At 34.5% G+C, this 144,179-nt stretch overlaps 11 protein-coding genes, 1 long non-coding RNA gene and 1 pseudogene across 18 annotated transcripts; 8 read left to right on the plus strand and 5 right to left on the minus strand.

The window, feature by feature from the left end:
• The first annotated feature begins 4,539 nt into the window (after nucleotides 1-4,539).
• Nucleotides 4,540-7,574, plus strand: LOC131655583 (uncharacterized calcium-binding protein At1g02270-like). 4 transcript variants are annotated; one of them, XM_058925425.1, is made up of 10 exons: nucleotides 4,540-4,956; nucleotides 5,035-5,142; nucleotides 5,216-5,321; nucleotides 5,671-5,891; nucleotides 5,969-6,045; nucleotides 6,131-6,239; nucleotides 6,324-6,449; nucleotides 6,619-6,726; nucleotides 6,842-6,949; nucleotides 7,040-7,574. In XM_058925425.1, exons 1-10 carry the CDS (start codon nucleotides 4,798-4,800, stop codon nucleotides 7,274-7,276), a joined length of 1,359 nt encoding a protein of 452 aa, XP_058781408.1. In that variant the 5' UTR covers nucleotides 4,540-4,797; the 3' UTR covers nucleotides 7,277-7,574. The 4 variants fall into 4 exon arrangements, with proteins under 4 accessions (XP_058781408.1, XP_058781409.1, XP_058781406.1 ...); XM_058925426.1 differs by having other exon boundaries at nucleotides 4,543-4,956; nucleotides 5,038-5,142; XM_058925423.1 differs by having other exon boundaries at nucleotides 4,545-4,956; nucleotides 7,037-7,574.
• Nucleotides 7,575-24,759: 17,185 nt separating this feature from the next.
• On the plus strand, nucleotides 24,760-27,792 carry LOC131661222 (NAC domain-containing protein 91-like). Its single transcript, XM_058930679.1, has 6 exons — nucleotides 24,760-25,212; nucleotides 25,496-25,773; nucleotides 25,875-26,168; nucleotides 26,379-26,699; nucleotides 26,830-27,225; nucleotides 27,313-27,792. Exons 1-6 carry the CDS (start codon nucleotides 25,008-25,010, stop codon nucleotides 27,559-27,561), a joined length of 1,743 nt encoding a protein of 580 aa, XP_058786662.1. The 5' UTR covers nucleotides 24,760-25,007; the 3' UTR covers nucleotides 27,562-27,792.
• Nucleotides 27,793-28,523: 731 nt separating this feature from the next.
• Nucleotides 28,524-32,216, plus strand: LOC131661223 (IAA-amino acid hydrolase ILR1-like 5). The gene is made up of 5 exons (XM_058930680.1): nucleotides 28,524-29,106; nucleotides 29,187-29,312; nucleotides 31,094-31,408; nucleotides 31,528-31,656; nucleotides 31,822-32,216. The coding sequence occupies exons 1-5, from the start codon at nucleotides 28,774-28,776 to the stop codon at nucleotides 32,188-32,190; spliced, it is 1,272 nt and encodes a 423-aa protein (XP_058786663.1). The 5' UTR covers nucleotides 28,524-28,773; the 3' UTR covers nucleotides 32,191-32,216.
• Nucleotides 32,217-34,144: 1,928 nt separating this feature from the next.
• On the plus strand, nucleotides 34,145-36,026 carry LOC131661224 (heavy metal-associated isoprenylated plant protein 9-like). Its single transcript, XM_058930681.1, has 5 exons — nucleotides 34,145-34,475; nucleotides 34,551-34,722; nucleotides 34,821-34,993; nucleotides 35,082-35,172; nucleotides 35,441-36,026. The coding sequence occupies exons 1-5, from the start codon at nucleotides 34,455-34,457 to the stop codon at nucleotides 35,833-35,835; spliced, it is 852 nt and encodes a 283-aa protein (XP_058786664.1). The 5' UTR covers nucleotides 34,145-34,454; the 3' UTR covers nucleotides 35,836-36,026.
• Nucleotides 36,027-40,834: 4,808 nt separating this feature from the next.
• LOC131661226 (uncharacterized) lies at nucleotides 40,835-46,706 on the plus strand. 3 transcript variants are annotated; one of them, XM_058930684.1, is made up of 7 exons: nucleotides 40,835-41,011; nucleotides 41,116-41,697; nucleotides 42,512-44,151; nucleotides 45,226-45,396; nucleotides 45,513-45,687; nucleotides 45,773-46,179; nucleotides 46,251-46,422. In XM_058930684.1, the coding sequence occupies exons 2-7, from the start codon at nucleotides 41,127-41,129 to the stop codon at nucleotides 46,278-46,280; spliced, it is 2,994 nt and encodes a 997-aa protein (XP_058786667.1). In that variant the 5' UTR covers nucleotides 40,835-41,011; nucleotides 41,116-41,126; the 3' UTR covers nucleotides 46,281-46,422. The 3 variants fall into 3 exon arrangements, with proteins under 3 accessions (XP_058786667.1, XP_058786665.1, XP_058786666.1); XM_058930682.1 differs by having other exon boundaries at nucleotides 40,836-41,011; nucleotides 45,773-46,706; XM_058930683.1 differs by having other exon boundaries at nucleotides 40,836-41,011; nucleotides 45,779-46,706.
• A 6,947-nt stretch (nucleotides 46,707-53,653) lies between these two features.
• LOC131661227 (peroxidase 5-like) lies at nucleotides 53,654-55,264 on the plus strand. The gene is made up of 4 exons (XM_058930686.1): nucleotides 53,654-54,034; nucleotides 54,120-54,311; nucleotides 54,387-54,552; nucleotides 54,634-55,264. The coding sequence occupies exons 1-4, from the start codon at nucleotides 53,822-53,824 to the stop codon at nucleotides 55,044-55,046; spliced, it is 984 nt and encodes a 327-aa protein (XP_058786669.1). The 5' UTR covers nucleotides 53,654-53,821; the 3' UTR covers nucleotides 55,047-55,264.
• A 148-nt stretch (nucleotides 55,265-55,412) lies between these two features.
• LOC131661228 (nascent polypeptide-associated complex subunit alpha-like protein 2) lies at nucleotides 55,413-57,135 on the minus strand. The gene is made up of 4 exons (XM_058930687.1): nucleotides 56,935-57,135; nucleotides 56,761-56,848; nucleotides 56,452-56,570; nucleotides 55,413-55,936 (listed from the first exon to the last, which is right to left on the minus strand). Exons 1-4 carry the CDS (start codon nucleotides 57,034-57,036, stop codon nucleotides 55,589-55,591), a joined length of 657 nt encoding a protein of 218 aa, XP_058786670.1. The 5' UTR covers nucleotides 57,037-57,135; the 3' UTR covers nucleotides 55,413-55,588.
• A 406-nt stretch (nucleotides 57,136-57,541) lies between these two features.
• On the plus strand, nucleotides 57,542-58,150 carry LOC131657971 (uncharacterized). Its single transcript, XM_058927312.1, has one exon. The coding sequence runs from the start codon at nucleotides 57,542-57,544 to the stop codon at nucleotides 58,148-58,150; it is 609 nt and encodes a 202-aa protein (XP_058783295.1).
• A 13,393-nt stretch (nucleotides 58,151-71,543) lies between these two features.
• LOC131661229 (nascent polypeptide-associated complex subunit alpha-like protein 2) lies at nucleotides 71,544-74,387 on the minus strand. The gene is made up of 4 exons (XM_058930688.1): nucleotides 74,189-74,387; nucleotides 73,998-74,109; nucleotides 72,164-72,282; nucleotides 71,544-72,084 (listed from the first exon to the last, which is right to left on the minus strand). Exons 1-4 carry the CDS (start codon nucleotides 74,288-74,290, stop codon nucleotides 71,740-71,742), a joined length of 678 nt encoding a protein of 225 aa, XP_058786671.1. The 5' UTR covers nucleotides 74,291-74,387; the 3' UTR covers nucleotides 71,544-71,739.
• A 10,540-nt stretch (nucleotides 74,388-84,927) lies between these two features.
• LOC131655584 (RPM1 interacting protein 13-like) lies at nucleotides 84,928-86,366 on the minus strand. The gene is made up of 3 exons (XM_058925427.1): nucleotides 86,108-86,366; nucleotides 85,891-85,977; nucleotides 84,928-85,793 (listed from the first exon to the last, which is right to left on the minus strand). The coding sequence occupies exons 1-3, from the start codon at nucleotides 86,327-86,329 to the stop codon at nucleotides 85,671-85,673; spliced, it is 432 nt and encodes a 143-aa protein (XP_058781410.1). The 5' UTR covers nucleotides 86,330-86,366; the 3' UTR covers nucleotides 84,928-85,670.
• A 5,128-nt stretch (nucleotides 86,367-91,494) lies between these two features.
• Nucleotides 91,495-92,901, plus strand: LOC131655585 (uncharacterized; annotated as a pseudogene).
• A 21,767-nt stretch (nucleotides 92,902-114,668) lies between these two features.
• Nucleotides 114,669-117,921, minus strand: LOC131655586 (RPM1 interacting protein 13-like). The gene is made up of 3 exons (XM_058925428.1): nucleotides 117,533-117,921; nucleotides 117,133-117,219; nucleotides 114,669-117,026 (listed from the first exon to the last, which is right to left on the minus strand). The coding sequence occupies exons 1-3, from the start codon at nucleotides 117,773-117,775 to the stop codon at nucleotides 116,874-116,876; spliced, it is 483 nt and encodes a 160-aa protein (XP_058781411.1). The 5' UTR covers nucleotides 117,776-117,921; the 3' UTR covers nucleotides 114,669-116,873.
• Nucleotides 117,922-125,949: 8,028 nt separating this feature from the next.
• On the minus strand, nucleotides 125,950-127,211 carry LOC131655587 (uncharacterized). 2 transcript variants are annotated; one of them, XR_009299826.1, is made up of 3 exons: nucleotides 126,807-127,202; nucleotides 126,654-126,724; nucleotides 125,950-126,416 (listed from the first exon to the last, which is right to left on the minus strand). It is a non-coding gene; the product is annotated as an uncharacterized LOC131655587 (long non-coding RNA). The 2 variants fall into 2 exon arrangements; XR_009299825.1 differs by lacking the exon at nucleotides 125,950-126,416 and having other exon boundaries at nucleotides 126,599-126,724; nucleotides 126,807-126,962; nucleotides 127,094-127,211.
• Nucleotides 127,212-144,179: the final 16,968 nt, after the last annotated feature.

Below are 144,179 nucleotides of genomic sequence, written 5' to 3' on the forward strand. Positions count from 1 at the left end.
ATAAATATTTTAGAAGAACAATTGTATCTTTGTTATTTCGTATATTTAAAGACATCTAAAATAAACAAAGTTAATGATAAATATTATAGAAGAACAACTATATTTTTGTCATTTCGTATATCAAAAGACATGTATGCAATGTTTATTCTGATTTTATAGAAGGGACTGTGTAATCAAAGATAAGAATTATATAGAGTATTGATGACATTCAATACAACTACTAATGTATTGGGTCGACTGCTAGGCCCAATAAAGAAAAGGCCTAATTTTTATTTTAACTACTAATGCTATAGACCATTCGCGAGACCCAATTAAAAAAAGCTCAATTATTGTTTTGAGGCCATCTAACCACCCATCCATATATAAATATCACACGCGCGACGTCTAACATATGATTTCTGACTATAAATCACTTCACCCTTTTCTAATTCAATAATTGAGTTAGGCATTTTATTGTTAACCTTGTAGGTTCAGCATTGCATTGTTGCATAGAACACATGCACTATTTCGCTGAAAGTTCTCCTCATTAGTTCATCAACAATTCAGGTTCCTAGACAGAACAATGGTGTCGTTTGAGCCTGCCTCCAAAGGAATTTGCTTGATTAACAATAAAACGACTCCAAAAAGGCTATCGAATCCTATTTTGACGACTCTTCTTTCATAGAGTCGAAGGGGATTATATGTGATTAATTCCCACTTGAAATTGGTTTACACCTAACAGTTTCTGTTCTTGTCCTTATACCTCTATGGCTTCAAACTAGGGGGTCGAACGGGGTAGGTTCTCTCACAAAAATTTTGCATAACACAAAGTGTTCTGTGGGGTTTGGGAGGTCAAAAATAAATAATGATCTTTGAAGTACTTCAAATTTTCAATGCAAAAGTCAAACACTTTAACTAGTTGACATAGTGAGATTAGTCATATCCCCGAGAAGGGTCCGTGGAGGTACACATCATCGTGAAGATATTGAAAAAAAGGCTCGTAGACAGTTCTGGAATATTTTTAGAAAATCTCAAACCACAAGAAGCATTTGAGAATGGGTTATTCTCATGTGTCATATCACCTCTTCTTTAAAGTCGTTGAAGGGTAATCTGAATTTTAGCTTAGAGAATATGCACTCATAAAAGGGATGGAACACCCATTGAAAAAGTTGGAAACCCCATTTCCATTATCGATGTGAGAGATTGTCCAGCATAAAAACAGACCCTTATCTATGCGAGCATTCTCCATACTGGCCGCGCTACCAAAGAAGGACATTATACCAAGCAATTTAATATCCACACAATCGTGTTGTTTAACATCATTCAGCTCTAAAAGTCCTTCATGCTCTCGTTGAACCATGTTCATTTAACTGTCATGAAAAAGGTAATGTCGGCCATGAACTTGATTATGACATCAAAAATTATTGTGATCCCTAATATTTGTATCACAAGGGTCCTAACCATGTACCGCCATAGAGGTTCTAATGAAATGACAAATCTTTCGCTCATCGCAGACAGTTGCAGCAGAATCTGATTATTCAACCTGTTTAACAAAAACAAAAGGGACAACATATACACCCTTTACAACTGGACCACCATAATCCATCCACATTCCCTCTTTAGAAAATTCACCAGTATTCTAATAAAAAGGGAACTAGAGAATTTATCACCATCATTTATAGAACCGTCACCAGACCCAGAAATGTCGTTAAGCACAATGAGGTTTGTGTTAGATTGGTTAACCTTCAAAGGAATAACATTTGACATATAAGAGTGTTCTATTCAGGTGGATGATGAAGAATCACCCCCATCTGGGATGTTTAATACATTTGTAAGTACATTTCCTACATTGGCCGTAAGAAAGACAGAAAAATGAAAGCAACAAAATATAAGAAAGATGACAAGGAATGGTAATGTGAGAAGAAATGAATCAAAGAAGTAGTTAGAAGCAAAAAAAGCATGGAAACCACAATAAATAAGGAATAGCTTAATTTGAACGGAGAGGGAGAATGATGAAACTGAAGGTCATTGGAGCTTTGAGAAAAAGGTTAGAGTTTGTGAGGAAAAAGGAAAGTCTCTGAAGTTTGTTTCAAGGATCAAGAAGATGACCTTTATATGGAAAGATGAAAAACAACAATTTAGATTCGTCTCGAAAATACAAACGACACTTGAGTGCATTCAAGCATCCTAGAGGAAAGTGTTATGCCCTAGCTTAGAAAGGGCCACATAGAACATGTGAAACGAATTAATGATGATACTAACATTTAATGCACCTGTCTCCCACACTCCTTGTGTTGGCTCCGTGTCTTTCCTCTTCCCGGGTAAAGTAGTCGACATAGTTTTTTTGCAAAGAGTTCTCATTCGTTATGAGATGACAAGACTTGGGGAAAGTGTTTTACGTCGTCCGCAATGCCTAATAAAGAAAAGACCCGGTTATCTTTTTGAGGTAATCCAATTACCCATCATAAATATACATCACTGTGCGAGAAGCCTAAGGTATGATTTTTTTACTATAATTCACTCTACCAATTTCTGATACAATAATTGACTTGTACGTTGGAGTGTTAACATTGCAAGTCCAACTATACGTCGTCGCATTGGTCACCTGTACTACCATACTAAGAGTTCATCTCATCGGTTAATCAACATTTGATTCCTAAACGTAGAGGTGTATGCGGATTAGAAAAACCCAATTAAATCGACAAACCAAATAAAACCGGAAAAAAAAAACTTTTTTTTTCTAGTTCGGTTCAAATATCAAACCGATCCTATGAAAATCCATGTGGTTTGGTTTGGTTCTCGATTTTAGTTTTTAGGAACCGCCAAATTGATTAATCGAACCAATGGCTATAATGACTCTAAATATTTTATTTCACCTAACTTTAAGTCTAAATTATATATCCGTGTTCAACCATTCTCCGTCTTTATTTATATTTTTTCCTTTCAACAAAACAAATATCTAGAACAAAACTCCAAAACATAAAAAATAGAAATAATAAATCACAAAAATTTGTTATCACCAAACTAATGCTCTCGTCACCCATCACCACGGTTGCCCTCTCTACTGTCATTCTGATATATTATGGTCGTGTTCAAGTTCTCTTTACTAGTTTTCATATTTTCTTAACCTTTTGTGTGTCTTCTTCTTCCACAAAATTCCTTCTAGTCTTGTTACAAAATAGTTTTAATGTGTGTTTGAGGTGTGAAATATGTTGATTTATGTGTATTGAGAACTTTTGTTGTTATTGTTGTGTTTTATTTGTTAAGTTTTCAAATCCCTTCCCAACCTTTTAATGCTAAGTGCCGACTTTTATATTTGATAATGAATTTATTTTACTAGTCAATGAAAATTATGTCATTATTTCGTATGAATTAAGAACAACTTGTAATTTATTTGAAAAAAAATAAAGCATAAAATAAATTACATGAAATGTATTATTTAAAAAAGTAATAGCATAACATACACCGAAAACACAATAGTGGAAAAATACATTAATGAATATAATATTTGAAAGAAAAAAAAAAGTTAAACCAATCAACTAAACCAAATTGGTTAGTATGGTTCAATTTCATTTTAAAAAAAATACTAAAAAATAACCAAACTAAAATAATAGAAACATCATCAGTTCAAACTTTTTTTTAATCAAAAATCAATCTAAACTGAACCGATTACACCGCACATTCTCTTAGGGTCTGTTTGGTAAAAATAAAGGTTGACTGATAAGCTAGCTGATAGCTTATAGCTTATGACTGATGGCTGATGATTGGTGGCTTATAGCTTATGGCGGATGGTTGAGACTGATAACTTATAAGCTAATTGAAGTGTTTGGTAAAATTAGCGGTTCAATTAACTTATAAATGTAAAATGACATAAAAGATATTTAATATATAATTATTTTATTTTAAATTAAAATAAATTATAAGGGTTAAAAATGGATTTTAATTAAAATAATAAGGATAAAAAAAGGAAGAAAAAATAATAAGCTATAAGACATAAGCTAAAACGCTATTTGAAATAGCGTCTGGAAAATAAGCTATAAGCTAGTAAAATAAGCTATAAGCTCGTGATGAAAAGACCGTTACCAAACGGGTCTAAATTATCATATGAGCTCACAAGACATAAAACATAAGCTATAAGCTCGAAAACATGTCTTACCAAACATAGCCTTAATAACTATTTCATTAATAACTATTTCGGTTGTTTAATTTTTTTAATAAACATTTAAGTTTAAGCTTGTTTGTTGTATAATAGAAACTTTGTTATTACTTCATAAATTTATATTCTAAAAAGAGTTTAGTAGCGAAACTCAACTCAAACACATTAATGGTAAAAATATGAGAAACCATTCAAAACCTCTCGAATCTTTGAATTGTCACATAGCAAAATATATCAAATTTCATCACAACCTTTTTTTTTTTTAATTGGACCCAAGATTTAGCAATTTTATTGATAAAAACAATTCAAAATCACACTAGAACAAAATGGAAAGAAGTAGAGAGTCAAATTTGGTTCTATCACGCGAAATAATCGCATGATATGTATATCATGACAAAACGCTATTTATAAAACCAAAAAAAAAAAAAGCAATGACGTGTTTGAAATCTCAAAGGAGACACCATTTCCTATTATCGGCGTTGTATCACCGAGGGAGGCAAATCTTCATCTCTTCCCTCCCTCTCCTCCGCTTTCAGAATCTATTTTCTTCTTTCCAGAAAACCATAATTCATTTCTAAGTTAGTGTAAGAATTTACGTACATTTTGTTGTATATAGAGGGAGATTATTATTATTATTATTTTGGCGGGGGTTTAAACGTAGAATGAGAACGGGTAAATGGGCAAAGAGTATGGGAAGAATATCAAGGATTGGAAGTTTTGCAATTGCTTCTTCCTTGAATGATAATAATCTACCACAACCTTGCATTACTTGCACCACTTTTAATATTCTTGCTCCCATTTATAAACGTCTCAATGATGAGGTTCTAATCTTTCTCTATCATTAATCATCTCCTTTTTTTCGTTTTGGCATTTTTGTTTTCTAAAATGTTTTTATCTAGCAGGACCCGACTTGTCGAGAGAGTGATTACCGAGCATATTGGTTGGCGAGGAATCATAGGATTTTGGATTGGCTCTTAAACGAAAAATCTTCCATTATTTGTCTTCAGGTTTGTTGTCTGTTTTGTGATTCTATAATTTGCCTAGGTTGAAGGTAAATAATAATGTGTTGAATTTTTGTAGGAGTTTTGGGTTGGAAATGAAGAGCTTGTTAATTTGTATGAGAAGAGACTCAAAGATGCTGGTTATGTTAGTTTCAAACTCGGAAGGACTAATAACCGCGGAGATGGTATGCACATTCTTCCTTTTGGTTCTTAAAATTTCATCAATTTGTTATCACAAATAATCATCTTTTTTTATAGTAACAAAGTTTTGGCAAGTTGGATTTCAGGTTTCTATAGGGTAAGAGAAAGCCTCGAGGTTTAGATAGCGAAATGATTACTTCTTTTTTCATTGAACATTATGGATTTATAATGCATTGATTAATTAGGCCACCGAGAACATCCTATGGACATTTAGAATTGTGTTAATTGAAGAAAGATTTCTTTCGAGATATAACTATTGTTTAGGAGTTGCTTGTTGAAAAGTTATGCGCAATGCAAATTCTGATATAGTGTGTTACCTTTTGGTTATAACAGGTCTTCTAATAGCAGTGCAAACAGAATACTTTAATATTCTTAATTATAAGGAGTTGCACTTCAACGACTGTGGCGATCGCGTAGCTCAGTTGTTACATGTTGAATTAGTTTTTCCATTTTCAAAAGGGCGGAATAGTGAAATTAGACAGGAAATTCTTATTGTTAACACTCACCTTCTGTTTCCTCATGATGCAACACTATCTCTTGTACGACTGAAACAGGTGCGTATGGATTCAAATTCGGTATACGAGCATTTTCTAATTGTTAGACTTGCTTTAAAGTTTTGATTTTGTTGCAGGTTTATAAGATACTTCAATATGTAGAATCTTATCAGAATGATTTCCAACTCAAGCCAATGCCAATCATGTTATGCGGGTGATTAAACTCTATATTGACTTCCATGTACTTGTTTTTCTTAAAATATTGAACAATGTTTTGTTTACGACATTTTATTTCTCAGCGACTGGAATGGAAGCAAACGTGGACACGTTTACAAGTTCTTAAGGTCTCAAGGTTTTGTATCGTCTTATGATACTGCACATCAGTACACTGATGCAGAAGCTGACAAGGTCATTATTTAGCATTCTCTTCAGAATTATTATTTTTTGAAAATGAGTCGATTACTTATACTATTCTATACTGTATCGACGCAGTGGGTTAGTCACCGAAATCATCGAGGAAATATATGTGCTGTTGATTTTATCTGGCTTCTAAATCCTGACAAATATCGAAAATTGTTAAATGCAAGTTGGAGTGAAGCAGTGTTCGCCATGTTCAAGGTACTCATGTAATACTTGGTCTTAGGCTTATTTTTAATATCTTCATTGGGATTTTTACATGTAAAACATTAGGCCACATATGTTTCCTACACTACTGTGACTACGATATATATCACAACCTTTATTTTCATGGAACTGACTTGTTGACAAAATTTCTCGGTTTTTCCAGTATCTATTGCGGAGAGCTTCACTGACAGAGAGTGATGCATTCGCATTTCTAAGGGCCGATAATGAAGATTGTATTACCTATTCTGGTTTCTGTGAAGCACTTCGCCAGGTATGTTGCAGCCTTCACCGTTGAGTTATTATTATTACTCTAAAATTCCATGCGATGCTTGTGATTGTCTGAGAAATCCATCTGGTTATAAGGATTTTTCTTCCATTCTATGCAGCTCAATTTAATAGGCCATTGCCATGGGTTGAGTGAGGAAGAGATAAAGGAATTATGGGTCCAAGCTGACATAGATGGAAATGGTGTTCTTGACTATAAAGAATTTCTGGTAAAGTATTTCTGAAACAAGCTAGCTTGATATTGTTCACTCCTAGTTTGTTGGCTAAATCATGGTCTTGAAATTATGCGGTTGCAGCAGCAAATATGGATTTCGTCGGTTTTAGATCAGATAGACGAAAACAAGAATAGGGAGCAAGAGGACAGTTCAAATGATGTTCAAGAACATACAATCGGTTTTAGTGTAAAAAATGCAGTTTTGTTCCCTCCTGAGGTGGAGAAAGGTAGATGGCCGGACGACTACTCCCTTTCTGATCATGCTCGACTTACCGTTGTGTTTTCGCCGATAAGAATGCCGTGCTCTCAGATGATTTGCTGACACAATACTTTTTGGTGCTCTAGCTTAGGAGATATTAATTAGAATTAAAACTTGTGTACATAGATATGACATGACATGAAGGGTGAAATGAGTTTTCTTGTCTGGTGTAAAGATTTGACAAAAGGAAACACAAAATTGATATGTATATATAGTTGTTTTGTTTGTATAGGTTTCTTAGGCATCAATCCTTTTTGTAGCATGGTAAGATGCACCCTCTAGACACATTGTATCTTGTAACATATTTTGCTCTTGATAGAGTATTCAAATTGTATAAAGATGAATTAATTAGTTGATTGTAGATACTGCTGGCTATATCTTAAGCAATGAAATCATATTCTGTCTTAAGATCCAAAATCAGAAAAAGAACTTTAGAAAATATAAATTAAACATTGTAAAGATTATACATTTATCGGATTAACGCTAAAAGTACTTAACATTGCCGTATATTCTCTCGCCAATCTTAATGCATCTAATACCACAAAGTAACGAAAACTATACCTGCAGAGCAATAGACTGTCATTAACATAAAACCAACCGTTACAAAAGTTTGTTTCATTTTTTTTTTGAAATTGAATCTTTTTGATCCAATTGTGAGTTATTCGAACCGTTGCTTATAACGGATTTCTTTGGCTAAGAGTATCTCCAAGGGTGAAACTCACATTTGAGTTTCATAGATTGCTACAAGCAGTCCTTACAATATACTATGTCATATTTATTCAATTTATTGTTTCACATCATGGTTTCTCCAATGGTATAAAAATTACAACAACATTTCATCATTCTATAAACTGTCTTAGATACTTTCATCATGCTCTAAAAATTATTAATCTCAACCATTTTTGAGAGTTGGTCTTAAGAATTATAGTAGGGCAATTCAACCTTGCATTGCCGGCGTGTAAGATGAGAATTGCCCCTATTTATAAACACATCTCTATGTCATATATTATTCGATGTGAAACTCTTAACACAAACACTCTCATGTCCAATATTATTGAATTTGGTGCGTAGATATAAATGATGAGTGGTCTTAACGAATCTTGAACCTGACACTATCTTAAGAATTGTGGTTTGAACTAACTCAACCTTGATTTAAGAATTGTCTCTCACTAATAAAAACATGTGTTTAGACCACATATTTTGCGATTTGAGATTTCTAACAGACTCTCTAAAGTTAAGTTTTTAAATTATATTGAAATCATAATACCTAGTAAACATGAGTTTTGAGTTTTTTCAATAATTTTTACTTATATCTCTCAATATTTTTCAGTTCAAGTCCTCATAGTTTATAAAGCAAACCAGTCTCATATTTCCTTTAATCAACAAAAGAAAAAACTGTAATGAAAATCAACTTCTAAGTATATCCAGCATTTCATTCAGATAAGCATGAAATTAAATATAAAGCAAATAATAAGTAATAATTATAAAGAAAGCCAAGTGTTTGCATATGTTGGGCTATATTCTTTCTCAAGTAAAAGAGGTTAGCAGATATGATGCAATGATCTTCAGGCCACAAATTTGTGACATTAGGCTTCATCAGTCAATCCTCCATTCCATGCTTTAACTTACCTTTACTAAAGAGCATTAATACTATTATTAAAGTTAGATTCTCTTAGACCCTTTAAAGTAACATTATTTAATCAAAATATAAACTCCGGAGCTTTTTCACCACCCTCTTTTCCTCTGAAATTGCCAACAAAAAATTAAAAAGGAAGTAAAAGTAATCTGAATTCTGAAACCTTTAAATATATATAGAGTGAAAAGAATAAAATATGCACACAAGAAAGTAACAACAAGATCATTGCATTGCAATTGCAATAACAACATGTCCATTTAATTTTTATAAATCTTTACATTTACATATATTAAGAGAAATATTAATACTGTAGCCGTATACAACAAAAATGTAAAGTTTGCCATTTGCACTAACATCAAATGTGACTTGTTAACTCATAAATTAAACATAAGAGACGATGTGATGTAAACACATTGCTCTTTTTTTATACTGATATAGGTGCTTTTACTTTTCTTTTTGGCCTTTGCCTTTCTTTTCCTGCACGTGAGATTAGTTATGATTGTGCAATATATTATGCAAAAACGGCAAGATATACTAAAGAACATACTCGAGTTATGGTGTATATAGAATTAGACCATATGTTATCATGCTCATAATTGCACCAAAGAATTTAATTTAATAGTATTATATTGAGAACTGAACTAGAATAATAATTTAATTTAATAGTATTATATTGAGAAGTGAACTAGAATAATTAGGAGGAACCTCCACTAATCATCTCATAATTACACTAAAGAATTTAATTTAGTATGGTGAGATATTGGATCGAATTTTACACTACTAGAAAAAACATTTGTTAAATCGGTTAAAAATGACTTGTTAATTAGGAGGAACCTCCACTAATCATCTCATAATTACACCTAGACATTACAAAGTTGTAAGTTTTTTCACTGTATGCAGTTGATAAAGCTGCATGAAGAAAGCTAGTTTGTTCTTTGATGTTATAGAGTTTGTTCCAAGGTGGAGATTTGTGAGATATTGGATCTAACTCTAGTATGGTCGAATGGTAGCTTTTTGGTTCGACAATTTGACAGGTTCATAGCTTGTCGTCGAAGTCTGTTCTCATGTTGTGATCGAAGTATGCTAGGATTTTTAGCATGTCGAATTGGGTATGCTTGTTATGCCCAATTGTTTAAGTTAGCTTATTCTATAGATTAGCTTCTATAACGGGCATGTGTGAAAAAATCCATTAGTTTGGTGTGTTAGTTTTCTTATAAATAGCATACTAGTTTCACATCATTGCGTAGTGCAAATCCTAATTAGAGTGAGAGAGGTTATTTGTTATTCGATAACACTTGTAATCTTGTTTCAAAGACAAAAATAAAGAATAACAGTTTATAACCAATTCATTGTGTTCTTCATGCTTCCCTTGCGTGTTTCTTGTTAATAAAGGAATCAAATATACTTTATTATTCCGAATTATTCTCACCACAAATTGGTGCGGTTAGAATGGAGAAGATGCCATCAACAAATTATGAGATTGAAAAGTTCACCGGAGTGAACGATTTCGGTCTATGGTTAGAAGCGTTGAATGGAGCCGCAACCATGGATGCTGCGTTAACAGAGAAGGAGAAAATGACTATGATAGAGAACGCCCACAACGCCATTTTATTGAGCCTTGGTGATAAGGTTCTCTGACAGGTTTCAAAGGAGACGACGATGTCAAGTTTATGGGTGAAACTCAAAAGTTTGTACATGACCAAATTGTTAGTCAATCGCCGCTACCTAAAGCAAGCTTTGTATTCATTCAAGATAAATGAAGACAAAGTTCTGGCTGAGCAGTTGGATATGTTTAACAAGCTGATTCTTGATCTTGAAAATATCGATGTTAAGATCGAGGATGAAGATCAAACGTTACTGATGTTGTTTGCTTTGCTGATATCACATGCTCACTTCAAAGAAACTCTCTTGTATGGAAGAGAGTCTCTGACTTTTGAAAGTTCAACCAACCATGTATTTAAAGAATTTGAACAAACAAAAGGAGCACAAGCCATCTTCGATTGGTGAAGCCTTGTCGGTTAAGGCGAAATTTGCAAAGAGAGATGACAAGTTCGATAAGAAGGGTAAAAGTCAGCAAAAGTCTTATAGTGGTGATGCATCTGGTATTCGATGTTGAGCTCTAGCATTCCTCTAATGGCTCTTTTAGATATGATTTCCTTCATTCTTTTGATATGAAGGTGACCAAGTTTCTGTTACTATAGCTTCATTTTATTCTCATTGGTTGTTGAACATGTGGAAGAGTAAGCAATTATTTAAGATTCCCACATGCAACAGTTGTCTTTAAACCTTATGCCCTTCATAAGAACAATATCTTTATCATCTTTGACTAAGCATTTTGATTTGGAGAAATTGACCAACAACCCTTGATCGCATAGATGACTAATGCTAATAAAATTAACAGACAGTCCTTTCACAAGAAGAACATCTTCTAAATTTGGAGAACCAACACACATCAATTTTTCACACTCATTTAATTTGTCCTTTAAACCCATCACCAAATTTGACAGCACCTGTGGGGGGATATCTGATATCCACTAACAACTTCTGAACCCGTGTCATATGTTTAGAGTATCCACTATCAAAGTACCAGTCTTATCTATTTGAATCTCTCAATGAGGTATGAGCTATAAGATTAACATCTTTTTCTTTAACACTTCTCTTTTTGCTAACTTGACTATCCTTAGAATGAGCTGAAGATTTTTTGATCTCCAAACAATTTATAACAAAAAGGCTTAATATGACCATACTCACCATAATAATGACATCTCGAAGTTGAAGAATTGGAATTTGTTGGAGTTTCATTCAGTCTGCCAATATGTTAGAACACGTGGTTTGACATGTTGATCATTCTTTTCTTTTCAACAGGAAAGAACTTTTCTATAAATCTTTTATTTTGTTGGTTATCAAATGAATGATTAGCCTCTGTGTCTTTAGCTTCTTTCATTATATCAACCCTATTTTTCATCCTTTTCAGAGAATTGTTAAGTTGTCAGGCTTGGAATTCAAAAAAATTATCTTAATTTGAAGATGAGAAACAATACATAAAAGCTTCTTCTTTTCATTCTCCAATTCAGCTATGATCTTTCTCTATTCTCCTGCTGTCTTGAGACTTTATTCACACCTGTCACAAGTATCCTTGCAAGATACATCCAAATCTTTAAAGAGATCATTCTCATCACAAGATTCTACTTTATTTGCCTATCTGCCAAAAAGAGCCATCACTAGTTTGATAGTCTCAATTTTAGACTCATCTTATGACTCGTGATCATCGGACCAAGATACAATAAAGCCCTTTTTCCGCTTCTTGAGAAAATTGGGATATTCTGGTCTAATGTGACCAAAACCTTCACACTCATAACATTAAACACCTTTGCTTTGACTGGACTTCTCTTCAGGTTTGATATTATTATGAGAATCATTATCATTCCTGATGTCAGATGAGATGTTCTTGATATCTGGTCTTCATCTTTTATCCATTCTCTTCATAATTCTATTGAATTTCTTTCCAAGTAACACAATGGTATTTATTGGATACAAAAGTTACCAGAGCGCTTTTTCCAGAAAAGCGCTCTTATAGGGGAGGTCTACCAGAGCGCTTTCAGAAGCGCTTTTGTTACCTACGCCAGCGCTGGCTTTCACAGCGCTTTTAAAGCCCAAAATAAGCGCTTTCGTAGGCCTTCCGTGTTGTAGTGAATAGCAAACTCAAAAGTTTGAAGTGAGCCAACAAGTTTATTAAGCCTTATAATGTTGATGTCATGAGCTTCTTCAATGATTGTCACCTTCATGTCAAATTTCCTAGGTAAAAACCTAAGAATTTTCTTATAAGCTTTTCTTCTGACATCTTTTCTCCCAAGGCACTAGATGCATTTGCTATTTCAAGAATTTTCATATGATAGTCCAGGATGGTCTCATTATCATTCATCTTCATATTTTCAAATTTAGAAGTGAGAAGTTGTAGTCTTGAAATTTTCACTTTAGATGTACCTTCATGAGTTGTCTTAAGGATTTCCCAAGCATCCTTAGCTACGATACACATATTGATTAACCTGAAAACATTCTGGTCCACTCCATTGATTAGAGCATTCAACGCCTTGGAATTTCCAAGAGCTAACTTATCATCCTCATCAAACCAATCTTCCTCTGGCTTTAAAGATACATTCCCATCTTTGTTCTTCACAACATGATGATCCCATCCTTACAACCTTCAAGCTTTTTCGTTCATGGATTTCAGAAAAGCCACCACTATGATCTTCCACTAGCCATAATTTGAACCATCTAACATAGGTGATATGTTGTTGTATCCTCCTTCCTTATCCATATTACCATCAAGTATTCTCTCTGGAGCTCACCCAATAAACAGAATAGGGTGCATGCTCTAATGTCAATTGAAATTCTGGCACTTGAAATACAAATGTCAAGACTGGTGTCTCAACACAAACCACAATGTCAGGAAAAATGTTATGACATCATCTGCTGACAGAAAACACTTGATAAAACAGAAGATTATGCAGAAATTAATTTGCATAAAAATAACAACACAATCAATTGTTAACCCAGTTTGATGAAACATCACATACTCTGGAGGCTACCAAGCCAGGAAGGAAATACACTATGATAATATTAGTTCAAAGCTTAAACAATCCTAATTTACAACTTCTCGCCTAGTCACTACCTTGTACAACTTCTACCTAGAACCCTTTAGATATGAGACCCCTCTCTCACTTTCTACCAATCACCTCCGTGATAAAAACCAGTCACAATCCCAGTGATTGTATCAAAACAACCAAATAGAAGATTACAATTCCAATAAACAATTCTTAGTTTTGCTTCAAAGTTTCAAGAGTGAGAACAATAACTTGATATACAATTAAGTAACAATCAGTCAAACTCAATGTATCAAAAGATACATGAGTGACATACAAAGAAAAACACGAAAAACCTTAAAAGACTCCCAAAACCCTAAACCCTTATTTTTGCACCCACTATTTGTTGTTGTGAATGATTGTTATTTTAGGTTTAGCAAGTTCGTATTTATAGACTCTTACAGCATGAGCTTAGACTCTTGAATCAAATCCAATCTTCTCCTTTTCAATCAACTGCAAAATCTTCACACAAAAATAGGAACAAATCAAATTAAAGTTTCTTAAAAAGTCTCCAAGATCCTTTTTATGAAACCAAATCAAATATGCAATGTCCCTAAAATATTCTTGATTGGCTGCGCCTGTATGAGTACCAGAATCCTCCAGAATCTCATTTTTTCAGTCAAATCTTCAAAGAAATAAATCAGTTGTTGTCATACCCCAAAATTTGCCCATCATATTTATTCATATTTCAGTCCATCTGACTTTCAAAATGCTCAAAGACATACAAGAAAGAAGCATGCAGTCTCTCTCCTAAACAACAACCTCTAAATTAGGGTTCCTGATTTAATCAAGGAATTTGAAATTCCGATACCTCAGGTGGATTCCATGATCTCCCATATGATTCAAAGTGCCCTCATGCCAAGTTTCAAGTCCTGATTCAAAAGATTGCTCAGTCTACAGTTCAAAAGATCAATAATCGACTGGTTGACCTAAAAGTCAAACTATGGTCAAACCACAGTCAAAACTTCTGATTTTGGTCAAAATCCTCATTATGAAGTATCGTTCACCATTTGATCAAGAATTGATCATGGTTCATCAAGGAAATATCAGAAATCAACAATTCCAAAAGTTTCTAAATTAGGGTTTGTATAGGAGAAAGTCAATTGAACTTTGACCAGCCATAACTTCCACATGGAACATCAAATTTTTTCCATCCAAAGCTCAATTTGAAGGAAATTGAATTCTCTACAATTTTGTCTCTCACATGCCAAGGCTAAAAATGCTTCATTTGAGAGATACGAGCCAAAACATTACAGGTCCTTCTAAAGGATCGCAAAAAGTCATTTTTTCTCAAAGCTCATAACTTGGACATGGTAAACTCAATTGAGATGAAACCAAAAGGGTCATTTAGAGGACATCTTGAGCTTTCTAAAAAGTCCTAGAACTCCTCCATATCTTAAAAATTGAGGGAGATATGCATTGTCAAAGTTGATCGATTTTGGGTGATGTGCATGAAACAAATAAGGGCCAAATTGGATTTTATTACAAATGGGCCCAATCTTTTTTGATACAAACTTGTTTCTAAGGTCACTAATAATCTCCAAGTCCACTCCCACGCCCATACGATTTTATTTCACTTTTATTTGAATTTTTATTCATTTAAAATGCAATTTAAATCAAATGATTGAAGGGAAATATTAAAGGTTTGATTGAGTCCTATATTCTAATCAATTTCAATCACTCAAAGGGCCATAACATGATTCAATTTCGTGGAAAATCAATGGAGCAAGATTAGATCCAAAAATAGCATAATTCTCATGATTGAAAAATCAAATCTCACTTATTCCAATCATTTGGATTTGGCCAAAATTTGTTGCCCTAGTTTAACTATTATATAAAGAGATCATATTCAGATGCAAGGGCAAGGTTTGGAGGACGAAAAGAGAGAGCAAAAGAACTAGGGTTTCATGCCACAAAAAACTCATAAACTAGGGCACAATCAGAAATTGATTCCGGCAGGTTTTAATCACTTCCAGGCGTCCCATCATCACCTTAAAGCTTCCAGGAGTCGATCCATGTCTTTTCTCAGGCTCAAGGAGTCCCTAGAACGCACCAACCAATGCTTTTCGGTTTGCTAAAAATTCTTTTATTGTGATCTTCCATTCCTGCATGATTTAATTTGTTCTAATGGTACAAGCTTATTTATATGATTGTTTAGAACAACCTTGACCCTTCGCATGAGGTTCATCACGCAAGAATCGGAATGTGCCATGGCTATGGCTTAGAAGCTTTCATCTTCGAAACACATATGCATAGGTGTTTTCAGGCCATGGAAGCGCCGCCGTTGGACTCAGAAGGCATCATATAGTAGATCTGGGCGTTTAGTTTGAGTGTTTAACGTCGCTCCTTTGAGTTTTAATTTTGCAGGAATAGCTATGGAAATTTGATGCAGAATCCATAGCTAATTCGAGACAAAATCGTAGCAAAATTCTCTGGTTCAACGCCATGAAGAAGACGAGACACGCGGCGTAGCATGTGTGGTCAGTCAACCGTTCAAAGTCTCACCACGTATGTGGCCTGTTTCCATTGGCCGATCCAGCGACAGGGTCCCACGCGCGTCAGCGTTTTGACTTTTCTTTCCCATTCAATATATTTATTTAATTCTTCTTGTTCATTGACAACTAATGCAACGTAGTACAGTTGGTAAAAGGGAAATCATGGTGTCTTGGGTTCGAACCCTGTAGAGACACTTTAATTTTTACAAGATTATGTTGCAGGATTCAGCGCTGTTGTTCTCTGAGTGACCATGATACACTCTTATGCAACAACCATTGGATTTCAATCAAAATCAACCCAGCGTTCCAGGATGCACGACCACCATGCACCTTCAGGAGTGCATCACACCAGATCCTGAGCTAAGTCTTTTCTTTCTTTATTTTATTTTATTGTATTCTTTAAATTTTCTTTTAATTACATCAACTATTCTATCTATTTTCTTTTCTTTTTCTTTTTCTTATTAAATTACTTTTCTTGTACGTATCCTGTTATCAATTAAAATTCTTAGGTTTGTTAATCTCGATCTATTTATACACCTTAGAATCCTCAAGTAGGTGTTATCCATGAATTTTTCTTTTAATTACATCAACTATTCTATCTATTTTCTTTTCTTTTTCTTTTTCTTATTAAATTACTTTTCTTGTACGTATCCTGTTATCAATTAAAATTCTTAGGTTTGTTAATCTCGATCTATTTATACACCTTAGAATCCTCAAGTAGGTGTTATCCATGAATGCGTTTTTAAGCCTCACAAACCTTGTGGGTCACAATAGGTTTTCTTAAATAACCCTTTAGGGTTTATAAACTTTTTTAAGGGCTTGTAATTAATTAGGGTTTGAATCAGTAATGCACTAACGCTTCTCTTCTTCATGTCAATTCTTTTCAGGGTTAATCAGAAATCCTCCGCCTACGCGCCCCACCAATCGAAAGCTAAGTTTTTTTTCTTTTCTTATTTAAAAATTATTTTAATTCTAATTTTTCCTTTTGCCCAAAATAGGGTTTACTTCAAATAGTCAATGAATCTCTCCTACACTAAACCCCTATTATTTTTATTTTAATTTTCAGAGTCGATCGAAGGTTCGAGGGAGATCAAGGCATTCAGTATTTAAAATTAATTATTGATTTCTCTTATTTCCGCCTTTTAATTTCCCCTATCCCGCAGGTGTTTATTGTAATAGCGTAGGAATTTATTTTCTGACTTTAACTTCCGTATAATTTTAACTGCGTGGTTAGTAATCTTAGGGAGTGCAAGCCTTTAACAGAATTAGAATAACTATAATTATAAGATAAATATTATCGGAATACAATCACGTGATTGGTGCACACACTCACCTTTAGGGTAACCTCTTCTGTTGCCTTGTTGCTTGTTGCCTTGTTGCATGTTGCCTCTAATTGTACTAAATAGTCAAAGTCCCTCGATTCCGAGGATACCTAAAGCAAAGGTTGCCTTATTCAAAGATATCATCAATTTTGTCCCTCGAAGCTGCCTCGGTAAAAGATGATTGTCCCAATTGCTAAGGTATCCTCGCATGATGCCTAAAAAGATTAATGACTATTACATCCTTCCCTTAGACTACCTGCCCTCTTTATGGCATGGGACAGTCTTGTGGCGAACGATAAACCTCGATGACTCTTTAAACATCCAATTGAAAGACTTCCTACCCTCTCATGGTATGGATAGACCCTTTCGCCCGAAAGACTTAAAGAACACGAAAGACAAACTTAGGGTAGGTAGTTCTTAATTGCTTGCTCATATTCAAATCAAATTTTAAAAATACTTTTCACACCTCCTTTCAAATGCTTTCAAAATAAGGCTACGCTTATTTACAAGCTAAAGTCCTAAACGAAATCTTTTTACTATTCACACACGACACTTCAAACTTTTCAAAACAAACAAGTGAGCTAAGCAATTAAGAGCCCATGGATAACCATGGATGCAAAGGGTGCCTTACACCTTCCCTTTGTATAACCTACCCCCCAAACTCAAAATCTTTCAAAGGTCTTTCCTGTTCTTTTTGCCTTTCCAATTGGATAAAATAAAAGTCGGTGGCGACTCTTGCTTACCGTAACATTTCGATTAAAAAGTCAGTTCACCGTATTACAGAACTGGCGACTCTGCTGGGGATGCTTTCGAATAAAAGAGGGGTTACCTTAGAGCTAGGATCCCTTTAAATTTGTTTGATTTGTTTGCTTTATCTTTAAAGGCTGTTTTGGGTATTCTGCTGTGTGAAAGATCCTACACCCGGATCTAGTGTACCTTAGGTATGTGGCATTAGACCAGGGAGGCTGTACGACATGTATCGTTATGGTTGAACTGGTGGCCACCGTTAGTGCGATGCTTTGGTTTGTCCTGATGGCCCTTGAATATGATCGAGGAGACATTTGGCTACCGCGTGGTGTCATAAGCACTAATTCGCCCCTAGAACCCTAGTTGAACTTGACTTTGGCCTATAGGAAGTAGCGAGATAGCTGGCTTTGGATTCCTGACTGAAGCCGATTGATACTCGATGCTACACTCATTGAGATTGGACTCTAGGGATGCTTTTGGCTGGCCGATCGAGTGCCATGTTGAGACAATGCCCGCGAGAAAGATCAGGGATATGAGCACCATAGAACCCGGTTACTATTCTAGGACAGGTTGAGCCAACTTAACTTCAGTGGGGAGGGTACTTACCTACGAACTTCACGCAAGCCTTTAAACTTAAGGACACTTGTGTGACTTGTCTGTGCTTGCTACTAACCCTTTGGTTTTCTTGCAGGTTTCTCTTGTGGGACTCACCCGTCCGTACTATCTTACACCTTGCCTGATGCATTACATAACATCATGACATCATGACATCATACGCATAACATGATTTAACTAACCCTTTCAAGGATCTTAGGGATTTAGGGCGCACAATTTCAGGTACTCCTATCAAGGACCGAATTCCCAATCAAGGGGCAGGAGGATTTACTTTCCTCTAGCCATTTGCCTTCCGAATCAGAGACACTATACTTATTGAGGGGCAAGAGGATTTATTTTCCTCTAGCCATATACTTTCAAATTCAGAGGTATCCCGAATCAGAGGCGATGACCCACTCGATATGGTGAGCTTGATTCTCAAAGAAGGACGTTCAACGACAAAAGTCAGAATTCTTCAGACAAAGACGCGACCAAACTATTTTCTAATGTTGCTAACTAAATTCCTAAAGATCCTTGAAAAGATTGCATTTGCATTCATAACATCACATAAAACTAACTTTTCCTTTCAGGTCGACCAATTGGTCAGAAAAATACCATCAACAAATCAATCCGAATCAGATGAACATTCTGGAAGCTTGACCCCCAGACTTCTGAAACATTCCAATCAGATATACATTCCGGAAGCTCGAACCCCAGACATTCTGAAATTTTCAATCAGATGAACATTCTGGAAGCTTGACCCCCAGACTTCTGAAACATTCCAATCAGATATACATTTCGGAAGCTCGAACCCCGGACATTCTGAAACATTCCAATCAGATATACATTCCGGAAGCTCGAACCCCGGACATTCTGAAAGTTCCAATCAGATGAACATTCTGGAAGCTTGACCCCCAGACTTCTGAAACATTCCAATCAGATATACATTCCGGAAGCTCGAACCCCGGACATTCTGAAAGTTCCAATCAGATGAACATTCTGGAAGCTTGACCCCCAGACTTCTGAAACATTCCAATCAGATATACATTCCGGAAGCTCGAACCTCGGACATTCTGAAATTTTCAATCAGATGAACATTCTGGAAGCTTGACCCCCAGACTTCTGAAACATTCCAACCAGATATACATTCCGGAAGCTCGAACCCCGGACATTCTGAAACATTCTTATCAGATACACATTCCGGAAGCTCGAACCCCAGATCCTCTGAATCTCTACACCAGTTCCACAACAACGACGCAAGCCAGATGCACCTAAGTGTCAATTCACCAAAATCAATATGTCGTCGGCTCAAACATTACAACATCTGTTGAAGATCAGATTGATTACTCTGAGGGATGCTCCTAATAATTCTAACACCTCTGGCTATAAACTCAATGCGAGGTGCGCGTACCATTCCAACAGTCCTGGACATTACACAAACGATTGCTGGACATTGAAGAATAAGATCCAAGATCTGATCAATGACGGAGAAATCAAATTCAATCCTCCTGAATACTCCTGTGGTGATCGCCGCTCCTATGCCTAGTCATGACAAGACTGATTGACGTCTAGACGGACGAACTTTTGGATCATTAGATCTACTTTTGCATGTTTCTTTTCTGTTTGTTTAAACATTCGACTTATGATATACATTATCTGTCTTAATAATCATCATCAGTGCATTGCATATGTCTGTCTTGAACAAATTATTTCGCTATCACTCATTTTAAATTGTGTCTTTACTTTGCATATGTTTTGTGATATTCAACTCCTGCTAAGCTGTAAGCCCTTTGAAGGAGGATGACGAAAACGATACCGCAACCTCATACAATATGCTTTTGAGCGGACTATGCTGACGATGTACATGCATTGTTTCAATTCCTAAACAGTGGAGATATAAGGATGTTAATCCCTCATCAACCCCGTTGAGCCTAAGAAGTAGAAGTTTCTTTCTTGTACTAATTAAAACCCTTGATCATAACCTGGGGCAGGGTAGTTCTCAGTTAATTTGGCCGTGCATTCTATTTTAAGAGAATCATTCAGTACACCTTTCAACAAAGGTTTCAATCACAAGTATTTTTCCTTTTGCCCAAAATAGGGTTTACTTCAAATAGTCAATGAATCTCTTCTACACTAAACCCCTATTATTTTTATTTTAATATTCAGAGTCGATCGAAGGTTCGAGGGAGATCAAGGCATTCAGTATTTAAAATTAATTATTGATTTCTCTTATTTCCGCCTTTTAATTTCCCCTATCCCCGCAGGTGTTTATTGTAATAGCGTAGGAATTTATTTTCTACCTTTAACTTCCGTATAATTTTAACTGCGTGGTTAGTAATCTTAGGGAGTGCAAGCCTTTAACAGAATTAGAATAACTATAATTATAAGATAAATATTATCGGAATACAATCACGTGATTGGTGCACACACTCACCTTTAGGGTAACCTCTTCTGTTGCCTTGTTGCTTGTTGCCTTGTTGCCTGTTGCCTCTAATTGTACTAAATAGTCAAAGTCCCTCGATTCCGAGGATACCTAAAGCAAAGGTTACCTTATTCAAAGATATCATCAATTTTGTCCCTCGAAGCTGCCTCGGTAAAAGATGATTGTCCCAATTGCTAAGGTATCCTCGCATGATGCCTAAGAAGATTAATGACTATTACATCCTTCCCTTAGACTACCTGCCCTCTTTATGGCATGGGGCAGTCTTGTGGCGAACGATAAACCTCGATGACCCTTTAAACATCCAATTGAAAGACTTCCTACCCTCTCATGGTATGGATAGACCCTTTCGCCCGAAAGACTTAAAGAACACGAAAGACAAACTTAGGGTAGGTAGTTCTTAATTGCTTGCTCATATTCAAATCAAATTTTCAAAATACTTTTCACACCTCCTTTCAAATGCTTTCAAAATAAGGCTACGCTTATTTACAAGCTAAAGTCCTAAACGAAATCTTTTTACTATTCAAACACGACACTTCAAACTTTTCAAAACAAACAAGTGAGCTAAGCAATTAAGATCCCATGGATAACCATGGATGCAAAGGGTGCCTTACACCTTCCCTTTGTATAACCTACCCCCCGAACTCAAAATCTTTCAAAGGTCTTTCCTGTTCTTTTTGCCTTTCCGATTGGATAAAATAAAAGTCGGTGGCGACTCTTGCTTACCGCAACATTTCGATTAAAAATTCAGTTCACTGTATTACAGTTGTACTATCATGATGTTCTGGTATAACATGTCACAATATCTGCATAACATTTGTCAAAACACATGACAGCAGAATCTGTCATGACAGTTGGTCAAGATGTTACAACATTTTACTCATCAGATAATAACCATATTATTTTTAACAAAATTTATGCCAACCCTAAAATCATGGATCTAACATTAATTAATGATAACACTAAGATGTTATTTCTTAAAATTTTTAGAGATTATTGTCGGATTTTTTCTATATTTGTTTATGGGTTCTTAAATAATATTTTGCACAAAAAATTACTATTAAAAATTATCACAATTGTGCGTTGTATAATATCAATATTTACTGTGTGAAACTTTTTTTATATGTGAATTTAATGAGATGAAATTAAAATATTATATATATATATATATATATATATATATATATATATATATATATATATATATATATATATATATATATATATATATTAATTTTATAATATAATTGTATTGAATATATGTATAAAAAAGGTTTTATACTGTCTATTCATAATTGTTAATTTATAATAATATTTTTTGTTTCAAATAAAAAATAATAATAATAATAATAATAATAATAATAATAATAATAATAATAATAATAATAATAATAATAATAAAAAATCTAACAAGATAATAATAGCCTTTAAAAATCAAATATAACAAGTGTAAAGTAATCTAAAAAATTTATTTTTAAAATATTAGAAGATAACAAATATTATTATTTAAAGTTTAAAGTTGAATAAAATATGAAAATGTAAAAAAGGATTCTAAATATTAAATATTAATTGCTAAGTTTTGACACAAAAAACTTGATAAATTTTTCATTTTTGTAATATATATATATATATATATATATATATATATATATATATATATATATATATATATATATATATATATATATATATATATATTTATTTATTTATTTATATATATATATATATATATATATATATAAATTTAAATAAAAAATAGAAGATATACTAATAATATAATATATTTTATACTTTCATTTAATATGCACGATGTATTCTATCAAATTATCATAATATTTTAAAATTAATAGTATAACTTGACGGATAATTTTTTATTGAACAACATTATTAAATTTGATCTTACTTGATCAAACGGATCTTCGTGATCTGCAACAACCTTGAAGCTTGAAGACTGGAAAGGGGGTGTACCTGCAAGGTACTTCGATGCTAAAGTAGGAAGAGGATAAATATAGCGCAAGTACAAGGTAAATGATAGAGAGTGAATACCCGACCCTCCAGTGAAATAGGGTATTTATAGCCCCAACGTTGGGCCAAGATCTCGCTACTTGACTAGATGCCCAGACCCAGTTAGGAGACTGCCAGGATTCCAGGCGGAAATATCGGAGACCAGTACGTGGTCTCCGTCCTGGTTAACCACTCCGAAGTTTAAGGGAAACGTGGTCTTTCAAGGACTACGCGGACTCCGTATTATTCAAAGGGTTGGATGTGAAGTGACCCTACGAGGAGGAGGGTCCTCGTCATACGGCCACGAGGAAGAGAGCCCTCGACGAAAGGGACGCACGCGAGGAGCGAGCCTGGTAAGCCTGAGTCTGGACGAGGAGGGAAGTCCTCGTCAGATGGGACGCTCGCGGGGAGCATCATATGTCGAGCACGCGCTGTAGTGCTCCAACGCTATTGTGCTTGCGAGGAGCCGAGCACGTGTTTGCTCCTCCAGGATTTAGAGACATTTTGGGCTTTTCAGTCCAATTGGGCCGAAAGTAGATTGGACTGAATCTTGACCCAGTCTAGAATAAAACTATTTTAAATTATTTGGTGCATATCCATTAAACTCTCTTAAAATAATATTTCTATAAATATTTTGAATATAACATGCATAATTGAACAAATGTGTAAATCAACAAGTTATCCTATTTCTTTGTTGTAGCATTATTTTAAATAATTTTTGTACAAATATTTAGACTGTACTTTCTTTGTTTTATAATAAGTGTTTTATTTAAATTATGTACGGTTTAAAAAAAAAGTGTTGATTTTAATGATAAATTTAATATTAATTACTAAAATATTTTTATTAATTATAATAATTGAAGGAATTAAAAAGAGTAAAAGTTAATAAAAAATCAGATTCAAGAAAACTCCAGGAGTCGTTCTACTGTTAGAGTGGTTGAGTTGTAGTTTGTTTTTTCTTATTGGGCTTTGGCCCTCCTTCTTACCAAAAAAAAAAATAATAAAAAAATATTATATTGATGCAATAAACATATATTTATTTAAAAATAGAAAAAATATAAATAATACAAATTTTGTGAGTAGGAGGAAATAATATATATGATTGAACTTTGAAAAAAATGTGTAAATAAATTATATTGCCTGTTATATTTATGGAAATTTAAAAATAGAAGCCACAAACACATGATTTCATATTGTTACATTTTTAAAATAAATATTTTATAGTCGTTAACAACTTTAAATCATCTCATATTATTAAAAATATACATAGATATTGATATTTACAATGAGACATCAGTTAAGTACATTAAACTATTTTTATAATTAACATTAAAATAAAAATTAAAAACAATACATACACTGGTTGTCGACTTGTCGAGCATAGTTTTCTTAATCACCAAGTAAAACGAGGCTCCATAGTGCAAATCCAATGCCACGTGACGCACTTTCATTCGCCGAACAACATGTCCTTTTTTCCCTCATACACACTTCTTCTGACCAACCGTCCCATACTTTACATTCCCATTTTTACCCCTCCCGTTTCCTTCCCCTCAACGCTTCCGATAACAAGGATACACAGTGGCATTTCAGTAGTTTCATCGTAAAGCAAGGGTGAAAAATCGTACACGGGATATACGATAGATTTAAACGCGCTTTCTCTCCTACGTTACGTAACAACACCACTACACAGCACAACACACAAAAACACTATCTTACACTGAAACTAACTTTCTCCTGTCTTCCTTCATTTCATAAATCATAAATATTAAAAAGCTATGGAACATCACATCCACATCCTTTGAAGAATTATTCCATTGATTCTTAGTTTCTGAATCGCTTTCATTTTTTTATAATACTTCTTCCCGGATCCATTCGAACTTTCTCTTTTTTTATTTTTAATTTAATTTTATGTTATGGGTTCTCTGGCCTGTTGTCCGTCGCTCGATGATGGTACGGCGGTGTTATCGCTGAATTCCTTACCGTTAGGGTTCCGATTCAGACCTACTGATGAGGAGCTTATCGATTACTATCTACGTTCGAAGATCAACGGAAATGGTGATGAGGTTTGGGTTATCCGAGAAATTGATGTCTGCAAATGGGAACCCTGGGATATGCCTGGTATTTTTCTTTTCTTTTTTACACTCATAGTCTTCTCTTGATTTGGTAAAGTTGAATTATCTTCTTTTTAGCTTATTTTCATAAGCTCTTATTTAGACCTTATAAAAACAACTTATAGATTATATGTGAATAATTTGACTTTATTTTGTAGGAATAGCTTATACATAAGCACTTATATGATATGCACTTATACTATTAGCTTTTAATGATTTGAGTAACAAATAGATGTGTTCAATTGTTTTTTTTTTTGGCTGATTTTTTTATCTGTTGGTGTATGTTGTAGATTTGTCAGTGATACGAAACAAGGATCCAGAGTGGTTCTTCTTCTGTCCACAGGATCGAAAGTATCCTAATGGACATAGATTGAACAGAGCAACAACTCATGGATATTGGAAGGCAACCGGCAAGGATCGGAGAATCAAGTCTGGAACCCTCTTGATTGGAATGAAGAAGACTTTAGTTTTCTATAGCGGCCGTGCACCTAAAGGAAAGAGGACTAATTGGGTTATGCATGAGTATCGTCCCACCTTGCAGGAGCTTGATGGTACCAACCCAGGGCAGGTTCGTTCTATTCTCTTATTTTTACAGCTAGCTAAAGGATTAGTGTATGAATACTATGAATATGATAACGATTACTAATTGATTTTTTTTACTTGTATCAGAGTCCATATGTTCTCTGTCGATTGTTTAAGAAAAACGATGAGAGCATTGAAGTATCGAACTGTGGTGAAGTGGAGCAGACTAATTCAGCTCCTATTGCTGCCAATTACTCTCCAGAAGAAATACAATCTGATCCAGCTCCTATTACGGCATCCACATCACTGATCACAGAGGACGATATGCAGCTGGCTGTTATCCCCGATATCTCTGGTGAAACAGTATCCAAGGCTAAAACCTCAGTTGATTGCTATAGTGATGGATATGTCCAAAATCAGTTTGAAAAACTAGCTGCAGAGGTTAGATTGATTAACTGAGCTATAATATATTATCACTACTTATAGTTATATGTTTATGTTCAAATTTATCAACTCACCTATCTTAAAATTGAGGGTTGGAGCAACTTAACATATAATAACATTTATAGAGCTGAGCCAATTTATTATGTGTATGGGTTTCTTTCTTTCACTATTCTCATTCCCCTGATTTTATACTTGAATTTCTTGCAGGAAGATCATGCGTTGAACTTTGACATATATTATAACCCGAAAGATGGTCTATTATTAGATGACAGGTTATTCTCCCCAGTTTTGGCACACATGCCACCTGAATTTGATTATCAAGCCAACAGTGAATCAGACGGTCAATGTGGGTTTCAATACGGTACCAATGAATTAAATATTTCAGACTTTTTAGATTCAAATCTTAATTGGGATCAAGTTCCATGTGAGGAGTCTAGTAGTTACCCGCAGAATTTCCCCCCCTTGTTAAATGTTAAGGACAATGGTTCAGGAAGTGACTCAGACGCAGAAGTTGCCAATATGATAACTGTAAGTAACAGCTTCAACACTATTTACTGTTCTGCCAATGCGAGCAGGTTTTGCCATGATAATTAAACATGATTTTGTGGTGTCTCCCTTATAAGTTATAATGTAAAGTTTATTTTATGTTTGGTTATAGTGTACGCAAGCTGCTTATCCTCACGAGGTAATAGACAGAAGGATTCCTTTTGCGACAACACCATCGTTTTGCCGCACCTTTGACTATAATGGTGATGATCAGAAGAGCAATGTTGTATTATTACAAAACAATTTCCAGACAAGTTTTCCATCCGATGTTAATTCTGGTGAAGTGTACAACATCAATGCTTATGATCAACCAAGAAACTATAATAATACATTTATAAGTGGTGAAAGTGGAATCATCATAAGGGCCCGACCAGCACGAGAGGAACAATTTAAGCCAAATTTGGATCAAGGTAATGCTGAAAGGAGAATTCGTTTGGCAAATGCGGGACGTGGCTCAAGCAGGAGTAGTACACAAGAGAAGCGTAGTTCAAAACCAATCATTGCAGTGGTAGGAAAAAGTTTTTTCATATTTTGCTTGCATGGTGACTAAGAGGTTGTCTCTGCATGTGTTGTAAGGTTTGTTTCTATTTTGCAGGAGAAGAAAGCTGCAGAAAATCATGCTGCTGATGATGAAAGTTCTACGGGAACTAATCACACGTATAAAAAGAGGAAGGCATCCAAGTCAGTTATCACTAGAAAGATTTCTTTATTGCTAGGAAGGGCGCCTGTCAGATTGAAGACTTCCTCCAACTGCGCCTTGTGGTCTTCCGTTTTTGTAGTTTCTGTGTCTGTACTGGTTTCGTTAGTTGCTTTTACTAACATATGGGGATGTATTAAATTTTAGACTGCTTGCAGATCATTCCTTTGTAATTTGTCTCCGTTTCTTTTTTGGACCAGTTGAGGGGAGGCATGTAGGGTTTATAACTTTCTTAGGTTCGTTGATAACATTATATATGCGTGTGTGCATATATATATATAGTTGGTGTATAATATGTTATCGCCCACTATCACTCAGTTGGCTAGTGTGTAGACTCTGTTATTGTATATTAAGCTTAAACAGTTTCTTCATTCTAAATTCTCTTCCATCTTCACCTTTTAAATTTCTGATACAATGGATGGATAAAAATTGCAATTCGAAATATAGCATCGACAAGCAATGTGAATTTCCAATCATCTGATGTCCATTAAAACTAAAAACTTGGATGATGATTGAAAATTTACATAAAGATGTCAAATCCGCCTAAATAATGAACATTCAAATGCAATGTAGGTATAACCCAATCTTCCAGCTATGAAAAACATATGATAATCTATGAAGCACGGACATGCCATGGGACACAGAAACATATGATAATCTATGAAGCACGGACATGACATGGGACACTGAGACAGACACCGGACATAACACTTACACGTCACACGTCGACATTATTAATTATTTGTAAAAGTGATTATACTAAAGATACTAATAATTTGTAAAAATGATTATACTAAAGAGTTGGACATTGACATACTAATAATTTGTAAAAGTGATTATATTAAATTTAATTGTACAACACCGACTTGGACATTGACATGCTTATACTAATAATTTTACAAGACCAATGCGGACACTAACTAATAATTTGTAAAAGTGATTATAGTACCGATGCATGACACTTTTTTTAATGTCCATTTTAGAACCTACCATGTCCATGGTGGAACACAAATTCTGTTTTTCCTTCTTACATCAAAGTATCTAACCTTCTATAGTATACAGTCTTGGATGCTACATATAACAAACTAACGAAAATTACAACTCAACAAAAATAAAAACAACATTGCACCAAACCAAAATAACTACCAGTAACTCCTTAGAATCACCAATACTATTTGAGCCTGCACGTGTGGTTAAATATTTTGCTCAAACTAGTTATCATTTGTGTTAAAATTTAAAATATCTTTGTCGGTATCATCTGATATATTTCATTGTAAAAAAAAAAAACAAGAATCCATGGTAAACTAGGGTCAACGAGTGGCTTAGAAGTTTGAGTGTTGGGAGAAGAGACAACAATTGATGGCAGCCATTCATGTTCTTGTTGTGTTTCTGTCGTGCATTTCAACTGTGGTGAGATGTGAGGGTGATGAAGATGACGCTTATGCTCAAGAGATTCTAAATTCAGCCCAAAAGGAAAAGGATTGGTTGGTTTCAGTGAGAAGGAAGATTCATCAACACCCAGAATTGGCTTTCCAAGAACACAACACAAGTGCTCTTATCCGCAGTGAACTTGACAAACTTGGCATACCTTATACATACCCAGTAGCCAAAACTGGTGTAGTTGCACAAATTGGTTCTGGTTCTTCTCCGATCATCGCTATTCGTGCTGATATAGATGCACTCCCCTTGCAGGTTACCCCAATTTAGCTTTATAGCGCGTGTTTGGTTCTAATAAGTGAATATTTGATTTGATGTTGGTGATGCTTGCTTAGGAGCTTGTTGAGTGGGAGTACAAGAGCAAGATTGATGGCAGAATGCATGCTTGTGGACATGACGCTCATGCCACTATGCTACTTGGGGCTGCAAAGTTGCTTAATCAGCGCAGAGATAAGCTTAAGGTTCTTTTCAAATTATCTGCTTTTACTCTTCTTTTATGTTTTTGTTTTCAATTATTAGGTCAAACTTTGGATTCTTAGAACTTGGTTTTATCACTAGACTTTCCCTTTAGGACCTTAATTTTCAGAGCTTTTTGGTATTCTCTACTTGTTTCATGTTCTACAGCTTATTGATCAATAAATAACCTTTTTGTGTGTTTTCCTGAATATTGCCCAAAAGCTGAATTGGCTAACTATGGAGTTACTATGTTTGATTTTTCTCTAAATTAGTTAACTTTAACTCTGGGGTTAATTAGTTAATATGTTCGGTTTTCCTTTCTTGAGTTGCTATTTCTTTGGAGAAGGTGAATGATAGAGTGTTTAGAGAGATTTTGTAAAAAACCTTAGAGAAAAAAGGGGTTAGCATTGCATATTGCATATATTCGAGCTATTCAAGATATATATGAAGGGTTTTCCCATTACACAAGGTGGAAAGCCAGACGGTTTTCCCATTACAATAGGTTTGCATCAAGGTTCAACCCTAAACCCCTATTTTTTTACGTTAATTTTGGATGTACTCACATTCAAGAGCAAGTACCGAGATGCATGCTTTCTGCAGAAGGTATAGTCCTACTTGAAGAGTTGAATAAGGATTTAAATGAGAGGTTGGAGACGAGCTTTAGAAACGCATGTCTTTTGCCTAAGTATAACTGCATAAGTAAGACAGAGTATATGAAATGTCAGTTCAAAAATAGAAGCGTTTCTAACCTAGAGGTGAAAGTGGGAGACCATATAATCCACAAGTCACGCGGTTTAATTATTCTGGGTCCATAATACAAAATCATGGAGAAATAGAAGGGAATGTAAACTATCGAATGCAAATTGGATGACTGAAATGGAGGAGGATTGCAGGGGTTTTATGTGACACAAAGGTACTGCTAAGGCAGAAGAGAAAATTTTATTGGACTGTGGTAAACAATGCAATGTTGTATGGGACATAATATTTGGCTGTTAAGAATCAACACGAGAATAAAGTGTAGCTGAGATGAGGATATTGCGTTGGATGTATGGTAAAACTAGAAAGAATAAGATCAGAAATGACAATGTTAGAGAGGGTGTTGGGGGTAACACCTATAGTAGAAAAGATGGTGAAAAATAGACTCGGGTGATTTGAGCATGTAGAGTGATGACCTGTAGGTACTGTGGTAAGAAGAGTAAATCAAATAGAAAGAAGTTAAACAATTAGAGGTAGAAGAAGACTTTGAAAATTAGTTATTAAGAAAGATCTCGAGATTAACGATTTAGATAGAAGTATGGTCTTGAATAAAACATTATGGCGAAAGTTAATCCATATAGCCAACCCCACTAGTGGGATAAGGCTTGACTGTTGTAAGTAAGTTAACAAACTATTTGTTTGGGTTTTCTCTAACTATGCTAATTACCTCATCATAATTTCATAAAAAGTTAGTGATATTTGAACTGCATCCATTGTAAAAAGTTCAGATAAAGTAGATTTGCATAAGTCCAAAGTGTATTAACCAACAATGTCCCAACCAAATCCAACTCACTAATTGTTCAGCTCTTTGTTCCTTTAGGATAAAATAAATCACTTAAATATAGATATTACTATTTTAACAATTGAATTATCTTTTGCCTAGTGTCAAATCACAGGTTCCGAAAGATGCAAGTAGATGTTTTCTTCTATTAAGGTGTTTGATGTTCTGATTCTAACACTTGCATAACTCCTCAAAAGTTAAATATGTTGTTTGAAGATTGACCCATACTCTTTGCTATTGATATTAAAGGGAACTGTGAGGCTTATTTTCCAACCTGCTGAAGAGGGAGCTAAAGGTGCCTCACAAATGATAAAAGAAGGAGTTCTTCAAGACGTCGAAGCAATTTTTGCTCTTCATATTGATGCTATGACATCTACTGGAGCCATAGCATCGATTGCAGGACCTTTTACAGCTGCTGGATGTATCTTTGAGGCAAAAATTGTAGGAGTAGGTGGTCACGCTGCACTCCCGCACATGACTGTAGATCCAGTGCTGGCTACATCATTTGCAATATTGGCCCTGCAACAGCTTGTCTCAAGGGAAATTGATCCTCTTCACAGTCAAGTATGTGTCACTCTGATCTTGACTTTCACTAACTGCGATTTATCCATTTAATTATCGATTTAACTATGCCAAAATTGATGTCATGGTGATATCTGACCATCATGATATATTGGCCTTAGGTGCTGTCTATTACGTATGTCAAAGGAGAGAACGCGTTAAACGTGATCCCATCCTATGTGAAGTTTGGAGGTACTCTAAGGAGCCAGACAACTGAAAGCATGTACCACTTCAGACAGAGATTAAAAGAGGTATAGTAAACTTTAGTTGTTCTGTTCTACTGTCTAAATTTTAGTGCTTCTTTTTGTGCGTTCATGCGTTTTCATCTATGGTAACAGAAGGTTGAATAGTAAACTTAATGCTTATGTACATCTGTTCCATGTATTTTAATAGCGGATATTGTTGAATAATTACAGGTTATTGAAGGACAAGCAAGTGTACATCGATGTAAAGCATATGTTGCTTTCATGGAAAAAGACCACACGCCATATCCTGCTGTTGTCAACGACAAAGACTTACATCGACATGTCGATAGAGTTGGCCGACTTCTGCTTGGTCCAGACAATGTCCATGAAGCAAAGAAGGTGATGGCAGGTGAAGATTTTGCGTTTTATCAAGAAGTGATTCCTGGAACATTGTTTTCCATTGGAATCAGAAATGAGAAAGTAGGATCAGTTCACTCTCCACACTCTCCATTTTTCTTTCTCGATGAGGAAGTTCTTTCAATTGGAGCAGCTCTGCACACCGCTGTCGCTGAGTTGTATTTAAGTGAGCATAGTATTTAATAAAATCCTTTTTATCGTTACCGATATATCATGTATGCACTTAAGATTCTGTATATACAAGGAAAGTGTATTTTCTCCGCATACGACAGGGATTGGTAGATTACTTATTCTGCAAGAATAGTTGAAACGATACTACTACTGGCTAAAGTGTAATTCAATAATATAGAAGTCAGAAGAATCTATTTTACTGATAAAAAACACTCACAGCAACATTTTACATGGTGCACACTACAAATAGGAAAAGGAAAACTCAAGAATATTGCATGGTTTGCATATATCGACAGAAAACTGATGTCTATAGTTCCGTGGTGGCCATTATCTCTTTAGAATTGAAAGTTGAAAGTGTCCTTCAGCCAGATCCTATGAATAATTTTGCTTAGCTTTCTAACTTAAAGTAAATAATAGAATGGACACATGGAATCTAGTGGTTGTTTCTTAAGCTTAATAATATGTGAGTGTCTCCCAACAAAGCAATGCCCACATGACAGTGTGACACTGATGAGCAAATGGTTGTAAGCCAGGAGTTTTAATAATAATACTTGTTATGTTCCATGATAAATGTCATATTTAAAAAAATTTCAAAATAAATGTTATTTTCAATGTAATATTAATATATTATGTTCATCTCTTCTTTTTCATTGGAAAACCAAAAATGTTTGGTGAAATAGTGGAGTAGATTCTTGATGCGGCCGAGCAGGTCTTCGGTGGAGCGGCGCAGGATGAATTTGCTAGGTTAGTACTCTAACGCACAAGTCAGTAAAAGAATGAAGAGTAAATGTGAGTTATCGTTTAGAGAGTACCTCAAGTCTTACGTGAGATGCCTCATATATGAGGGACAATTATGGACGTCCCTTGCTTCTCAATGTGGAATGCAGGAGGCCATCCGATGATATCTAACAGTAGACACTAGTCCATAGCATGGATCTAATGAGACTTCAGAGCAGTGTTGCATTGTACCTTCATCGCCTTGGTGGAATTATCTAACGGTAGGCAGCAGTCCATGGCGTAGATCTAATGAGACTTTAGAGCAATGTTGCACTGTACCTTCAACGCCTTGGTGAAATTACTTTGAACTGATGACTAGACCTCCTCTTTTTGGGCTTGTGGCCGGCCCAACATATCTTCCAAATTATTTTATTCAATTTTATGAGACTTTTTTTTACATATTCTATTCATAACCAACTTGAGGCTTGAGAATTTCTCAACACTTAACAAGAAAATGCAACAGTTATAGTTGGAAGAAAAGTATAATTCATCATACATCACATTTTGTACCGAGAAATTGGTAATACATGGTTGAGTATGATTGCATTCCAAATGCAACTGTCCAAATTCTTTTTTACCAAACCAAACTAACAAAAAAAAGGACCACACACGCATATAGGATCAGTTAATAAGTTATCTTTTCCATCTTAAAAGCAACCCCATTTTACCCTCACATTTTACATGATGGTTGAGTCACCTCCACGTCAGGTGTACTAGAATGCATTAAACAACTCAAAAAGCTTTTCAAAACTGTTGACAACAATCAGTTACAGTTTAGACAGAATCAAATTACAGGTCCTGGTTTTGGCTTTCATATATGACTGAATAAGAAATTTACCAAACCAAACCCATCACACTAGTTAGCATACAATGGAGGAATAGTTCATAGATAGGTAAAAGCATTCTCACAAAGATGTCCACATCAAAGATCCCCCACATATACCTTTTTTGTTGGACAAAAATCAAAGATCCATACCTAAGTAGTAAGGTAATCCACAAAACTACATAGTTGTCCAGGTTGTCATAATAAAAATAACTACACTTTACACACATGCCATGCATGTGTGACTCAATGACACCTCACCACTTTGTCATGAAAAATCTACTCAAGTCGGTGGATAATGACACTATTATCATTTTCAAACCTCTCTTTAATTTCCTCTCTCTTCTCTTACATGACCTTTCTAGCATTTACATCCCTCTCTTTGTCTATAAATCTAGTAACCATGCTTCTATTGTTTCCCTCCTTTCTTCCTTCAACCTTAAAGTTTGAAAAGGATTCCAAAAGATATATTAAACTAAGAGTTTCTTAGTAACACAACATGTGTTGTGCAATAACAATTTAGCTTTATATGCTAATCAACCACACTCCTACAAACACTTTCCTTGTGACATAACTGCCTTCTCTATATACTTGTTTACTAGCTTTCTTCATCTTGTATGCTTAGGCCTCTTTTCTCCTCAAATAACTTAGAATACTAGTTTGATTCATATAGAAAATGGGCGAGGAAGTGAAACAGGTAAGCCTTAATTTTTGCTTGCATATTATTGAGGTAATACAGCAGACTATAATTTTTCTTCTTTGATTTGGGTAGGAACCACCCAAAGAAGAGTCGAAGCCAGAGGAAACTCCGGTAGAAGAGAAGAAAGAAGAGCAACCGGAGGAGGAAAAAGAGCCTAAACCACCACCTCCATGTGTGTTGTTTGTAGACTTGCATTGTATGGGATGTGCAAAGAAAATTGAGAAATATATTATGAAAATGAGAGGTTCTTATTTTCATAATCCATCTTGTTGCTTTTGATTACTTAATTAATCCACATGTCATGCATGAGAGTCATTTTCATTTGTGTTTATGATCTAACAGGAGTTGAGGGAGTGGTGATTGATATGGCTAAAAATGAAGTATTGATAAAGGGAATAGTGGAGCCTCAAGCAATCTGCAATATTATAACAAAGAAAACAAAGAGAATGTCCAAAGTTATTTCTCCATTGCCTGAAGCAGAAGGAGAACCTATACCAGAAGTTGTTACTTCTCAGGTATCACTTCTGATTTCAAACATAAAAGATAAATTAGTTCTAATCTAGATAGTTAAAGAATAATTAATTAACTGGTTTTCTGTTCCAGGTTAGTGAACCGGTTACTGTGGAACTTAATATTAAAATGCACTGTGAGGCCTGTGCTGAGCAGCTCAAGGGAAAGATACTCAAAATGAGAGGTAACACTTATCTCCTTATTTTAGCACAATTTGTTAAGAGTCTCACGTCACACAGTATATGGCCTAGACAAATATGACATGAACGTGTATTTATAAGTGGGGCAATCTCCGCCCTATAAGGCGGTTTAGTAGGATGAGTTAGGCCAATCACATGGTATTAGAGTCTGGTATCTGCTATCAGACCATCCACCATTTGTTTTCACGCTCCAGATGTTTAGTTATGCATTTGATGTTAAGAATGTGTATTTGTTATTGTTAATCAATGTAGGAGTCCAAAAAGTAGAGACAGATCTTAGCACAGGGAAGGTTACCGTGACAGGAACCATGGATCCAAACAACTTAGTGGATTATGTCTATAGACGAACCAAAAAGCAAGCCAAAATAGTTCCACAGCCAGAACCAGAACCAGAACCAGAAAAGAAAGAAGAAGAGAAACCAGCTGAAGCAGAAGAAGCTAAACCAGAAGAAAAGAAAGAAGAGGCTAGTGAAGAAGATAACAAGAATGAAAGTAAAGAAGTAGATAACGGAGTTGATGATGAGGAAGGGATCATGAAGAGGATGATGTACCATAACTATTACCAACCATACTATATGGTTGAACGAATGCCACCACCGCCTCAACTATTCAGTGATGAAAATCCAAATGCATGTTGCATTTCATAAAAATTCATCACGTTCACATTATCAAATATGAAACTAGTTATTATTTATGATATATCGTTCAGTCTTTTTATGTATGTACGATATATTACTACATATTAAAATTGTTTGGACACTTGTTGATTAATGAATTTGATGTTTAGTACATTGTTTTTATAGTCTATAAATTGAGGATGGTTATTATATGTGTAAATCAAATGCATGGCATAATATAAAGAGGAGAAAAACAAAAAGTAAAGAGAGAAAAGAGGCTACTTGAGTATTATTGAACAAATAGACATATTCATGGAAGGAAATCAGGTGGGTGGGTCTGAGTTGCACATGGTGATGGGGTCCATAGAATGAAGTCTGATTCATCTGATTCTGATGTAGGCTAATAACAAGTCATGGTGACACACCAAATTCACCTTGTCAGATTGAGCCAATCTTATAATGTTTGCAGGTTTTCTGACACTAAAAAGTTAGAATTTTTAAATTCATAATTTCTTTAAACCGTTTAAGTTTAAGACAATTAAATTTATATTTTGATTTTGAGAAGATTGATGTAGTTTAAAAAAAGGTAATGAATCTGATTTTGATGGTAAATTTCAGAGTATTGTTTAAGGTTTGCTTATGTGGAATACTTGTAAACATTTTAACGTCAAAGTTAATGACGGTTGAAAGTAGTAGGTATTTAGACTTAGAATAACATATATCTAGATGAAGTTTTTATTATGGCTTAATAATTGGATTCTAAAGTTTAGGTCAGTACAGCCTTCTCTTTGAAGATATCTGCCTCATAAGGCAAATGCTCTTAGATTTTTTAGTCTTTGATCTGACAATCTTGACTGCTTTGTGGAACATTTATGCCTTTCAATTTTTGGACGACTCACATGTCCTTTACAAAGTGGGTGTTGGCCCAGACCACAGTAGTAGTCTCTAAAGTCTGATCTGACTTAGCTAAAATAACACTTGTAGTCCAAGTTATCTTCCTAACGCGTGTCAGACTATTGGGTTTGGGCTCATTTCTTACGTGGAGAAAGACCTAAATATGTTAACTCATTTGTGTCTCATTTATTATAAGTGGAAATGGTCACTTTAGGGGGAGAGAGAGAGAGAGAGAGAGAGAGAGAGAGAGAGAGAGAGAGAGAGAGAGAGAGAGAGAGAGAGAGAGAGAGAGAGAGAGAGAGAGAGAGAGAGAGAGAGAGAGAGAGAGAGATGTTAGCTCATTTGTATTTACTTATCATAAGTGGAGATGATCATTTTAGGATTATGTGTGTGAAACCAGTTTCTATTTTTCTGCAATAAGTCTCAATAAATCAACTATTTAGGATTCGTTAGCCATTGAATTTATCTCATTTTGAAGGGCATGTTTGTAATACATTCGTCTACGTTTTGACGGTTCAGATTTGTAAAACAAAGTCTAAGCTGAGAGATACTGACTTCTCGCTGAAGATGTAGATTTGGGTATTTTTCAGCTTCACGTTTCTTATTTGCAAGCTAGTTTGCTTTTTGATTTTGTCGTTGTTAGCACTAGTTTATGAATCACTTTGAGACTCTCTTGTACCCTTACTTGATTATAGTAAAGTTATTTCTTTGGTCTGTATAACCCGTAGTTAATTACTCTCACATTTAGGGTTTTCTAGGTTAAAATATCGGTGTTCTCTTGTGCCTATATTTTTTCAATTTGATATTATATATTTATTGTTGATTCTAATAGGTTCTTACAAGTTTGAATTTTTATTTTTATTGCGTATTGGTTTATTATTGTGTGTTATCACAGTGACATCAGAGCTCTTGGTTAAAGGCTATTTTACTTGTTTGAATAATGGAGTCAAATACTAATATGAAGATGTTATTGTTGAATGATTATAATTACCATTTATGTAAAAGAAAGATGAAATACTTACTATTTATGAAGAAATTGCATTTACCGGCTTTTTGTTCCGCAAAGCCAGATTTTGTGTTTGATGAAGAATGTGAGTTTGAACATCTAGAGATATGTGGTTTTTTGACAATATGTAGAAGACAATATTTATAATCATATTGCTAATAAGACACAAGAAATTTTTTTATGGGAGAAGATAGAGTCCTTGTATACCTCTAAATCATGGGATAATAAATTGTTCTTGTTGAATAGCTTCATAAGTTTAAAGTATATGAATGAGACTTCTATTTCAGATCACTTGAAAGAATTTTAAGAGCTCCTTGTTCAGATGTCGGGAATGGGTATCAAATTTGATGATGAACTTTTGGGACTATTTATATTACTATCTTTACTAAATTATTGTGAGAAGTTTCGCGTTTCAATCACAAGTATTACTCCTAAAGGTGTTGTTTCTATAGAAACGACTAATGGTGGTATTCTTAATTAGAAGATGAGAAGGAAGGCAGATCATTATTCATCTAAATTCGATGTTCTTGTCACTAAAAATAGGGGGAGAGGTCAGAAAAAGGAACTGTGGGTGGTAGATATAATAAAAAAAGCAAGTCCTAGCCGCAATGCAAGAATCTAGAGTGTCATTATTGTCTCAAAACAAGACAGTGCAAAAGTATTGTTATTAGTGAAAAAAAGATAACAAAGGTAAAGAAGGTAAGTCTAAACAAAGAGATCATGAAGATTATCATGATGATTGTGTTACTACTGCTACTAATGATGATCTTGTTATTATCCATGATCATGATTATGTTAATCTCATAGCATATGAGAGCACATGGATAGTTGACCGTGGTACTACATTGCACGTTACACTAAAGAATGAGTTATTCACATCTTATTTTTCTGGTGACTATGGAGTGTTTAAGATGGGTAATAATTGCGTCTCTAAGGTAATTGGTGTTTGTGTTGTTTTCTTGCAAACTAATATGAGAATGCAATTGTTTCTTAGAGGTGTCATACATGCTCCATATGTCTGCTTTAATTTGATCTATGTGCGTATGCTTGAAGATTGTAGTTATGACAATCACTTTGGTTCTAGAAAGTGGAAACTCAAGAAAGGTAACTTAGTTGTGGCTAAAGGAGAGAAAATTTCTAAGTTGTATTAGACAAAAGCTTTGGTTATTAGGGACATTTTGAATACTATCGACATGGAAGCGTCTTTGGGGCACTGAAAATTTAGTCATATTAGTGAAAAAGGGCGGATGTTTTGGCTAGAATAATGTGCTTCCAGAATTAAAAAATGCATATTTGAAGAAGTGTTCTCATTGTATGGAAGCATCTTTGTGACACTGAAGACTTAGTCATATTAGTGAAAAGGGACTTAATGTTTTGGCCAAAAGGATGTGCTTCCAGGATTAAAGAATACAAATTTGGAGAAGTGTTATCATTGCAGATCTGGTAAATGGAGTAGAGTATCCTTCAAGAGACATCACCCTAATTTTTCTCAACTCTATTTTCCAAAAACCAAATTGGAGGTATGTCAAATTTGTTTGCCTAACTAGAGTTGCTTTTTTTGGGGAAAAGAACAGGATTCACCACATAGTGAATTATTCAAATATTCAGGCGTATTATGTTGATGATTAATAAAGTAGGAATTATATATGTTCGATTAGTCAGAAAGTAAAGAACATCATTATCACAATTAAAATTTCTACTTTCTTCACTTTCATGATACCTCGTAGCCGATGGAAGAAAGATTACAAATCTCTGTGAATTCTTCAAGACTTAGCCGAATTGCATGTTTCTTTACTTTGGAACTGAGAGTTCCATCTGTATATTTGAGGTTGGCATTGAATATTCGCACTAAGAGGATAAATATTTCTTGGGTTACTTCAAGGACGAAGTTATTCAAACCGGCCTCCGTGAAAGCTTGAACAAAATTACAATCTTTAAAGGTTTGCACATCCAAGCAGCGATACTATAAGCTTTATCTTTCGGTTTGAAAGAAATTGTTTTTTTAAAGTTTGATATGGTTTGAAATTCTGAACTGACATACTAAACTAATAATTTTGGTTCAGTTCAGTTCAAAATTCTGAAATGATATCCTAAACTAATAACTTTGGTTCAGTACGGTTATAGATAAATTAAATGTGTTGGATTCACTTCGGGTGACTATTTTATAAGATTCATTATAGTTTTTTGACCGAACTATACCATGAACAACCATAACATCTGATTTTTAAGGGTTAATGATTTGTAAAAGGTAGTTTATATATGAGCTATGATAAGGTAGTTTAGCCAATGAGAAACTTAAGTTTGTTCACTTCACACATGGTGGTTCCACGAATGATATGGAAATCACTTAATGAGTCATCTTCAAGCATGTTGGATGACATGGCGAGTTCGCATTTGACAAGATGACGCTAGATAAATCACTAATAAACTACAATAAATAATATTAAAACGAGTTTGAATTACCATATAGCGGGCTCAAAATCTAGGAAGCAAATTCTCTAACTTCATGGCGCCAACGTTAAAGTGACGTTTAATAGTTTATAACTGTTTGATAAATCACACTGCTTAGACAATGCCACGTGTCCACCAATGACTTTCAACAATAAATAAATAAAATAGAAGAGCAAAGAGGAATGTATCCGTGGAACCTCTTAGCCACTTTCTTGTTGAGTTTGACCATCATCACCTCACCTAGCCGTCGGCCAACCGTCGTCTCTTCGTTACTATCGCCAATTTACCTGAATGATTTTTTCAACTTTCATTCTAATATCTCACTCATGGTATGGTATGCAAATAAAATGGTGGCCGTGTGAAATAAAATTGAATTGCATGGATACTAGATATGATAACATGGATTGAATTAAAAACAAAATCATATCTAAAATATATATAAGTAAATACGATGTTAACCACCTAAAAATGATGTTAAAATATCATTTCCCAATTACTAAACATGAAAAATTGAGTAAAAATTTAACATAATATGCTTTTGAATTAAAATCAATCACGAAATTCAAAATCATTAACCGTTTGACCAAGTTATTAAACTGTAAAACAAAACATATCAAATTAATTAAAATATTATAAATGACGAAATTAATAAAAAAAGATCCTCACAGATTTTCGCCCCATTTTTCGTTCAATATGTAACAAATTGCTCTAGCTACAGAGAGAGATACTGTATTATTAATTATTATATATAAACGATTCAGTTTGTTTTCATCGAAACAAACTCAGAAAAAACAGTAGCGACATACTCAAACCTTCACTCGCGTTGCACTTTCCTTTCTCCTGGTGTCCTATTCGGTACGCAATTCAATCTTTCTATCAAATTTTGTATCATTTTGATTTTTTTCGTTTTTTGCTTATCATGTTAATTGATTAATTTTCGTTGTTCATGCATAATCAAGATCGTTAAGCTATGAAGGGTTTTGGATCGTACAACGATTGGAGTTATTATGCATCACCTTCATCGAATTTATCAGCTTTCGCTACACCGTTTAGTGTTAATCGATCTTCTCCCAATGGCGTTTCGCCTCCGTTCATTGATCCAGGAGATGCTGTGCGTCCTGGAGGATTTCCATATAGATATCCAGATCAATATGAACCCCAACAATATTTCAATTCATATGGGGTTCATCAGGATCGTAATTCTGTTTCGGTTGTACCTGATCACTGGTCTTCGTTTTCGGGATTTACTGCGACGGACGGGGTTTCTCAGGCTGATTATGTTAATAAGCCGATTGAGTTAGGGTTTGGTGGTCAGACCGTTGCTAATCAGTTTGCGGATTTTGGTAATGGTAAAGGGAATCAGATTGGAGTTGGGGCTGATAAGCCGAATGAGTTAGGGTTAGGGTTTGCTGGTCAAACTGTTGCTAATCAGTTTTTGGATTTTGGAAATGGTAAAGGGAATCAGATTGGAGTTAGGGGTGGTTTTGGTTTGAATCAAACAAGTTTTACTGACTCTGTTGCTGATGAAAGGATGAAGTCTGGTATGGTTTCTGTCTTGTTTTTGTGCTTTTCTAGTTTCTTGAGCTCATTGTGTTGCTTACTCAAACTGAATTTTCATTCTTCAATGTGTATATGAATGAATTCAGTAATTGTCGAGTTAAGAGTTGATTAAATGCAAAAGGGTTTTTGAAAATTGTAACAGCTTATTATGGGATGTTGATAGTATTTGTATAATTTCATTAGGGGATTTTAAACTGAGAAAGACTATATGATGTATTGGTAATGTGGTAAGAAAATCTGAAGAAGGAAACACATGCTTTATTTGAAATAACCTAACATGAAGAAGAGAACATATAACTGAATCAGTAGTTTGCATGCAATTTTTTTGTTGGCTAAGCATTTTTACAGTCATCTAGCGATACAAAATCAATGTTTCAAACTTGTAATGAGGCTTTTGTCTTCAATTGAGATGACATCTTCTGAAAATATTTTTCAATGTAAGCCTTCTTTCTAACCGGTAAGATCAATGCTCTGTCTTTGTTTCTAACTAAACAATGATTGAAAAGTATTATTGAAAAATGTACTTAAAGCAGTATTATCAAATAGCAGTGCTATGGCCGGTATGGCAGATATACATGGCGGGTTTTGGACTCGCCACAATGCTAAATATCGGCTGATATTGTGGTTTTTCTGCCATAATCCACTATATGGCGGGATTTTGGCAATCCCCCATTGACAACACTGACTTAAAAGGACAATTAAGGAAGAAAAGCTATAATTTATTTTAATGATGCTATATAGAAAATCAACTTTTCATCTACCATATAAATATGATTATTATTTTCTTAAATGCAGGGTGTCCAGATGTAACTGTCAGTCATGTTGAGGGTCCACATATGGTTGGTTGGGAGAAACATAGCTTGACTACAAGTGCGGATCCTGTTGATGATAAACCATTCTGGTGGAGAACTACCAAACTCGCAAATGCAGGGTGTCAAGATATAACTGATAGTCATGGTGAGGTTCCACACATGATTGGTTGGGAGAAACATAGCTTGCCTACAAGTGGGGATTGTGTTGATGATAAATCTTGCTGGTGGAGACCTACCAAGCCCATGCCGGTTGATTTTTCGCATACATCGGTTTTACAATCTCCTCCATTGTCTCTAGAGACTCATCATGAACCACCCTTGAAATTAGCTGTAGATTCAGGGGACCATCACTTTTCATATACTGGTGTATATGACAAACACTTGGGGCAGCAAGATAAACAAACAAGAGTTGATACAGTTTCGACAACTATAACAGGATCAGGTACAGATTTAAACCTTGGCATATTTGTCCCAGATGGAGGCTCTGGACACAAAAAATTCTATGATATAAAGGAGGCTGCTGCTTGCTTTGGTTTAAATCTCAGCATGAATCTAGATAGTAACGAAGCTTCCTCATCAAACAACGCAATGGTTTCAGACATGAACGATTCAGGGGATGTTGTGGATTATAAAGATAAAGCAAGACATGAATTTCAATATCTTCAGCCAAATCCAGGGCTTTTAAGCTTGGGACTAAATGCTATTCAGGGTGTTAATTCTGTTGATAAATCTTTTGAGTGTGTTGGTGATCCATGTAATCCCTCTGTAGACTCACCTTGCTGGAAAGGAGCTCCTGCTGCTCATTTTTCTTATTATGAATCTTCTGAGGCTTTACCTCCTGAAAATGTGCCTAAAAATGAATGCTTTGCTTCTGTTACTCGGGAGCCTCAGAGTTTTCTTCTGGATGGTAAAAATAATGTCAAAAAGCCATGCGACAGCAGCTTCCAAATGCACATTCAAATTGCTGATCAGGAAACATATTCAGCGGGTTCTTCCTCGAAACAAAATTCAGAAACAAGATTTGCATCCGATGATTGCAATGTAGTGAATGCTGGACCTTTTCACTCTGAGCCATCTTGTGATTACGAGCTTCAATATGAAGATGTTATTACCAAAATGAAGGATAATAGTGTACCACCAACCAAGCCAATTGATCGTGAGTCTGGACCTTCTTATGACGAGGATCAAGTTACAGAGGAAAACAAATTGGCATCTCAAAAACTACATACCTTATGCATTGGTGATGCAGATGCCGGATGCAATGAGAATATATGCTCGGCGTCTGGTACATCTCTTACCGTAGGACATGCCCTGTCTTTGTCTTCTTTAGTGGAAGATGCATCTACTACATCTGAAAAATCAGCCGGGAAAGTATCAACTGAGGAATTAAATGCCCAGATGCTGGTTGATACCATGAGCAAATTTTCACAGTTGCTTCTTAACCATTGTTTAAATGATGCTTGTGAGCTGGAGGAACAAAATTGCAATATCCTTAGAGATGTGATCACCAATCTTAATACATGTGTTTTGAAGAAATCTGAGCGAATTAACTTGGCTCAAGAATGTCTTCTTCGTCAGCCAGAAACTTCTAGATGTGCTGTAGAATCATGTGAACCTCAACAGGTATGTACATATTTCTTCTATTCAATAATAACCCACAGCCTTCAGAGAGGTTATAGTAAACACTTTTTTATTGGAGTTATTGAAAATTTAAGTTATTTAATTGCCTCACTGGTTGATGATATGAATTTAACAAAAACTGAAATTCATTTATATCCAAACATAGCTTAGAAAACGAAAATTTTCCTGACTTATATATAAACACCTTTGCGGGCCATTGTAGTAAATTGACCTTTTTTTCAATATGATATTAAATTTTGTATCAAACAGTTCAATTACTGAATATATACTTTAAAGTCCCCCTCTATATTGTTGAACTTTTTTGAAGCTTTAAAAACATGAAGTCACCAAGGAAATATTTGGCCTTGTAATCATTACTTTTCATGTGATTAGAGTGATTTTGATGCATTTTCCTATGACATGTGTTTGTATTAAAAATGTGTTATTATATAGCTCAATGATTGCTTATATGGTATGTGAAATAGTGAGAATGGGAGAATGACCAAAGAGTGCTTTTGATATAGAGGAGAATTGGTTTTACTATGTTATGTGTTGTCCTCTGCAGATAGATCGGGGATCAATTTTATAGGTATCTAGTTCAGTTCGATTTTTAAATATATTTTGTTTGTGGTGTGGATCTTAGTTAGAACTGGTTGTGTCAAAAACCCATCTCAATGTAACTTTCTATTGCAAAGGTTAGCATGCTGTATCTTCATGTGTAATATATAATTTGTCTATTTTAAGATAATGAGATGCAACATGGTTGATAATATATCACTGTAAATTTATGAGCCAGAAATCCTGTCTATATGTTAGATACAAACATGCAACTGCATTTTTCAACTTTAAAAGTATCAAACACCAGAGTCGTTGCAAGAAGAAACATATAGCAAAGATTGCTACATATACTTATTTTGTAAAATGTAATAACAGAAAAGAGATATATGTAGCTATAGATGATGTTTATAATATTTTTCTTCTAAGTCAGAATGTAGACATTATTTACCTATTTTACATGTTTTTTTTTTAACTATTAGCCCTTTCTTACCGGTTTATGTTCTCCAAATGTGTTTCAAGGGGGTCCAATTAACCAAGATAGGACCAGAGAGCTCTATGGATGAGCCTGAAAGTCAGCTTGCTCAAAAGGCAGATTTCTGTTTTGGATCTGAGAAGCCATATTGGATGCCTTCAGGCTTCATTTCCCCAAGCAGTGGTGCAGAAATGACCAAGGAAGAGAACATGACTAAGGTACTTTGATATCTCATGCAGTGTTATTTTTCTCTTAACTAATACATGTCTAGAAATGGGGGATCTTATAGCAGTACTGAAGATATCATGCGTGTTGGTCTACTTTTGATTTATAGGCTATAAAGAATATTCTTAGTGAGAATTTTGATGATGATGAAGCAACAGAGTCTCAGACTCGTTTGTATAAAAATCTATGGCTTGAGGCTGAAGCTGCATTATGTTCCGTCACTTACAAAAATCGCTACAATCAACTGAAGATTGAAATGGAGAAACAAGCATACAAGCAAAGAGGTTGACATTTTGTTTTTAGTCTCAATTTGACCCATTTTTATCCTTCAGTTTTTTAAGCTAATGTTCTTTTTGTATCTTATACAAGCTTTAGACATGGAGCAGCATTCAAAATCAGAAGTTATTCCTAAATTAAGCAGGGGTAAGAGTTCTGCAATTGAAGTTAACAAATGTCTAAACTCTGATTCTTCTGCTCAGAATTTGGTTGACTTAGCTGCTACCATTCCAAAGGAACTTCCCCAGTCGAAAACTTCTTCTGATATGAACAGGCTTAATTCATTGACACCTGAAGCAGATGGTGGTCAAAACTTGTATAACTTCATCCAGAATTATGCTGTTTCTGGCACAAACAAGGAAGTGGCTGGAAATGACGAGGCTTCTGTTATGGCCAGATACAATGTTATTAAATCCAGGGCTGACAATGCTAATGATTTGGAGACATCATCATACATAGCAGACATGTTGGCACCTCAAGAAGAAGATAATCAAAACCAGGTTAATTTCTTTCCGGATTCTCCAATTCCTGGGCAAAACATGGCTGATTATGAGACATCTGTTTTGACTAGATTTCATTTTCTCAAGTCCCGGGCTGCTGAAGATTCAAGTTCTGTATCTTCAACAGAGAAATTGGTTGAATTTTCTGGTGAAGGAATAAAGGAGACAGTAATTACAAAAGATGCATTAGAGGGTGAAAGTTTGAATACTAATCTCAATTTCTACACTGCTGTGGAGGAAACAACTCCAAAGGAGATTCACCTAGATTGGGGGGAGAGAACCTACGAATTTCAGCCTCCTAATTATAACTTGGATGGCTTGACATCAGATTGGGAACATGTGTAGAAGAGGCGCTTGTTGTGCTAGAAACCGTGACAGATGGCTTATATGACCGGAATAATTTTTTCTGCATTGGAATTTCTTTATTATCTTAATTCATACTGCAGAATTTGGTTTTTAATCTCCTTTACCATGATTGTATATAACTTCGACGGTATTTGTTTTCATGTTTATGTGTGCTTACTCAATATTGCTTGTTTAGTGTTAGATAATATTAAGCATAAAATGCTAGAAAGCTCAAGTCACCAAATTGCCATGCTCAAACCTTTTAGATTGCACGTTTCTTCTAAGAATTTAAAAGACATGCATTCATAAATAACAATTTACCTTTCTTTAAAATTTTAATGTTTGAAAATTGAAATGTATACCATGTTTGTGAATTAGGTAGTGAGGTTTGGGTGCAACATATGCTATTTTGTAAATCTGTTTTTAGTTTTTAAAATTTGAAAAAATAAAACCTTCTAGGTAACCTAGTCATATGAAATTATTTTTAAAATTTATTTTTTATTTATAAGTTTTTGAAATTAAAAAAATTAAAATAGATCTTAGGGGTATTAGTTTTAATTAAAAATAGAAAAGAGGAAAGAATAAGAAAAAAATGTGCAATTTATTAATCTCAAATTTGTGATATTGTGCAAGTTTAATATTGAAAATTTGTTTTCTTCATATTTCATTATCTTTATATTTTTATTCATTTTGATAAAAAAAAATCATTTTTATAATATTATTCTTTTTTAATTAATTAATATTTATTTTATGTGTTATTCAACTTGAATAGTTAAAAAAAAAGTATTTACAAATATAAAATTAGAAATAATAAAAGAAATTTTATTTGAATTAAAAAACTAATATAATATTTAATACCATATAAAATGTATAATAAATCAATTTATTTCTTTAGAAAGAATAGTTAAAAATTTAAAATATAAATTTATACACATGTTAAAATTGTGAAATTAATATTAGTAAAGATTTAAATAAATTATTTGAAATAGACAGTTGCTTTTCGTTAGAGGTAGAAATAGGTCAGACCGATAACAGAGGTCTACAGGCTCAGGTCAGACCACACATTTTTTTAAATAGAAAAGACCTAGGTCTTTTTATAAGTCTATATAGTTAAAAAGGTTAGGCCTCAGACCCTAAAAAAGTCTTTTTAAACCTATCAGACTGCCCTATTTAATTAAATATGAATAATCTTCTATTATCATTATGATATCTTTTGTACTTTGAATTAAAATACATAAATAAAACTTGATTATCTTGAAGATCTTGTGAAAATAAGATGAAAATACGTGATGAACATTGTTTTCATAAATTTTCTTAAACAAATAGTCTCATGGAACTTATGCTAATAGGTAAGTTAAAATAAGTCAATGCAAACAAATTTTTAGTTTCTTGTTTTTTTAGTTAGTTAGTCTATTTAAACATTATTTTAATTTCTTATTCACATATGTTTAAAACAAATAGGCTTTTATGTAGGATAACAGGCTAACCAGGCCTTCGAAAAGGTCAGACTCAAGCCTAAAAATAAGCCTACGTCAGGTTACATGTCAGGCTTAGGCTTCGATTTTTTTGACAGGCTTGGCAAAGTCTAACTCGACCCAGCCTATTTCCACCCCTACTTCCCGTCGTCTGTCTCGTCTTCCATAAACCACCTTCAACTAAACTAAAGTATGAGGTAAACCAAACAAGATGTTTTCCAATTGTACTCGTGAATTCTTTTCAAATTTGTGAAGTATTTAATGTATACAACATCAATATAGGTGAAAAGCATCAAACTTAATGTGGGAAAATACGACCATACCACCAACAGTCGTGATCTAGCATCAAACTCTTCGAAATGCTTTAGTACGTAAGGTGAAAAGACATATTTATTGACAGCCCTAGAGCCATACATCACAAGTCCCCAATAAGGCATTACGAATTACAAGGATAAAATTCAATGCACATGTTTCAAATTCTACCTGCCTTACAATTATCTCACCCCTTTAACAAGGGCTAGAACGGGTCACGCAACAAAACCCTTGTTCCAACAATCAAGAATTATGATTTGGGGACAACTGTTCTAGGCCACTCAAAAGACCCACATGTCAAGGCCCAACTACAAGCAAAACACATAGGAATCGTTACGACTTCAATCAAGCTTGGAGCATACAATTCAGACCTGCTGCCAATTTCCCATCATCAAATCTAAACAGACGAGAATTTGCACGAGACGCCGGATCAAGCAGGGGATTATCTAAAATATTAAATCAAACCAATTAATTATCTAATATTATCAAGATATTTATTGTATATGAAATATTAAACAATTTAAATATTTGTTGTTATATGTTCTTGTAGTTGATATTTATATATATTTAAATAACTTAGTATATGATGAAATGAATTGATGTGATAGAATATGAAATAATTTTTTAAACTCTATAAGATTTTATAGATGTGATCTTCTAGATAATATCTCTCAATTGATGATCGGATTGATTTAATATGTCTTTTACTAAATTTATTATGTAAGTATGCTAAATTTGACATTTGCTATCATCGGATCTAGACATATAAGAATATACTATTTTTATTTCGATATTGAGTGATCAATTTTAATGATATAAATTAGGGAATTTCTTAATACATTCTTATAGAGACGAAATAAATCTTTGAAAACTCAAAAATATTCTTCGAAGATGCATCTCAAAACGCATCCTATATCAATTATCAAGGTGTTTCAGAAATGTATCTCCAAAAACACTTTAGTTTACACGTTATTATTATTTGAACGTTGGATTTAAATATTCAGTAGTATTTTTTAATATGCATATTCAGGCCCGGCCCTGTGAAGCAGTGCCACAGCACAGGGCCTCACATTTTTAAGGGCCCAAAACTTAAAAAATTAAATTGAACAAATAGATAAATTATTAAACTATTTAGTAACTATATTTTTCATGGTAGAAAAGTAACATTGCACTCCAATAAATTACACTTTCATGAAAAAAATACATAAATAATTATTCTTCATTATTGTCTTTCAATTGCACTCTAATAACTCATTCCAACACTTAAATAATCAATATTTTTTCTCTATATTCAAACCAATTGCCTTGCGTATTTCTATTATAATTAAATTTATTTCTAAATTAAAACAGGGCCTCCAAATTGATTGGACCGACCCTGTGCATATCTGAAAATATCGTTGTTATGTTAGCTCGTTGCATGATCACCCTTGTAACACCCGTTTAATTTTATTTGATTATTTAATTAAGTTGATTGTGAATTGTTTGGTGAAGTTGTGATTTATTTGTGAATTTGTGTTGTTGGAAGGGTATATGTCTAAAAGTGTGGAAATATGTGAGTGTGACTAGACATTAGAGGTTATGATGTTTTATTAGAAGTTAAATAATAATAATAATAATAATAATAATAATAATAATAATAATAATAATAGAGTAAATAATTAAATAAGTAATTGGGCCTATGTGGTGTTAGCATAATAAATATAGGGGGTGTTGTTTGTTAAGCTCATTAGTGATTAAAAGTTAGTAAGGGGTTAACTAAAATAAGAGACACAAAGAGCATTAGGAGAAAGTGAGAGAACGTGAAAACAAAGAATGTGAAAGAGGATAAGAGACACAAAGAGGCTAGGGCCCTGTTTTGTGAAAAATCGGGTTTTGACCGTAAATTAAGTGTCGAAAGTGACGTCGTAGAATAGCATTTTTATGATCCCAATAGATGTTATATGAATAGAAGAACATGAATATATGATTCTTTTGTAAAGCTGGACAGTTTAAGATGGGTCTTTGGTGTAAAAAGGGGCTGAGGTAGTAGCGAACCCGTAGCAGAATTTTTCTACTTAATCGACAAGTCGCCTAGCGAGCCAATGGCGCTTAGCGAGCCCTGTTAGAAAAGTTTTTATTTTTCAAAACTAAATTGGGTCTTGGAAAATAGTGATTTATCATGAGTTTTAGTGAATTTTCCAAAAATTACTGAAGTCGTTTGAACGGTCTTTGAGCCGAGTTTTGATGAAAACCGAATACTTGAATTTTTTATGATTATGCATTGTAATGAATAATGGTTGAGAATGACGTTTTGAATCTTGTTGACTAACTGTTGTTTATGATTATATGACGTGGTTTTGCGATGACGATGAGGTGATGGCCTATTTTGGCGTTTGTTGAAGGCTTATGCCTTGTGGTTGTATAATTGCATTGTTGCATGTCGAAGTCACATACACTGCATTTTTTAGGGCTTATGCTCTGTTGATGGCCTGAATTGGCAAAATGTTGAAGGCTTATGCCTTGTTGCTACCTCTATTTACTGGCATTATGTTGAGGGCTCATGCCCTATTGGTACCACATGCATTTGTGTCGAAGTTGGTCTCATTACATTTTTATAGACCGTGATGTGATAATGATGATGATTTTGTGAAGTGGTAAAATGTGTATGACTTTATTCTTCATATACTTGTTATCATACATTTCTTTATATTGTTATGATATCTCACCCCTTCTGTTTGAATGTTACCCTAACGTTGGTAACATGCAGGTGATAATGAGTGAAGGATGATTACCTTCAGTTAGTTCGAGTCGGCTTCGTTGCACTGATACGTAACACTAGGGGGATGAACGTTATTTGTTAGATTTAATTTGATTGTTGAAGCTTTATGAATAATGATGTTGACAAATGTCGAACTAAATTTTTGGTTGGTTTTAAATTGATTTATGAATACTTTTCGCTGTGTAATAAAGGATGTTTCAAAGATTATGTGATTTAAATCGTTACATCCGACTTATTGTGTTATGCATCCGTTAATAATTGCAGGCAAATGTTTGTATTATGAAGAAATTTGACATCCTGGTTTGTGATGAATTGTTTTGAATGTAATTTTATTACTCTGATTTTATTATAATTCGCCGGGGTAAATTAGGGTGTTACAACCCCAACCACTATTTTATTCTCTTCATTTCCCCCCATAACCAAAACCTACCACAAAACTTCAACCATTCTCAATTAACTTTTCATCTCCAAACTAAGTTTCAAGTGTTTTATCATATCAAATAAAGCATAGAAAGCTGCAATTTAAGGTAAATTTTTCTCATTTCATCTCTCATTTCCTTGCATTGATGTTGACTTTCAGATGAAAAAAACAACGTCACTTCGGATATGGTTTTCAGAGGATATTTTTCCAACTTCAGAGTCGCCCACCTCAAGACCCATCCGGCCGCATAATTTGTATTGGGTATCTTAGATTACTCAAATTTGTTCAGGTTTATTTGAAACCAGGTGTCCTATTCTGGCTACATCAGTGGAATGGAAGACACATTTTATAAAATAGGCGTAAACTTGACCGGGTCACTTTTTGAAAAGGATGACAGAGTTCACAAAATTGACGGAGCTTGAGAGAAAATCAATTAAGGAGAAGTCGAAGAAAGAATCGGTTTTAGATTTAAGCGATGACAATTCGTTTGGTGCATTTTATAATATAATCGAATCATTTTTTGAATGTATTGTCGTGCACAATGTAAATTATATACGATTAAATACATATATAATATATCTATTCAATATTTTACCATTTTTTACTTTTACCGATTTAATTTTTTTCATGTTTCTATGGTAATGATTCCGCTAAAACAGAATCTGTTTCTGATTCTGCATAATTAACCTTCATTTTTTTAAAAAAACAACAAAGGTTATTTCGGATATGCCTATGCGAAAACCCTATTTTCGTAAAAAAAGGGTGGATTTGAAGGTTAATATTCAAAACATACCCTGGTGGCAGGATAAGAATTCTTGGGTCCAAAATTTTCCAAATCTTCTATAAATAGGGTCTCCAAATCATTTCTTCAACACCACACACCACAAACAGATATGAGGCAAACATATCCTCACCTTTCTTTTGTCTACTTCAGTGGTGAAATGTCGCCACTTCAATTTAAGTTCTCTGAGGACACGCCTCTTGTCGAGCTGATTATCATACTAAAATTTCCCCTACAATATCTAGAAAATTGAAAGGTGGTCAAGCTCGAGTGTCGTTCACCCTTACTTGACATTGAAGAAAAGATAAAGTCCACCCAGTTTGCACTGAAAAAGGATGACAATTTAAAGGTTATGTTGAGTACTTTTCACCAATACTCTACTAAGGGTCCGATTGAAATCGATGCAAAACTTCAAAGATCAAAAGAAGATGTTATCAAAATGTTATAATGTTCTCAGCTACCCATTTATAACAATATGTAATGTTAAATTTATGTTCCACTATCTATGTAATTTTGACTATTTATGTTAAATTTATGTTAAGTTGCTCTGATTTTAAGGTGTTTGTTTCTGTTTGGTAATCGATGTTTATTTCAGATATGTGTATCTGAAAGCTACCATTTGACGCATTCGGATATGGATCTCCGAACCTATTCAATAAAAAACTAAAATGTGGTGAATTCATATATACATAACCAAATTAAAGGAGTATTACATAAAAACTCCTAAGAACCCATAAAGATGTATTAAGAAACTCTCTATAAATTAATATCCAAATTAACAAAGATTAACTTTGTTTGAGATAGATTGGAACCCAAAAAAAAAAAAAAATTTACTATTTAACTTTGAATTTTTGAGTTTATCTGATCAGTAGTTAGCTTCTACTGCTACAAAAGCTGAGACTCAACAAAAATATTATATGATCATCATCCAAGAAGCGTACATGAGTAGAAGTTGTAGAACAATCAAAGAAAGCAGGTGGTATCTGAATGTCTTTCCAAATCCAAACAATGACACTCCTTTAAGGTTTTGGTTTCCCTTTTGAAAATCACCACCTAATCCAATTAAGGAAAAACTGACTCATGACCAATAATGGTTTTCAAAACACATAACCACTCTTAAAGTGGGACTTAAAAAAAATCAATAAAATATCTAATGCTTAAATCTGTTAATCATTTTTCCTAATGCACGCCTTCTTTTTCAAATTCTAACTAAGTCACCATAACAAAACTATCTAACACAGTTTTTGAGTATTATATTAACTAATCTACTCAACTTTAACTACTAATTTGGATTTTCTTGCACTCAAAGTCAACTAAAATGTAGTATTGCTTATCCTATAATACTGAATCCAACTTGTTCTTCTTGTCCTTTCTTATAACTCTCCTCAATCACATGCATTCTTGATCATCAAAATAGTGATTTTTTAGCATATTTCCTTAACACATGGCACTAGGAATAGAATAATCCCATTAATCATTCTATTTCTACGTATAAATAGGCTATAGTTATGTCATAAGGTTGACAAGAACAGATATAGTACTAAGTGAAAATGTATCTCAAGAAACTTAACTATGTAATTATAGTTTTGGTCACATATTTTTTTAATAGAAGTGTTTGTTCTCAGCTGGATGTTGGGTTTTATAGCTATTCATGTGGTATGGCTGAGTTCATTGTAAAAGAAGAGGTTAGAAAAAGTTTCTACAAGAATCCTGGAATTGCTGCTGGACTTGTAAGAATGCATTTTCATGATTGCTTTATCAGAGTAAGTCATAATAGTACTTGATTAAGATAAAGGTCATAGCTGGTATCATCTTAGTCGTAAACTTTAATCGTGTTGTTAATTGTAGGGATGTGATGCATCGGTACTTCTTGATTCTACTCCCTCTAACACTGCAGAGAAAGACTCTCCGGCCAATAAACCGAGTCTCAGAGGGTTTGAAGTTATTGATAATGCTAAAGCTAAACTTGAAGAAGTATGCAAAGGAATCGTTTCATGCGCCGATATAGTTGCATTTGCGGCAAGAGACAGTGTAGAGTTGGTAAGTCCATCTACTTTGTGCTAGAAACTTTTGAAAGTAAATACTTATTTCAAAATGACCCTACATCATATGCAGGCTGGAGGACTTGGCTACGATGTTCCTGCAGGAAGAAGAGATGGGAAAATATCATTAGCTTCAGATACAAGAACAGATTTACCTCCTCCAACTTTCAACGTTAACCAACTCACTCAACTTTTTGCAAAGAAGGGGTTAACACAAAATGAAATGGTCACTCTCTCTGGTACGTATTTCAAGATGATTATTCCAAAGGGGTTTGATATTGTAGCATAAATTTGTAAATGACATACTTATGTGTATGCAGGAGCACACACCATTGGACGCGCTCATTGTTCTGCTTTCAGCAACAGATTATACAACTTCAGCAGCACTTCAAGCCAGGATCCAAGTTTACATCCCTCATATGCTGCATTATTGAAGAGGCAATGTCCACAAGGAAACACAAACCAAAACTTGGTGGTACCAATGGACCCTTCTAGCCCTGGAACTGCAGATGTAGGGTACTATATTGATATCTTGGCAAATAGAGGCTTATTCACATCTGATCAGACTCTCTTAACCACCACTGGAACAGCCAGACAAGTTAATCAAAATGCTAGGAATCCCTATCTGTGGGCAAACAAGTTTGCAGATGCAATGGTGAAGATGGGACAAATTGGCGTCTTAACAGGCAATGCTGGGGAGATTCGAACAAATTGCAGGGAGGTCAATAGCTAGATATGGTGTTGATGAATTGAAGTTACTGCAGCAGTAAAGACTTACAAATTCTATGGTGTGTTTCATATGGTTTTGCCTGCTTTATTACAAAGCAAACAACTTTGGTTTTGTTTCTTTTCAGTGTAATTGTAATTGGCATTCATCTGTTGGTTGATTGTGGATCTTTAATTGGCAATCACAGTGCATTTTTATCTTGTTAATTACAAAAGTATCACATTGTATTTCGAAAAGTAGGGTTCAAATTAGTCCCATCGTCAACATTACAAGGCACTAGAAGAATTTCCAAACATTGCACGATAAAAGCTCATGGAGGTTAAACCTCATCATGATATCGAATTGGACAAAAAAATAGAAGCTCAAAAAAAATAACGAAAGAATGTGATCATTGATCATAAAATCGTACCACAAAATTCAGAGCACAAAAATTATTAGGTAAACCAAATCATATGGACCATAGTATTATTTGACTACACTCACTTAAGGATGGAATTAGTTCCAAAATCATCCCAAAAATGCAAGTACAAATAAAGCATAAAGCAAAATTAATTAGTTAGCTCCATGATGGCACCGACAATGTCTCCATTGTGAGTCTTGAGAGCCTTGACGGCCTTGCTTCTTGACACTCCTGCCTGTGTCATGACCAGATCAATATCGTGGGCTTCCACGCCAGTTTCATCAACCTCCTCTTCCTCTTCAGGCTGTGCTCCATCAGCTATAGCACCCTGTTCTGGTTTTGCCATAATAGATCCCATATCAGGCATCCTGAACTGTTGAGCAGCTTGTGTCTGCAATTGAGAGCTCAGATCCTCTATTTTTGCCTCCCCAAATATAACATAGGTCTCAGAATTTGGACTCTTGAAGACATCAGGTTTTGAGATGAAAAACATTATCTAACAAGGCATAAAATAATTTAAGTTAGAAACCTCCTTACCCATTATAGATCACAGAAAACACAATATATACATAAATAATAATATAATAACTAGTATTGTAAATCGCAAATCGTGGAAATTAGTGGGTTGATCAAATTTCACTATGTTACAATATAAGCACCACAATAGCCGCTACTTGACAGCATTTTTTACTAAACAATGTTGTCAATCACAGAGGTTGGTTAAAACTAGACTGTACTTTAATGCTATAGCGCCACTCTAAAGCTTCTATTTGAAGACATTGTTTAGTTTGTTCAAACTCCGCTACACTATAGCACCACTATAGCCGCTATCTGCAACAGTTGATACTAAATGTGTATAAGTGTGTCAGAGTAGTTCAACCGCTATCCACTATAGCTGCTATTTGACAACACTGGTACTAATTAGTGTATCGTTGAACAATAATTAGTTCAAATTCCTCTACGCTATGGCGCTAATATAACCACTAATTGACAACACCGATAACAACTCACATTTTTTGTTCTCTTGATTGTTACCCTACTAACACCATCAATTGGTTTTAGTCCGAGCTTCAACATTGCTTTGCGACTCTTCTTCTCACTTCTACTCTGCTTCGAACCTTCAGTACCACCTGCATTTCAAATTCCAATCAAACAAATCAAAATACAACATCAAATGCCACATATGTATTCGATATTCGCAATTTAAGATACATACATTGTGATTTGTCTAGGTCAAAAAACCCTATATTCTATAATTATGACCCTAAAACAATGTCCATACTACAATTTATAATAGCATTAAAGGAATAATGATTGTACCTTGAGCGGCGTCATCTTCTTCGTCGTCAGATTCGTCTTTCTCATCGTCGTCGTCGTCATCCTCGACGATAGGAGCGTCGTTTTCTTCCTAAGGGAAAAAACAGATCGTAGAAGAAAATTAGAGGAAAGCAAATTAGAGGATGGATATATGGAATACGACGGAAATGGGGAAACCTGTGGAAGAGGTGCCTTCTTGAGGGTTGTTTCGTCGACGGAAGGAAGTTGTTGGTCGGTGATTCCTTCGGCGGTTGCGTCAACAATGGGACCTGGAGACATGGCTAACGGTTTTGCAGTTCACTGAACAACCTAGGAATGAATGAGGATGAGAGTATTTTTGGTGGTATACTGGTATTCGTATTCGTTCATTTCATTCACGCCATTTCCTCATTGAATGGTTCATTTCATAATCATTGGGCCACAACATCTTTAAGCCCACACTAAAGTTAACTATCAACCAGGGGGTGGGTTGATATTTCCACCCTTAGTGTTGAAGAGCTACCATTTGAATATTCGAAAATGTCTCTTTTAATTTCAAAAGTATTTTTTCGAATGCATCTATTTCACATTAAAATACGTTTTTTTAAAAATTAATCTAGAAGTGTATCTTCGGACTCACCCATAATATCATAATTTTGTTTGTAAAACACCAGTTTGAATATATTTCACAACTCAATGACTTATTCAGATTAGTTCAGTGTTGCGTTCGGACAATTATTAATTTTTTGTATTGTTATGATTTTCCTTAGATGTGGTGCACCCCGGAGTTATCCCCAAAGCTATTATGTGTATGGATGTCAAACCGGTTGATGTCGATGAAGATGTTCGTAAACAATTTACAAATGAACGGGAGTTTGCGGTTCGTGAACATATGCTTCAATGGATCCGCACAGAGGCTTCCAAATTAGGGTTCAACATTGTAATCGGAAGGTCAGATAAAGGTTATGATAGAAGATATACATTTGTGACATTGAGATGCAAAAGAAGTGGCAAGTACGCAAATCATATCCGGAAGTTAAAACGGAATGACACTGATTCGAGGAGATATGAGTGTCCTTTTAAGTTGTGCGGGTACCTTATGGTAAATACTACATGGAGATTTAATGTGATTTTTGGTAGACATAATCATGACATGTGTTATAAGTTAGTCGATCATCCCATTGCACGTCGTCTTAAACCAGAAGAAAAAGAGATCGTTTTTGTCATGCTATTGAAAATGGTGCAACCCAAAAACATACTCAGAACTTTGAAACGGAATAGACCACAAAATGTCTCATATATCAAGCAAGTTTACATTGTTTGTGGCCGAAAGAACAAGGAGATAAGAGGTCCAAGAACTAAAATTCAACAACTATTAAAGCTTTTGGAAGATAACCATTATATATCTAGGTAATGAGTGTGTGAGGATGGAGAAATCATTCGAGATATATTTTGGACTCACCCTGATTCCATCAAGTTGTTCAACATATTTACCACTATGCTCATTATTATTTCAACATATAAGACCAAGAAGTACAAGCTTTCACTTTTGGAAATTGTTGGTGTTATTTCTATGGAGATAAGTTTTTCAGTCGGGTTTGCATTTTTGGAAAGTGAAAAAGAGGATAATGTTATTTAAGCTTTAGAAGTGTGTCGGACTTGGTTGAAAGACCGAGAAAATATGTCAAATATCATTGTTACTGATTGTGATAACACATTGAGAACTCGATTTCCAAAGTGTTTTGTAACACCCCATAATTTCCATTATTTAATTTAATTGTAATTTAAATTAATTATTTGGATTAATTGGCATTTTAGTGAATTATTGGAGGAATTATGAGATATGATAATTGGGCCGGTGTGACAATTAGTAAAAAGGGAGGTGTTAAGTACTAAGCCTTTTACTAAAGTGGAATTATTATTTTCATAAAATAAGGAAAATTGTGAGAAGGGAAATAGAAAGCAAAAAGAGGAGAAGAACGTGAACGGGAAGAGGAAGAAGAGAAGAGCATTCAAGAGCATTTGGCTATGGAAAGGGGCGACTAATCCATTTAGCCTATATTATCAATTTAATGATGATAGGATTGATTATGTAGGTTGTGTATCTCAATTGAATGTATGTTAGGTTTTGGGGTTTTGGAATTATAGAGTGTGATTTGAAGGATTTTGATGAAATTGATAATGATGGAGTGTACTTGATGTTAGATAAACCCCAAGCATGTTAGGAATGTGTTAGAATGTCGAATTTGACACTGTTTTGATGATATGAATGTTTGAACATGTTTTGGTGTGAGTTGGGAAGGTGAAATGATGTTAAAAATGGGATTTTTTTGTTCTGGTACCGTGGTAACCGATTACGGTATATGCGTACCCGGTTACCACTTGAAAAATGGCGTTTCAGGGCTTTTTAACACGGCGTAACCGGTTACAGCTGGGTCTGACAGTTTTAGTGAATTTCAAATATTCATAACTTTTTAACCGTAACTTCGTTTGGGTCCCCGTTCGAAGCGTTGAAAAGCTAACGGAATGATCTTTATGATTAAAATAAATTGATTAGCACTAAATGATTTAATTATTATGTAGTTATAGAAATGACATGTAATTGTATATGTGTATGTTATGGATTAATCTTTAATATATTAAAACAGAATACATGTTTAGGCGCCAACTTTAAACCAAAATCCCGCCTAAACACGTGCATCGCACGGGGTAAAGTACTAGTGTTATTTAAGAACAACATGCATTGGTATTGTGTACTACGTGCTAATTGTGATACATGGAATTGATGAATGCTAATTTCTATGCATTGTGTGATTGTTAAATGATGAATGTATATTGTACAAGTGGTGGATAATTCAATATGTTGAATTATGGTGATATGCTTAAATGTTATGATTATATAACTAATTCTTATTTGCATATGTTTTTGGTAATTGTAAGTATACATAAGGCTTAAATTTATCAAATGTAGATGTTGTTTTGGTGGTTGTAAGAATGACATTGGTTGCCTTGTATGCAATATGTCATTTGTGATTGATAAAAGCTATGTGAATGCTATTGATGTTATGTTTGGTGTGTTTGTACATTGTGTGCATATTTTGATAAATGTAACAATGTGGTGGTGTTGTGATGACATAAATGTGATGTTTATGTTATATTCGGTGTGAATACTTATGGTGTGATTGTTGAATGATGCTGAGACATGTACATACTTTATTGGTGATGATAATGGTGAGTTATGATGAGACGATGTAGTTCATCAGATCAGTGATGTTGTAAGTATGTTATATGTGTGCATTCATTCATAAATCATATGGTGGCTGAATCCAGAAGATGTGTTGGATCAGTGAGGGCATAATTCCCATTGTGTGGAATTTGTGTCGGTTGGGCCGTATCTTGAAGATGTTGGATCGGTCGGGTGGGTTAATCTCACGTTTGGTACCACATGCATAGTTTCAGTACATTGCATATGCATATTGTTATAACATGATTGGAAGATTTCCAGTGTTATATCGTAGTGATGTGGTTTGTGTTTGATTTCATTTCGTAACTATTGGTGAATAATTTCTGGAATCTAAAATGCGTTGCAATAGGGTGAATGATTTAATTATGATGTTTTTTTGTTATGAACTTATAATATAGTTTAATTGTGATAAGTCTCACCCTTACTTTTGACCATTTTTCAGATTGAGGAGTATCAGCAATTGTGCTTGGTGAGGATAGCTTGTAGGCTAGTCTGATTATTTTCGTGTCTGTGTCATGCTCTGGTCTTGTAACACTGGGGAACGTTTGTTTTAGAGTTATTTTGACAAACTCTTATTTTAATGGTTTGGATAATTTTAGTTGATTGAGATAGTGATTTTTGATGATGATGATGATGATAGATGTTTATATTATCCAATAATGAGATTTTATTCCGCTGTGTTAAACATGTTTGGTTTAAATATGTGATTATGTTCCTCGGAAAAAGCATGACAAATATATGGTTTATTTTATTTAAAGAGTTGTAGCATCCTTGTACATGTTTTTACTCTGAATTTATTTAATATTCCGCCGGGGTTTTGAAGGGTGTTACAATAGTGGTATCAGAGCATAGTCGGTCGTTGTGACCAGTGTCTTGTTGTTAATTATTCCTTTGGTATGCGACATGTGTGCGAAACACTGTCGGTACTCGGTGTGCTCCTAGTTGTTTGTCTGCGAAGGTGGGATTGAAACAATTGGGGCAGAAGCCGTTACTACGTGCGACATTTTGCGTAGGTAACTTTGAGCATAAGATTAAGGATGCTATTGCAGTTGGGTAACGATGGTTTATGCTACCATTATGGTTGTCGGCTATCTATTGGAAAATTGAGGAACTGGTCACCCTTAATCTCTTGTTAATAGTAGACGAGATCGTAGTGGATGGGATAAGCTGTCTTGCCAACTTGATAGTATGCAAAGTGGATGAGTCTAAGTAAGATAGTGTTGTGTTATTGGCTTTGATGGCATTCTTGGATGTTAATGAGAAGAGAACAAATGAAGAATTGCCAATAATTCGCGATTTTGCGGAGGAATTTCTTGAGGATGTAAGTGATTTACCGCGGGAACATGAAGGAGAGCTTGCGATCAACTTAGTTCTTGGAACTAGTCCTGTTTCAATGAATCCATATCGGATGTCAGCTTTTGAGTTGAAAGGGTTGAAGAGTCATCTTAAGTATTTATTGAGAAAAGGTTTATTCGTCCGAGTGTGTCGTTGTGGGGTGCGCCTGTTTTATTGTTCAAGAAAAAGAAATGTGTTAGAAGGTGAATTGGTTCTGTTGTAGTGATATATTGATTTTGGCACGAATTGGATTGAGTTGGAGATGAGAAGGTGCTGTCAAAATGTTGATTTCTGCTACTGGGTGCGCTGTAACCGGGTTGCAGCGGGGCTATAACCGATTACATGCGTTGGAAAATGGTTAAACTGGGAATTTTTAGGTACTGTAATCGGTTATCCTCTATGCTGTAACCGATTACAGGCTGACCTTTCAGAATAGCGAATGGTTGACGTAAATGCGTAACCGGGTACGCTCCCTGCTGTAACCGGTTACACCTGATGCTTTTTGGAAAATATTTTAATTTCAAAGATTTATATCTTTCAAACTGTAAGTCCATTTTAGACGCCGTTTTGAGTGTTGGGAAGGTTCTACGAGGTTGTGTGTTGATTATAGACAACTCAACAAAGTGACGATTAAGAACAAGTATCCACTTCTGAGGATTGATGATTTGATGGACCACTTAGTGGAGGCACGTATGTTGAGTAAGATAGATTTGAGGTCTGGGTATCATCAGACTCGTGTGAAGGCGGGAGATGATCACGCTAAGCAATTGAGGATTGTTATATCGGTGTTGAAAGAGAAGAAATTGGTTGCTAAATTTCCTGAGTATGAATTTTGGTTGAAAGAAGTGAGTTCCTTGGACATGTGATTTCAAATGAAGGTATTTCGGTTGATCCTTCCAAGATTAAGGTTTTATATCAATGAGAAGCTCATAAGTCGGTTCCTGAGATTAGAAGTTTTCTTGCTTCGACTGGTTATTATCATAAGTTCATTGAGGGATTTTCTAAGTTGTCGTTACTGTTGACGCAGTTAACTAGGAAAGGTCAAGCTTTTATTGGGACTTCGCAATATGAAGCTAATTTTCAAGAGCTTAAGAGAAGATTGACAATCGCTCATATTTTGATTTTTCCGGATCCGTTGGAACCGTTTGTTTTGTATTGTCACGCTTTGTGGATGAGTTTGAGAGGTCCTTAAATATGGTGATTTTGGGTTAAATTACCATCCGAGTAAGGAGAACGTTGTTGCTGATGCATTGATTAGGAAGTCCTTACATATGTCTATGCTAATGGTGCGAGAATTGGATTTGATTGAACAATTTCGAGACTCGAGTTTGGTATGTGAAGGTACTCCTAAAGTGTTAAATTGGGTATGCTGAAGCTGACGAGTGGCATTCTTGATGAAATTAGAGTGGGTCAGAAAGATGATGTTGAGTTGGTTGATAGATTGACTTTGATCAACCAAGGTAAAGGAGGTGATTTCCGAAATGAGGAGAATGGTATAAAGGAGTTTAGTGATCGAGTTGTGTCCCTGAAGTTGCTGAGCTTAAGAAGGGTATTCTTGAAGAAGGACACCGTAGTGGATTGAGTATTCATCCTGGTGCTACCAAGATGTATCCTGGTTTGAAAAAAAGTTATTATGGTGGCCTTGAATGAAGAAGGAAATTGCTTGAGTTTGTTTATTCTTGTTTGACTTGCCAGAAGTCGAAGATTGAACATCAGAAGCCGTATGGAGTTATGCAACCATTTTTTATTCCGGAATGGGAATGGGACAGCATATCTATGGATTTTGTTTCTGGTTTACCGAAGACGGTTAAGAACTGTGAATCTATTTGGATTATTCGGGACAGGTTGACAAAGTCTACTCACTTATATTGATAAGAATGGATTATCCGATGGAGAAGTTGGCTCAGTTGTATATTGAGAAGATAGTGAGTTTACATGGTATTCCTTCGAGTATTGTGTTCGATAGAGAGAACGACTCAGTCGTTGGAAGGTTTGTTGCGGTCTTGTGTGTTAGATAAAGGTGATGCTTGGGATAGTTATTTAACTTTGATTGAGTTTACCTACAACAATAGTTATCATTCGAGTATTGGTATGACTCCGTTTGAGGCTTTGTATGGTAGGAGGTGTAGAACGCCATTATACTGGTATGAATCTGGTGAAAGTGTTATGATTGGACCGGAGATTGTCCAACAAACTACAGAGAAGATCAAGATGATTCAGGAGAAGATGAAAGCTCCTCAGAGTCGTCAGGAGAGCAGTCATGATAAGAAACATAGACTCTTGAGTTCAAGAAGGAGAGCACGTGTTTCTGAGAGATACTCCTATGACTGAGGTTAGTCATGCGCTGAAGTCAAAGAAATTGACGTCGCGATTTATTGGTCCGTTTCAAATTACGAAAAGAGTGGGAGAAGTAGCGTATCATATTGCTTTGTTGCCGATGCTTGTGAATTGCATGATGTGTTTCATGTGTCTCAATTGAGGAAATACATTGTGGATCCATCTTATGTGATCCAAGTGGACGATGTACAGGTGAGAGATAACTTGATTGTTGAAGCATTGCCCATGGAGATGGAAGACTGAGAGTTGAAGCAACTGCATGGTAAGGAGATTGCATTGGTTAAAATAGCTTGGGGAAGACCAACAGGTGGTAATGTTACTTGAGAGCTGGAGAGTCAGATGAAAGACTCATATCCTGAACTCTTTACTTGAGGTATGTTTTCGAGGACGAAAACTCTTTTAGTGGGGGAGAGTTGTAACACCCCATAATTTCCATTCTTTAATTTAATTGTAATTTAAATTAATTATTTGGATTAATTGACATTTTAGTGAATTATTGGAGGAATTATGAGATATGATAATTAGGCCGGTGTGACAATTAGTAAAAAAGGAGGTGTTAAGTACTAAGCCTTTTACTAAAGTGGAATTATTATTTTCATAAAATAAGGAAAATTGTGAGAAGGGAAATAGAAAGCAAAAAGAGGAGAAGAACGTGAACGGGAAGAGGAAGAAGAGAAGAGCATTTGGCTAAGGTAAGGGGTGACTAATCCATTTAGCCTATATTATCAATTTAATGATGATAGGATTGATTATGTAGGTTGTGTATCTCAATTGAATGTATGTTAGGTTTTGGGGTTTTGGAATTATAGAGTGTGATTTGAAGGATTTTGATGAAATTGATAATTATGGAGTGTACTTGATGTTAGATAAACCCCAAGCATGTTAGGAATGTGTTAGAATGTCGAATTTGACAATGTTTTGATGATATGAATGTTTGGACATGTTTTGGTGTGAGTTGGGAAGGTGAAATGCTGTTAAAAATGAGATTTTTTGGTTCTGATACTGTGGTAACCGATTACGGTATATGCGTACCCGGTTACCACTTGAAAAATGGTGTTTCTGGGTTTTTTAACACGGCGTAACCGGTTACCAGCCATGCCGTAACAGGTTACAGCTGGGTCTGACAGTTTTACTGAATTTCAAATATTCATAACTTTTTAACCGTAACTCCGTTTGGGTCCCCGTTTGAAGCGTTGAAAAGATAACGGAATGATATTTATGATTAAAATAAATTGATTAGCACTAAATGATTTAATTATTATGTAGTTATAGAAATGACATGTAATTACATATGTGTATGTTATGGATTAATGTTATTTAAGAACAACATGCATTGGTATTGTGTACTATGTGCTAATTGTGATGCATGGAATTGATGAATGCTAATTTCTATGCATTGTTGTGATTGTTAAATGATGAATGCATGTTGTACAAGTGGTGGATAATTCAATATGTTGAATTATGGTGATATGCTTAAATGTTATGATTATATGGCTAATTCTTATTTGCATATGTTTTTGGTAATTGTAAGTATACATAAGGCTTAAATTTATCAAATGTAGATGTTGTTTTGGTGGTTGTAAGAATGACATTGGTTTCCTTGTATGCAATATGTCATTTGTGATTGATAAAAGCTATGTGAATGCTATTGATGTTATGTTTGGTGTGTTTGTACATTGTGTGCATATTTTGATAAATGTAACAATGTGATAGTGTTGTGATGACATAAATGTGATGTTTATGTTATATTCGGTGTGAATACTTATGGTGTGATTGTTGAATGATGCTGAGACATGTACATACTTTATTGGTGATGATAATGGTGAGTTATGATGAGACGATGTAGTTCATCGGATCAGTGATGTTGTAAGTATGTTATATGTGTGCATTCATTCATAAATCATATGGTGGCTGAATCCAGAAGATGTGTTGGATCAGTGAGGATAGCTTGTAGGCTAGTCTGGTTATTTTCGTGTCCGTGTCATGCTTTGATCTTGTAACACTGGGGAACGTTTGTTTTAGAGTTATTTTGACAAACTCTTATTTTAGTAGTTTGGATAATTTTAGTTGATTGAGACGGTGATTTTTGATGCTTATGATGATAGATGTTTATATTATCCAATAATGAGATTTTATTCTGCTGTGTTAAACATGATTGGTTTAAATATGTGATTATGTTCCTCGGAAAAAGTATGACAAATATATGGTTTATTTTATTTAAAGAGTTGTAGCATCCTTGTACATGTTTTTACTCTGAATTTATTTAATATTCCGCCGGGGTTTTGAAGGGTGTTACAATAGTGGTATCAGAGCATCGTCGGTCGTTGTGACCAGTGTCTTGTTGTTAATTATTCCTTTGGTATGCGACATGTGTGCGAAAGACTATCGGTACTCGGTGTGCTCCTAGTTGTTTGTCTGCGAAGGTGGGATTGAAACACGTGGGGGAGAAGTCGTTACTACGTGCGACATTTTGCGTAGGTAACTTTGAGCATAAGATCAAGGATGCTATTGTAGTTGGGTAACGATGGTTTATGCTACCATTATGGTTGTCGGCTACCTATTGACAAATTGAGGAACTGATCACCCTTAATCTCTTGTTAATAGTAGACAAGGTCGTAGTGGATGGGATAGGCTGTCTTGCCAACTTGATAGTATGCAAAGTGGATGAGTCTAAGTAAGATGGTGTTGTGTTATTGGCTTTGATAGCATTCTTGGATGTTAATGAGAAGAGAACAAATGAAGAATTGCCAATAATTCTCGATTTTGCGGGGGAATTTCTTGAGGATGTAAGTGATTTACCACGGGAACATGAAGTAGAGTTTGCGATCAACTTAGTTCTTGGAACTAGTCCTGTTTCAATGAATCCATATCGGATGTCAGCTTTTGAGTTGAATTTATAAAATTTAATTACATTATGTTGAACTATTATGTTGAATTTATGTTGAATTTGAGTTGAACTACTATGTTGAATTTATAAAATTTTAAAAATTATTTGAATTTATTAAATTTTAAAAATTATTTATATTTTATTACATTAATTTATATTAAATATAATATATTATTTAATATATATTTAAAATATTTTAATTTAATTTTTACAAAAAGTTATTGAAGAGGTAAGGATGTTAAATTTGACACTACTCTTCAAACTCTTTGTAAAAATAAGTAAACTTAGTGTTATTAAATTTAGCATATACTACTAAGTTAGTAGGCTAGTCTCAAAGGATTCCGACTCAAAAAAATAAAACTGCTTATTTATTTATTTATTCATAATTTAAATTAAAAAAAAGGCAACATGTTTTGTCCATTTTCTAATTCGTAGTCTATTTCAATAAGTTCTTATAAAAGAGAGCATGATAGAGTTGATTTTATATTTAAATCATTTTTGTGTTTAAATTCACGTTTTCAGATATTATGGGAGACATTGTTTTATTTCAGATTTTCCTTTTTTTAAGCTATTTAATAGGTGCATTTGGTTATTTTCAGAATAATAAATATCGTTGCACTTTGTACAATTTGCTATTGTGTTCATTATATTTGTTGACATTTGGTATCAGAGCTTGTGAAACAGACCTGGTTGAGAGATAAAATAGAGGTGTTATTCAATAAAACACGAGAGAATAGTGAGAAAGAATGGAAGAGAGTAGGACCAACACTAGTAACAACACATTTGAGCAGTCTGTCATCCCTAAATTTGATGGCTATTGTGAGCATTGGGCCAAATTGATGGAGAAATTCCTTCGAGCAAAGGAATTCTAAAGTCTAGTAGAAGATGGAATAATTGTAATTGAAAAGGGGAAAGAACCGTTAGAAGTAGAGAAAAACTCATCGGAGAATAGGAGTTGAAGGATAAAAAGTGAATAACTATCTCTATCAAGCTATAGATAGAGAAATCTTAAAGACCATTCTTAATAATGACATATCCAAGCAAATATGAGATTCAATAAAGAAGAAATTCAAGGGATCAACTAGAGTCAAGAGAGCACAATTTCAAACTCTTAAGATTGAGTTCAAAGCCTTAAGAATGAAGGAATGGGAGACTGTTAATGCTTACTTCGGAAAAACACTCTCCATTTCCAAGAAGATGAAGGTGTATGGAGAAAATGTCAAAGAAGCATACATCACAAGAAAGATCCTACGCTCTTTAGTTTCCAAATTTAATTATGTTGTGTGTTCTATTGAGGAATGAAATAATGTAGATACTCTAATTGAGGATGAACTCCAAAGTGGTCTCTTAATCCATGAACAGAGAATGAAAGGCCCAGTTGAAGAAGAGCAGGCCTTAAAAGTGACATATGAAGCTCGAGGTGGAACAGGCAAAGGCACAACTAAAGGGCGAGAAAGAAGAAAAGGAATACAATTTATTGATAAGTCAACTATGGAATGTTATAGGTGCCACAATTTGGGGAATTATCAATATGAATGTACAAATTGGAATAAGAGAGCTCACTATCAATGATGAAGATGAGATGCTTCTAATGGCACGTGTAGATCTCGAGCAGAACAAAAAGGAAGGAATATGGTTTCTTGACCCTTGATGCAAGGTTCAAACAAGGAGTGGTGCATGCAACTTGATGAATGGTTCATACATTCAGTAAAACTTAGGAATGAATGTAAATTGATGGTGATGAGGAAAAGGAAGCATAAAGTTGGAGTTTGGAGGAAAAGTTCAAATTGTAAGTAATGTATTCAGACCTAAGTTGCATAATAATTTGCTTAGGATAGGTCAATTGCAAGACAAAGGAATTATTATACTGATAAAGAATGAAGTGTGCAAGCTGTACCATCCAATTTGGAGACTTATAATGGAAAGCATAATGATTGCAAACAGATTGTTTGTAGTCATCACAAAAATTCTCATTGCAGATTCAACATGCTTTAATACAAATGATGAAGAGACGAGTGAAATTTGGCCCAAATAGTATGAGCACTTGAGCTATAAAGCCTTGCCTTGTTGCATAATAAAAAGATGGTTAGATGGCTTCCAAACATCAAATCAGCAACATAGAAGTGCACAAGTTGTATGCAAGGGAATTAACACGGAAAACTTATACTAAAGAAGAGCAGGTGGAAATCCACAAAGCAACTATAACTCATTCATTATGATATTTGCTTTCCCATCTCACCTGCGTCTTATAGCAAAAAAGGTATTTGTTAACTTTCATTGATGATTTTAGTAGAAAATTATGGGTGTATTTTCTGGACGAGAATGTATTTTCATATTTTTCAAAATAATGGTGGAAAAGGAGTTTGGCTTATCCTTATGTAACTTGAGAACATATAGAGGAGGAGAATTCAACTCAAAAGAATTCACAGATTTTTGCAAATCACAAGGGATTGAGAGACAGCTGACTACTGCCTATACACCTCAGCGAAACAAAGTTTCCACAAATCTCAACATGGGGAGATGTTTACTTGAAGAGAAGAAGATGCCTCAAAAGCTTTTCCGAGATGCTGTAAAATGGACCTTCCATATTTTAAATTGAAGTCCCACTGCCTCTTTGAAAAACAAAACACCAGAAGAATGTTCCAGTAGTTTTATACCTAACGTTGATTATTTCAGGGTCATTGGATGCATTAGCAATGTTCATATACTTGATGCTAGCTGACAAAAATTGGGTGCCAGAATCAAAAGGCAAGTGTTTATCGGTTACAATGAATAATCAAAAGGGTACATGATGATTGATTCTTGTACAAATAAAGTAGCAATCAATAGGGATGCCGTGTTTTAAGAAGGTGAAAATGGAACTGGAAAAACACAACAAAACAGACAAAACATTATATTCTAGACTGGGCAGAAGCCTATGAAGAAGCATACAATCAAGGGGAAGAAAGTGAAGATAAAGTTGCCCTAAATGAAGATGAAGGAAATACAACAACCTCGAATCAGAAGATGATAAGGCCAATATTAAATGATGTGGCAGCCTCACAAGATCAGACAGATGAAGACACCAATTCCAGTGATGTTGTTATTAGTGATGTTGTTGCCTTACCAACTCGAAGAAGAAGTTCTCCGACTTATGTAGAAAATTTTACCAGCGGAGAATGGCTCTCAAGTAACGAGGTACAAATATGTGTTCTCTTTATTTCCGAAACTGATTTATTGACTTATGAGCAAGCGATATAATCAAAGAAATGGAGGGAGACAATGAATCGTGAGATTAAAGCTATAAAGAAGAACAATACATGGAAGCTAGTAAAAGCTCCTACCAGAGTAAAGGCGGTAGGAGTCAAATGGGTTTATCAAACCAAATTAAACTAGATGGGAAACCATTCAAACTGTGTTGGTTGTAGCAGCAAGGAATCATTGAAAAGTTTTCCAACTTGATGTCATACGCACCTTTTTATTATGGAAGATATGTATGTTGCTCAATCACAAAGCTATGAAGTGAAAAGGGATGAGAATAAGGTGTACAAGCTTGTGAAAGCCCGTTATGGCTTGAAGCAAGCTACGAGGGCGGGGTTCAGTAGAATGAAGGGATACTTCATCAAAGAAGGGTTTGAAAGGAGTTGTTGTGAGCATACTCTATTTGTCAAGAAGCATGAAGATGTCAAAATTTTAATTGTAATTCTCTATGTCGATGACCTTATTTTTACGAGTAATAATTTGCCGATTATGCAAGATTTCAAGACCTCAATAAAAAAACAAGTTTGAAATGTCTGATCTTGGCAAAATGGGTATTTTCTAGGCGTAGAAGTTAACCAAGATAGCAATGGAGTTTACATCAGTCAAAAGAAATATGCAAATGAAGTACTTAAGAGATTTGAAATGGGAGGTTGAAATGGAGTCAGAAATCCAATAGTGTCGGGAAGCAAATTGACAAAGGAAGGAGGAGCAAAAATTGTTGCCACAATGTTCAAACAAATCATTGGAAGTCTTATGTATGTAACACTGACGAAACCTGACTTAATGTATAATGTTTGTCTCCTAAGCATATTCATGTTAAGTCCAAAAAGGAAACACATGTGTTAGTCGCCAAAAGAGTATTGAGATACATTAAGTCTCATGTTGATTTTGGAATTTTTATATAAAAGAGATTGTACAACTGAAATAATGGTGTATATGGATAGTGATTACATCGACGATTTAGATGACCGAAAGAGTGCGTTAGGATATGTATATGTTAAGTGGTAGAGTTGTAGCTTAGGCATCTAAGAAGCAACATGTGGTAACTTTATCAACCACTGAAGCAAAGCATGTCGTTGCTGCCTCTTGCGCCTGCCAAGTATCTGGATAAAACAAATTTTTAAACAGATCAAAGGTACTCTATTAAAAATCTTTGTAATAGTTATTCCGCTATTAAACGTGCAGAAGTAAGCACATTGATGTACAATTTCATTTTCTAAGAAATCTTACAAGTGATGAATTAATCAATATGGAATACGTTTGTAGCAACGAGGAAGTTGCTAACATCATGATCTGAAAATTGACCTATTCGAAAAACTCGTAGAAACAATGGGTTAGACTCGTAGGTGCAGTCTTGGCATAAACTAACATGTGGCAAACATGTTGAAGATTGATCAGTTCAAAAAACTCAAAGAAGCATAAACTAAGATGTAGCAGAAATGTTTGTTTAGTTCGGGGAGAGTTTCTTTATAAGGCTATTTAAAAGCTGAAATTGGTTACTACAAGAATTACAAATATTGCTGGATTAAGTGCAATTTGCAATTGTGTTCATTGTTTTTGTTAACATAATATTGGTATAACGATAAAAATTGTAAAAAGTTGCAAGCCAATATAATTGTAAAAGTAAAACTTAACCAACACCTCATGTACAATATTGGTGCAATGGAAAATGGGCCATATGGAAGATTGAAGGATAGGGTAAATAAAAACAACACTCTCAAGACAAACATGTGATCATTCTGTAAAAAAAAAGAGCACGTGATCTAGACATAACCCCTTGATTTTCCAGGAAACGTAAAACGCAACAAAATTATCAGGCAAATATGTAAACCTAGACATATAGACGCTTGATAAGGTGATACGGTCTGTAGCTACAGTAACTTAAAAGATACTACTAGTTCAAAAATAATTCCACAAAAAAAAATACAAATAGAACACAGCTCAATTAAACAAAACCCAATTAAGTAGTGAGCTCCATAATGGCACCAACAATGTCTCCATTGTGAGTCTTGAGAGCCTTGACGGCCTTGGTCCGGGAAACTCCTGCTTGTGTCATGACCAAATCAATGTCATGGGGCTCCACACCAGTATCATCAACCTCCTCTTCCTCCTCAGGCTGTGCACCAGCTATTGCACCTTGTTCTTGTTTTGCCATTACAGATCCCATATCTGGCATCCTAAACTGCTGAGCAGCTTGCGACTGCAACTGAGAGCTCAAGTCTTCTATTTTTGCTTCCCCAAATATAATGTAGGTCTCAGAATTTGGACTCTTGAATACATCGGGTTTTGAGATGAAAAAATGAATCTGAGACAGAAAATAATTTGGTTAGACGCCATAAATTTTACATAAATCACCACTGCAATATATGTAACGAACAACTAACATTTTTGGTTCTCTTGATTGTGACCCGACTAACGCCGGTAACAGGTTTCAGTCCGAGTTTCAGCATTGCTTTTCGACTCTTCTTCTCGCTTCTGCTTTGTTTTGAACCATCAGCACCACCTGCATTCAAAGTCCAACAAAACGAAATATAGTCATAGCATGCCAATGCTAAACAAATGCAACACTACAACCTACAGCATATAGATAATATATTAGTAATATATATAAACGAGGGGTAGATAATCAAGTACACAAATAAACTGTTATTTTACAACAGTTATTTATGACACGACACAGGTATTAAAACTACTATAGTGCACATTGTTTTTTCATACAAACGTTATGAAGATGATAATATAATTAGATAGTTAAGATATGAAAATGGCAATCAACAGAACGAACCCCAAACATTATAGTAACAATAAGAGTGAACTCAGTGGGAGGAATCAGTCTAGGCAAAGACTGCATAAGTGACCATCTCCATAGATAATGGAGGCGCCACCCATTCAGAGTCTAATCGGATCACCTTTCTGTTTTGGGTTTGGAAATAGAAGGTTTAACAGTCAGAATGTGAAATATTAAACGGTCAATCTGAGACTGACAGTTGCAATCCGAATATACAACAACAACAACAACCAAGGAAATTGAAAACTAATGTTTTTCCATGAATATTGTGTTTGAGTGTTTGAGACTCAATTTATACATAAAATTAATGCAAGACAGTCAAATGTTTAACTGATTTCTTCTTTAGCAGGCATAAACACTCTTCTTCAATCTTCAGCCATTTGTAGTTTTGTACCCCTTTTGTGTAGGTTATCTTCATTAAAATTCTTCAGCATAAATTGATAGATTTGATTAAAAGCATTACTAACACAAAATAGTACATGTGATACATTTGAGTATCGACACTTAACCCATATCACGGCCTCTATGCCCAGAAAAATTTAAATTTTTGCCAAAGTTCCTTTAAATTCATTTGGTTTCCAACTAATTACTATTTGCTGGTTTTACTAAAACGTAATACATAGGAAAAATGGAAGAAAAAAAAAGGTATATCAAACTATGAAGCACGGACAACGGAAACACGACACTGACATATCGATACTGATAATAATTTTAAAAAAATAAATAAAACATAATCACAAGGGTCGACCGACACCAATACTGACACACATTTATTCAGAGGTGTCAGTGCTACAGAGATATTAAGGGCCTGTTTGGATAAATAACTTATTTGGAACTTATAGCACGAGTGCTTATCAAAATAAGCACTAACGAATAAGTTTGTATAAGCTATTTTTATAACAAAAGATGAAATAAATTTAAATTATTTTTATCTATGTTCTAAGTTATTTCGTATGTTATCTTGCAGAACTTATAAAAATAAAATTCAAAAAATCTTAAGAAAAGTGTCATGAGCTGTTTTGATAAGCATTACCAAACAGTATCACAAAACTGATACCAGTACCAAACTTAAGCTCAAATAAGCCAATCCAAACAGGCCCTAAATATTAAATGAAAACCAACTTGGACATTAACCTAAGTAAACATCAAACAACTATTGTTTCTAAAAATGAAAATCCATGATTCCATATCTCAAGGTTTCTCCAGCAAGTTATAATCCAATTTATTTTAAAAAAAGTGGGTAACATAATTCATCTATATCTCTTAATATGAAAAGTTAGATCTCATGATATACACAGAACACAACTCAATTCCCAAACCCTAAACATCCTAAACATAAGTAAACCCCCAAATCAAACGTTGATAATAACGCCAAGAATTTGAAAGCAAATTGATAACGTTAACGGCGAAAAATAGAAATGAATAAGAACCTAGAGCGCCATCTTCCTTGTCATCATCATCCTCGTCATCATCGTCCTCATCATCGTCATCTTCATCTTTGTCATCCTCCTTCACGTCCTCAATAATTGGAGCATCATCCTCCTAAAAAAACAAAAATGAACGATTCCAATCTAAGCAAGTCTTAGAAGAATTCAAACAAAAATGAATAATCAGTAAGAACCTCGGGTTGGGGTTTCTTCTTGAGGGTAGTTTCGTCAACAGAGGGAAGTTGCTGGTCGAGCTCGGGTTCGGTGACTGCGTCAATAACTGGACCTGGAGCCATGGTTGGAATTTGGAGAGGATTGGGGATTTGACTCGGCGGAAGAGGTGATCACTGTGAAGAGTGTAGAGATTAATTGGATTAGATAGAGAAAGGGATAACAGCACTATAGCTACTACTTATTCTGCTTTCAATTCAAGGGTTTTCACTTTTTATTTTGGGCCATTCATTTTGGGCCAAGTTTACATTTTTTTTTTAGAAAAAACAAATAAAACGCTACTATATAAAAATAAACAGAATTTCTTTGAAGACTTCCCTATGGGCAGAACCTCCAGCAAAAACTCAAAAAAACTCCTATTTCGGAAATGCATTTCCGAAGTAATTTTTTTTCATATTTTTTCAGAATTTGAAAATGCATCTCCGAAAACATTAAATAGGGTGTTTTCGGATATGCATTTTGGAAAACACCCATTTTTGGGGGTTTCGGATGTATACTTCCGAAAATATATGCTTTGTAAACTGAGACAACACCCATAACAACAACTTGCACTTCTATTCTCAATTAAATCTACTTCCTTCTTATGATGGAAAGTACATGCTATGTATGTATAATTTAGATATCTTTCATTTTTCTAATATCATTTTGGTTTCATTGTTGAAGGTATAACTTTAACTCAATCCCAGATTCGAGTTTTGGGTGACTATGCTTTCATGTTATGAGATTATGAACTTGCCTTGTCAAATTATCGCCTAATTTCGAAAAATTTCAAAATTGATAAAGCCTGGAAGCGTTATGCTGGTGTGCAGATAATTTTTAATTTATATTTCCAAGTGGAGAGGGTCTTCATATTTATTCATGGTTGTTCCATAAGTTTAAGTTAGATTATTATTTTCTGTAAAGAGATACTGGAAGGATGTTAAATTGAATTTCCCTCTCTGTTAAATTACTGTATATAGGCATATACAGCAATTTGGGAAAAGAGAATTCTGTATAGTTGTCTTTGTTAGTGAAAAGAGAATTCTTTGTGAAGGGGGAAACTCTTTCCTTCACCATGTTTTTTTTTGGAAATGTATTTCCGAAACACCCAAAAATGGGTTATTTCGGAAATGCATCTCCGAAAACATCCCCCATTTGATATTTTCGGAGATGCATTTCCGAATTCTGGAAAAATTTGAAAAAAAAAATTACTTCGGAAATTCATTTCCGAAGTAGGGGTATTTTTGGGTTTTCGCCGCGGGTGACCAAGAAGATAGGGGTCTATAAAAAAAATCTCAAATAAAAATATTTACATAATAGAACTAGATCGGATTAGGAATAACAATGGGTAGGATTTGGATATGGTACTATAGTATCTATTCTCATATAATTGTGGTTTGAAAAAATCTTTGTACCTGAGTTCATATTTGCGTAGGCACTAACCTTTTACCGCATTTTTTTTATCTTCTACTAGTTATTGACAATTTGGGATTTATATCAGATTTTTATAATTAAAAAAACATACATTTTTACCAGCATTTTTGAAATGTCTTGTAAAAATGAATATTTCACATGCATTTATACCAGTATTTTCGAAGAATATGGTAACTATTAAATTGTAATTTCTTGTGTCGAAAATATTTGATTTGATTTAGAAGTGTAAAAACAGTTTGTTACACACATATTTGATTTAGATCTAAATTAGATAGAATTGATTTAGTTCCAAAATAGGTATTTTGGGCTTTTATAGTTTTTGGCTTTTGGCTTTTGGCTTAGAGAGCAAGCTAACCTAAATTTATAGGGGGAGTAACCCCTATTTTTGTAATCAAGTCAATCAAGTTGCATTCACAGAATCTGCAATTGAAAGTGAATAATAAAGTTGTTCAAAGTTTGTGGGCAGAGAGAAACTTTGTAGAAAATCATTCTCTTTATTTCTTTCATATTTTTTTCATTGTCATTGTGTGGTAGTAACAATATTGTTCATCAAGATTGATAGAAATTCATCATAGATATTGGTGGATTTCCAACAGTAACTAACATGTATTTTTTAAATGTCCGACAAAAATTCATACATGCATACCAAAAATTTCTAAAATGTCGGCAAAAATGCATGTTGGTTATCGCTTTCAAAAATGCCAATAAAACCATGCTAATTTCTCATTTTAAAAAAATTTGGTACTTCATTTTTTTTGTAATGAGGACCAGAGAATAGACGACAAGATAGTTCCTAGAGTGACTGACAGAGCAAAGAGAGCAACTACAGAGAGCTCTAGTGGAGGCGCCCAAGATGACGGAGAGCAATTACACCTTAGGAAAGGTAGAGTAGCTTTCATAGGTTCTCACTACAGGAGGATCGAGCATTTCCGATTACCCCGCACTCTGCAGCATAAAGGTGGTAGAGCTGGACATGCTAAAGATCTTAATGTTGAGTCTAATGTGTCTATTGTTGATGATGTAGAGGTTCCTCCACGAGATGATATTGAGTTTCCTCCATATAGTGATAACAATATTATATAATGTTTTCGGTCAGCCAAAGGTCCAAAAAAATCAAAGTCTGATCCAATATTAATCCACTCCAAACGACCCAATAAATATAAACCATAACATTTGATATTAAAGGTACATTTTTCTGATCTCAACTTTTAATTACACCCATCTTGAATTATAAACTAGCTTGGGTATTAGAGTGTTAACCTCGTAGGTCCATCCCACACCACCATATCGGAGATCATCACCACCAGCTCAGGATCATTCGCTATCAAGATACACCTAATTTTGGTTCCGGAGCGGAGTAGTGGCGTCGTTTGTGAAAATTGGCTCCTAATTCCCGTAAAATTCCACGAGTTGATCATCTTTGATCCAAAGTCAAATCTCAATCGGAAACATCGAATATGGAGACAGTAACTTCTTTCACTGTACCAAGGAGATCCGTCAAATCCTACTACCCTGTCTTACATCAATTATCATCTATCGAGGAGATTTGTGGTGCAGAAACATCCAACGTAGATATGCCAAGGTAACATAACTATTAGAGTAGGGCTTTAACTTTTCAAGATAGTTCTTTTCACCAGTTATGTGCCTTATACATCCACTATCAAAATACCAATCTTCTCTTGAGGAAACTCTAAGTGACAATTTCCTTGGATTTCCACACTTTCTTAGCTTGAGTTTTCTTCCCTTTCTTCTTGTAGAGCCATGGCTGACTATGATACTGGGATAACCATACATTCTATAGCAAAAGGGTCTTGTATGACCAAATCTGCTACAGTGGTGACACCTTCTAGATGAGTTCTTGTTGCTTCTGATATGAGGGTATACATGTTGAGCAGTATACGGGGACATCTGGTCCTCCATCACAAACTCAACTTTCTTCTTAGGAGAAACAAACTTCTTAATGGGAATTTTGACCCTTTTGTTCATGAAACTGTGGTCAAACCCTATAGCCTTCATATTTATGGACTTCTCCCTAACTTCCAAGATCTCATCTAGCATATCAGAACTATTGTTAAACATATACACAGATTATCATATTGCCAAGTTTGGGCTTTAACAATATGACTTTTTCTTCTAGGCCTGCAATGGTTGAGACAAGCTTCTCCTTTTTCAGAAGTGAAGCACTTAAGGTAATCTTTTGTTTCTTCTCTCTCAAGCAATATTCCTTCCACAGAATGAGAAAAAGCTTGTCAGTTTAAGCTAGGTCTTCTTCTGAAATATCTTCATCACTAGACTCACTACAAGAGTCAAATTTTCCAATGAAAGTCATCACCTTATTAACAAATTTTCTCCTTCAATTTCATCATTAGAATCAGACCAAGTGATTAATAATCTCTTTTTTTGTTTCTTTAGAAAGGTAGGACATTCAAATTTAATATGGCTAAACCCTTCACATTCAAATATTGTGCTCATTTTCCTTTGTTATGTTGGTGATCATCTTTGCTGATGTCTGATATCTTGTCTGGTACATTAGTCCTCTAATTTCTGCCCATCATTCTCAAAGCTTTATTAAAATTTCTCCCAACAAGGGCTTTAGCCTCTGATAGACTTTCTTCACCTTGGTCTTCATCTTCTTCAATGTTGTACATGAAGGTTCTACTTTTGTTCTTCTTTTTAGACTTATCATTTAAAGTCATATCAAAGGTTTGTAAAAAGCCAATGAGTTCATCAATTTTAACGTTGCTTAGGTCTTGTGTTTCTTCAATAATTGTAACCTTCTCATCAAACTTCTTTGGTAAATATCTAAGGATCTTTCTGGCCAACCTTTCTTAAGATATCTTTTCTCCTAAAGCAAAAAAAGTGTTGGCAATGTCACACAGTTTGATGTTGAAGTCTGAAATAAATTCATCTTCATTCATTCGTAGATTCTCAAACTTTGTAGTGAGGAGTTGCAGCCTTGACTTTCTAACCTTAGATGTGCATTTCTGTGAATATGAACAAAATGTGTCTTCCCTGAAGCTCATCCAAACAGAACAGGTTTCCTGCTTTGATGTCAATTGAAATTTTGTTCCTAGGGAAAGATGTTAAACATGATGTCTGAGACAATATGTACAACCAAGTTATGACAGTTTAACTTATACAAGATGATGACGCAGAAAAGCAATAAAGAACATCATAACTGTTAACCTAGTTCACTGTAAACCACAACTATATTTGGGGGACATCCAACCTAAAAAAGGAATTTCATTATCAATACTAGTAGTAGACTTAGTCTTACATGAACACGCCTTGTCCACAATCTCTTCCTAATACTACACAATGACTTTCAATTTAGAACTCCCCCTAAATATGAGAACCCCTCTCACTTTCTCTCACTTAGTAACTCTAGTGATGAACTTCAATAAACAACTTAATGAATATTGAATTACAACTCAACTAAACAAACCAACATCATGCCTTATAATATGAATGTATGCGCTAGCTTGGTGTACCGACAATACAAACAAATGACTCAAATAAAACTCTAACACAAAGAATATTTAATTAAGCTCGTGATCTTCAATGTTAGGATGAGTCTCCTTAAATAGCAATCCATAGTTGAACTTTTCTCCAATGGGCATTTGAATTGCAATCCCAAATATAGTGGAAATTTGGTTAAGATTTGCTTTTCCAAAACAGCTCCACTAAAAGATTTGATTTGAATTCAAATTTAAAACTCCATAATTTAAATTTAATCTTATTATATTATCAAACAAATCTAATTAGTCAGGTTGCTAAAAGATAACAACAAATTAATCAAAAATGAATCCAGAAGCGCGCTCAGAAATCACAAAAAAAGTGTGCCAAAGCTTGAACTACAACAAGGAATAGCACACCTAAAAATCTTCACCAAAATATCTTGTACACACCCAAAAGGAATAGCACACCTAAAACAAAAGGAGTAACACACCCAAAAAACAAACGTTCTTGATTCAATCCTGTATGCTACGTTAAAAAAATTACGGAGATACATCTACGTTAACATAGTTTATACACTTCCTACTCCCGGAAATACATCTTCGGACGATATTTATTCAAAAGGGTGCTAGAACCCTTTCTCCTTCCTCACTTTTCATAATACTCTCAAACTCTCAAAATCCCATCTCTCAAAATCCCTCAACTCACAGTCATTCAAAATCATTCAACACACTTCCAAATCTTCTTCCATCAACATTAAAACTATCAAAGAACTCATTCAACATTAAACTCCAGTCACATTTGGTAAGTTTTTTATATTTTCAATTTTTTTTTCATTTTCCATCAACATATGTAGAAATTGAGCATTAGGTTATGTAATAGGTAGTTTAATATGTCATTTACATCAACAATGTGTTTGATATGTTGTTTTTATTGAAAAATGCATTATTTTGGTTGTTGGGTCAAATTGCATGTCTGTGATTGAGAAGCTCTCACCTGCAGAACCTAATGGAGATGTATCTCCGTAAATTTGCAATGCAGCCCAAAAATCAGAGATGCACCTCTAAAATCTGTCTAACTTCATTTTTTTATTGATCTGATATGTTTCATCTGTCAAATGGATGTGTGTTTTCATTTCAGGAATTATGGTTGATAGGCAAGATAGGTTGAAGCACGACAGAGTTGCGCAACATGCATCAGTTTGGAGGGAAAGATCCTAAGCCTCTCAGGAACCTATTATTTCTATCACAGTCTTTTCTTATAGCCAGTTCTTGCGAAGGCATCGACTTATAGAGGGTCGACATCTAGGGCTCATGCATCTCCAGCAATGTTATCTCGTATGAGACATGTGTCCCCTACTGATGCATAGGAGGCACCCGAAGCCCCATAGGTGATTGGAGGAGGCACGTCCGACTTATCATTATTGTCTCTATACCCAGACCATACTTCCAAACATGTCTAGGACAGAGAGGTAAACCATTTAAATAAAATGAAAAATATCTCTTCTTCATCTTACTTTGAAAATACATGTCTGTTGAGGATATACTTTTTGTTGTAGGACCGTGATGCTTTAAAATTCATCAACTATGGCCATAAATTACGAGTCTACATGTGTCCAATCAGTAGTGGTTTATGGAAATGTTGCAGTGATCCGATATTTGAGTAGGATCGATTATGTTACTGTTAACCATGGTATGTTGTCTACGTTTGTATAGAGATGGCACTCTGAGACATCATCATTTCATCTCATATATGGTGAGATGTCTATCACATTGGACGATGTCTCGTGCCTGCTGCATCTTCTAATATGAGGCACTAGTGATGCTGGTAGGCTATCGAGGAGCTGACCCAGAGGAAGTCATGATGAAGTTAGAATCCACCAGAGGGTCTCATGTTAGGTTTAGATACTTGGAGAAGGTGTATACACGATAGTTATTTAATGCAAAGCAAGCTGCTGGTGATTTTGAGAAGGTTATGCCCCATATATTATACACTATTATATCATACCTGTTGTATTTAGTTGACACAACCATTTTCGTGGATAAGTGTGCCACGTATGTCGATATGGTATACCTACAATACTTTGATGACTTAGAGCGGGTCCATAAGATCAATTAGAGGGCCGCTTGTTTGGTATACTTGTATTCCAAGTTAATCAAAGGTTGTACATGGAAGAAGAAATAGGTTACAGGTAGCATCACACTTTTAACGGTATTATTTTTGCATTATTTAGTGTCATTTTCGTAATACTTAAAATATATCTCCATTTTTTTCATCATTCATTAATTATTTAAACTTACGATTTCCAGGCTTGAATTCTCCAATGCTTTCCACACATATATGGATGGTCATATGTGTCGACCTATATTGAGAATATGCCACGTGTTATGGCATATGCCATACTATGAGGGAACTAGGTGAGACCTCCACACATAGTATATCTTGATCGCATGGTAACAAAGGATATATAATTCAACAAATATGTCCTTCACCGTGAGATGCGCCCCATGGACGACACTGCCTTCTACTCTGGTTAGTTGGCTTGTGGTTCACGTTTGACGTATCCTCATTTGCTTGAGTGTGTCATAAGGCAATTCATCTACATGCACTTTGTTCCCTGCGACTGTTCACAATTTGCTCTTCCAACTATGAGACGTCGAGATATGGATACTATGTTTGATGATTATGTTAATCATTTGGTACCATATGAGACATAGAGTTCCCAACTCTTAGTGACTGAAATGTTGTATACAGATATATCTGGTGGTACTTCAGGGTGTCACATCCTTATATGGTACCATATGCCCCGGTAGATCCATCTAGGAAAACTCACCAAGATATACTAGAGGAGGAGCAAGCTATGTTTGATCATGCTATTGATGTGTTGCTTAGATATCATCGTATCATGCAAATTAGGCAAGCTGGTATATATAACAGACTATTTACGGATGGCTCTACAATGATGGACGTTATAGATGCCATGGTGGAGGAGGCACAGAGGCAATATAGTAGAGGAGGCATTATAGAAACAGGGGGCCCACGGTCTTTCATACGTAGTAGTTTATAGTTTTTGTATTATGAGCACTATTTTCTATTATATTTTATTTTGTACTTTGGATTTTGACTTTATTGTGTACTATGGATTTATTAACTTTTATATATATATATATATATATATATATATATATATATATATATATATATATATATATATATATATATATATATATATATATATATATATATATGCCATTTTTATATTATTTTGAAAGTGTGTGGTTTAAATTATACAAAAAAGTCATATTTTGTCAAATTCATTAGAGCATCTCTAAATCAAATGGACAATTTGCTATTTGGTGTGGTTATAGAGATCCATCTTCAAAATTTGTCTGGTATTATCATAGAGATGCATCTCCGGATCAATTCTTCACAACATAAGGTGTTTTGTTGGGCAATGTATGTGGTGTACATTGAGTTGTTACTAAGATGCATCTCCGTAACAAATTTTGAACATTGGGGTGCTACTAAATTTCACTGCATTTGAGAAATAAACACGGCGCGTTCGGAAATACATCTCTAAAATCTAAGGGGCATTTTCAGTTTTTCAACGGGTGATTTTCCAACACATAGGGTGAAGTTAGCAATTCCCTAAATATTTGTAAAGATATTTCACTGTTATTTTGTAAGTTCATGAACTATTTATAAATTTTGAAATAATTGTCTTACATATATTTTTAAAAAAAAGTTTTTTAAACAAAAATAATGTAAGGGGGTCTCTAATTTTTTAAGAATTATAGGTATGGCTTGTATTACCGTGCACAAAATAGAATTTTGTAAAATAATTTATCAAAGAAGTTGTATTTTTTAATAAATAAAAATTTATATTTTTTCATAAGTTCAAGCTCAAGAGATATGGGGTGTCAACATATGTGAATTTATGGATGATGCCATGTTTAATGGTAAAGCTCTAAAAATAAGGGCTAATTATCAATATGCACTACGCCATATAGGGAGAGTAAGCAAAACCTCTTCAATTGGAGTGTTTGCTTGTAACATATAGCCTTTTTTGTCTTTTTGTTTGCCTTGCATATAAGTTAGATTGTCTTTTCTTACTTTCATATTATTAAAAAAAATGTTAATCTTCCCTTATTATAAATAAGTCAAGCACGAAGGCGCTGCTATTGGTGTTGTTTGATTTTGGATTGACATTTTTCAAACATAAGAATGACATTGGATTCCTTTGTCTATCTCTTTTCATATGCTTGCAGACTGATTTATTGTCTTCCTAATACAATTTGTCTTCTTGCAGAAACTCTTATACCTCAAATGTAAAAAAAGGAGAGAAGACATATTTCTAACTTTGGTGCAAGAGAGACAGAATTATCTCAAAATTGGAAAAGTTTTCAAACATATGTTTATCAAAAGGTTAACACATATAAGAATGATTTTTCAATAATTTGTTCAAAGATAATTGACTTTTTTTAATAGCTTGCATATTACAATAGTGTGGTTTCTTAACATTGGAGTGTTAGCTTGTAACATATAGTCTATTATTGTCTTTTTGTTTGCCTTGCATATAAATTAGTTTGTCTTTTCTTACTTTCATATTATTAAAAAAATATTAATATTCCCTTATTATAAATAAGTCAAGCACGGAGGCGCTACTATTGGTGTTGGTTGATTTTGAATTGACATTTTTCAAGATTTAATAAAAAGTGTGCAAACATGAAATAGTTCAACATCTTTTTATAACTATACGATTGGTTGGTCCTCTTACTCCATAGTTTGACAAATGGACAAAAATATTTTTAAACAAAATTGTTATTTGCAGACAATTTAAGGCTTTGTTTGGATTGATGGAATCGGATGGAGCGGAGCGGAATGGAATGAAATAAAATGATATTCCGTTGTTTGGATAATTTAAAAACGGATGGAGCGGAGCGGAAAGGAGTGGTATGGATTCCATTCCATTGCATCACTTACCACCAAATTCCTTCCCCTCCGATTTGGGCGGAATGAATAATTTGTCTTATTCCGTTCTAAAATTTCCAAACAATGGAATGGTACATTCGTTCCGCTCCGTTCCACTCCATTCCATTCCATTCCACTCCATTCCATTCCGCTCCGTTCATTTTGTGATATCCAAACATACCCTTAGGTTTTGTGTTTTTTTTATATTCATGCAAGTAATACTTGTTCTGTTTTAAACTTAAATAAAATAACGCTAACACTTACATATTCATCAAGGTAGAGTTTTTGTTCTCTAGCAATAGATCATAAAATAGAGTTGAAGTGCATGAGCAGAGAGATGGATTAGTGAACAAGTGAAGTAGAGATTAATATAAGGTACAGCAATTTGATGCAAACTAATCAAACAAGCTATGATTAGAAGCATTTATGTGCATATAAAACCTCCTGTGCATACAATGAAGAGCAAATGATAATAAATCAGTAACTTGCTATGAATTTTCTAGCAGGGAGATCCATTGTGGTAGTGAAGAATTTTTGTCATAGGTTCATAATGCATTTATTGGGTTCAGAAACAGATTTTTAGTAACAAACAACATTCAGTATGCTTTGCTGCTTATCTCAAACAACAGAACTTTATATACATTCAGTATATAGAATATTACTATTGAATCTTATTACCATTTTCTTCAAACAACACCACTAAGCTACTTTAACAAAACAAAAACAAAACAAAAACAGAACTTAACTCTCTGATCAAAGGCAATATGAAGCCCCAAAAAATTCAGTATACCTAAGACTAGCAGTATAGAATTGAAGCTTTAGCTGCATTAAACCCCAAATAAATCTGTACACAATCCCAATATAGAGTTGGATCACACAATTACTTGTATATATACCATTCAAATTCAGTCACAGATGAAAAACCCCAAATTCTGTTCATTTCTTTTTCCTCTGTACATCAATATAGTAATATTTTACATTGCATCTAGGTTGGAAAAACGGGCCCGGTCCACCGGACATGCCCTCATTTTGCCCTCTATTTTACGCGGGGTGGGCCAAAATTCTAGACCTACGCCCTCTAATATGTCCATCCCGTTTTTTTCGGACGCGGACATTAACATAATTTTTTGCAATTTTAGACAATAAAAGTGCAATGCCCGTGGGTCCACTTCGCCCCACACCCTCAACTATGTTCACCTCGTTTTTTGCAGGGCTGACATGCCTGTTTGCTATCCCTTGCATCTTGCTTTCTACATAACACAACTATAGTTGGAGCACAAAACACCAACATCTTTATTAGAACACAACTATATGTTGCTCTAGTAACCTTTTTTAGATTGAAACAAAATAGCATGGAAATAGTTGTGTAAATAACTAGTAGCAGATATCTTGAAGATTCCTAAATCAGCAGATTCAATAGTAACAAACACCTCATGTTCAAAATCTGAAAACATTTCTCTAATCCCAAAAGAGAAGCTTTCATCATACCACATCCTATTGCATTTGAGCAACATGATTTGTTTATCATCTATAAATCTATAAACTAGATGACTAAGTCTAACCAAAAATATAAAATGGGAAATTTCTAAGCAAGAAATTTACACTTCAATAAGTTGTCTTTCTGACTTTCCTCTTATCCTTCCAGTGACCGGAATTCTCAGCAGCGCAATGCCTCGAAACCGTCCAGTACATACAGGGTGCAGCAGAATCACAAACATAACAGTAGCACTGTGTTTAGTCAAAGGTTGTCACAAAGTCAACAATCAGCGTGAGGGATAAATACACAGTTGTAAACACAGTTAAATAACACAACAATTTCACTTACCTTTTCACAATAGCTTTCACTAGGAGTAGTCTTGAATGGAAATTTCAGACATAAATGTCTTGAATGAGGATAATCTCTAAGAGCTATCTGCATAACCATGAACCAGAACACACCAAAAAAACAAAACTTTCATAAATGGGTGATTTCGATTTGTTGTAAAGATCACGAATCACAAAATGGGTTTCAATCAAAATACAAAATTTCAAGAACCTCGTACCTTGCCCTTTTCAGCAAGAACGCAGATATCATCATCAGCGTCTTTGTTGAGAGGTTTAGAGGAAACATTATCGTCTTTGTTGGGAGTAGATTCGGTAGGATCGAATCCTAGGATGAAACAATCATCAGTTTCCTCGAAACGTTTGATGTCGTCGATTTTCTTGAGACAAGCGATGGCCCTGATCGGACTTTCGTCTGAAACTGCCCTGGCCCTCTTCTTCATGTTTCGGTTTCGCTTAAACCCTCAAGGGCACAATTTCAGGTAGTTCAAAAGTTATGATTAATAGTACATTCAATTCAAAATATATATTTTTTATTTCCTTTTTTGAAATATGACCGTTTAAGACTTTTGAGTCTCTTTTTTTCTTTTCTTTTTTTTCCGCCTTAATTGCAATATTCAATTACCCATACTTCATAATAAATAAAATTAATTACTACTCCATAAACCCTCACGTGACATCGAACATTTTAATTTTTTAAAACTGTACTAGTATCAATTTTCTATACACTATTGGTAGAAAAATAGAGAACGGAATAAGAAATGTAATGCTTTTTTAAAAGAAAGAAGAATTACAAAAAAAGATTGGTAAGTGATCCTCTCCATTTTCTCCATTATTATAGTTTTATATGTAAATAATACGTATTTTCATGACATGTGACATTTATTTCACATTTATTTAATTTTATATACCCAAAACTATAGTAATGAAGTCTTCCATTTCTTTTAAGAAATGGAGAGGATCTCAATCCAAGGGGGATGTGCATCCATGTTCAATTTCATTTCTATTTTTTTTATTGTGTTTTATTATTCTAAAACAAAAATGAGAGACAAAAGGGAGTATTTCTCTATTTTGTTTCTATTGTTCATTTTTTATTTTATTAAATTGTTTCTATAGTTCATTTTTTTTATTTATTAAAGGATGTAATAAAAATTCTTAACGCTTATTTGGACTTTAGATCTAAGAGAACTCTCATTTAATCAAATACTCTTATTCACTTTCTCTTTTTATTTTTGATTATTTGTTTTCGTTAATTCTTTGTTTATTAAAAATGTACAAACTTTATATATATATATATATATATATATATATATATATATATATATATATATATATATATATATATATATATATATATATATATATATAAAAGGAGGGTTATATTTACTCCAAGAGTAAGTTATTATAACTTACTCCACATCTTGACCATTTATTTTTTTGAATCTAATGGTTAAAAATAATAAGTAATTAATTGTGGAGAGAGAAAACTATTACTTATCATTTTTAACCATTAGATTAAAAAAAATAAATGGTCAAGATGTGAAGTAAGTTATAATAACTTACTCTTGGAGTAAATATAACCCTCATTTTATATATATATATATAAAATCATTAGTTGTACATATTTTTAAGTCTTCCTACTAATTTAACATTCATACATACTATTTGCAAATAATTGATACTTATACATAAATCGCTAATCAAAAACATAAAAACATTTTATTTTCAAATTAAAACCCACTAATTTTTTCACTAATTGTTTTTTTTTTCTAATCTTAACTTTTATTAATAATTTCTTTGTAAATAATTAAAAAATACTAAGTAAATAACTAATCAAACCTTAAACAAACACCTTAATCCTACAAGGAGAGCGAGGGGTGTCTAACACCTTTCCGTCGCTTAACCGACTTCCGAATCCAAAATCTTTTCATTGTAGGTTTTTCTCCTATTTTCCCTGTCCTTAGGACGAATAAATGATGGTGACGACTCTATGAATTTTACCAGTCGCTACTCTGCTGGAGATAAACTCTCTAAAGTGAGTCAAACCTACCCTTTAGTTTTAGGGTCATTTGTGTGTTTTGTTTGCTTTTTTATTGTCATTTTCTACTTTATATTTTGTTTTATTGCTTTATTATTATTTTGTCAATTAGGTTGGGAACTATTCTTTTGTGTGAAGCTAAAACTCAGACTTGGAGCGAAATTTAGGCTTAGGACATAGACCTATTGTACTAGTTAGTGAGATGTCACATATATCACGGGTATGAAGGCTACACTCGTAGGAGGTATGTTCAAAGTGTCTTCATGGTAGCGCTAGCCCCTCATTGTGTTGACAGGTTGGATGTGATCAATGACTCTGGGAACCTTATTTAGAACATGTCTCACTTAAAGTGATCTTACATGATCAATCTATGAGATGCACATCTCAAAGGTAGGTACTAAGGTCCCACCTAGATGAGGTTTATCCCGAAGGGACAACTTGGTAGTGTTGGGAAAATAACAGAGAGGAAAAAGAGGAACACAATAACAACACGAGAGATTAACGTAGAAACTCTAAAACCGAAGAAAAAACTATGATCGTTGTCAATAGACAACTAGAGAATAACACTATGTGAAGATTGTTACAACAAATAATATACCCTCAAATACCCCAAGCCTCCATTACACCCACACTCTCCAAAACAAATATTTAACTACATCTCACAACACTCTAATACAAGAGCATAAGAGAACAAAGAAAGTCAAATACAAGCTTAAAGTGCTTTTGACTGGTGCATCTTGTAAGGAATGAACAACTTACCAATGCAATGGAGTGGAATTTTAGATACGTGCAATGTAGTGGAGTAGAGACATGACAAGGTTCAATGCAATAGATAGAATCTTTGAGAATGCTTCAAAAATGAAGTGATAAGCTATGTAAACGCAAACGAGGAGAAACTTTTTATTTTTGTTTTTTCCCTTTTGTAGAAATGAAAATTGGAAGGGAGAGGGTAAGGTGCGAGTTTACTTAAATATAAGCGCTAGGATTTCAATCTCCGTAAGAAATTCAGACTTTGAAATCTGTAGTAGTTTTAAATTATGTGGTCCTGAGGTCGGCCACGAGTGTGATGTGTTAGGTGTGTCCGAAGTTAAATCTCCGTAATTTACTATATAGATTCCAAAGTCTTGAGTTTTTAATATCTAGCTTTTACATGCTCTACAGATGGCTTGTTGTGTATTAAGTGTGGCAGAATTTCAAAATTTGAATTTGAGGATTATTTTTAAAATTTTTCTAAAATGTGTGAGTAACTTATATATTTTTATGGGTTAAGTTGGTTAGGCCCAACTGATTTTCCATTAGCCCAACTGAATGTTTTTTAGGGGATTGCTCAATGCAACTTTAGTGGTACTCACATGTTCTTTAGAGGATTGCTGAATGCAACTTTGTTATAATCTTATTTTTAGTAAACAAATCATAAGTTTTATTTCACTTAAGGGATTAAACTCGAAAAAATTCTAAGGATAATTTGTACAAAAAGCATTTGAGAAAATGTACCCGTGCTTGATAATTTTAACGTCTGAAGGTTAAACAATTGGATAAAAATTCCAAGACGTAAAATGCAAAATTGCTTGAAAGAGTAATTTCAATGAAGAGAAATCATAATAGAAATAAAGTAAAAATGTTTAGATTAACAATGGGATGCATATTAAAAATGTTTAGTAAAAAAACATGATTTAGTTGCCTGCGTTTAATCTGTATATTTATCTCACATCTCTACTCATGCCGAATATGCTTAAGTCGAAAATCTCAGGCTAACAAATGCCCCTAAAAATGCCATTTTCGATCATATTTTTAATATGGCAGAAAAATGGCGTTTTTTTAGTAAATCACAATGCTATTCAAACCATCTTGCATAAGTCATCATCATCATGACCACTACCACCTAACCGTCACATCAGTTTACACGAGTGTATCCACCATTATGATTCCAACTTCCAAGGTCGTCGTGGGCCATAAGAATTAACTGTATATTAAATAGAATATAAAAACATTTAATTTCTAATGATTTTCACGAACACCGAAATAAAAATGTTAGTGAGTTTTAATTTCAGAGGGGGAAACTGATAAGTCCCACTTCAAAATCTATATATACGTCCTCATTTGCTTTCTTCCTCTTCTTCGCATCATTGCTTTCTCTTCTGAACTCTAAGAGCTTTTGTTTTCCTACAACTTTCATTTTTATCACTCTTTCTTCTACTCAAGTTCTAAGAATAGTGATTTCTTCTTCTAGCATGAAAAAGAAAAATTAGGTTCCTTCTACTGCTGATCTTCAAGGAGCCATCCTCATTAATAACTTGTTACCCTAGGATTTCGACTTATTAAATAATGGTGAATAATCCCTGAAACAGGTGAGATTATTAAAGAAGCTAAAGAGAAAAGTCTGACTAAAAGGTCTTGTTTAGTCAAAGCTGACGTTCGACTATTTATAAATCATCATGGCCAAGGTTCGACTGGAATTAGTAAAAATGCATGTTCGACTAGAACAAACAGAAAAAAAACTTAGACGTTTTGTTTAAGTATAGTCCTGAAGTCGGAAGGCATCAGAAGTTAAGAGGCAGTTTCAAGCAGTTTTCTGGCAGTTTTCACAGGACGCGTGGAGGTCTCACAGTTGAAGATCTTGCATGTCGAAGACACGTGTTGACTGATAATCAGTCGACCGTTAGTAGTAGTTATTTTATTTTTCCTATTTAAGCAAGTTCAATAGGAACAGTTTAGGGTCCGCATTTTCTACAAAACACAAGTAAACTCAAATCTCTGTGCAATAATGAGTGACAAGTGCAACTTTGGAATGTACGTATGCGTACCCGTTTGATTTATGCAATCATTTTACGTTAAATCTCATTTTCAGTGCACATTTACTGCTCTTTTACTGCTTTTATTTACTTTAAAGCCTTTAATTTCAGTGTTTACTTTTACTTTAAAGTTATTGCTGCATTTAATACAAACCAGATACACGTAATAAACAAATTAAAGCAATTAGTCCTGGAATATTCTAGTTGATTCCGCAAAAGTAACCTTTAAAAAGGAAACTAGCGCTTGTTTACCATTTTTCTGTGTAAACAAATTGGCACGCCCAGTGGGACTCGTCAATTGCTGTTTGTTTTATATTTGTTAGTGCATTAGTTATGTATGATTCTAAGAAGTGGTCGAAAATTAACTAACATGTCTGAAGTTAATGCAAATGATTCTGACCTTTCTGGAAACCAAGGAGTTGTTCTAACCGGAACAACATCACAAAATGCTGCAAATTCGTCGCCAGTTAGAACAACAAATATTGGTGGATCGACGACAGCAACATTGGTATCATCACCAATGAATGTACAGTCACCGTTTAACCCATTACGACCGTCGTTTCATGTAATGCTACCTCCACCAGGTTTTAACCCTCAGTTTGGAATGCCTACGTCTATGATGCAAGGATTGCACACAAATCCTTCATTATATTCCGACAGCATGATGGCAACAAGCACATCAAATCCAGGGGTTCGACCTATGGGCATAGGTTACAATAACCAGGCTTTACCATCGTTAAGTACTACGTCAATGTTGTCAATTCGACAACAAATAGACGAAAGTAATCATGAAATGGTGAATGCCCTTACTCAACAAATGGGAACTGTTTTTACTCCCATGATAAACAACACGAACCAAAGTTATGAAATATTGGCTAGACAAATGGCCAGAATAGCAGATTTCTTTGGAGCACCCCCACAACCAAACCTTTCGACTCCACAAGGGTCAAATGTTAGAGTAGTTGAAACTCCTAGAAATGGGGAACAAATTGAACAAGAAATCCCTAGAGTAGTACAAAGGCATCAAGATGCTGATCAGGTTCTTAGAAATATCCAGCAAGATGTCAATGTTGGACACAATAATATCTCTAATGTAGTCGAACAAATCTTAGTTCAGAATGGAATAAATGTAGGTTTGCACAGACCAAATTTTGTTTCCCCATTGTCAGAGTACGTAAGGCAGACAGAATTGCCTAGAGGTTGGAAAATTCCAAAATTTACCAAATTTGCTGGTGAGACTGGCGAATCGACAGTCGAACATATTGCTAGGTTCCAGACAGAGGCTGGAGAATTAGCAAACAATGAGAATTTAAAAGTGAAATATTTCCCAAGTTCTTTAACAAAAAATGCCTTTACTTGGTTCACGACCTTACCTCCACAATCTGTATTTTCATGGAGTCAGTTAGAACGATTGTTCCATGAACAGTTTTATATGGGACAGTCGAAGATTAGTTTGAAAGAATTAGCTGGAGTTAGGCGAAAGGGTACAGAAACGGTCGATGACTACCTCAACCGGTTCAGGTTATTGAAAGCTAGATGTTTTACACAAATTCCTGAACATGAGTTAGTCGAAATGGCCGCAGGTGGGTTAGATTATTCCATAAGGAAGAAATTAGATACTCAACATTTAAGGGATATGGCACAACTGGCAGACAGAGTACGCCAGGTCGAAAGGCTAAAAGCTGAAAAAGCCAGAGTTAGTAAATAGCATAAGATAGAAAAGATAGCTTATGTTACTACAAATGAGTTCGACTCTGATAGTGATAGTGAATACGAAGAGGGAGAGGTCAATGTGGCTGAATTAAAGCCGGGACCACCATATATTTGTAAATTACTCAAGCCCTCAAAAGATAAAAATCCGATCGAAAATAAAAATGATAAATTTTCTAGTAAAACGTATTCATTTGATATAACAAAATGTGATGAGATATTTGATTTGTTAGTAACTGATGGGCAAATCATAGTACCCCCAGGACTTAAGAATCCTCCTCTTGAACAAAAGAAAAAAAGAGGATTTTGTAAATTTCATAATTTCCTGGGTCATAAGACTTCTCAATGTGTTCTTTTCAGGGATATGGTGCAGAAAGCTTTGAAAGAAGGAAGGTTACAGTTTGGAGAAAAGCCAAAGTCATCAATGCAAGTGGATACTGACCCCTTGCAAGTCGAAGAGGCTCACTATACTGAGCTTGCTGATGTGATGATGGTCGAAACTACTGATGGTTTCGGCGGAAAGCAAGATGGTGCTACTGATGGCAAAATCTTGAACATGGTCTATCCTGAACCAAACGAGAGCCTTTTGAAATTCCTTGAGAGGTGTCACAACAACAACTCTCAAGTTGGATTATGTCCAAGGTGTGATGCTGTTTTCAATGTTGATGCTGCAAACAAAGTGAGGTTCGACCCTCGTCGAGGCAAGAATCGTCAATTCATGTATACAGGAGAAAACAGTGGTCGAAGGGCTGGAGAGTACAGGAAAAGGTTTGAGAAGCCAAAGACTTTTCGACCTAAGACGGATGTCCCTGAGGACAAGTGTGTGAAACCCATTAACTTCAGAGGAGGTAAGCGTCCAGAATGGCAGATCCAAGGTACTGGAGCAAATGCTGAAGGCTCTTGGACTGATAGTGGGTCTAAGAGGAAAGACTATATATCTCCAAATTACAAAGGAAAGAATCCTATGACTCGAACGCAGTGGAGGCGTTACCAAAGAAGCCATAAGAATGGCCAGGAAAACTCAAAGATGATGCAGGCAGGTTTCTCTCACTACCAGCCGAAACCTTTTCAGAGGAGATTGACTGAAGAGCAGGCCAAAGTGGCAAATGAGAGGTTGGCTGCAGGAATGATCCTGGGAAAGAAACTCATCAAAGAATTAGTTGATGATGATGCTCCGACTCTCAATACAGGAAAAGAGCCTGAGTATTCCCCACTGTCGGATGAAGAGGTCGACGACAATTTTGACATAGAATCAGATGAGTTGTTAATTGACTGTGGAATTGTATCCGTACTTCCAGCAGAGTTCGACAGAATATCTGAGGTGTCTGAAAATGAAGATGATTTTCTTCCAGACGAAAATGTGGAAGAAACACCCGTTTGTTACTATGTAATGGGAAAAGGAGTAGTGGAAGAACAAAAGGCTGTGTTTGAGAGACCAGGTCGAGGAATGATGTATCATTTGAAACCTTTATTCATAAGGGCAAAAGTAGATGGTGTTCCAATAAACAAAATATTTGTCGATGGTGGGGCTGCTGTGAACTTAATGCCCTATTCTTCGCTTCAGAAAGTGGGTAAGTCTGACAAAGATTTAAGGCCCCATAATATGGTGCTGTCTAATTATGAGGGTAAGACAAGTGGAATACTCGGCGTGATTCAGGTGAAATTTGTAACACCCCTCTAATAACCCGCGGCAATTAAATAATTATTAATCAGAGTAAACATGCAAGAGGTGTCACAATTCATAAAATGAAGAAAACACACGTCGGTACATATCATGCATCCACTGAAAACATCTGTAATTATAACTCATTAAGCAAAACATGTTTACACAGCGGAATTAATTCATCAAGTCAACATTCATCAATAATGTATCAGACTTCAAACATCATAAACAAATACAAATAGAGTTATAATCAGAACTCTAAAAACAAAGCGTTCCCAGTGTTACATCTATCAGAGCATGACACCGACACAATACTAAAAACCGACTTATGAGTTAATCCTCACCAAGTCACGCCGCTATCCTCAATCTGAAAAATGACAACAAGTAAGGGTGAGTCTCATCACAGTTAACCAATGTTATTGCATCATAAATAATAACATTTCATAGTTATATCATTCACCCAATTGTTTCATATCCAGACCAAACGTCATTCACACATCCACAGATAAACAGACAAGTCATCATATAACATATATCATCATGCTATAAACAAATCATGCACATGTATGAGACTGACACTATGCATGTGGTACCAAATCATCACCAGTGGAAATCATCCACCGACCGATCTATCGTCATCCAGATACGGCCCTGCCAGCACAAATTCCACACAATGGGAATTCTGCCATTCACTGAAATCCTCTCATCATCTAGGATTCAGTCCTCATCAATGTTTATGAATGCATGTAACATATATATAACATACTTTCATCATCATACTATGAGTAGCATCATCTATACTCATTTCATCATCATCATCATCATTATTAAGCATGTTCATATATACATTCACATCATTCAAATACAATTAAACCATCAGTAAACCAAACTATCACACTATAAGGTTCACTCATCCTCAAACGGCACACAAAACAGGCCTACAGATCGAAAGTTACACATCATTGAACTTTCCAGAAAAATCACAAAACAAAAATTTGCACACACAGCGTCCATACGCGTATCATGATGCCCATACGCATCCATACGCGTATCACTATGTCCCATACGCGTATCATACGCATTTCAACAGGATCGGATTTTGCCTAAAAGCAATCTCATACGCGTACCAGTCCTGCCATACGCGTATCACCAGAATAATTTTCCTCTTTAAAAATTCTCATACGCGTATGAGCATCCTCATACGCTCCTCATACGTAAGTCACCAGCACAGGGTGTTTGGGACAGGGCAGCTGCGTATCATACGCGTATAGCCCCTTGGGAGTGTCCCCCATACGCGTATGACCTCATCCCATACGCGTATGGCACTGTTTCATACGCGAAACACCAGAAAAATTGCCCAGAACCTGCAACTTCGTATCAGTCCAAAACCCATTCGTTTTTACTCATACCAATCCACGATTTTGAGTCTAAAAACCAAACAAATTCACATCTAAACAACATACGAATTCATCCACAACCACAGTATATGATTCTATAATCAATTTCATTCATCATACCCTAAATCTATCAGTTATTAGGGATTCACAGTCCAAATTTCAATGATGAACACATACACAATTTCAGAATATAGAATCAATGGATCCAACCATACTCCTAATCCATACTATCACCTATAATACGATAAAAGAGATTAAATGGAGAGTCTCCCCTTACCTCAGATAAAAGTCTTGGTTCTTGGTCTCTCCCTCTACAGTTCTCCTTCACGCTCCTTGTTCCAACTTCTGTTCTTTCACGTTCTTTCTTCCCAATTCCCAATTATTTTATGAAAAATAATAATATTGAGATTAGTGAAGGTTTTACTAAACCACACCCCCATCTTTACTATTTCCTCATATGGCCCAAATGCCTTAAACCATTATTTACTCATTATTTCCTCAAAATCCCTAATAATTCTAATTATTAATTAAATATTCCAATTTAAATTAATAATAAAATTATACGGGTGTTACAACTCTCCCCCACTAAAAGAGTTTTCGTCCTCGAAAACATACCTCAGGTAAAAAGTTCTGGATAAGAGTCTTTCATCTGACTCTCTAGCTCCCAAGTAACATTTCCTTCAGCTGGTCCTCCCCAAGCTACTCTGACCAAAGCTATTTCCTTGCCCCGCAATTGTTTCAGCCTTCGGTCCTCTATCCTCACAGGTAAAGTCTCAACCGTCAAGTTATCTCTCACCTGTACATCATCTACTTGGATCACATGGGACGGATCTGAAATGTATTTCCTCAACTGGGACACATGAAATACATCATGCAAATTTGCAAGCGTCGGTGGTAAATCTGGAACGGTCCAATAAAACGCGGAGTCAACTTCTTTGACTTCAATGCCCGACCAATACCTGTCATAGGAGTAACTCTCATAAACACATGATCTCCCTCTTGAAACTCAAGTGTTTTCCTCCTCCTGTCATGATAACTCTTCTGACGACTCTGAGAAGCTTTCATCTTCTCTTGAATCATCTTAATCTTCTTTGTAGTCTATTGTACAATTTCTGGACCAATCACAGCACTCTCACCAGATTCGTACCAACACAACGGCGTCCTACATCTCCTACCATACAAAGCCTCAAACGGAGCCATACCGATACTCGAATGAAAACTGTTGTTGTAGGTAAACTCAATCAAAGGCAGATAACTATCCCAAGTACCTCCTTTTTCTAACACACAAGCACGCAACAAATCTTCTAACGACTGAATCGTCCTCTCGGTCTGTCCATCTGTCTGCGGATGATAAGCAGAACTCAATCTCATCTTAGTACCCAAAGCTTTCTGCAAACCTTCCCAGAATTTAGACGTAAACCTCGGATCTCTGTCTGACACGATACTTGAAGGAATACCGTGTAGACTAACTATCTTCTCAATATACAACTGAGCTAGCTTCTCCATCGGATAATCCATTCTTACTGGTATAAATTGTGCAGACTTCTTCAACCTGTCCACCACGACCCAGATAGCTTCACAATTTCTGACAGTTCTCGGCAAACCCGAAACAAAATCCATTGATATGCTATCCCACTTCCACTCAGGAATAAACATCGGTTGCATCAACCCAGATGGTTTCTGATGCTCAATCTTTGACTTCTGGCAAGTCAAACAAGAGTACACAAACTCAGCAATCTCCTTCTTCATTCCAGACCACCAAAACAACTTTTTCAAATCATGGTACATCTTGGTAGCACCAGGATGAATGCTCAATCCACCACGGTGTCCTTCTTCCAAAATACGCCTCCGGAGTTCATCAATATCAGGGACACAAACTCGGTCACCAAACCTCAGTATACCATTCTCGTCGACTCTGAATTCACCACTCTTGCCTTGATTGATCAAAGTCAACTTATCAATCAATCTAACATCAGCTTTCTGACCTTCTCTGATCTCTTCAAGAATACCACTAGTCAGCTTCAGCATACCCAATTTGACACTAGTAGGAGTACCTTCACACACTAAACTCAAGTCTCTGAATTGTTCAATCAAATCCAATTCCTTCACCATTAGCATAGACATATGCAAGGTCTTCCTACTTAATGCATCAGCCACGACGTTTGCCTTACCAGGATGGTAATTCAAACCGAAATCATAATCTTTAAGGAATTCTAACCACCTTCTCTGCCTCATATTCAACTCTTTCTGATCGAAGAGATACTTCAGACTCTTATGATCACTGAATACCTCAAATCTCGAACCATACAAATAGTGTCGCCACAACTTCAAAACAAACACCACAGCTGCCAACTCCAAATCATGAGTCGGATAATTCCTTTCATGCACTTTGAGTTGTCTCGACGCATAAGCGACCACTTGTTGATTCTGCATCAATACACCACCTAAACCCATCAGTGATGCGTCACAATAAATCACAAATGATTCTGTCGGATTCGGCAAAATCAAAATAGGAGCACTAGTCAACCTCCTCTTCAACTCTTGGAATCCTTCTTCACACTTGGCATCCCATATAAAGGCTTGTCCCTTCCTGGTCAGTTTAGTTAACGGTAATGCTGTAACTCGGTGAACTGACTTTTATTTTTGTAAGCAACCAATGTTGCGGTGAGCATGAGTCGCCACCGACTTTTATTTTGTCCAATTTTAGGAAAGGTAAAAAGTACAGAAAAAGACCTTTTAAAAAGAAAACGGGCTCGGGGGGTAAGTTATGAAAAGGGAAGGTGCAAGCACCCTTTTCATCCGTAGTTATCTACGGGCTCTTAACTTGCTTAGCTCATATTGTTTGTTTGTTTAGAAAGAAGCATAAGGACTTTAGCGTAAATGCATAGCCTTAGTTTTTTGAAATGATATTGAAAAGATATTTTTATTGAGCTAGGCAGTTTAAGAGCACTACCCTATTTGACTGGTCTTTTTCTGTAAGTTTTAAAGTTCCCAGGACTATCCATACTATATAGGAGTAGGTAGTCCTTGTTATATTGGACGTGCGGGTCATCGAAGGGTCATCGAGGTCGTTTGAAGGCAACAGGTAGAGGTATCTTTAGCAAATTCGAAGGGACGGTCATCGTTTCGTAGGCAACCATTCGAGGGACTAGATCATATCATCGTAGGCAACATCGTGGGTCATCAAGGGACTTATGATCTTTGCGATGATTTTAATCGAGGGACTTTGCTAATGGATACCTCTACATTTCGAGGGACATGACCTTTTTTTTTTTTATTATCGAAGGCAACCAAGAGGGGCGTACCCTAGAGGTGAGTGAGTGCGATGTGTGTTAGTTTCAGATATGTTATCTTGATTTTAAGGTTAGCTAACGTTCAATTAATCTTGCCATGCACATCCTAATTACTAACAGTTAAATATGTACAGAAAATAAAGTGCGGAATGTAAAGTTCCTACGCTATTACAGGGCTTCGGGATGGGGGATACATAACCAAAAAATCGAGGGAGTGCGGAAAATAAAAGTCCTAGTTAAAGCTATTACAACCCTTAGCAGTTACATAAGAAAAATATGTGGGAATAAAATGGTGAATACACAAAGCTAGCAAATCTCCATGATAGTCCAAAAGCTCAAAGTGTAGTACCTCACAACCAAAATAAAAGGTTAGTAATATCATATGAGAAAATAGCAAAGTTATAAGAAATTATATAAAAAAATAACTAACCAAAAAACATCTAAATAAAGTCTAAATTAAATTTATAAAAAAAAGTAAGCATTTAATTATAAAAAAAAATGTTTCTTTTCCCTTTTTTATCAAATAAAACTAAACCTAAGTCACTATATTATTCACGTACAGTAGATGTGAGTTTAGTCTTCTTATGTTACAATTATGTACTAACACATATTTTAACCACACACAAAAGAAACTATCATAAGTATACAAGGAACAATGCATGTAAATAAATAAGAAGCAAGGAAATTGAAATCGATGAAGGGTTGAAACCTGGTGTTTGTTATACTACTTTACTTTGACTTTTTCAAAATGACATAGCCAATACCACCCAGCACTTGACAAGTGTCCATTAGTGAAAAATAACAATAACTAGAACATGTATTAACCAAAGGACATAACAGATCGGTTTCTTTGCACACTTATGTCTGTTCTTCTTTACCTTTCCTTTCACTATTGTTTCAAACAAAAATAGACTACAAGTCTCAAACATAAAAACCATATAAATGAGCATCTAGCCATGAATAGAGAAGAAATACCGGAACACGAACGAGGACGCCGCAGAATGAAGAGAAGCAAGTTCTCTGGTGGTTGATCGGCGGCGCGGTTGAGATCCGACACGGGAGGGCATTCGTGGTCGGCGGAGGTGTGGTCGGATCGGATCCGTGCGTGTGGTTGGTGACGGTGATGTCACGCTGCTGTGCGGGATCAGATCTGGGCAGCGGCGGTGTTATGCTGTTGATAGAGCTTCGCGGTCATCGGCACGATGGTAGTTGTGAATCTGGCTCAGCCTTTTTCCTGCAAACAAGAAGAAAGAACAAAATTCTTAGCAACCACTTTGTTAATTTCTCGTATCTGTTTCGAATTCTTGCTGAGGTTGTTGTTTATAGTGATGATTGAAATGTATTCATGGAGAGTTTTTGTTAGGATTTTTGAATGTACTGTACGAAGAAATATTTTTTAATGAACAATTGAAATGTGAGTATAGTTATGGAGAAGGTTATCATGAAGATGATGGTGATGTTATTTAAAAAGAACAAGAATTATGAGGATTAGTTTTTATATGGAAAAGGTTTATGTGAAATTTTTATGGTAAAAGGTGGAATCTTATGTTATCGTATTTACAGTAAAAAGGAATTGTAAAAAAAACGTGACACATGGTACGTGTGGGAATTATATAGAGTGAGAATTAGTTAGAAACATCATAGACAATCATAAGATAATTGTCATCATACGACAAACAATAAATAAAATAAAGTTGAAAAAGATTTAAAATAAAAAAGGGCCTCATGTGTTAATCATCGGCCAAGAACATCGTAAAATCATTTTGAAAAATGAAGGCCTCAGGTGTCATCATTGGCCAAAATAATTTTTAAAAAGGTTTTTGAAAGAGTATGCAAAAAAAAAAGTTTTATGAAATTATGAATGAGAGAGTTAGAAATTGTGAGAAAATATGGGTGATTGTTGATTGGGAGAGAATGAGAGTTGTTAGAAAATTGTTAGTGAGAAAGGAAGGGTGTGGAGTGCTCTATTTATAGACTGAGAATTAGGTTAAAACCACTCCTAAAAAGGAAATGATCCAACCCAAAGGCCCATGGACCTTCTTGATCCACAACATTAAGAACCTGGTCGTACTTGTGTCCAGGTGCGTCCAGGTGCAAAAAAGATTAAAAAAAGTTTAAAAAGATGGAAATGCACCAAGCGGGAATTGAACCCGTGACCTTGTATCTGCAAACTTTACTTCCTTACCAATTGTGCTATATTATTTATTTGAAATAAAAAGCCAATTGAAAGTGTATGAAGTATCGGCCAGCATTTTCTATTTATTAAAATATAAGCAATTTTAAGAGTAAACTACTATATTTTAAAATAGAATTTGAATCGAATATTTATAAAATTCAGGATGTAAATGAACCCAAGATTTTATAAAATCCAATTTTGAAAATAAGTTTAAAAATTTTTGTCACTAAAAAGTGTGGGCAAATTTTGGGGTATGACAAATGCTAACTTTGAAAATCCTTCAATGAACTTTCTGTAGTAACCCGCAAGACCAAGAAAACTACGAATCTCCGACACTGACTTCGGGGCTTCCCACTGAGACACAGCTTCTATCTTTGTAGGGTCAACAGCAATACCATTCTTAGAAATCACATGCCCAAGAAAACTGACTTCCTCTAACCAGAATTCACACTTCGATAGTTTGGCAAAAAGTTGCTTCTCTTTTAACAGTCCCAATACCGTTCTGAGATGCTCCGCATGTTCTTCCTCATTCTTAGAATATATCAGGATGTCATCTATAAATACTACTACGAACTTGTCGAGATACGGATGGAAGATCCTGTTCATATACTCCATAAAAACACCAGGTGCATTAGTAACTCCAAACGGCATCACAGAATACTCATAATGTCCATACCTCGTTCTAAAAGCAGTCTTCTGAATATCGTCATCTTTCACACGTATCTGATGATACCCAGACCTCAGATCAATCTTACTAAACACACGTGCTCCAACCAACTGGTCCATCAAATCATCAATCCTCGACAATGGATACTGATTCTTGATAGTGACCTTGTTCAATTGTCTGTAATCTACACACAGCCTCATTGAACCCTCTTTCTTCTTTACCAGTAACACAGGCGCACCCCATGGCGAAACACTAGGACGAATAAATTTCTTCTCAAGCAATTCCTCTAACTGCTTCTTCAGTTCAGCCAATTCAGACGGCGACATACAGTACGGTGCCATCGACACTGGACTAGTTCCCGGAACCAAATCAATAGAAAACTCCACTTCTCTTTCCGGTGGCAATTCGTTCACTTCTTCTGGAAAAACTTCTGGAAATTCACATACCACAGGTAACTCGCTACCCGTCACTTTTTCTTTCACATCCATCAATGCGAACAACATAAACACTGTTGCACCATCCCCGATAGCCTCATTCACTTGTCTAGCTGTCATTTCCAGATTATCAGTACTAACCTCTTCGGGAAAAATTACCGTCTTCGCAAAACAGTTGATATGAACACGGTTGAATTCCAACCAGTTCATTCCCAGGATTACATCGAGTTGCTTCAACGGAAGGCACACTAAGTCCATCCCGAATTCTCTACCAAAAATGTCAACCGGACAATTCAGGCATGCAGACGAAGTAGTTACTGAACCCGACGCAGGAGTGTCAATAACCATACTTCCATTTATGTCAGATATTTCAAGATTCAACCTCATAGCACAATCCAAAGAAATAAAAGAATGAGTTGCTCCAGTATCAATAATTGCAACTAAAGATGTGCCATGAATGAAACACGTACCTTTAATCAACCTGTCATCTGGAGTAGTCTCTGACCCGGTCAAAGCAAAAACCTTTCCTCCTGATTGGTTCTTCTTCGGCTTAGGACAATTCGGACTGATGTGACCCTCTTCACCACAGTTATAACAAGTCACAACCCTCTTCTTGCAATCAGCAACAATATGACCCACTTGGTCGCACTTGTAACATTTCTTCTGATCAGGCTTGCACTCATTCCTACGATGTCCCATCTCGCCACAATTGTAACATCTGATACGAGCATTGGAATCTCCCCCACTGGGTTTCTTCCAATCAGCAGCTTTGCCTCTACCATATGGCTTACCTCTATCCATATGTTTCTTTCCTTTCTTGTCAACCAACTCGCGAGAGTGAGATGACTTCATCTTGATGTTATCTTCCTCAAAGATTCTACTACAATCTACAAGGTCAACAAATCTCCGGATTCTCTGGTACCTGATACCTTGCTTGATCTCATCACGAAGACCATTCTCAAATTTGACACATTTCGAGAACTCACTGGCTTCATCCTCATTGTAGTGCACATAGTACCTTGTCAGTTCCACAACTTGGCCGCATACTCTGGTACCGACATATTGCCTTGAACCAGTGCCAGAAATTCAACTTCCTTTCTGCCCCTGACATCTTCAGGAAAATACCTCCTCAGGAATTCCCTTCTAAATACAGCCCAAGTAATTGCTGTACCATCAGCATCCAGTTCAGCTCTGGTTGTCATCCACCAGTCATCAGCCTCCTCAGATAACATATGAGTACCATATCTCACCTTGAGATCCTCAACACAGTCAATGACTCTGAAAATCCTCTCGATCTCCTTAAGCCATTTCTGAGCACCCTCGGGATCATGCGTGCCCTTGAACAATGGAGGATTGTTCCTCTGAAAATTCCCCAACTGTATTTCAGCACCAATCCCAGCCCCTATAGCATTTCCTCCAAGCACACCAGCAATCATGCCCAGAGCCTCAGCGATAGCATCATCGTTTCTTCCTCCTCTTCCAGCCATTGTTCTGCTTACACAACAATCCAGTCAGAACAAAAGTATCGACAAATAACTCGTATTAGTCGCATACACAGAAAGACTGACACTAAGACTCTGGTCACAACGACCGACTATGCTCTGATACCACTATTGTAACACCCCTCTAATAACCCGCGGCAATTAAATAATTATTAATCAGAGTAAACATGCAAGAGGTGTCACAATTCATAAAATGAAGAAAACACACGTCGGTACATATCATGCATCCACTGAAAACATCTGTAATTATAACTCATTAAGCAAAACATGTTTACACAGCGGAATTAATTCATCAAGTCAACATTCATCAACAATGTATCAGACTTCAAACATCATAAACAAATACAAATAGATTTATAATCAGAACTCTAAAAACAAAGCGTTCCCAGTGTTACATCTATCAGAGCATGACACCGACACAATACTAAAAACCGACTTATGAGCTAATCCTCACCAAGTCACGCCGCTATCCTCAATCTGAAAAATGACAACAAGTAAGGGTGAGTCTCATCACAGTTAACCAATGTTATTGCATCATAAATAATAACATTTCATAGTTATATCATTCACCCAGTTGTTTCATATCCAGACCAAACGTCATTCACACATCCGCAGATAAACAGACAAGTCATCATATAACATATATCATCATGCTATAAACAAATCATGCACATGTATGAGAATGACACTATGCATGTGGTACCAAATCATCACCAGTGGAAATCATCCACCGACCGATCTATCGTCATCCAGATACGGCCCTGCCAGCACAAATTCCACACAATGGGAATTCTGCCATTCACTGAAATCCTCTCATCATCTAGGATTCAGTCATCATCAATGTTTATGAATGCATGTAACATATATATAACATACTTTCATCATCATACTATGAGTAGCATCATTTATACTCATTTCATCATCATTATCATCATTATTAAGCATGTTCATATATACATTCACATCATTCAAATACAATTAAACCATCAGTAAACCAAACTATCACACTATAAGGTTCACTCATCCTCAAACGACACACAAAACAGGCCTACAGATCGAAAGTTACACATCATTGAACTTTCCAGAAAAATCACAAAACAGAAATTTGCACACACAGCGTCCATACGCGTATCATGATGCCCATACGCATCCATACGCGTATCACTATGTCCCATACGCGTATCATACGCATTTCAACAGGATCGGATTTTGCCTAAAAGCAATCTCATACGCGTACCAGTCCTGCCATACGCGTATCACCAGAATAATTTTCCTCTTTAAAAATTCTCATACGCGTATGAGCATCCTCATACGCTCCTCATACGCAAGTCACCAGCACAGGGTATTTGGGACAGGGCAGTTGCGTATCATACGCGTATAGCCCCTTGGGAGTGTCCCCCATACGCGTATGACCTCATCCCATACGCGTATGGCACTGTTTCATACGCGAAACACCAGAAAAATTGCCCAGAACCTGCAACTTCGTATCAGTCCAAAACCCATTCGTTTTTACTCATACCAATCCACGATTTTGAGTCTAAAAACCAGAAAAATTCACATCTAAACAGCATACGAATTCATCCACAACCACAGTATATGATTCTATAATCAATTTCATTCATCATACCCTAAATCTATCAGTTATTAGGGATTCACAGTCCAAATTTCAATGATGAACACATACACAATTTCAGAATATAGAATCAATGGATCCAACCATACTCCTAATCCATACTATCACCTATAATACGATAAGAGAGATTAAATGGAGAGTCTCCCCTTACCTCAGATAAAAGTCTTGGTTCTTGGTCTCTCCCTCTACAGTTCTCCTTCACGCTCCTTGTTCCAACTTCTGTTCTTTCACGTTCTGCTCTTAGTGAAAGTTTTACTAAACCACACCCCCATCTTTACTATTTCCTCATATGGCCCAAATGCCTTAAACCATTATTTATTCATTATTTCCTCAAAATCCCTAATAATTCTAATTATTAATTAAATATTCCAATTTAAATTAATAATAAAATTATACGGGTGTTACAAAATTAGCTGTTGGTTCGACTGTCAGGTCAACCATCTTTATGGTGATTGCATCTCAAGCCAATTTCAAGTTACTTCTAGGTCGAGAATGGATCCATGGTATAGGGGCAGTTCCCTCTACTTTGCATCAGCGTGTGGCCATTTGGAGGCCAGATGGTATAGTGGAGAATGTTGAAGCTGACCAAAGCTATTACAAAACTGAGAGTGGTCGCAAGCATTTCGACCAGCATCTGGAAAATGTAGCCCCTTGCTACAAAGCAGAAGAGGTGTATTCTTCTGATGAAAGTGTGTCTAAGTATTTGAACTTAGACCCAAATTATGGTTTCATTTGGAATAAGGAAGATCCCAATGAACCATTAAATCATGTAAGTCCTCCTGAACAGGGGACAACAGTCAAAGATGATGACCACTGAGTCAGAATACCTGGCTCGAATAACGGCTTATTTGGCCGAGAACAAGGAAAAAACGACTTTAGAAGCCGAATTAGAGAAAAATATGGCCATTGAGGCCATGATGGTAAAAAATGCAAACAATCAGGAAGTCAATCACCAGGTCGAAAGGTTTGATGGGATATACGATGACGAACCTTTAGGCTTTGAAATGGATCCATTAGGATCGGTAAAAAGAATGCAAGCTCAAGATCCTCTTGAGGAAGTTGACTTAGGTGACGGAGTCACTAAAAGACCTACTTATGTAAGTACAAAACTTACAAGTGACCTAAAGACCAAGTTGGTTCGACTGTTGAAAGAATATAAGGATTGTTTTGCATGGGATTACAATGAAATGCCTGGTTTAAGTCGAAGTGTGGTCGAACATCAATTACCTTTAAACCCAGGAAAGAAACCTATCAAGCAACTCCCTAGAAGATTTGCGCCAGAGGTTATGGAAAAAATCAAAGTAGAAATTGAAAGATTGCTGAAAAGCAAGTTTATTCGAACTGCGAGGTATGTCGAATGGTTAGCTAATATAATGCCTGTAATAAAGAAAAATGGTAGCCTTCGTATATGCATAGATTTCAGAGATTTAAATAAGGTTACCCCTAAAGATGAATATCCCATGCCTGTTGCTGAAATGTTAGTCGATTCCGCAGCCGGATTTGAATATCTCAGTTTATTAGATGGATATTCAGGTTATAACCAAATTTTTATAGCTGACGAAGATGTACCTAAGACGGCGTTTCGATGCCCAGGTGCTTTAGGAACTTATGAATGGGTAGTCATGCCCTTTGGTTTAAAAAATGCTGGAGCTACATATCAACGAGCTATGAATTCCATGTTTCATGATTTTATTGACAAGTTTATGCAGGTCTATATCGATGATATTGTAATAAAATCTAACTCTGAAAATGGTCACTTAGACCATCTTTGACAGTCTTTTGAACGAATGAGAAAATATGGACTCAAAATGAATCCTTTAAAATGTGCTTTTGGTGTCCATGCAGGGGATTTCCTGGGCTTCGTGGTTCACAAGAAAGGTATTGAGATAAACCAGAACAGGACGAAAGCAATCTTGGAGCTAAAGGCGCCAGAAACAAAGAAACAACTCCGGTCATTGTTGGGGAAAATTAATTTCTTGAGGAGATTTATTTCAAATCTAAGTGGCAAAACGAAGATTTTTTCACCACTTGTGAAGCTCAAGAATCAAGATCAATTCAAATGGGAGCCAGAACATCAACAGGCGTTCGACCAAATAAAAGCTTATTTAACTAAGCCTCCTATTCTGTTACCCCCCAATAGGACAAAGAGTATGAAATTGTACATAGTTGCATCAGGTTCGACAATTGGGAGTATGTTAGCCCAAGAGGATGATAATGGCGTCGAAAGAGCTATATATTATCTAAGTCGAACCTTAGTGGATGCTGAAACTAGGTATAATGATATTGAAAAGTTATGTTTATGCTTGTATTTCTCATGTAACAAACTTAAGCAATATATAAAGCCTGTTGATGTGTATGTGTCCTCTCATTTTGATGTTATTAAACATATGTTGTCTAAACCAATTTTGCATAGTCGAATTGGTAAATGGGCCTTAGCGCTAACTGAATTCTCCTTAACATATGTTCCTTTAAAAGCTATGAAAGGACAAATCGTGGCCGATTTTATAGTCGAACATGGGTTAGTTGAACTATCAGCAGATCAGGTCGATCAATCTAACTGGAAGTTATTTTTTGATGGTTCTAGTCATAAAAATGGATCAGGAATTGGAGTCCTGATTATTTCTCCTGAAGGACTTCCAACTAAGTTCCACTATAGAATGAAGGTTGTATGTTCTAATAACGAAGTCGAATACGAAGCTTTGATAACTGGTTTGAAAGCCCTGATAGACTTGGGGGCAAAGCGAGTTGAAATTCGAGGTGATTCTGAGCTGGTAATTCGACAAATCAAGAAAGAGTATAAATGCATCAAAGAAAATCTAATAGTGTACTATGCAATAGTGATACGCTTGTTAGAGAAATTTGAACATATCGAGATCTTGCATGTACCAAGATCTGAGAATTACATTGCTAATGAATTGGCACAGATTGCTTCTGGCTATAGAGTTTCTAAAAACAAGTTAGAAGATATGGTTGATATCAAAGAGAAAGAAACTCATGAAATATCAGACAAGTTAGGTCAATTGTCGACGTCAAAATTTGGGGGGGTAGATGACAAAGTTGAAAGTAAAGATTTGTATGCCTTAGAAATTTTTGCCATCGACAATATGACAGATTCTGACTGGAGAAACCCATTGGTCCAATACCTAAATAATCCAGTCGGAGGAATCAATCGAAAGATTAAATACAGAGCTCTAAACTATGTGATATTAGGAAATGATTTATATAAGAAAACAGTTGAAGGTGTATTGTTGAAATGCTTAAGTGAAGCTGAAGCATATTTGGCTATGTCAGAGGTTCATAGTGGTGTTTGTGGAGCTCATCAGTCAGGCCATAAGATGAAATGGTTGTTGTTTAGACAAGGTTTATATTGGCCGACAATGCTAAAAGACTGTATTGAATATGCAAGAGGATGCCAAGAGTGCCAGAAATTTTCAGGCATTCAACATGTTCTAGCCAGTGAATTGCATGCCATTGTCAAACCTTGGCCTTTTAGAGGATGGGCTTTGGATTTAATAGGAGAAATCAAGCCTGCATCTTCTAAGCAACAAAGATTCATTTTAGTGGGAATAGATTATTTTACTAAATGGATAGAAGCAATCCCACTAGTCAATGCTGATCAAGAAGCAGTGATTAGTTTCATACAAAAACACATTATTTACAGATATGGGATTCCAGAAACTATTACTACTGATCAAGGATCAGTGTTTGTTGGTCGAAAGATGCAAGCTTTTGCAGCAGAGACAGGATTTAAATTGCTAACATCCACTCCATATTACGCTCAGGCTAATGGTCAGGTCGAAGCTGCTAACAAAGTTATTATAAATTTGATAAAAAAGCATGTGGGGAGAAAGCCAAAAAATTGGCATCAAACGCTCGACCAAATCCTTTGGGCTTGTCGAACGTCACCAAAGGAAGCAATAAATACTACCCCATTTCGTTTGACTTTTGGGCATGATGCTGTGTTGCCTGCAGAAATTCATTTACAGTCAGCAAGAATTCAACGACAAAACAGTCTTTCGTCTGATGAATACTGGAGTATGATGTTAGACGAATTAGTAGAATTAGACGAAGAACGACTAATAGCGTTGGATAGGTTGATAAATCAAAAGAAAAAAGTGGCGAAAGCTTACAACAAGAAAGTCAAAGAAAAAACATTCATGATAGGTGATTATGTATGGAAAGTTATTTTACCCATGGATCAAAGGAATAAGTTATTGGGCAAATGGTCCCCAAGATGGGAAGGACCGTTCAAAATTTTGCAAGTATTTTCAAACAATGCATATGAAATTGAAGAACTAAATTCAGATGGTCGAATCTTGAGGATAAACGGTAAATATTTGAAGAAATATAAACCTATACTTCAAGAAATTCGCATAATAGAATAAAACCAAAAGATTATATTAAAATGGCTAAAAATTTGGCCAATCATTACAAAAAGTTCCTTATAAAGAGCATTGGCAGACATTACAAAATATAGCCAGTTAGTCGAAAACAAAATTACAAAGTTGGAAAGTTGTTCCTAAAATAAGCTAGCTCGGCTGACTCAAAGTCGATCTTAGAATCAAGTCGAGACAAGTTTTGCTTAAGTTGTCGAATGTTGCTTTCCAACTTAAGGGCATTTTCACCATGACTAAGTCCTTTCAAGACTTCTTGGTTAATAATTTCAGGCGAAGGGATTTCTTCAGTTTGGGCTAAATTGATTTTCTCTTGTTCAAGACCTTGAATCTTCTTGTTGAGAGCATCAATTTGAGCTTTGTAGTCAGCAATCTTGTTGTCGATCTCTCCCTTCTTATCAGAAAACTTTAAAGTTTTTTCCTGAAATTCTTTAACCTTTTTGGTCGAAGCTGCACTGGCATCCCATTCCCTCTCCAGTTCACGCTCTTTGTTCTTTGCCTGACGACTAATGTTCTTCTTCGTCATAAGGTCCCTCCAAAGCTGGTCGAAGTACGCCTCAAAATCAAAGAAGAATTGAACAACAACTGCTGGAAGAGAAGCTTTGATTAGTAAGTCTAAGATCTTACGAATTTCTCCACCAAGATGTTCAGAACTCTTTAGAACAGCGAGAAACTCAGGTTCGTTCAGATGGGTTTTTAGCTGACATATAGCTTCGACAAGAGAAGCATCAATCTCAGCATCAGGATTGGTCGATTGAGCAGGAATCTCAAAAGAACTTGGTCGCAGCTTCTGAAGTCGAAAGAGAGCTTCTAAAGGATTAGTCTTCTTCAAGTCCAGAATTTCCTCCTGACTAAGAGAACTGTTGGAGTTAGTATCATCAGCAATAGGATGTTGTCTGGACTGAGAAGCTGCATTGTGTTCTGGTCGAGGGACATCTTCAACATTTTTTGTGACAAGTGTTTTTTCGACAATGGGTTTATCCTGAGGATCTGTTCGACTTCGACCTGGAGTGTTAGCCGAATCAGTGTTACTTCCAAAAGCATCAGTCCTCTGAGGGCTAAAAGGGTTGGAGTCAGGAGTAGCTTCAGCAATCTTTTCAGCAACCTCGACAACTTTCTCCTGAGTGTGGTCGACGGTTGGTGCATTCTGTTCAAGAAAAGTGTTAGAAAACAGAGATATTGAGAGATTCATTGGAAGAAAATGTTAAGTTACCTCAGGAAGAGTTTGAGACGAAGAAATTGTTGGAGCTGTTTGAGGCTTGACAACCACTTTGGGAATGTTCTTTACAACTTTTCGTCTTTTTGGTGGAGTCGGAAGCGGGGGTCGTGAAAAGATCTCACTTTCCTGATTTGGTGGAGATGTAGTTTCGTCTGATTCAGTAGGAACTACCAACTGAAAAGGAAGAATAACAATTAGTGAAGGTTAAGGTAGAGTTGACAAGATTAAAGATCAAGTTAAGTACCTTTCTAACAGTTTTGTTTTTCTTGGTGGTGGTGTTGTTCGATGTACTGGGGCGCTTTCGACCTGGCTTAGGAGCAGGAGCTTCGATTTGATTGGTAAGATCAGGCCCTGAAAGGTCTAAAATTGATATTAGAATATTGTTGTTGACAATGAAAAGAAAACGAAGGCAGATATGAAATACTTACTTATGGTAAGTTGATCCTCCAACTTGTCGAACGCAGTATTCAGTTTCTTGGTAAAAGAATCTCGATCAAATAGTTGGTAGTATTCAGACCACCACTCACTAAACTCTTTAGTTGTAAAATAGGAATTTTGAAAGGTGAAAGTTGGGTGTTCCAGAGATTGTTTGTTATGAAACTTTAAACAGTCAAGGTGTTGACGAGATGTGAACGGTCGACCGGAATAACAAATGTCATTGTCATGAGAATACAGGCTTTTAGGGAGCATCTGGCTCAAACCAAATTGTCGAGAGACCAAATTTGGTTGATAACTCACAAACCCATAGCACTTGCCTGTCGACTCAATACGATGAGAGAGAAGAGTTGGGGTCAGAAAAGCAGCCCAAATAGCGTTCAGTTGAGCTCGAAGGGTTGGAGTGTTTCCTGGGAAAACAGCTTTGAACCAAGTCGGCCCAAAGGTATGTAAGCTTTAGCAATTTGAACTGACCCTGGACAAAATAGATAGTATGAGAGCCAGTAAGTGAGGAAGGCAACATGCTCTTCGTCAGAGACTTCTTCTGTCGACTTGTCATAATGATCTTGCATATACTTGGTGATGGTAGCGTTGGTGAAGTTGAAATTCATTTCTGTGGGGAGAGTTGGGTCGAAGATCTCACCCAATGGCGAAAGTCCTGTGATGGCAGCCACGTCGAAGAGAGTGGGAGTCATCATTCCACAAGGAAAGTGGAAGGTGTTAGTCGAACCTTCCCAGAAAAATATCGAAGCAAGTAACATTGGAGGACAAACCCTATGACCAGTTCTGGATAGTTGTATGGCGTCGAAGATGCCCAATTCCTCCCATCTTTGTTGCTTTTTAGCTTGAACTTTGTTAAGCCAAGCCAAATACTCTTTGTTGCCGGGAGCTGGAGTCGAACGAAACACCCTAAGTGAAGGGTCCATAAACTTCAAGTCGAGGGGACGTGGTTTGTCGAAAGCTACATGCATAGTGGTTTGGAAGCAAGGAAAGAAACCAGTGGTTTGTTCTGGATGATAACGATGATCTGGTAATGGCCCTGAGAAAGCCATTAATCTATCAGTAATCTGAAAAGGGATTAACATCTGGTGTTGCCAAATAATGGCTTTGGCCTCTGTGAGGTTGGGTTGAGGAACAAAATCCAACCCTTGTTCTTCTTCTTCACGAGACATAATAAACCCTAAAGGGTTAGCACCTGTAGCGTAAACGGTTGTGTTGGTGGTTGCAGCAACCATTGTTGTGTATGGAAGGAGAAGAAGAAAATGGTGAAAGATTAGAAAAGAGGGGTATTTCTTTCTGAAACGTTTGAGAAGGGAAGGAAACGAGAAGAAAGAAAGAAAAAGGAGAAGGAACCTGCACATATATATAAGCTGGTAATGACGTCAGCAGAAAACGTGCAAAAAGAAGTTGTAGAAATCAAAGGTCATGTCAAAGAAACGCTTTGGAAACTGGTTTTTAGAAAGTGGGGAGCAGTTATAGCCCACTACCTAAGATTTAGGTAATAATTAGTACCTAGGGATACGCAAAGTAATCATGGCGTCAGAAGGGAACAAAAGTCGAAACCTAAGAAAGAACTAAAACGCCATTTTTTCTCTTTCCTGAAGTCAGTCGAAAGAAGTCGCTTGGGGGGCAATTTGTTACCCTAGGATTTCGACTTATTAAATAATGGTGAATAATCCCTGAAACAGGTGAGATTATTAAAGAAGCTAAAGAGAAAAGTCTGACTAAAAGGTCTTGTTTAGTCAAAGCTGACGTTCGACTATTTATAAATCATCATGGCCAAGGTTCGACTGGAATTAGTCAAAATGCATGTTCGACTAGAACAAACAGAAAAAAACTTAGACGTTTTGTTTAAGTATAGTCCTGAAGTCGGAAGGCATCAGAAGTTAAGAGGCAGTTTCAAGCAGTTTTCTGGCAGTTTTCACAGGACGCGTGGAGGTCTCACAGTTGAAGATCTTGCATGTCGAAGACACGTGTTGACTGATAATCAGTCGACCGTTAGTAGTAGTTATTTTATTTTTCCTATTTAAGCAAGTTCAATAGGAACAGTTTAGGGTCCGCATTTTCTACAAAACACAAGTAAACTCAAATCTCTGTGCAATAATGAGTGACGAGTGCAACTTTGGAATGTACGTATGGTACCAGTTTGATTTATGCAATCATTTTACGTTAAATCTCATTTTCAGTGCACATTTACTGCTCTTTTACTGCTTTTATTTACTTTAAAGCCTTTAATTTTAGTGTTTACTTTTACTTTAAAGTTATTGCTGCATTTAATACAAACCAGATACACGTAATAAACAAATTAAAGCAATTAGTCCTGGAATATTCTAGTTGATTCCGCAAAAGTAACCTTTAAAAAGGAAACTAGCGCTTGTTTACCATTTTTCTGGGTAAACACAACTGCAACTACATTTCAGAACCTCCAATGGAGAAGGAGAAAAGTTTTATTTGGGCTTCCCATGTATTGATATGTTTTTCTCTTATATGTAACGTTCATGCGTTTTTGGGTCTTTTACCCATATCATCAATGAAACTAACCAAACTGAAAAAGTTCCTCCCCTGTTCACCATCATGCAAACCTCGTGTATTTAAACATAGAAGTTTTGAGTTGGGGTTCATGGAACATCCTAATCGTATGTTTCGTTCTTCTCTTTCCACCAACAGTGATTCTTATATTAGTTGGTTGCACGTAATACAAAAGAAGAAAGAACATACTTGGAAAGATCAAGGTGATTTTGATTTGATCCAACTATCAAAAACTGGACCTAGGTATACCCCTACATGCTTATAACTGCCATATGTTTTTGGGATTCTTCGGCTAATAATTTCCATTTACCATGTGGGATGGTCACTCCAACTCTTTTCAATATTTCTACTATTATTGGTCTCTGACCAACCGGGGAAACTTTCAACCCCTCTCTTAAGCACCAGATCAAACCTAATTCTACTTTTGCAATACTAGCTTCACCAACTACATAAAAGACGATCATGACAATACTGAGAAAGTCTCCGACTGTGAGCACATTACTTTCCTCACTCTCTAGCTATCCCATTTCATTTTTTGTTCTAGCTCCGTCCAAGTAGCCAAGAAATTTATACCTCTTGCAATTCAACTTCATGAGAAAAAAGGATGTCTGTCTTAGTAAACTGATCTTAGGCCGCCTTTATGAGTCTTTAGAAATTGTTTCTCATGACTTCAAAGCATGAACAATCCCTAGGGAAAACTTCTTGGTTTCTGGCCCTATCTAGCATTTACAGCTTTGGCTTAACGCCATTTTTGATCCCTTTCTAAACACTAGCATTTCGTCTAATTTGGAAAAACGAGTCGAAGGTATAAAGCTCGATTCTCTGACCCCGGCTGACATTAATTCTTAGACTAAAAATACTTTTGAAAAGTGTTTCTTCCTTCTTATGAATGGTACAAAAATTTTCTCTACTATGGAACCATTTGACAGTCGAAGCTACGGACCAGAGTAGTTCAGAAGAACATTTCTAGCCTCTTCACCTGGTAACCAAATTGAAGTTCTTGATATTCTGACGAAATTCTTCAAACCCACTATCTTATCGACTAGAATTTCAACTGCGAAAGCTGACTTTGGGCTTGTCGTATACAAACCAAATTTGGTAGTCAAACAATTTGGCTTGAGTCAATTCCTGTCAAAATCCCTTTTCACCAAAGAGGTTGGAATCTGTCTGGCTACTGATACGACAATTGAGGCATATTATAAGGAGTGTTTAGAAAAAGTCATCAATTTAAACCCTTTCAAATTCGAAACTTCTTTTCACTACACCAAGGAATTTGAAGATTGGTGGTCTGCCTTTTACAAACATTTTGTTGTGGATTCTTCAACTCTACTTAAACATCTAACAAATGCTTTTTCCTGTCTGCAGAATAAAAAGAAGAAAAATCGAGATACACACATCAAGGAAATTCGAGCTTTTCAAACTTTCTTCAAAACTACGTATAATCTCCATGATCTTAGTCGAACTATTTATGATGCGGCTTCCGCTTTAAAACAAAAAATGATAGACAAATTTCTAAAACTTAATTTTCCTCCTTACATAAAAGAGAAGTATGATTTTGCTTTAAAATTTCATCTCCCCAAATTTCCACCACTATCAACTTGTGAATTTGACTTAACTTTTTTGCCCCAACTTCCAACTTGGCACCCTTTATGGATCTTTAATGGCCTTAGAAATTAATTTAAAAAACCTGCTTAAAGAATAGTTTTGACTAAGTATTTTACATATAATTATCCACAGCCTTTAAGACTTGATCTCGACCACGTCCAAATGACATCCAAATTACATCCACCAATTTAGCCAGTGAGATAAAGAGACTCTTAAGAACCCATTAACTTCTCTTTATGTTTCACCTATTTACTTGTGTCGAAGCTCTGCAGCTCTACCTCTTTGCCCCAAAAAGTCACAAAAGAAGGTAGTCAAAGCAATCAACGATGGTAAAGAATTCAACCAATCAAAAGAAACAAAACAAGTACATTCTCTAAACCTTTGCTCTTTCCTTTAACAATAGATCTTTATTTATCCCTTGTTCATTTTTGTCCTTATTCTCCATACTAAAAAAAGAGGAAGTGGTTTTACTATTGCCACATCTACTCAAAAGAAGACACAGAAAGACAAAGTACATGTCTTTCTTGATAGTGAAGAAACACAAGTTTAACCCACTCTCTGATTTTCCTCTATTTCCTTATCTTCACTCATTATTATACTAATAATTATAAATGCTTTAGTCTGAATAAAGAATTCAAGAAGAAAATAAAGAAGTTGAAGTCACTGATGAGAATGACGAGAGTGGTGAAAGTGAGGTTTCCACTCGACCCATACCTCCCAAATATCGGAGTAACTGTCAAAAGATAAGGAATCTAAAAGTACTTATGTATTTCTTTCGGTGAAGATCTTTTGAAGATTTTATAATGTTAAAATAAAATGAAATCTATGCATATTTTGAAGAATTTACATCAGAGAAAACCTATCCACAGTTATAGACATCATTTTGAGTTCTGTTATAGATTCAGAAACATGATTCCCACAAATGTGAAAACAGATATTTAATGAGAAAAGCTTTTAAGAGGAAAAATTTTTTATCAGGATTTCTAGTAAGAACAAGTTGGTGAATACGAATAATTTCTAATAAGAACACATGAAAATAAAGATGAAAAGTTTACTTATCAACTCAAAAAGCTAATCTTCTAAAAAGATAAAGAAAAATGAATTAACCAATCAACATATAATTCAGATGGCATGTAAGCAGCCTTGTGGACAATGTAACAGTCACGTAAAGCATTTTTAACCAAAAAAAGACAATGCATAAGAGATAAGAGTGCTAAGCTTTAAAATGGAAGAGACAAATTTAAGAAAAGAAAAGTTAAGTTAAAAGGCCTCAAAACTATACTCCTATATACATGCTGCTTTCACATGGCCATAGATCATCCAATTGACTCAAAATACAAGTTATCATGACACATTCCTTTACATCACTACACACAGAAATAGTTACGGAGTTTACCCCAAAATCAAAATTCCAAGTTGGCTTCTTGTATCTCATTTCCGTCCATACAACCCTTCAAAAGCGACTAGCAGCAGCAACATCAAACATATATGAAACTGTAATTAGTGAGCCTCTTCTTCCGTCAAACGTTTATACTCATTCCTTTCCTCCTCCCAGTCATTATTAGCATCACAGTGTGGAGGTGAGTCCGACTTATCTGAAGACCGAGTCCAGTACTTACATGGAGCAACTGAATCACATACATAGCAGTAACACTGTATTTCAAATTCAACCAAAGTGATTATTAATTCAAAGACAATGTACATAATACATATGAATAAACAAAACAACATAACAGACACTCTCGTCCCGTCATTATACCTTTTCACAAGAACTCTCATGAGGTGTAGTAGTAAACGGAAATTTAACACATAGATGTCTTGCATGTGGATAATCTCTACAAGCTACCTGCAAATTCCTCAAAAAAAATTGAATCGTCATAACTCAGCATAACTCAAAATAACGTTTGAGAATAACCAATCCATTTGAATTCAAAACTGAGATTAATAAAGACAATAATTAACCTTAAATACAGTTTTAGTTCTATAGTTATTTGGAACTGTTTTTTTTTTAGGTTTGATACTTACTTTACATACACACATTACAAAACTACAAAATTGAAACCTAGTAAAAAGACAACCTAATCCTAAACAACTGAAACCTAGTAAACAGCAAAAAAAAAAAAAAAACATGTTTTGTAGGGAGAAAGAGAGATATTTACCTCACCCTTTTCAGCAACAATAGATATATCAGAGGTATCATCATCATTTTTCTTGTTCTCCAGTGAAAGCTTCGATAAGTCAATGGATTCAAATGGGTCAAAATCCAAGATAAAACATTCCTCGGTTTCCTCATAACGTTTCACATCTTCTTTCCTTTTGAGACAAACCACTGGCCTGATTGGGGTTTCCGCCAAGGGTGAAGAAAGGTTGGAACTTTTGCTACACTCTTTCTCTTCTGCCATGGTTTTGTTCTTCGTGTCTGGTTGGAACCAAGAAATGAAAGTATCAACAACGGAACTAAAGCGAAAATTGAATTCCAATTTTGGAATGAAATTGCGATTGCAAAACCTTTCGCGTTCGCTGAATAATACGGCATCGTTTCGTCGCGATTTTGATTAAGTTTTGTATTTGGCCCAAGAATGAAAATGTTTGAAAGTTTTAAAAGCCCAGAGGAAACGGCAGTTACCCTGTCAAGGGAAAATTTTAATTTATCTCCTTTATTTTCAAAAACAAGAATTAAAATTTTCTTTTGAATTGCCGTTAAAATTCTTTTTTATTTATTTTAGATTTTAATTAAAAAAAACCTTTAAATTTTCAAAATTCTACTTAAATCTCGTATCCTTTTATTAAACCATACATAAAATGATTTATTTTTTTATCAAACCAAATTCAAAATGATGAGTACATTTTTTCCATCGAAATTCTTTGTTTTATATTGTTATCCATTTTGTATTATTATTTTTATTATTTTAAGATGTTTCTAGTAAATTGATAGAAAATTAATTAATATAAACAAATTTTAAAATAAATATTTTAGGCCTAAGCCAATATGCATTTTCTCCTTTGCAATCAACAAACATGTGTGAGCCATATAAACATTAACCTTGTTTAAAGAGAGACCAATGTGGGGCTTACTTTCCATACTAAAGAGAAATTTAACATCTTGTTTACCAGACCCTCCAGTCCCGTATGCCTCCACGTTTATAAAAGCTCCTACTGTGTTGTGCCACTTATTTGTCTTCATGAACCTATGTGAACTCTTAAGAAACAACACGTCATTAGCTTCCATGCACATGGTAAAATCTCAAAAGATAAAAAAGAATATTGGGGTTTTGCAGCGAAATGGATTTAGTTGGTGGTTCCTGTTATTGCCGCCATTGTTGCAATTTCTATGTCATTCAAAACTTTTCTACAGTTTCACTCTTTGGAGTATCAAATAGAGTATATTATTTAATCTCAATTCACTTTTTACATTTCATGTTGATGTTTTTTTTTATCTTTAATCTCTATGCATTATGGAGTTTTTCATGTTTTCATTTAAATCTCTCAGGCAGCCAATTCTAATGCTGAGTGGGCAATGAGCCTTGATGATGGCATGAGTTCAATTTTGCAGTGGCCATCTTTCTTGGTCCTATCTATATCTCATTGGGCCATCAGGCCATGTAAAGCAAATTGTGGTTGCTAAGTTTTGTACAAAGCTAAGTATATGAGCCTACCTCATGTTACAGCCGAACTGCATTGCATTTATACCTTTCTCTATGAGATGGACGCTTCTGCCCATGTTCCTATGGTTTTATGTGATAATCGAAGTGTTGTAGATCTGGCCCATAACCCAGTTCATTACACACACTAAACACAATATTTTTTAAGTGACAAGTTCAACGTATCTGAGCTTGAATTATAGAGTTCAAACATTAAGTAGAAACAAATTGATACAGTGAATGGTTAACAAGAAGATGGTTTGAAAAGAGATGACTTGTTTTTGCATGGAAAGCAAGTCCCACACTGTTTAACAAAATTAGTGTTTGTATAGATCACACATGTTTGAAATATTGACTTGTATGTGCAAAAAGGTTGAATCTAATGGGCTTAGGCCCAAAATATTCATTTTAAAGTTTGTTTGTATTAATTAATTTCTTAACAATTTAATAAAAAACCTTTTGAAATTAAAAATGATTAATTAATTCTTTAAAAAATAAATATCTTACTCATTAATGCCAAGTCACTAAAAATAATATTTTTTATTCCAATCATCACTGTCACATATACAAAAAGACTAGAATAGTTTATTTTGTAATAGGAGAACCAATAGTTTAAAACGCTCAAACTACGAGAACCAAAAATGCATTTAAGTCAAAATTGTTTCAATTCTACGCTAATTTGTATTGGTAAGAGTTTTTTTAATAATTCAAGTGTTGTAACCAGTTAACACGGGGTATAACCAGTTACCAACATCAAAATAAGTTAAATAAGTTAAAGAAAAAGTGCTTTAAGATGGAGGAGAAGGAAACAATCAACGATTATGTGACGAGAATTATTCAATTGATGAACCAAATCAAGGCATGTGAATGCTTTTTTAATTTATCTCCTTCATTTTTGAAAACACTTACAAAATTTCATTTGAATGGTTTTATTTACGGAATTTTTCTTTTGAATAGCCGTTAAATTCTTTTTTATATATTTTAGATTTTTTTAAAATAAAATATAGCCTTTAAATTACTCAAAATTTTAAATTTTCAAAACTCTACTTAAATCTCGTATTCCTTTATCAAAGCAAACTCAACATAATTACATTTTAATTTTTTTAAAAGATTATTTACTATGCTTGTCAATGTAATTTTGTTTTATATTGGATAGAGTTAGATATGTGTTCACTGTGTGGATGCGTGTGGTCAATCTAAGAGCATTTGAGTATTAAAGCAAAAAGGTAGTAACATTGTTATTATCGTGCATAGTGTCTTTATGGATATAATTACTATCAAGTTATCATTGGGAACTTCCTCTTTGTATGTAACCAAAATTTATGCTAGTCTCGTGTACATTTCTCGCCTTGACCTATGGCTCCACCTCATTGGCTGAAGGAACTAGGGGTGACAAAACGGGCTGCCCGCCTCGCCTTAAGCCCACCAAGTAAAATAGGCATAAAAATCATGCCCGCCCGCCAAGGTGGCAGATTGGCGGGTGGCGGGCTTGCCCGCTTAATTTTTTTATTTATTTTTCTTTTATTTTTTTAATAGATTAATAGTCTTTTTTTACCTTTCAATAAAATTTTGTACTTATTTTTTAAAACAATTTTTTATAAAGCATCTTTTAAACAAATTTTATCTAAAATAACTAGCGGGATACCCGTGCGTACGCACGGGTACTGGTACGGCACGCGAATTTGTTTTTAATACATAATAAAAATGAAATGAAAGAAAAATCAAATTGTAAAATAAAAAAAATTGATTAATATATTTTTTATTTAGAAGATAAATTAGTAGTATAGTTGTTACTGTTTATTACAGTAATAATTTGTGTCATATATTAAAGTTAGATCAGTAGTAAAGTTGTTTTGTTTATGTACAATAGTATTATTTTTCACCTTAATGTTTTCACATATTTGAAACAAATTATTGATAAATAAATTTGTTATCCAATATTTAGATTAATAGTAAAATTGTTTCCATTTATAATAGTTATAATTTTTTCTACATATAATAGAGAAATGAAAATAAAGTGAGAATGACTTAAAAAACAAAGGGTTAATAAATTATTTTTTATTTATAGAGAGTGGTGATAAAAAAATATTGTAAAAAGGTAGTAGTTTGTTAAAAACATAAATGGAATGTGTAGAAATAGATATAGTAGTTTGTTAAAATATTTTTTTATAAAAGTCAATATTTTAATTTTCAATGTGTTTTCAATGTTTGAATACACGCATTTAAAAAAAAAATTATTTTAATCACTTAAAGAGTGCCCTAAACGCACTGGTTAGCATTTCGCAAATAATATTATTTATAAAAATAATTTGGGTTAATCAAAGATTGTTTCGTATTTTGACATCATTTATAAAAATATTTGAATCAGTAATATATTTTTTCCCGTATACCAATAAAAATTTGATTCGTAAATTTTTTAATGCGCATAGCATTGTCAAATCAAATGATAAAATATAAGCATAATTTGGGTTAATATGATTTTCATTATTATTATTATTATTATTATTATTATTATTATTATTATTATTATTATTATTATTATTATTATTATTATTATTATTATTATTATTATTATTATTATTATTATAAACATCAACTAAATAATCATTTTATAATTGACATAAATTTTGGTGAAAAAAATTATTAATAAATATATATGTGTTTGATTTAGGTTAGGCAACAACTTTAACTTATCAATTTGCAACTAAAAAGGTGAATTTTTATCACAAAGAGAAAGTGAAACTAACTCTAAACATACCCTAGTTTGAAATATCATTACAGCTTCTAACATGTTAATTACTTGAATTACATTCTTACCAAAAAAAAATACTTGAATTACATTAGAGAAAAATGGTGCTCATTTACCCCATCTGCAAATTGTTATGTCAGTTTTCCATATCTTTTTAGAGAACATTAAAAAAAATATTAAAAAAAAACTCTCAAGTATTAATTTTAATCAAAATCAAAGTGATAGTGTAATTCTACTAAATTTTTTATAAAAACAAACGTGGAGTAATATAATTCACTAACCTCTCAGTAAGATGCTTGCAGGTAAAATCGTTGAAAAAGCAAGAGAGTGGAAAAGAAATTATGGTTTAAGCAAATGCATGTGGAAAAGGAAGAGAGTGGAAAAGAAATTATGGTTTTTCACAAATGTTTGGCTAATTGCTTGTTAGTTTAAGAATTTTAAGATTTTTACTCTTCATTTTTCATTCTTATATGAATTTCTATATATTTTTTTGAAGTAAAAGTTTTTCATCAAGAGAAAACAGAAGGAACCGTACAGGAGGGACTACTTCATTTAAAAGATCAAGTATAATTGTAGCTTTCTAAAACTTATCAGGGGAGATTGTAACTTTCTTAAACTTACTTAAAAGTTCTCTACAGTCTGACACTATAGGGTCAAGTACAATAGAAAAACTTATGGAGTTTATATAATCAACTACACTTAGTACATCCTGTTATAACACATTGTCCAGTTTCAGCTCCCTTGCAAATTGCAGTCCCGACTTGATGGCTAAAATTTCTTGCTTGCATTGAGAATAATCCCCTTCTCTCCGTACACAGAGATCTTTCTCGAAAACAACCGGCATCAACTTTTATAACATTGATCTCTTAAGCAAGAGGAACCTGCTCTTCAAGCTGCACTGATTGATTTCTTCCACCTGCTCTTTAAACTGCAATGATTTTTTCCTAATTCATAACTCTAAATTTGCTTTGTTAAATTCCAGCACACTGTCCAAAGCTTCTTCGGCCACCAGCTGCGGTTCGAACACTTTCTTCTGAAAGACTCTACACAAGTTTCTAGCCTACTAAGTTCTCCACAGTGTGGTACACAATAGTTGACTGGGTTATTAGAGTTTAGCCATTGAAGCAAGTGAAGTAAATCTATAATTTAGCCATTGAAGCAACCAGTGAGGTAAATCTATGCCGGTTTGTATTTGGATGCTAAGAGGGTGAAGAACCATACCAATTTGGCAAAGTCGCAGTGCCTAAAGTGATGTTGGGCAGATTCTGGAGCTAACACTTAAAACAATATTGATGGACCTATTTCTCAATCACCTGATTCTGTAAACTCTGTTGTCTTGATGACTGCAGCTGAACAGCATAAACTGATGTGTAATAGTTTAAAGATTTGACTAAACCAAATTTAGGGGAATTTCTTACCATGACTTCATTTGATTTTAACTCCATAAGAATTCTCAAAAAGATTGATATGATTTGTTTCTTCATCCATTTCTTCTTACAAAACATACATAAAATAAAAAACAGAATTGAACATTGAAACATCAGAGTTACCCCTATGTGCTATGATACAACCAGAATTAGAAAAAAATAGACTTTAAAAAAAACAGACTGCATAATAACAACAACATCCTACAAATATAATAGATACAGTAGCAACGAAAACTCTATCGCTATCACCTCCTAACTGAAAACACGCACTCACCAAGATCAGAACAAACATAACTCCGACTGCACTAAGATCAGACCAACCTGTTATCGCACATACTGGAACAAAAAATCCAGACTTCAAATCCAATTCGCAGCTACGCCGAAAAACAGATACAACACTCCATACATACCATGACTCATCCTATTTTAAATTGATGTGTAACATGAAAAAATTATTATATTCAAAATGGTCTCCCTTGTGCAACCATTAAAAGAAATGATGAAGCTTGCAGTAAGATAAATCTAAAATATCCTATTTTTTATAATCGGGCAATGCACTATCAATTAGAAAATGGACACTGATTTGCATTTGTCTTTCTTCTACAGCATATCAGTTTTAGTGATTTGCTATTTGACAATATATGTTTTGATTCACTCTTACAGTCTTACCAAAACTGTACACAACCAACTCCACCAAAAAATGCAGAAAAAATGCACAAGGGAGATTATAATTACCCGATTATAGTTTTCAATCCAGCTCTCTTCCTCACATGGTGACATCCATTTCAAGATTAGCGACCTATTCTCCATAAACTCCTTACAGGTCTTATCTATAGTCAATGCAGCATTTGAATTTTTCTCAATAATAACTTTGTCAGCCACATGAAAAGTCAATAAGGAGTAACCCAACATCGTTCTATCCAATTAGCATTCTTAACATTATTAAGAGCATCATGCAACTACAACTTAAAGTATCAACAACTGAAATTGATGTCATAGCTAGAGTAAATAAAAAGTTGTTAATCTAAACTTGTGAAGAAAATTACCTCAGCATCAGCATATGTTGATTGTCTCCTGATACTACATCGAGAGTATTTAACAGCTGATTTGGAACCATACCACTTAAGCTTCAACTGTTTCCATAATTTCTATAATATGAGTAAGATTCATAAGAGCAGTATAAATATGAGAAGTTAAGAAGCATAAGTGGTGAATTGGGGAAAAAAAATACCTCAACTCTATCAAACATGTCATCAAGTATCAAAGGCTATCCTCTGTAATATGTATCTCTTGCCTATTACCAAACACCACCATGTTAAAAACACCTTGAACAACTTCAAAAATCAGAAGCAGAGTTATAGAAAAAGTGAAGACTGAAATTACCCCAGAATAAAGAGCTTCAAGGGTTTCTTTGCCAACATATTCATCCCAATTTTGGACCTTGTTTCTTTCTTTCTGGTCATTTAAAGGAGCATAAAGACTTTCACTGATTTCCCTGTCAGCATCTTCACATTCACATGCTTTGTATGTGTATGTGCATAACAGAAGTAACGTTGCTCCTGGAAAAGATAGAACATATAAAGTTTCCTCAAGAGACAGTTCACCGCTCTCGATTGAATCAGACACAAATAACGCACATAATAGACCATAAACAAAGAATGTGAACTAAATTCAAAACAACACTGTCAGAATTCAAAACAACAACTCAGAAATTAGAACAATAAATTCAAGCTTACAAAATGAATATTCAACAAAATGTTAACCTGTCAGAAAATCAAATAACAAAGTCAGAAATCAAAACAACAAAATGATTTTTTAAAACCCTAAATAGAAGAACATTGCATATGGTTATTGAAAACCCTAATTAAAAAAACCTAACAATAAAAACCTTAAAATGGAATCAAAACCACAAACCTTAATGTACAATTCAACGTATTGTCCCTAAAAGAGAGATAGATTGGTTAATTATGTGATGTGTGTATAACCACCAAACAACAGACAATTTAAGAGTAACATACCACAAATCCCTTAACACCAGATTCACCTGCGCCTTCTTTCCCCCCATATGGGTCAGCATGTATCCAACTTCATCGACGACCCCAATGAGATCTACAAAAATAACATATGTAGTTAAAGATACTTAAAAGTAAACCATATTAAAGCTGAAAACATAATATGTATCACATAGAAACCAGAAACAAAAGTTTGGTTGAAAGCCAATGCAAACACAAAAGGACTAATCTCAACCTCGGCGTTAGCCATTTCGCTTAATAAAGCCACTCCCATTCCATCCGTTTTCCAAGTAATAACAACACCCAGGTTGGTTTTCATTGAAAACACTCTTCTAGGTTGCTAAAGGTGCCACCTTTTGGATGATATGCGTAAAAGGGAAAGAAACCCAAAATGGGTCTTAATTCAGAGAAATAATGAAAAAAATTCGAGTTATACCAAATTAGTTCAAGAAATTCTAAATAATAAGAAGAATCACGATAGTTGTTTGAGTCATACCTTAACACACTTCAAATAGTCAAAAGTTGTCAAAAGCCCCTGTTAGAAGGATTCAATATCATCCATAGTGTTCTTTCTCAAATATTCATTTGCAGGACTATCATTACACAATGCTGGAATTTTTTATGCAAAACCAATGGCATCATCCACACATTCAAGTTATCCAACTCAATATTGGTAGTTTTCAATAACTCGCGAAAGATACCAAAATATTTGACAGCATTTAGCAACTCAAAAAACTCATACCAGTCCATAGACAAACTCAAAATACATTAAAAATACATTAAAATTGAATATTATAAAGACATACAAAAACATTCCCAGCCTCATTCAAATTAGTCTTTCATTACTTTTAGATTCAACATGTGTTGCCTTTATAGAATGTTAAACAACTTTAACAGTAGTGAGAAAGCTGAAGGACTTATCGATAATCTATTAATCAAGATAAATCTTGGTCAGCCTCCGACCCAGTTGCAGTAAGAACAAAACTGAAACATACAATGACACCAACTTTCTATTTTTTGGAATAACTAAGCAAACATTTTGCTGCTGCACCCCAATTTAGGAAAACTCAAAACATTACCTTTCACATCCATGATGTAAGAATATAAGATCAAAACAAATTTAATATCCTTTGTACTCACAGCAAAATGTGGTTGGTTGCAGCTTCCACTGTCCATCTTGCCCTGTTCAATCGGATTCAACTGGATTGCTAAACCTGAAATAATGCAAACAGTGATTGACGTGCTTAAATCATCAAAGCTTTATAAAGAATCGGACTCAAACTGTTTAACAGCATAAAGACCAACTTATGAAAGCTAACATAACTGTTGCATCTAAAGTCACATATTAGTATTGTGATTATCACAGAATTATCACATTAAACACAAAAACCCTAATCAAAAACTGAAAACCCTAAATTTAAACAGATAACCAATTATAAACCTTTATAAACCTTTCAAACAGTGATTTCCCCCGTCCATTTCACTTCACCATAAAGCTTTTCACATTTATCTGCTAGAGAACCTGAAAGTTTAAATAGGAAATCTCAGTAAGATTCACTAATATTACAGAAGTAGTCAAAAGAAGTTGGTCAGTGCATACGCACCACACTCGTCGACGGAAACCGCCAACTACAATCATATCGTTGCTATCCCGTTTCAACCACCACCATCACAACCGTATTAAGCCCGTTTCCACGGTAAGAACACACCTAAAACCATGGTCGCCACACATATGTTTGCTTTCAACCGTCGAAACACACCTGAAACCAAAAATCGCACCCACACAAATCAAATATCACAGATTTGTAACCGAAAAAATATTGGGATTAGGGTATATCAAATATCACATATTTGAAACTGAAAATTGTTGGTATTAGGGCAAAAATCATACGTTAGAGAAGGATGACAAACAGAAAGAGAAAGAGAAGGAATAGAGAGAAGAGAAATGAATGAGAGATAAGAGGATGGTGGTGAGATACAGAAAGAGAAAGAAGACAGTACTGAAGAGGAAGAACCATAGAGAGTGATGATTTCAGAGAAATTTGAATTAAAGTAGCTACATTAGTTTGTATGTAACCAAACAACGCAAAATGACATCATCAATTTACTCCAAATTAATTATCAAAGACAAAAAGCAACAACTATATAATTGGAAGTCAATTATATGACATCATTAGTTGAAAAAAGTAAATTTATGACCAAAATTGCCCCCATTTTGGAGAGGTGGCAAAATTGGAAGGAAGGGTATTTGGGTGTTTTCCAGAACAATTTCCTTTCTTATATTATAGATATTGCATATATTTACAAATAAATGTATAAAATAAAACCATCAAGAATTTATATTACTAGAATGAACTAAAAAATGGCGGGCTTAAAGCGAGACGAGCTTAACGAATAGGTGAGGCGGACTTTAGTGGGTAACAGGCTTTAGTGGGGCTAGCTTAGGCGGGTGGCGAGTTTTGTCGGGGCGGACTTTGGTGGGCAGCGGGCTCAAAATCCCAATCCAACCCGCCATTTTTGGCGGGTGCGCAGACTGGCCCAACAGGTTACCACTAGTTTTACCACCCCTTGAAGGAACACTGTTAATGGTCCATGGATGTTGATTGAAGATTTTAATAACATCATTTATCTGAGTGAACAAGTGTAACACCCCATATTTTCCTAAATTTAATTTAATTGGAAATTAAATTATTATTTGGAATTATTCAGCATTTTGTGGAATTATTTGGAAAGAAATATGAGATGAGCTATTGGGCCAAGTGTGGTGTTAGTAAAGAGGGGGTGCTATGTTAGTAAAGCCCTTTACTAATTAAAATCTATTTTTCATAAAAATAAGGAATTGAGGAAAAAAGGAAAATAGATGTGGAAGAGGAGCAGAAGAGTAGAAGTGCTGATACGTGAAAGAGGAACAGAAGAGGAAGAGGGCTAATCAAGATCTTTGGCTAAGGTAAGGGGGGACTCTTCCGGTTAACATCTTTTATCGTATCATAGATAATAGGACTGATTTAGATGCATTGTTTGTGTCAATTGGTTATATGATGGATTGGGGTTTTGGGATGATTTTGAGGGAATTGTATGATTTGATGAATTGTATGATTATGTGATTGTTATGATGATTAAATGATCCTCTTTGTGTGTTATATTTGTGTTATAACATGTATGTGGCTGATATGGTGGTATTTGAGGTTCATAACATAACTTGATTTGGGTTTTGGGGATTTTGGGATGAATCCCGTAATGCTGTCAATCGATGTGAGATCTCTGGTTTTTGCCAGTTCGCGCCGCGAAGGTAGGTGCGCGCCGCGAAGGCGTACTTGTTTCCTCGCATCGCGCCGCGTGCATAGGTTGGCGCCGCGAACGTGTTTGTATGCTTCAGGTCGCGCCGCGAACTCTGGTTGCGCCGCGTGCTGTAGCGATAACTGTTTTCTTGTAAAAAGTTAAAGATGTGTAACTTTCAAACCGTAAGTCCGTTTTAGACGCCGTTTTGGACGTTGTTCCTTAAATTGAATGTTTTACCATATGAAACGAATAAAACAATAACAACTTGATTTTATTTTAAAAAGTATCATTTTCTTCAAATGTGGTTTATTCTGGTTTTGCATAGCTGATGAGGTGCAATGGTTGTTGTGTGCATAATTGAATATGTGCAATGATGTATGTTGTGATAATGTGGTTGCTTCTGTTAATTGTGCAAATGGGTGTTGTTCATGGTAAATATGGTTATCATGTGTTTTGAGGAATGATGAGGTAAATACTCTGTCGTTGATGAGTTGCTTTGTTGTACTTGGTACACGATGGTGAGGGGTGTTATCGTTGTTGCACTGTATAATGAATGATTTACCTGTTATGATGTTGTGGGTGTAATTGATGTTTGTTATACATATATTGTTGATGTAAAATATGTATTTTATTGTGGTTTAGAAATAGCATAACTGTGTATGGTTATTGATTATTGTGGTGGTTGATGATTATGACATTGGTTGATTTATGTGGGTGATAAGCATGTTATGGTTGATACATGCATTCATAATCATTATGTGGCTGATCCTTGACGATGGTGGATCAGTGGTAGCTAATTCCCATTGTGTGGAATTAGTGAGTGGGTGTTGCCGTATCCTTGACGATGGTGGATCGGTGAGTTGGGTTATCCCAGATTTTGGTACCACATGCATATAGTTGCATTTGCATTAGGTTACTTGTGTTATTATAACATGAATGGAAGATTGTCCAATGTTATAATATGTGATGATTGTATAATGGTTATGATTTGTTTGGATGAATTATGGTGTTGTCTCTTGGTAATGTATTCTATTTGTTGTTGTGTGTTGATGAGTACTTCCTGACAATCTGAATATAATGAAATTGGATGAATAATGTGACTATGACGTGTTATTGTTTATGATTCGATAACATTTGTTAATTGTGAATGAGACTCACCCTTACTTTGATGATTTCAGATTGGCGAGTAGCGGCTTTTGGCTCGGTGAGGATTAGCTCATGAGTCAGTTTATTTGGTATAGCGTCGGTGTCATGCTCTGATATTGTAACACTGGGGGAACGTAAGTTTAGAGTTTATGACGATACTCTATTTTGTTGTTATTGGAGTAATTTTGTGAGATATTGCATAGATGATGTTATGCTTATCTGTTGATTAATGTTCCGCTGTATAGAAACATGATTTTGTTAAATGGATGATTTTCCCCTAAGTGAAGCATGACAATTGATTTATGATAATTTGTTTTAAATTGAATTGTGGCACCCTTGTTTTCATGTTTTACTCTGAATTATTTTATTAATTTCCGCGGGGTTTAGAAGGGTGTTACAACAAGAGGAGGTGATTTTAATCATATAGGCAACTGTTTTGTTGAATGTCATTGATAAATGTAATTTAGTTGAAGTAGAGATGACTGATGGCAAATTCACTTGGAATAGGCCTTCTACTGGTAATCAAATGGTCTATCACAACCTGGAAAGGACCCTGGTTGACTTTTTTTGGCACATGGCTTTCACGGATGCATATGTTGAGGTGTTGTGTTAATTTGATTTTGATCGCAACCTTATTCTCCTTAGGTGTGGCCTTACTCTCCAAGACCATGGGTCACGTCCTTTTAGGTTTAAGGCAGCTTAATCACTCACTTAGAATACTCTAATTTAGTCCAGTCTGCTTAGGGGAAATCCCAAAATTGTATTGTAACTTGTCTCCAAAATGTGCATCATGATTCTATACTTTTTAATAAGGAAATTTTTGGTGATATCAGCAATAGGAAGCACAACATTGAGAAGAGACTCAAGGGTATCCAACGCTCTTTGGAGAGAATAGTTTCGATAAGACTAGTTTATCTCCAACAAGAGCTTCAATAGGAGTATGATAAGATCATTGCGCACGAGGAGATTCATTGTTATCAAAAGGATAAAGATGATTGGATTAAATTGGAAGATCTTAATATCAATTTTTTTCATACTAAGACATTAATTAGGAGGAAGAGGAATAAAGTCAACAAACTTCATCTTCCGAATGGTGTTTGGTTCAATGATGACACTATTCTAAGTCCTAACTTTTTTAAAGGTCTTTTCTACCCTACATCTCTTATACTCCCTGCTAGTATATATGACTCAACTATGGCTCCGACTCTTACTAAAGAACCTAACACACTTTGACTCAATAGATGACGAGAGAATAAATTACTTATGCATTGAATCAAATGCACCATTTCAAGGCGTCAAACCCTAATGGATTCCACTGTATTTTATTTAAACAACTATGGCATATAGTTGGAGATGACGATGTCAAACTTATATCAAATGCTTTTGTGAGAGGTAAATTTCACCTCTCTCTTTCTAAGATTCTTATCTTATTAATTCCTAAGGTAGACTGCCCTCAAAATTTTAAGGAATTCAGGCTCATTAGCTTGTTCAATACTATTTACCAGCTTATTACAAATATTATGATCAACAAATTACGTATGTATTTAAATCAGATAGTTATGCCCTTCCAGAGTAGTTTTTTGCCTGATAAAGGGACAACTAATAATGTCACTATCCCCCCAAAAGCAATTAATTCTATGTGTAAATAAAAATAAATAAAAAAGCTGACATGTTGTTCAAAATAGATCTTGAAAAGGCCTATGATCATGCTAATGTGGATTTGTTAGAATTTTGTTTAAAGCAAAATGATTTTCCTCCAATTACTATAAAGTTGACCATGCACTCTATATCTAGCTCCCAAATGTTTATTTTTTGGAATAAGAGATGACTACCAAATTTTGTTCCGACTAAAGAATTATGGCAAGGTGACCCCCTTACACCTTATCTCTTTGTCATCTGCATGGAATTCTTGTCGCAGATAATCATTGTCGATGAAGGCCATTAGAAACCTGTTAGGTTATCTTATAATGGACCCCCTCAATCGCATTTATTTTTTGTTGACGATGTTCTTCTTTTTGTGAAGGTTTCTAACTCCCAAGCAAAGATCATTTTTGATATGTTAAATTGTTTTTGCCATGTTATTTGACCTTAAAATGAATGTTGCTAAATCAAAAGTGTTCTTATCCTCAATCACTAAGAGAGGCAAACTGGATTTAATTGTATCAAGCATATGTATCAAGTGAACTTTTACTCTAGAGAAATACTTGGATTTCCCTATTCTACATGGCCTTCTTCAACGGACTTTGAGTTCTTAGAAGAAAAAATTAGTCAGAGGTTAGCATCTTGGCAATATAAATTGTTTAACAAGGCTAATTGTTTGACTCTAGTTAGATCTATCCTAAACTCCATCCTAAATTATTATGTGCAACTGACTTGGCTACCTCATCTAACTTGTGATTTTATTGATAGGATGACAAGAATTTTTTTGTTAAAAGGTAATTCAAAATCTGGTATTCATCTCGTGTTGAGGAAATTATTTTTTGTGTAAATATAATTAATATTATGATCTTATTTTGTGTAAATATATATATCTTATTCTCTTTCTTGTTAAAGCATTTGCCATGAAAAGTTCTCTATGATGGATTGCATGCGCAGAAAATTATTTGAGTTTAAGGTTTGTCTTCTTAAATATTTATTTGAGCAGAAAATCATTTATATATCTAATCCTTTGTTTGTTTTATATCAGAAACAAATGCAAACAAAAGCAATTGAAAATATCCTGGCACCCATCATATGATCTATTCATTATTTCGGAGATCTAACATTTTATCTTCATCGACAAATTAATAAACAATGTAACGGGTTAAAAAATTATCTTACCCCTCTATTTTATTGATAAACCAAGAGATATGATGCACTAGTTTTGTAAATAATAAAAGTGCAGAAGTTGGGGTTTGAGCCCATGTGCAGATAACTTTACCCCTCGATTTTTAAAATACCAAGGGGGTAAAGTGACAGCTTTTCAGGACGCCCTTCGTTATCTCGCTTCTGTAGCTGAGATTAAATGCATTTTCGCGTCTAAGGTGAAATGTAGTTTCTGTAGTAATGTCTCTCAAAATCGTATATTCTCAAAAGATACAATATCTTGTTCATTACTTTGTAAACTTACTGAAGCTATATTAATCAATATTGTAAACTAAATGACACGGGAATTTGAAGAACTTGAATTTTATAAGATGTTTAATACCTTCTCCTCACATAATCAATCCACAAATTCATATTTGGTTGCGATGTCCGTCATATCCTCATTTCTAAGGGTTTTATAATTATTTTCTCTTTCCTTATAAATAAATACAATTCGATGGCGACTCTATGTCTATTTCTAACATTTAGAGTCTCCGGTATTTTTTGCATAGCGACACCATAATCTTTTTGTGTACTCTTATAGAGTATTTTACCCTTTATATTTATATTAATTACATTATTCGACCATTAAAAAAAAATCTTTATCCTCTTAACACATGAATTAAGACTAATTCTAAATATTTTGACAGGCCTATTAATTTATAAGAGATTGATATTGATTCATTGATTCTAATTCTAGATTTCTAGTAATTAAGTGTTTATTTGATTCAATTTTAAGAAGAGTTAAAAGCAGTTTTTAGATGTGTAGAATTGATTTTATAATAATTTTGAAGGGTTTAATTTTTAAAAAAATAAAATTAATTTTTTTTAAATTGATTTTATTTAAAATTAAAATTTATAGTTTTTCGATATAAATATGATCTTTACATTAAAATTTACTGTTTAATTCAGTTTCACATAGAGATATTTAAACATAAACGTTACATTCAATTTACTTTTTTTAATATCAAAATCAATTTATTTAAAATCAAAATTTTGCTGAATTTTAAATTTGAAAATATGGTTGAGAATACTACTTTTCTATAAAGAGCAGGTTATGGTAGACACAAAAACTGACTATTTTGGAAAGGAAAATGTCTTTATGCCTCCTTTTCATTTCAATATTAGATATATTTTCTTTAAAAAAAACATATATTTTTGGTCATTCGTGATAAAAATTAGTTTTAAATTAATTAATTTTATAAAATTAAATTAATTTAAAAATAAAATGAGTGTAAAATGAGTTATATTTAAATACTCCATATATGTTTAGCAAGTTGAAAAATTATTTTCAGTGTAAATTCAAACTTAAATTTAAAAATTATAATTTCTCATTACATTAATATTAATTTTTAGAAACAAAATTAATTCTACTTAACAGCATCGAAATTATCAAAATCAATTTTCAAATTTTGAGGCTACAAACAACAAAACACAGGTCTTCATACCATATTGTAAACAACACAGGTAGGTACACTAACACGACTTTTGCATGCTTGTAAATAAAGGCTTCTAGAACTCACAATTAAATGTCAATTTATTTATATTTTGATGATAAGGGAAGACTAAATGTCAATTCAATTTGCTTAGAAATGAGACATTAAATTAAATATAATACTTTTTTTTCACAGAAAATATAATATTATTGATCATTCAAACAATAAAAATTTCTTGAGTTTTTATATCATGTATGTATAACACTATCTGACTGCATCCTGGGATGAAAAACATTCCTTAAAATCAATTTGCAGTTCTTTCTAAATTAGCAAATTGATATACCATTCTTCTTTCTTTGGTTCTTGTTAATTGTCACGAATATTCAATGTGAATATGAACGATTATTATTAACAAACACAGCAACCAAATATGCAACTTATGTTGGAACAAGCACAAAGTTTGCAGTGAATCAATAGAGAAAAGTGGTTAATCGGAGAAGAAGAAGTGAATTTAAAGATATTGAGTGAAAGAGAGTAATTGAGAAAAATATTCACAAATGACATTAGTTTCAAACATATTACATGAGAGAGTATTTATAGGATACACAAAATACACTTTGGAACCAAACAGGTCCAACAAGCATCTAAAAAACACAAAACACGGGACGGAAATCGATTTTTCAAAAGGGGATCATCGATTTCCCAACTGAAAAAAACAAACAGAAAAATTGAACAAGCTTCAGGAAATCGATTTCCCCAAATTGGTAATCGTTTTCCTCTTCGATTGTTTGTTTTTTCAGACTTTCAGAAGTGCTTTTCAAATAAGCTGCTTTCAATGAAACATTCTCAGAAACTTCTACCGATACACCACCTTAATTCAAATGCTCCAAGTTCTTCATGCTCAAACTCATCACAATCTTCTTGAACACCACATTTGTTACATATTTCAATAATAAATCCGCAACTTGTTCTTCGCTTCAACAGTATCCTAATCTCAGCTGGCCTGCACACACCAGATCCCTCGAGTAATGAAACCTCATCTCAATATGCTTGCTCCATCCATGTGTTATGGGATTCTTAGCAAGATTAATGGCTGAAAGATTATCAATCAAGAGTGTGACGCCTTCTTCAACCTTGATGCTCATCTCTTCCAGCAGATTCACAAGCCACACATCCTGACACACACAACGACACAGTGATATACCCGGCCTCACAAGAAGAGACTGCCACCACAGGTTTCTCTTTAGAACACCAAGAGATTGGTGCTCCTCCGAATATAAAGACATAACCAATTGTAGAATTTCAATCGTCCTTATCTCCGTACCATTTGGAATTCGTGTAACCGAGAAATTCGCACTTTCTGCCCGTATCATGTGCGGGAAAGAGAATTCTGCAGCCAAGAGTATTTTTGACGTATCGTAGGATCATCTTAACTGCTGTTAAGTGAGACACCTTCGGTCTCTCCATAAATCTACTCGCAATATCGACACTAAACGCCAAATCTGACTGCGTATTGCACAAGTAACGTAACGATCAAACCAATCTCCTATATTACGCTAGATCCACATTTTGCTCCTCATCACTTTTGGACAGCTGCAACCTTACTTGAGTTGGTGTATTGGCAGCATTGCAATGCTCCATATCACACCTCTTCAATATCTCAAGTGCGTATTTTCTTTGGTGCATGAGCAGTCCTAATTTTAACTTGTGGAACTCTATGCCAAGAAAGTAAGTCATGATACCAAGGTCACTCATTTCGAATTCATCCATAAGCCCACTCTTGAACTTAGAACTGCTCAACTCATTATTGCCCGTGATCAATAAATCATCCACAAATAAGTAAAATATTATCACATATTTGCTCGCATCCGTCTTCACATAGACACCATGCTCTGAAACACATTTATTGAAGCCAATATCAACTAGGAAACTATCTATGCATTTGTTCCAAGCTCTTGGAGCTTGTTTCAAACCATAAAACACTTTCTTCAATTTGTAGACCCTTTCCTCCTGATTTGTCACAACAAAACCAGGGGTTTGCTCTACATAAACTTCCTCCTCAAGTGGACCATTCAAAAATGCGGATTTCACATCCATTTGATACATCGACCAGATGTTGCAATTTGCAATGCCAATAAATAGACTTATGGTTTCTAGCCTAGCAATTGATGCAAACACCTCATTAGACTCTATACATTTTCTTTGCAAAAATCCCTTCGCAGCTAGTCGAGCCTTATGTTTGACAATTTCTCCTTTTGGGTTTACCTTCACTTTATAGACCCATCTCACACTGATTGGCTTCTTTTGTTCTGGTAAATCAACCAGCTCCAAAGTACTGTTCTTCTCGATCGATTCCAGTTCCTCTTTCATCACACACACCCACTTTGGACCGCTTAATGCCTCCTCCGTGCTAACGGGCACAGATTTGGCCATAAGCGCAAAGTGAATGAGATCACCATCATTGTTAATATCATTATCCCATTATACTTCAGAAATTCGATGCCTCTGGGTAGGCCTCTTTGCCTAGTTGGTCGTTTACTGGATTCATCGTTGTCGACTTCGACTGACTGTTGTATAGAACCTCCAGAATTCAATTTTTCTGTATTTTCTTCAAGAAATTGATTTCCATATGGGGGAATCGATTTCATGTTCTCTAGAAAAAGTCCCAGTAGCCTCATTATGCAAAAATCACGACAGAAACCGATTTCCCTCATCCTGGAAATCGATTTCCACACATGTTATGGTCAATTTTTTGCTGTTAAATTGCCTTACCTCATCCACTACCACATCTCAACTGATTACAATCTTCTTGCTCTTCACATCAAACAACTTGTAACCTCCGTAGGATGATACCAACAAGCAACACCAATTATCCTTTGTCATCCAACTTCTTTCGAAGCGGGCGCAAAATATGTTGAAATGCTATCGAACAAAAAACTTTCAAATGACTTAAACTTGGTTTAAATCCAGACCAAACCTCTTGTGGAGTCACTTTGTCCAACTTCTTTGTAGAGCACCTATTCAACAAATAGACGGTTGTAGAAACAGCTTCTCATAGTTACTTCAACAAGCTTTTTCCCTTCAACATGCTACGAACCATATTCATTATTGAACGATTTTTCTCTTTAATATGCTTCACATATCTTGTAAACAATTTTTCGCATAATAAGATTGATATGTCAATTCCAAATTGGAATTTAGCGCTGGCGCAATCGTAGCGATAACGACCGGTGAGTTGCCTAAACAACTCCTTGCGTCCCCCCTCTCTCTCTATATATATATATATATATCTTTATCTCTTGCATTTAAATTTTCATTATCAAATTGTTAAACACGTTGATTGAGTGATTGATTTGTAACAATTTTCTGTTGATTGTTAACAACATTATTGATTTGTTGATCCCCTTACAATCAAATATATTGTAAGAGGATTTTGATATAAACAAAATTAAAAGGAAAATCTGAAGGAAAAAAATCGATCGCACGCCAAGTGTTCTATAATTTGACAGTTTTAGTTTTTCTATTAATTTCATTGGAAATTTGTTGCTTAGGTGATTGCATTAGAACGGTTGATTGATGATTTAATTGGTTAATCTTTGTATCATTGTAATCCTCTACTAAAGGTTATGAGCATATATGAGGTTCTAATAACTGGTTCGGTTTAGACGACTTTCAATCTAAACATGATAGTTCCGCTTGCTATAGTTTTTAACGTTTCAAAATATTTTAAAAATTGTAATTGAAATTTGGGGATCTATTCACCCCATCTAGATAAGTCTTCGTCGTCTAACATAATTGTATCCAACACATGTATCAAGCGAAATCTTACTCTAGAGAAGTACTTGGATTTCCTTATGTTGCATGGTCTTCTTCAACACAAATACAAGATTTGGTTTGGAAAGAATGTCAAGTATGATCATTTAGTGTTTTCAAGAGGCCAAAAAAAAGTGGTTGGATGCAATGTATGATGAGATTAAATCATTGTATGATAATCACAATTATGATTTAGTGAAGTTGCTTAAAGGCAGAAGAGATTTGGAAAACAAATGGATTTATAGAGTTAAACATGAGAGCAACTCTAAGTCTCCAAGGTATAAAGCTAGATCAGTGGTGAAAGGTTTCTGTCAAAGAAAAGGTGTTGATTTTAATGAGAGTTTTTCACCTATTGTAAAAATGTCATCAATTAGAACTGTGTTGAGTTTTCTGCTACTCTTGATTTAGAGGTTGATCAAATGGATGTGAAAACGAATTTCCTTCATGGTGATTTGAAGGAAGAGTATACATAAAACAACCTAATGGTTTTTAAGTTAAAGGCAAAGAAGATCGTATGTGTATATTGAGAAAGAGTTTATATGGGTTGAAGCAAGCTCCAAGGCAGTAATACAAGAAGTTTGAGTCTTTTATGTGTGATCAAGGATATCACACGAATAATTCATTATCCTGTTGTTATATGTTGATGATATGCTTATGGTAGGGAAAAATATTTCTAACATTAACAGGTTAAAGAAGCAGTTGGGAGAGTAATCTGCCGCGAAAGACATGCGAGCAGCTAAACAAATTCTTGACATTAGAATCATGCGTGACTAAAAAGAGAAGAAACTTTGGATATCACAAGAACATTATATCAAAAGAGTGTTGCAAAGATTCAAAATGGAAATTTCTAAGGTGGTAAGCAATCCTTTTGCTACTCATTTCAAGTTGAGTTCTAATCAACGTCCTTCAAGTGAAGATGAAACATTTGATATGAAACATATTCCTTATGCATATGCTGCGGGTATTTTGATGTATGAAATGGTGTGTACAAGACCAAATATAGCACATGTTGTTGGTACAGTCAGTAGATTTTTGTCAAATCCAGGCAGAGAGCATTGGAATGCCGTAAAATGGATTTTAAGGTATCTTCGCGATACTAATATAAGGCTTTGTTTTGGAGGAGATAAGCCTACTCTAGTGGGATACTCTTACTCTGATATCACTGGAGACTTTGATTCCATAAAGTCCACTTCGAGCCACATGATTAAATTTTTAGGGTAAGCTATAGCTTGGCAGTCCAAATTACAAAAATGTGTAGCATTATCTACCAGAGAGGATGAGTTCATTACCATTACCGAAGCATGCAAAGAGTTACTGTGGCTAAAGAAATTTTTGCGGGAGCTTGGTTTTGTTTTAGACAAATATATGTTATTTGTTTATTGTTAAAATGCTATTCATCTTGGTAAGAATCCGACTTTTCATAATAGGTCCAAACACATTGATGTGAGATATAATTGAATACGTGATGTTTTGGATGCTAAGTTGCTGGAGTTAGCTAAAGTTCATACATATGATAATGGTTTCTGATATGATGACTAAAGCATTACCAAGAGGAAATTTTAAAGCTTGTTGTGATATCGTTGATTTGGCAATTTCCTCCACGTAGTTGTGAGTGGGATATTTGTTAGGTTTGAGCTCCCTTCCTATATGGAGAAAGACCAAATATTAATAGTCCATTTGTCTCACTTATTTAAGTGGAGAGTGGCAATTTAGGGTTAAGAGAGATAGAGAGAAAATAAGAATTCAAAAGAGAGAAAAAATGATAGAAACCTATTCCCATTTTTTCTTCCTAGTCTCACTAAATCGACGATCCTTGATTTGTTTACTGTGGATCGAGATGAAATTTTGAGGGAATGTTTGCAACTCATGTATATAACTTTTAACCGTTCTAAATTTGAAAATAAGGTTTGAGTTGAGAGATATGTGTCTCGCATTGGAGCTGCAGATTTGAGTTATTTTTCAACTTTTTTATTCTTATTTGTAAGTTTGCTTTGCTTTGCTTTGTGATTTGCGGTTGTTAGCACTTGTTTGTGAGTCAATTTAAGACTCTCTTTAACCCTCAATTGATTATAGTAGAGTTATTTCTTTGGTCTGTACGACTCGTAGTTTTTACTCTCATATTGAAGATTTTCTATGTTAAAAATATCAATGTTCTTTTGTACGTTTATTTATTTGATTTACCATCTTATATTTGTTGTTGATTTTCAAGGTTCCTACAAATATTAAAAATTTATATCTATTGCATATTGGTTTTCTATTATGTCTTAATTTCCCATCATATAGCATACGTAGATATGAGACTAATTATACATGTTAAAGCTACTAAAACAACTAGTAACAAACCCGTGCATACGCATGGATTCTGGTCTGGTACGCACATTTGTTTACATAATATATTTATTTTAAATAGAAGGTGAAAAAAAAATAGATCAATAATAGATTTTTTCATATATAAAAATATTTAAATTTATAATAGATTTTTTTTCCCGTATACTATTTTTGGATCATAAATACCATCTTTCGTATATAAAAATATTTAAATCAATAATAATTTTTTCCCATATACAAATATTATTTTTCTTTATGTATCGTTTACAAAAATATATGGATCAATAGTAAATTTTTGTATATAAAAAGTATTTAAATCAATAATAGATTTGTTCCTGTATACAATTTTTGAATAAAATTTTTTGGGATCATAAATACCATTTTTCATATATAAAAATATTTAGATCAATAATAATTTTTTTCCTGTACACCATTTTTGAATAAAAAAAATTGTATCATAAATACCATTTTTCATATATAAAAATATTTAGATCAATAATAAATTTTTCCCGTATACAAATATTATTTTTGTTTAGGCATCGTTTACAAAAATATCTGGATTAATAGTAAAGTTTCGTATATAAAAATATGTAGACAAATAATAAATTTTTTCCCATATACTATTTTTGAATAAAAATATTTTGGATCATAAATACTATTTTTCGTATATTAAAATATTGAGATCAATAATAATTTTTTTCCCGCATATAAATATTATTTTTGTTTAGGTATCGCTTACAAAAATATATGGATCAATAGTAAATTTTCGTATATTAAAATATTTAAATCAATAATAGATTTGTTCCTGTGTACTATTTTTGAATAAAAAATTTTTGGATCATAAATATCATTTTTCATATATAAAAATATTTAGATCAATAATATATTTTTTCCTGTATACCATTTTTGAATAAAAAAAATCGGATCATAAATGTCATTTTTCGTATATCAAAATATTTAGATCAATAATAAATTTTCTCCCGTATACAAATATTATTTTTGTTTAGGTATTGTTTACAAAAATATCTGAATCAATAGTAAATTTTCGTATATAAAAATATGTAGATCGATAATAAATTTTTTCCCTTATACCATTTTTGAATAATTTTTTTTTTGGATCATAAATACTATTTTTTGTATATTAAAATATTTAGATCAATAATAATTTTTTTTCCCGTATACTAATATTATTTTTGTTTAGGTATCGTTTACAACAATATATGGATCAATAGTACATTTTCGTATATAAAATATATAAAAAATAGAGTAAAAGAGGGGGAAAATAAGATTTTGAAACTTGAATTTGATTTCTTGTTTGTTTATTTATCTCTTTCCTTTCCATAAAAGAGACTTATAGTATTGATAATGACATAAAAATTAAATTACATAAATGCAAATTTTGAAATCACATTTAAAAAGAAAACGAATCCTCAACAGTTAAAAAAAAGTTTGAATATATTTTGACATTAAAATAATGGTAGTTTTTAGAATCAATTATAATGGCTTATGGACACAAATAAATAAAATAGATTTTTTTTTGTTGCTATTTTCTTCATATTTTATGTTGGATCAAAATTATTTTTTTAAATCTAATAATTAAAATAAAAATTTCAATCAATTTTAGATTGCTTTTAAAAACTAATAATGGAAAGGTGAAGAGAGAGAAAGAATGGTGAAAAATGAGAGGGAGTGATTTATAAATTATAATAATGTTGAATAAAATATTAAGATTATATTAGACAATTGTGTGGATAGACAAAAAAAACCAACAATTTTAATAGGTATAAGAAAATTAAGAATGAGTATTTTTGTAAAAACCAGAACCATTTATTTTTTTATATTATAGATTCTAACTTCTAAGATACTTAACCCAAACTAAAAAGTTTCTGATTTTATTGGTATGCACAATGTACACAGTCTTACAGAGACTAAAGAACTTAATAAAATAATCTTTTAATGATATCGTAAGAGTATGATTTTATTCAAGAGAAATGATATCATGACACTGATTCATACTCCTACTCTCAATACACTTATCACAAATACGTGAACAATATATTTTTTAATCATTTTAACTTTTTGATATATATTTTTTAAATTACTTTGGTTAATGAAATATAAAGGCTTGGATAATATAGTTTAAAGTTGGTTAATATATATTCTTGACATAAAAAAGTAGTTTTAAGTTATAAAGTAAAGTTGGTTAATTGAGTGTTATAAATTGGTTAATATAGTTCATAGTTTGGTTATCGAGTGTTTTGATATCAGATATTAAATCTTACGTAGTAAATCAACTTTGGTTAATAGTATGTATAAAGTTGGTTAATGAGATCTCAAACATAAAAAATAAAATAAAATAAAATTGGTTAATAATGTTCATTTTTGTGGTTAATACAATTATGAAGTTAACTAATAACACAATCTTATATTTATATTATAAAATAAAATTTTAAAATAAATATATTTTAAAATAATATTATTTTAATAAAAAATACTGTTTACCGTATAAATATGATGAAGACTGAATACGATATAGATATTTGATGTAGGAAAGAGTTTAAAAATAACATTGCTGTTTATTCAATTCAAAACTATAAGTATCAAACCCATTCATTTCTTTGAGAAATATAAATCATCCTTGCTCCCGTAACACAAGAATTAACACTAGTTCTGAATGTTTTGATTAAGGGCCTATTAATATATAAGGGATTGCTTTGCTACTCATTCTGAGAAATTTTTAATTTGAGAACATGGTTGGGACATACTACTTTTCTATAAAGAGAAAATATGGTTGGAATGGAAATACTACTTTTCTATAAAGCGCAATGGTAGACACAAAAGCTGACTATTGGGCAAAGCTTGTTCAACTCAATAGTGACCTTTTGGCAAAGTAAAATAAATGCCTTTGATGTCTTCTTTTCATTACTTATTGAGTAGAATAAACAATAAATACTTGTTGAGTAAAGAAAGGTCCTCCTTACCATATTAAAGTCCTCCTTACCATATTGTACAATTTTCTTTTTAAGGTAAAGAATAACACATGTGTTTACTCTAACAAGACTTTTGTATGCTAGTAAATAATGGCTTCTAGAGTTATAGAATTAATTTTAAATAATTTTAAGATGTTTAATTTATTAAATTAAAATTAATTATATCTCTAAAATTAATTCTATTTAAAATTAGAAGTTATAGCTTCTACATCAACAATTGATTTTGAGTAATTTTTACACTAAAATGTATTGTTCAACTCTGTTTTATATAAATATATCCAAATATAAATCAATTATTCTAAATTCAATTATATTAGAATCAATTCTACCAAAATCAATTCTGATAGAATAAATTTTATCCACCGTCAATCCAAATTCTAAATGTCATTTCAATTTGCTTAGAAATGAGGGATCAAATATGGTACAAATGTTTGTACTAATTACTCAAAAACTAAAAATAAAATTCTTATAATGTCCTCAAGCAAATTGATTACTCAGGCAATGAGATATTCTTCAATGAGATATTCTTCGTTTAAAGAATGAGAACTTATCATTGGAGTTAGTGCTGTAAAAAAATTTAAAAATGGAACAAAATCGTCGAACCGAATTGAATTTAAAATAATTTAACCATTATGTTTGATTAGTGAACCAAACCATAATGACCAAATAGTTATAGAATTGAATCGAAACTAAAATCGAACCAAACTGAAACTAAACCCAAGCCGAACCAAAATTAGAAATGAAAAATACTTAAAAAATTATTTTTTTTATAAAAACTTAAAAATAGTTTAGCGGTTCAGTTCTTTAATAAATGGTTAGGTTTGAGAAAAATTGTCTTCTAACGGTTTAAAATTTCGAAACGGTAAATCAAAAAAATAATTTTGGTTCAGTTTGGTTCTTAGTAAATTGAAACGATTGTATTCAATTCGAATGAATTTTTACTTTAATTCAGTTTGGTTCGGTTCAGTTTTCTCACGACTGTACCATGAACTGAACGTTGAGAAAAATACAAGAAATGAAGGGTTTGAATTGGGTTTTTAAAATTTTTGCTTAGAAAAACTATTTCCACAAACATTTAAGATAGACAAGTTAAGAGAAAATGACATAATCGATTTATACAAGTTCACCTTATATAAGGCTA

This window comes from Vicia villosa, linkage group LG3 (assembly GCF_029867415.1).
Source record: "Vicia villosa cultivar HV-30 ecotype Madison, WI linkage group LG3, Vvil1.0, whole genome shotgun sequence".
Taxonomy (NCBI): domain Eukaryota; kingdom Viridiplantae; phylum Streptophyta; class Magnoliopsida; order Fabales; family Fabaceae; genus Vicia; species Vicia villosa.

Excerpts from the sequence above, each read along its gene's own strand:
- LOC131655583 (XM_058925423.1), top strand. The coding sequence starts at position 4,798 with ATGAGAACGGGTAAATGGGCAAAGAGTATGGGAAGAATATCAAGGATT. Across the intron at positions 6,450-6,618 it reads CAGTGTTCGCCATGTTCAAG|TATCTATTGCGGAGAGCTTC; the intron begins GTACTCATGTAA and ends CGGTTTTTCCAG. Across the intron at positions 6,950-7,036 it reads TTGACTATAAAGAATTTCTG|CAGCAAATATGGATTTCGTC; the intron begins GTAAAGTATTTC and ends ATGCGGTTGCAG.
- LOC131661222 (XM_058930679.1), top strand. The coding sequence starts at position 25,008 with ATGGGTTCTCTGGCCTGTTGTCCGTCGCTCGATGATGGTACGGCGGTG. Across the intron at positions 26,700-26,829 it reads AAGTTGCCAATATGATAACT|TGTACGCAAGCTGCTTATCC; the intron begins GTAAGTAACAGC and ends GTTTGGTTATAG. Across the intron at positions 27,226-27,312 it reads CAAAACCAATCATTGCAGTG|GAGAAGAAAGCTGCAGAAAA; the intron begins GTAGGAAAAAGT and ends TCTATTTTGCAG.
- LOC131661223 (XM_058930680.1), top strand. The coding sequence starts at position 28,774 with ATGGCAGCCATTCATGTTCTTGTTGTGTTTCTGTCGTGCATTTCAACT. Across the intron at positions 29,107-29,186 it reads TAGATGCACTCCCCTTGCAG|GAGCTTGTTGAGTGGGAGTA; the intron begins GTTACCCCAATT and ends ATGCTTGCTTAG. Across the intron at positions 29,313-31,093 it reads AGCGCAGAGATAAGCTTAAG|GGAACTGTGAGGCTTATTTT; the intron begins GTTCTTTTCAAA and ends TTGATATTAAAG.
- LOC131661224 (XM_058930681.1), top strand. The coding sequence starts at position 34,455 with ATGGGCGAGGAAGTGAAACAG. Across the intron at positions 34,723-34,820 it reads ATATATTATGAAAATGAGAG|GAGTTGAGGGAGTGGTGATT; the intron begins GTTCTTATTTTC and ends ATGATCTAACAG. Across the intron at positions 34,994-35,081 it reads CAGAAGTTGTTACTTCTCAG|GTTAGTGAACCGGTTACTGT; the intron begins GTATCACTTCTG and ends TTTCTGTTCCAG.
- LOC131661226 (XM_058930682.1), top strand. The coding sequence starts at position 41,127 with ATGAAGGGTTTTGGATCGTACAACGATTGGAGTTATTATGCATCACCT. Across the intron at positions 41,698-42,511 it reads TGATGAAAGGATGAAGTCTG|GGTGTCCAGATGTAACTGTC; the intron begins GTATGGTTTCTG and ends TCTTAAATGCAG. Across the intron at positions 44,152-45,225 it reads AATCATGTGAACCTCAACAG|GGGGTCCAATTAACCAAGAT; the intron begins GTATGTACATAT and ends ATGTGTTTCAAG.
- LOC131661227 (XM_058930686.1), top strand. The coding sequence starts at position 53,822 with ATGTATCTCAAGAAACTTAACTATGTAATTATAGTTTTGGTCACATAT. Across the intron at positions 54,312-54,386 it reads CAAGAGACAGTGTAGAGTTG|GCTGGAGGACTTGGCTACGA; the intron begins GTAAGTCCATCT and ends CATCATATGCAG. Across the intron at positions 54,553-54,633 it reads TGAAATGGTCACTCTCTCTG|GAGCACACACCATTGGACGC; the intron begins GTACGTATTTCA and ends ATGTGTATGCAG.
- LOC131661228 (XM_058930687.1), bottom strand. The coding sequence starts at position 57,036 with ATGTCTCCAGGTCCCATTGTTGACGCAACCGCCGAAGGAATCACCGAC. Across the intron at positions 56,849-56,934 it reads AGAAGGCACCTCTTCCACAG|GAAGAAAACGACGCTCCTAT; the intron begins GTTTCCCCATTT and ends TTTTTCCCTTAG. Across the intron at positions 55,937-56,451 it reads CAATCAAGAGAACAAAAAAT|ATAATGTTTTTCATCTCAAA; the intron begins GTGAGTTGTTAT and ends ATGCCTTGTTAG.
- LOC131657971 (XM_058927312.1), top strand. The coding sequence starts at position 57,542 with ATGTGTATGGATGTCAAACCGGTTGATGTCGATGAAGATGTTCGTAAA.
- LOC131661229 (XM_058930688.1), bottom strand. The coding sequence starts at position 74,290 with ATGGCTCCAGGTCCAGTTATTGACGCAGTCACCGAACCCGAGCTCGAC. Across the intron at positions 74,110-74,188 it reads AGAAGAAACCCCAACCCGAG|GAGGATGATGCTCCAATTAT; the intron begins GTTCTTACTGAT and ends TTGTTTTTTTAG. Across the intron at positions 72,085-72,163 it reads CAATCAAGAGAACCAAAAAT|ATTCATTTTTTCATCTCAAA; the intron begins GTTAGTTGTTCG and ends TTTCTGTCTCAG.
- LOC131655584 (XM_058925427.1), bottom strand. The coding sequence starts at position 86,329 with ATGAAGAAGAGGGCCAGGGCAGTTTCAGACGAAAGTCCGATCAGGGCC. Across the intron at positions 85,978-86,107 it reads TTCTTGCTGAAAAGGGCAAG|ATAGCTCTTAGAGATTATCC; the intron begins GTACGAGGTTCT and ends ATGGTTATGCAG. Across the intron at positions 85,794-85,890 it reads GTGAAAGCTATTGTGAAAAG|TGCTACTGTTATGTTTGTGA; the intron begins GTAAGTGAAATT and ends GACTAAACACAG.
- LOC131655586 (XM_058925428.1), bottom strand. The coding sequence starts at position 117,775 with ATGGCAGAAGAGAAAGAGTGTAGCAAAAGTTCCAACCTTTCTTCACCC. Across the intron at positions 117,220-117,532 it reads TTGTTGCTGAAAAGGGTGAG|GTAGCTTGTAGAGATTATCC; the intron begins GTAAATATCTCT and ends AGGAATTTGCAG. Across the intron at positions 117,027-117,132 it reads ATGAGAGTTCTTGTGAAAAG|TGTTACTGCTATGTATGTGA; the intron begins GTATAATGACGG and ends TTTGAAATACAG.